This window comes from Peromyscus leucopus, chromosome 5, assembly GCF_004664715.2.
Source record: "Peromyscus leucopus breed LL Stock chromosome 5, UCI_PerLeu_2.1, whole genome shotgun sequence".
Lineage (NCBI taxonomy): Eukaryota > Metazoa > Chordata > Mammalia > Rodentia > Cricetidae > Peromyscus > Peromyscus leucopus.
In genome coordinates this window covers 84,179,964-84,318,033 of record NC_051067.1, presented here as the reverse complement: position 1 = coordinate 84,318,033, position 138,070 = coordinate 84,179,964, and the positions used below count along the sequence as shown (strand labels likewise).

The window sequence follows — 138,070 nt, the reverse complement described above, 5'->3', positions numbered from 1 at the left end:
CTGCTGTGCATAAAGCAAAGCAAGAGAATGTTTGGGAAAGAGCAGGGCTGCCATACATACTGTTCACAGTATCTTCTGTCCTGCTTAAGGGTTAGATTTTTGGACCTCGGAGTTTATTGAACCAACTTGTGCTTGTGTCTGAATCGACGCAGCTAGGAGAGCCATGGAGACAATCCCTGACATCCGGGAGTTCCCAGTCCAATGTGTAAAGAACTGCCATCAGGACAGGTTGTGATCCCTGGAGAAGAGGAACTTGATGAAGCCAGATCAGTAAAGGCAGCAGGCAGGAATGTCAGGATGACACTTACATAGCATGGGAAGACTTTAAATAAGCTTAGTCACACTGATCTCTCCACGCTTTCAACATTCCCAGCGCAAAGCTACCCCAGGGCCTTTCCATTTGCTCTTGTTTCCATCTGAGTTAGTCAGGTCTTAGTGTGGAGATTCCTTCTCAGACTCTTGCATCTAAAAATTTGCCCCCCTCACCCTGTTCTCCATCAGATCACTAACTGACTAATTAATTTCATCTCTCCTTGAATGGCAGTTGAGCTCCAGAAGAGCAAAAGCATTGTCTACCCCATCCACCTCTGTATCTCTGGCACCTGCAACTCACTAGATACATACTGATACACAAAATAAGTGAATGGGTAGGTAAAGGTATAGCTGATACATGGGGATTTTTAGAGAATTTTCACATACAGGACCAGCAACACAGGTATCCTGTGGGGAGGATGCAGAGAGGAGAGGAAGGGAACCCCAGAGGGTGCTAGCTTCACCTTGACCTCTTGGGGACTGATGACAGGAAACAGGAGATTAGGCAAAGGGTGGACCTGAGGTTTCAGGATGAGAACTGGAGACTACAGGTTCCCTGTCATCAAAGGTGTTCATCTCTGGTCCTCTGGGACAAGTCTGTGAGGAAGGAACACATGTAATCCAAGGTTCAAGAGACCTGTCTGAGGTCCCACATGTGGGAGGTATCAGAGTTGAAAGGGAAATCCAGATCTCCTGGTCCCCATTTTCTGGTCTCTCTACCTATGATGGATAAAGACACCTGAATCCCTCCAGCTGACCTGACATGCTCTCCTCTGCTCCATGTCTGTCTAGCTGATACTTTCATTTCTGAATGCCTATGAAGTCCTGCCAATCCTTCTATAGCCCCAGAGGATTCCCATTACCCCTTCCTGCTCACTTATTTCCTTGTTTTTCTAGCCATACAATCATACCCAGCTGCCAGAGAAATTCTTGAAACTCAAGTCCACTATCTCACCTGAAATCCCACTGAGACATACCAGTATGACCAAATGAACCATAGATTTAAAATAATCTCATTTTTTCTTTTCTGCCACTCGGTATCTATCCACCTACTTTTCTACAATGAGCATTTGATACTTGGGCAATCAGAAAAAGATAACTCACAATTTCAAAAGGTCCTCCTGTCTCTTAAAGGTGATGTACAAACAGCATCAGTGGCCCAAACAAAATTCTACTTGTCCATTTAACCATGCTTTTGGTCATTAATTCTCTCCTTACCTTCCCCAAGCCTTTTCTCAAAAGCCTCCCTCAAAAGATGCTTGCTAGACCTGGAGAGATTGCTCAGTGGTTATAAGTACTTGCTGCTCTTGAAGAGGACTTGGATTCGGTTCCCAGCACCCCACACAGCAGCTCACAACTATCTGCAACTGCCATTCCCTCTTCCAGCTTCCACAGGTACCAGATGTGTATATGATGCTTATATATACATGCAGGCAAACACTCATACACAAAAAAGTAAAAATTAATTTTCAAAATATATTTTCTTCTTTACCAACATAGGTGATACTAAAGAATTAATATTATGGTTTTACATGCTGCCCAATTTTTAATATGCTCTTTCCGTCTTTTTGTCTGTTTGGGGAATTCCTGTTCACCCTCCCATACCTCCAAAGCGACCTCCAATTCAAAACCTTCCCTGACAAGCAGTGCTCACAAGAGTCAGATCTCCTTTTCATATGGGCTTTGTGCATTTGTCTGGTGTAGTTACTTGTGTCACTTCCCTATCCAGGATAAAGATGGCATCTGACACAACCTGCTACTGCAGAAACTCACACCAGGCAGAAGCAGAAGAGAGCTTGTTCCTTGGTTGGGATTAGTTTATGATGGAGTCATCCAGAAGCAGAATTTGAAACAAAAGTCAGAGTATGTGTGAGAGGGAACTCCCGGGGACCCTTTAGAGAGTTGAGCAAGCCCTGTCAGGAAAGGATGTGAGACCAAGAGAAGGTGGCTTAAAGAGCAGCTCATGGCATGGCTACTGGTGTCGTCCTGCTGGGACCTCGGAGGCACAGTATACACTTTGGAGCTGCAAGCCCAAGGAGAAAGCTAGGAGGTTTACCCATGAAAACTGTTCCCAAGTACTGATTCCCCGTGCTTCCAGTCTGACCTAAGATTCACGTGTCTGCTGCCAGAGAAGGGTCTCAGCAGAGCCTCAGGTCCTGGCAACATGGAAGAGCATCAGGGCGGGGTCTGCACTGAGAACACAGTGAGTGGCAGGAGGATGGGCAGGACCCTGGAAGTGTCTGTTGCAGGGGTGGAGAGAAGCATTCCTCTAACTACATGGACATTACCAGAAGGCTTATTGGCAAGTCCTCCGAGTTCCCCCTGTGGCTTCCAAGACATCTGGGGGACACAGCTGGCCTGAAGGAGAAGGCGTCTCCTTCATGTCCGGCCCAGACTCCCTGCTCATAGTTCTAAGGCACTGGGGCCATGTGGCTTCTCTCGTGCTCTGCATCCTGCCCCACCGGGTAGCCTGAGGGCAAGCGGTGGGCAGGAGGCTGGAGTATTATCAGAGCTAACATGGTCTCTGGGGAGGCGTCACTTCCACTTACCATGGCACTTGGTGACACAGGCCATGGGATGCAGAGCGATAGCTGGTCCTGTGAGTCCATCTTTGGTCATCTCCCTGCAGACACCAGGCCTTGACAAACAGAGGTTGGGCTGGAGTGCATCTAGAATCCAAGAAGCTGAGTCCTGAGGGCTCTTTCAGTCTATACCTCCAAGGCATCTTAGGAGCAATTAAGGCAAAAGAGAAAGGGAAGTCTACCTGTACATTTTTCTCTCTCTCCCTCCCCCCTCCCTTCCTCCTTCTCTCCCCACTTCTTTCCCTGTCCCTCCTCCCCCATCTCTCCTCTCTTTCCTTTTCTCCTCTCTATTAGGATATTAAATCTCTTTCATTGAAGCTGGTCTGCCCAGGGTTATTGGTCATTGGTCTAAGTTGTGTTCTAAATACAAATAGCCTAACAAGTCTCCTCAAAACAAAACCCACATGAGTTGAAATTCATCTCCACCAGGGTACTTCCCACTAAAACTCCTTGAGGTTTCTGAAGTTTCTTATCTAGGAAGTTATGTCTCAGTTCTTGGTGTCTTCTCGAAGCCCAGCTGACCCTCTACAGTCACTGGCACTAGAGAGCAACTGCCCCTGGTTGACCCCCACATTTACGCCCTCTACCTGGACCTCTGCTCTGGTTGACCCCCACATTTACACCCTCTACCTAGACCTCTGCTCTGGTTGACCCCCACATTTACACCCCTATCTGGACCTCTGCTCTGGTTGACCCCCACATTTACACCCTCTACCTGGACCTCTGCTCTGGTTGACCCCCACATTTACGCCCTCTACCTGGACCTCTGCTCTGGTTGACCCCCACATTTACACCCTCTACCTGGACCTCTGCTCTGGTTGACCCCCACATTTACGCCCTCTACCTGGACCTCTGCTCTGGTTGACCCCCACATTTACACCCTCTACCTAGACCTCTGCTCTGGTTGACCCCCACATTTACACCCCTACCTGGACCTCTGCTCTGGTTGACCCCCACATTTACACCCTCTACCTGGACCTCTGCTCTGGTTGACCCCCACATTTACACCCTCTACCTGGACCTCTGCTCTGGTTGATCCCCACATTTACACCCTCTACCTGGACCTCTGCCCTGGCTCCAGCACTCTGGCTTCCACTACAGTCTAGGCAGCTCCACCTGAAAAACCAGAAGCATGGAACTGGCCATGAGCAAATCAGAGCCCCTGGTGCCCCGTCACTAACTTACACATAAGCTTCCCCTCCACAGCTGCCCTCAGCCTAGGTTACAATGTCTCCCTCTTTCTGGCTCCTCAAACCACTGAGCTTGGAGTCAGCCTAAACTTTTCTTGCTCTTGTCTCTAACCCTGCACAGCTCCTGTGGACTCTAAACCGTGTCCCACCTCTGCACATTGGAAGTGACTTCCCTATTCCAAGCCATATCATCTCCTGCCAGGCTGGCTGTGACAGTCTCCAGGTGCCCTCCCCTGCTTCTCTCCAGTTCTCTGTGACTTGAGTCCTCTAGAACTGCCAGGAAGATGTTTTGGCAATGTGTTCATGCCTCATTACCCTCACTCTTTTCCTCCAATGGCTCCTGTCTTATTTGGGACAAAATCTAAAATTCTTCCCTAACCAATGGAACTTGCTTATACTCCTCTGGGAAAGGCCTACAGCCCCTGCATCAATAAGGGACAGATGTTCCAGAGGTGAGGAGAGCAAGAATGGCAGGTGGTACAGCAGAAAGGTATCTGAGGCCTGATTGGGCGCTGCCATGGTGGCCAAGGCCATCAATGAGATGAGACAGACCATGAGAAGAAGAAAAACAACACATATAGCAAGAGAAGAGCCAGGAAAGAGAATGGAAAAGGTATATCCAGAACATGTGGTGAAATCTCCTGGAAGGAAGAGATTTCCTCTGTGCCTGCCCAGACACATGCTCAGATGGCTTTATCATGGTCATGAGGGTTAGAAGACAGAGGGCTCACACCTGGCTCCTGGCTCTCTCCAGGGCAGAGAGCTATGGTCAGCTTGGAACTGGAGATTTATCCATCTGGGAGTATCAAAGCAGATGGAAGCTCAGAAACCATCATGTAAGTTGTACAGACAGGTATTCCATAACTAACCATCTGCAGCATGGACTCGCTTCTCAGAAACAGCGTAAATGTCCCATTCTTGATTGAGTGTGAAATTCATTAAGCATAAAAATGTTGTGAGTAGTTCACAGTTTATAATATTTATTATATGAATATGCAAGAGTCCATTCAGTCCTCCCAGGTAAGTAGCACATCCCATGTCCCACAAGCACATCTCCTTCAGGCATGTGTTCCTGCACACATAGTAACCACTGTCCTGAACTTAAAAACCATTGTCCTTACCTTTTCTTTCATGGTATGACCAGCCCTAAATTTATTCCCAAATGATGCATTGTTTGGTTTTATCATAGTTCATAATAATACTTTCTTAGATTTATCTAGGATGATGGCATTTGTCATAGTTTTCTAATTTTCATTGCTGTATATATTTAGTCTGTTAAATAGATGGCCACAATTTATTTATTTATAATAAATAAAACATGGAGCTTAGAATTGTTTCCAGGGTTTATGTGTGTTCATGGGAGTGTTGGGAAGAGTGTGTGAATTTCAAACAACCCACATAAACGTGTTTACGTGTCTCTCATCCACATTTACAAGAATTTCTCCAGGGAGTGTTCTTAGAAGTGAATTGTTTTCTAGGTTATGCTCAGCTTCACGAAGTAATGATACACTGTTCTCTGAGTGATGGAGCCCCCTACAGCTCTCTCCAGCAGCCTCAGTTCTTCCCTTGCTGACATCTGGGCTGTTGACTCTTGGTGACCAGAGGGTGAGATGGTATGTTACTGTGGTTAGTTTGCACTTCTCTGATTGCTCATCATACTGGACTCCCATGCCTGTAGGTCCTTTGTGTGTCTTTTTCTTCTGGAGAATCATGGCACATATACCCAAGTGTCTATTGACTCTCTGTTCTTAATTCACAGGGGCTTGTGAAGTATGCTGGCTGCTCATCTTTCTGTGTTACGTGCAAGCATCTTTATTTGGTTGTGCTCTACTCATGACTTGATAGCAAGTATTGGTTTTACTATCATTAAATGTATCAGTCTTTTCTTACTGTTAATGTGTCTGTGTAATTTGAGAAGTTCTTCCCTTCTGACATTTTCCTTCATTATATTTCAAAATGTGACAGTTTGGGCTCTTCATAGTTATGTCTTTCATCTGCTCCATGGGAGTTCATTTGTAGAAGGTGTGGTAGGAATGTCACTTCATTATTTTTGGTAGAACTATCCAGTAGTTACTTCTCTGCTTTGATTAGCAAAGAATTCTCTGTCTTAAACAGTTTCCTTCTGTGGTTGGGCTTCTTCCGGGCTTTCTCTTCTGCTCTACTGATCTATCCATCTGTTTGTAGGCACCAAATACTGCCCTTGCTTAATAACCATTACTTTATATTTTTATCTAGAGAAAAACAATCCTCCAGTCCTTCTTCATTGGAAGTGCCTTGGATGGGTGGGGAGGGGGTCATTGCAGGTCAACAGTGATTGCATTGAATCTGAGGTCAGTTTGGAAAGAGTCAACCTCTCCAGAGTGTTTGATCATCTCATCTGAAAATAGAGGACATATCACCTATCTACATGTACAAAGCATTTTAAACACTGCATGGGGCTTTGTGGGAGATGCTGAATTGTGCAGGGGCTAAAGTGCATGCCTAGGAGCAATGTGGCCTGAGTTTTAATACTATCCCACTACTAAGTGCCTGCAGACTCTGGGCTGAGTTCCTTTGTTAGCCCATATCTCAGTTTCCTCATCCTAAAAGTGTGTATGATGATGATGCTACCGCTGCTGCTGCTGCTGCTGCTGACGGTGGTGGTGGAGATGGAGGTGGTGGTGGTAGTGATGGTGGTGTGTTGGTGTGGTGGTGTGGTGGTGGTGGTGGTGGTGGTGGTGGTGATGGTGGTGGTGGTGGTGGTGGTAGTGATGGTGGTGGTGGTGGTGGTCGGGTGGTGGTGTGGTGGTGGGGGGGGGGGGGGTGGTGGTGGGGGGTGGTGGTGGTGGTGGTAGTGAGGTGGTGGTGGTGGTGGTGGTGGTGGTCGGGTGGTGGTGGTGGTAGTGGAGATGGTGAGGAGGGGTGGAGGTGGTAGTGACTTACCTCATGGAACTGTTGAGAGGATTAATGAGTAAATAAACACAAAGCAGTTAAAATAACACACTCACACGTGCGTATATATATATATACATATATACATACACACACACACATATATATATATACACATATATATGTATAACAATACTTCCCCTATGGAGGCAAAGCTTTTTCCCGAGAATTTTAAGTTAGGCTTACCTAGCTTCAACCCTCATGACCAGAATGAGATAGAAACCATGGGCTGTTGTTATTGCCATGAGTGCAGCTTTTGGAGTTAGAACTAAAAGCTCACTTCAGAGCCTCATATCATTGTTTGTTGGGTGACCTTCAGATTCTGAATCTCGGTTTCCCCACCCATAAAAGGGGTATGATGATGGCACCTATCATGGAGTTTTAGGCTCTGTGACACCAGTAGGACTTATGGTTTCAAGGCTCACCATGGTTGCCTGTTTGCACTTCTCAAGATCTTACCATTCTAGTAGACTCCCGGGCTTTGTTCTAGACCACTGGGTTGAGTGAGCCTGCAGCTGAGGTCAGGAGTCCATACGTTTGTAAAAACCAGAAGCCCCGGCCTCCTGCCTTCCTTGACATAACAAGCCAGCATAGGAGCTCTCGACCTTCCTATTAGGAACATAGGATTAAACCTGGGCACCCACTTACCCTGGGGCTGCTGGGTAACTCGGTTTCTCACTTCTGAAACAAGATCATGATGGAATCTATCTCATTGAGTAGCCATGAGGCTTAAATGCTGAATGAACACTAAACACACAATGGATCCCAGTGAGCCGTGTGGTACTTCTTCATCCATTGGACAAAGTGACTCTAGGCATTGTGCTGAGTCTGCTTCACATGACATTCACTATTGGCATTAAATCCATTTCACAGATTAAATAGTGGGGCCACAAGTGCCTTGTCTTGGGTTGCGGGGCTGGAGTGGGACTGGGTGGGACTCGAGTCCAGGGCAGATGCTCTTCACCAGGGGCCCAGCAACTTGATGGCTCTTCCTGCCCAAGTTCTCGCTCATCCTTTTTGGCTAGTAACCTTGAGGGTGATGCATTTCTGAACACAAATAACATCTACCTGTCAGCTACTGCCTTCTCCATCTCTCTTCCTTTTCAAGGTTCACAAGATCTTCCCAGGCTCTTAGGCCCATCTCTTCCACTGTCCTTAGAACCTACCCCAAATGCTATCCTCTTTATCCCTTCTCTTCCTCCCTGGGCAGTACCCACTTGCCAAGACTTTGACATTTGAAGACATCCTCTCCTCTCCATTTCCCTTTGCTGCATCCTCCTCCTCCAAGGATTCTAAGAAAAAGACCCCCCCCACACACTTCACCCCACCCCAGGTTGTATATCCACTCTAGGTTGGCACAGGTTAGTCATGACTCTTAAGACTTCAGATTTTTGTCCCCTGACACTTCAAATGAGATCCTCACCCCACCTCACTCCACCCCTGTCCTCATGTGACACTCATCAGCCACTCATTACACCAGGTGGGCTGGCTGTAAAGGGTGGAGACTCAGAAGAAGAGTTTATAGGTCCAAGCAGAGTCTTGACAGCAGCAGGTGGAGGAGGGTCCAGATTAGGCTGATTTCTCAGTGATAACGGAATCATGGTGTCTCTTCATAGGCCATTGTGGCCTGTACTGAGAGGTCATCCAAAGTTCACACTTCCCTATAAGGAGCTCAGCAAGTCCCATTGCCTCAGTGGGGCGAGGTGGTTAGTTAATGTCAGTTCTAACACTCGGTCCCAGCATCGTACTAGGACACACATTTCTATGGGAAAAGTGGGGAGAAGGAGGAGGTGAAGGACCTGGCATCTTAGGAGATGACCTAAGGGCTGTCCTCAGGAGTGGATATGTAGCCTCCAAGGACAAAGTCACTGCAAGTAGATCCTCTGTGGCCTGATTCAGAGGCTACTACACATAAATGTTTGTGCAAATTTACCACATGTCAAATACATGTAACATATCTATATTTGTGCAACATATATCATACATGAATGTACATAATATACTTACCATGTATCATTACATATACATATGCATATATATTCCTAAAATATGTGAGTTGCCCTAAAGTTCTATATTATATAGATGTATCAGTGTATATGACTTTACACTCAAAGAAAACTGAACTACTTGTCAATTAACTTTTCAACTAGTAAATATACCCATTTAACTACTAAAAGGACACTAAAAAGAAATAAGCAATCTTACAAAAGTTACCCTGTCAACACTTCTAATGAGCATCCCCTCCCTTCTGCCCAAAGGTAACCTTTACCTTGACCTCTGATGGCATGAATCCCTTTTGCCTGTCTAAACAATAGAAAGTATCACTTCGAGTATGTTGGAAGTTTATGTAAACGCTATCATTCTGCATGAATCCTTCTGCAAATGTTCTTGAGATTTTGCCAAGTTGATATGTGAATTTCCTTTCTTTAAACAAATGGGTTTGATTAGGAAAAGCAAATTGATTGGGAAGAAAACACCAAGAGCACTCCAGGACAAGTGGAACACAGAGTACCAGAGTCTAGGTACCATGGCACCTGACCTCACCACTGTTTCCTTTTATGAGTTTGAAAACTGAGGCCAGGGAAAGCAAGTTGTGCCCTGGTCATCATGTGTGCTCCTGTCACGCCTGGAATGAAATTCCAGCCAATGTCTGTGGCCAAAGAACTTTCCTATTATGTTATGTTGACAAGAAATGTTGCCCTCTACTTCATCCCACCCATCATTGTAGACATCAACCCATTTCCGGGACAAAGTTACTTCTCAACCTTCAACTGCAGAAAGTAAACTGTTTTGTTGAATCAATTGCTTCAGCATTAAGCCTGAAGCAGGGGTGTGACTGCATTGAGGGGGGACCCAGTCCCGCTAAAGCCACTGTCCAGCCTTCAAAGTTATGACAAGTTTTCTATCAGCAGCCCACCTCAGTGACCTATATTTTAATGTGAGCTATTAGATTATTGCTAATGAGACATCTTAGGGATAAAAGAATTATGCTCGCTGCTCAGGCCATGGTAGAAGTACAATTGAATTAAAGGCTGAAATCGTTTAGGACTCTGCTAGACAAGCTGTCCCCCAGGCTGGGCCTAAATGCAGATATTAAGCTTTGGAAATTACACAGGAAAAATAAGTATAATTGATCCAAGGTAACTTCACTCGTCTAAATTAAATAATGTGATTGTTACAGGCAGAAAGGCTCGGGATGAGGAGCGAGGCGGAAAAGGCTCCCTATCTGCAAACAAAGTTATAAGTAAGAGCCCCAGGGAATTGACTTTTCCATGATGGGCTGAACCCCCTCCTGGAGGCTTCTGAGAGTCCACTTGGTAGCAACAGGAAGGGAACCTTGTCTGGGTGTCATTGAACCTGAGGCTGGCCAGGCACCTACACACACACACACACACACACACACACACACACACACACACACACACCCCTCACTCTCCTTCCCCAAACTTGCGTCTGTGGTAGGGTCTTCTCAGCCTCCCCCTGGTGGCTGACAGATTACATTTCTGTAACTTGTGTCTACCCATGGGGATGCTCTCAGAGATGCCAGAGGCCATTTGTTGTCATCTCACCTCCTCGGAGCAAGCTTCCCCCATTCCATGCCATCATTTGTCATGTGACAGATATGTAAAAGTGCCAACCCCTGACCAGCTCCTGCCAGTGAGTCAGAAGACCCAAGATGTCTTTGAGTTGTTCATTCCTCAGGCCCACATCTAGTACCCCTGCTCTGTCTCTAAATCTGTTACCTGAAGGAAACCCTCCTCCTGAAGCAGTTCAGACAATGGCCAGTGCTGGCATCAGACATCTCCCAGGTAGGAACAGTCCCACACATCTGTGAACTGAGAGTTCTCACCTGCTGGCCAGTCTCTCCTCTCTTGGCCTCTGCAGACCCTCCATGTAGGCAACACAGTGGACAGCCTATAATGTGGTGGTTCCCCAAGTATTTTGCTTGCTGCAAAATATTGCTGCTCTGGGGTCTTAAAGGCTTGTAAGTGTCACTCTCTTGTGGCCAAAACCATCTGGAATATCTGCAGATTCAAGAGATTTCCTCTCTCCTCTATCCCTCCTGCGATGGCTGTTCTCAGTTCCCAGCTTGACATGACTCAACATCAGTTAGGAGACATACCTCTGAGTGTGTGTGGGGGGCTGTTTATAGAGAGACTTAGCTTGAATCCTGGAAGCCTTAACAGAGTAAAAAGAGGAACAGGAGAAAGCCACATGAGTGCCCACAATTCCCGTGGTCTTTCTGACCTGCCTACATGTAAGCAAGCTCCTGCCGTCACAGCCAAAGGTCCTCCTGGTACCAAGCCTTCCCCTAGGGGACTGTGTCCTCAAGCCGTGTGCCAAAAGAAATTCTCCCTTGAGTGGCTCGTTGTCGCTATCTGGTCACAGCAATAAGAGGAGTCACTAATGTCCTTTCTCTTCCCTCCCTTCCTTCTGCCCTGCCTTCCTGCCACAAACATTCCCTGATCTCCAGTCCTGGACAAAAACAGTTCTAGGAGTCAAAACTAGAGTGGCAAATCAGACAGCTCAAGTCCTTCCTTATGCTCAAGAAGAAAGAAAAGTCTAGAAAGAAACAAGCAAAATAAATACAACATGATGATATACTGATAGGGGTTCTGAAGAAAATACTGAAGTACTGACAAGCCATAGAAAGCCCTAGAAAGGCCGTTGGCTGGTGCTCAGAGGCACCTTCTCCGAGGCCTCTGGAGCTGAGAGACAAAAGGATCAGGAGGCCTCAGTCCTGTGGAGAGCTGAGGAGGATTGACTGGGTCAGAGGGAGCAGCAGCGTCCACCAGTGTTGGTGGGCAGAGGCTGAACACGAAGAAGGCCAGTGCATGGGAGGTGTGAATAAAGAGAGCTGAGCAGAAAGGGGAGGTGGACGGCGGCCTGGTTTTCCAGTTCCTTCTGGCAGTTCTGAGGGGCGTGGCGTTCTCTCTCAACTTAGTAAGAAATCCGGAGAGTTTTGGAGCTGAGCAACCTGAATCTGTGTTTAAAGGGTCTGGCCAACTGCATGGTGCAGGGACAGGGACATAGAGAGATGGAGCAGGGAGTCTCATCAGCAGAGTTGTCCAGGAGGGACAAAGAGAGGAGGGAGAGAAGAGGAGACTGGAGGACAAAGGATGATTGTGATGATATTCTAAAGCCCACCACCCAAGGACAATCTGTGACGTTTTCAGACTTGAATATACATAAGGCAATGCAGACAGGCTGGGTGATAGCTGTTTCTTGACCTTCAGAGATACGATCCTACTGGCTTGGAAACCAGTGCTGCAGGGAAAACCTCTTTCCACCTTTCAAGCAAGGTCTATTCAAAGGCTGCCAGGCCCTGACCAGCCTGTGAGGATTGTACATCACAGATTCTGGCTCTTTCAAGTACATATATCCCAACCTTGATCCTGTCAGTAGAAAGCTGACTTTTAGTGTATGGAACAGAAGAAATGCCTTCGTTTGAGAGGGTTTCCACGTTAATTCCCACAGGCAATATCTTTAAGGCAGAAATTCAAGCTCTGCCTTTCCCAGCATCAACTTTTCCCCTTGTTAATTAAAAAGAAAAAAAAAAAACTAATGCAGGTCCCACATGTCTCAAATCTCCCACTGCATCTGCACAGAATCACTCTTCAGGCCTCAGCTTTTCCTGCTGTGTAATGGAGCTATGGCTTCCCAGCATTCACTTCTGCTCCTCCATCCCAAGTTCTTTCTGTAGAAAGTCACAAAGGATGGACATACAGCCTACAATGTGGGGTAGCAGAGACCATTTCCCCAAACGGTGTGTGCCTCCGGCCCCACTGCGTCCAGGAACACAGTAAGGAGGAGGAGAGCCAGGGGCAGGGAACCTGCCTGCCACAGAGGACTCACACATGTAATTACAAGTCTTCTGCTTCCCCTACTGTTTGGTCACTTGGGTCTTTGTGAATCCTTCATTACTTTCTAATTGCTTGATTTCCGTTTCCTTCTTATTTTTTCCCATGTTACCTTCAGAGTGAGTTTAGTTCAATGACTCATCCGTTTGACTTCCTTATTTTTTTTATTAATTTACTCTTGGATAATTTCATACACATATATAGTACACTGTGGTCATAGTTACCTCTCCCACCCTCTATTATTCCTCTCCTACTCCCATCAACTTCTTTATCCCCAAATGTCTCCCTCCCACTATGTTTCCTTTGTTTATCTTTGTTAATGAGCTCCTGGACTTAACCAGGACTACCTATGTGGTTGTGGGCGTGAAGCTGTCCCCAAACAGTGACTATTGAATGGGAGATTGGATGCCTATTGTGACAGATACACAATGCTTTGGAAGGCAGCCCATCCCACTTTTTGATATCATGATTGATAGGTCAGGATTGATTTTCCTATACCCCTGGCCTTAGCCCTCTTCTCCAGATTAAATGATAACAGACACCCAGATCAGTGGATTGGCATAGAGGCCCCGTTCTATAGACTGAAGGGCTGGTTACTCACAGCAGATGGGGAACGGTGACTTCTGCCCAGAGGATCCATAAAGGATCAGTGGATTGGCATAGAGGACCCAGAAGTACGTCCAAGCAACTACAACCAGCTGGTTTTTGACAAAAAAAAAAAAAAAAAAAAAAAAAAAAATTGCCAGACGTACACATTGGAAATCACACTGTGTCATCAACAGCTGGTGGTGGGGAAACTGGGTATCGACACGTAGAAGAACGGAATTAGATCCTTACTTCTCAGCCTGCACAAATCGATGTCCGGCAGATTAATGGCCTCAGTGTGTGAGGTTGGAGCATACTTCAACATATGAGCAGAGGCATGCTTTCTGAGTAGAACCCTGGTTGTGCAGGAAATAAAGCCAACAAATCAATAAACGAGATCTTAGGAAACTGAAAAACAAAAACAAAACAATCTGCACGTGGCCAGTGAGGTAGCTCAACTGGTAAAGATGCTTGCCATGGAGCCTGACAGCCTGAGTTCCATCATCAGGACCTATAAAGGGGAAAAGGGAGAACCTACTTTTACAAGTTGTCCTCTGACCTCGACACATATGCTGTGGCTAATGTATTCATACATGTGCATGGGCACATGCACACATTAATTAATTAATTAACTAATTAATTAATTAGTTTTTTCTTTTCTAAAACAGCTTCTGTACAGCAAGGAAATGGCCAAGGAAGTGAAAAGACACAGAACAGGAGAAAATCTGGGCCAGCAATATATCAGGTAGAGGATTTACTTCTAGGCTATACAAAGAAAAAGAGCCCCACTTGACATTCTATGAATTTTAGACTCCCATGTCCTAGCCATTTCCCTTCCTGGTTCATGGAAGCCTGCTTTATATTTAATTATTCTGAGGCGATCACAAATTACAACACTGTCAGTAATCTGCGTCTCCCTGACCCCATGCCTCTAGAGTACAATACTTCTTGGTCTGTTGCTGCGCTGAGTGTCCCATTTCCAGAGACAGAATTTAAAGAACTCATGGCTGAAAATTAAGTGAGTTGGAAATCCCAAGCTGTGACTGTTAAGACAAGTATGACAAGGCACAGTATTTCCAGGGCAGAGGGGACACCAGGGCCCATTCAAAGGAGCCCTGCCCTCCGCTTATCTCCCCAAACAGTGACTGTTTAACACACGCCTGGATTCCTATACACACAGAGTGGGATGGGAACTGAAATGCAGCCCATCCTCCCTTCAGACATCTGAGTTAGGTCGGGGTCTGTCCCCCGTGGTCCTTAGGGTCACACCAAAGAAGCTGATACCTGACCACCCTGCAGACATTTGAGGGTGGGAATGACACTTCTCCCTCTCCCCTCAACACACCGCCACCCACCCTGTTTTCTCTTCATCCGGCCTCTCTGTTTCTCTGCGTGTCTTAAGACTGGTTCTAGAACTGCCTTTGGAATCCGGCAGTGTCAGGATATCAAAGCTAACTACTGAAGAGGCCATGGAGACACATTTCATCCCTGCTTCGGCCATTGATTCTCTCAGGTCTTCTTCACCCAATGTGCTTTGATTGTGTCCCTGTGTCACATAAGCACATGCCCTTGCTCTACATCCTGAGAGATCTTCCCCCTGCTCTGTCACCAGGAACAGACCATAACCATTTGTGATCACTCAGAAAGATGCCCAAGAGTCACTAAGTGGCTGTGGCACTTCGCAGTTCAGGGTAGATCAAGGGAGGACTTTCACCTCTGTCACAGGAAAGCACCAGCAGGTACCAGCTTGTCTACCAGCTGGAGACCCAACCATGTTTTATTGTTTCACCCAGGGCTTTTCAAGTTGAGAGACTCTGTATAAAACATCTGAGTTTCTGGATTCAGATAAAGCTGTGGGGGCTCTGTTTGGCGACCCTGAATTTGAGGGAGGGCAAGAGTTCTCCAGGTGACCTCAGACTCCACATTTCCCACCTGCCTTGCTTCTGTGTTTCAGCTTTGAGAGGTTTGAAAGTTTGCAACCCCTTTTATTGACATATCTCCCTCTTCACACCAGCACTGTCCCAGGATGATGGCACTGTCTGAGTAAATGTTATCATTGCTTCTATGTGAGCTTTCAGGATTTTCCTATTTCCACCTACCTCCTGGCGGTGACTGGCCATCCCCCTGCGTTCCTACCTACCTGAGTGTTGGCAAGCTGTTGCAAACAGTCCAGTTGGCCCTTGTCTTTGCACATCCCGCCCCCTTAAGGTACCCCTCTCCACCATACACTCTTTCTTGTCTAAACATGAACCTTGCAGGATCAGCTTTCAAGTCCTTTTGTCCAGGTACTTGGTGCTGACCTCCCTCCTAATCCACGCAGTTTCTCTGGCACTACTATTGTTGTTACTGTTGCTACTTTTACATATTTCCTGCACATAGTAAGAAAAAAATCAGCCTTGATCCTTAGCAAAGCTCACACTATGCATAGTGACATCAGATCAACTCATGTGACACAGAAGAAAACAGACTAATCATTGTTAACATTCTTCTTAAAGGACTTAGAGCTGCAGTGCACGTCCAGGCCCAGGTGGTACTGCAAGACCATCCAGATGTAAAGATCAGAGGCAGGTGATGGAAAGTGAGAAGGGCTGAACAAATCAGAACCAGACTCCAAAGTGATGCCTTTGGGGAGACATGGCATGCCTGGAGCTGGGGCTGTGAGGCCAGACCCAAGCTGACCCAAAACAGCACCTTCTGAGTCACTTGCCAAGCACATGCATGGACTGGACAAGAACCTGGGACTGCTTTCACTGGGAACCAGAAGGGCTTAGGAAACAGTTCTCTTGAGATATCCGGAACAGACCTAGGAGTCCACAGGGACTGGAATTGTCTCCTCTTTTACAAATGAGACATGGGCCAAGGACTAAGGACAAATTCTCATCAGCCAACAGTTTCTTCATGCTGCCAGATGAGGAACCTGAAATCACGGCCTCTTCCATCTTAGGGAACAGTAGCTGTTCTGTGAGCCAGGGCTGGAGATGGCCTCCTCCCTGGGATGAGCATCGTGTTCATCCCTCTACATCTTACTAAGGTAAGACAAGTCCACACCCAGGGAGTTCTGGTGGACCAGCACGGAACTCAAGTGCAGACACAAGTGGGTGGATCTTGACAAGACCTTGCTCTACTGAACTGACTTCTCATCTTTTAAGTACAAAAGAGAAGTTGTCAACTATTGGTACAAGTCTTCCGGTTGGTTGGTTGGTTTAGGTGTGTGCTTTCCACAAACTTCAAGATCCAAAAGTTTTTCCTACCCTACAATATGGTGATATTTTATTTGTATTAAAATGTTATTTGTATGTTAATAAATAAAGTTGCCTGGGGTGTCAGAGCTATTAGCAAGCCATAGGAAAGCAGAGCAGTGGTGGTGTATGCTTGTAATCCCAGCACTTGGTAGGCAGAGCTAGGTAAGTCTCTGTGTGTTCAGGGATACAGCCAGTATTGGATACACATGCCTTTAATCTCAATACCAATCATAGAAAACCCGGAGGTCTATACAGACAGGCCGTGATGAGGCAGTCATGTGGTTGGGTTTACAACCAATGAGAAGGCAGAACAGAAACACTATAAAAAGACAGACACACAGGAAGTAGCTCTGGTTTGGAGTGGTAGGACCACCACAGGAGGAAGGGTAATGTTTTAGCTCTTAGCTCTGAATTCTTGACTTTCTTCTTTGCAATGGTTCTGTGCTTCTTATTTAATAAGATGGTTGGTTACATCTACAAATGGCACCCAACAAGTTGGCAAGAGTTTCCACCTAAAACCTGAGAAAAGATTCTGAAACAGAGCTAAAAACAGCTTCCTAATTGTCGCTCTCAAATGAGCAGCAGTTGCCGGTTTGAGCTACTCCTGCGTTCCTAGCGTGTGCGCTCAATCTGCCGTATGGCAGGAATGAGGCCTCTGCAAGTGGCACATTAAGCTGCATGGTGGACTTAGCCTTTGCTAGTACAAAACAAAAAAAGAGGTTTCTGGGCTACACGCTGCTTGGATAAAAGCATAGACCCATGATAGCTCCCAGAGCTGGCAGAAAAGGTACCACCGCCATGTTAGGAAGCTGAGGTGGGCAGAGCCAGCAGCCATAGCGCCCTTTCAGTCTTACAAATGCTGTAGTTTAAAGCAATAGATTCACAATAAGACAGATTCAGATGGAACAAGACTTTAAATGCTTTACAATGTGTGTAAAAATGTACGTAGGCTTGGAAGAGAGAAAAAAAGGAATATATATATATATATATATAAAACTATATAACTATATAACTATATAGTTATATAAAGAGTTTTAAAAAATAAAGTCTTTAAAGAGACAGTAAAATTAATATAAAAAATAAGCCACGTAAAGATGAATATTACACAGAGAATCTGGATTGTGTTGTCTTTGGGATTTTTAACTGCAGAAAAACATTTGAACGTAAAAGATGTTGAGTTAAACCAATATGTATATATTAAAGATACCTTGACTTCAAAATTTGGATATAAGGATGTGCTGCTTTGGAAAGGAGACTCTGCTTTTGTTCCCACAGAAAGCTAGAGGCTATGGACTTGTTCCAGATTAAGATACATCAGGTTTGACCAGCCAAGACCCCCTGAAAGGTCTCAGATGACACCATGGCCCAGATGATCCAATGTCCAGATTGGATTCAAGGCAACTGGCTCAGACAATACAGCCTCATGGACCATTCCATAATCCTAAAATTTTCTTTGTATCCCCATAAGATACAGCACCCCTCTCCAGCAGGAAGTAGTAAGAGAAGCTACACCCACATTCCCAAATTATATGTAATTTTACTTTGTTAAGGTCAGAACCTTTCTTTTTGAAAAAAAAAAAGGAGGGGGAGTGCTGTGGGATGTTCTGTATGTCCTGTGGGAGCCCGTTCTCGGGTCTCGTGGCTTTACCCAACAGGTCCACATGGAGGATGATTAGGACCACGGCCTGAGTGCAGGTGTCTGAGATGGTCTGCACTTGGCTGTACTGTGGGATGGTCTGTATGGCAAATGTGTTGCTCTGATTGGTTAGTAGATAAAACACTGATTGGCCCGTGGCTAGGCAGGAAGTATAGGCGGGACTAACAGAGAGGAGAAAAGAAAGAACAGGAAGGCAGAAGGAGTCACTGCCAGCCGCCACCCTGACAAGCAGCATGAAGAGATGCCGGTAAGCCACCAGCCATGTGGCAAGGTATAGATTTGTAGAAATGGGTTAACTTAAGCTATAAGAACAGTTAGCAAGAAGCCTGCCACGGCCATACAATTTGTAAGCAATAAAAGTCTCTGTGTTTACTTGGTTGGGTCTGAGCGGCTGTGGGACTGGTGGGTGACAAAGATTTGTCCTGACTGTGGGCAAGGCAGGAAAACTCTAGCTACACTACAACCCCTTCCCCAGTACATACTGTATTAGTCCATTTAGCCGCTACAGTAAAGCACAAGATGAGACTGATTGAGCTTGTCATTTTAGAAGCTGAATGTTCAAGGACAGGAGGCCCCAGTTGTTATGTCTCTTGTGAAGAGCTTGTGGTACACAGCAGGAAGATCAATCACAACTGTGAGATCAAGCAGCAAGAGAAGCCAGAGACTTGGGGCCCAGGCTTGTTCTTTGGGGAATAACTAACAAAGAGAACCATGTTAATCTTTTTTGAGGGTAGAGCCCCCAATGCTCCAACCCCTCCCTCCCACCTCTTGTAGGACTCATCACCTGTCAACATCACCCCACTGGGCCACCAGGCTTCTAACATGTGTACCTTTGAGACACATTCAAACCATACCTGAACTGTAGCACTCATGGGCAAGAACACGCCAGCCTTTCCTCTATCCTCTCCATCGCATGCTGAAGCAAAGGCTAGAAAAGGGAGCTGAACTCAGCTTGGCACTCTCCAGCCTTATCTAAACAGGAAGAAGCAAGTTTAGGGACATGGTGACTTGCAGTATTGTTCTGTCTACGCCATGAAGCCGGCCATGATTGGGCAGCGGTGACAGTGGGTACACCCCTAGAGGAGATGTGAATCCCTGTCGCTTACCCCATGGAAGAAATAGTTACTCCATCGAAATGACAGATACACGCTCGTTGTCTCATTCTTAACTCACCAGTGTCAGGGCCTGGGATCTAAAAAGCCAGGAGAATTGCAGAGACTCCCCTCTGAGGTAGAAGCCCTCCCAGATGTGGGGTGAAGGCTACAGCCATGCTGAGACAGACAGTCATAGGACAGAAGGCCTGAGGAACAGTGAGACCTAGGGACAGTTTTGAGAGTTCATTATCAGCCGTGTAAGTTTTCCAAGGCCAGCAAGGCTAGACACTTCATTTTGAAGTAAGCTAGGAAACAAAGAGAAAAGAGGCCCAGAGAGGACTGCAGCTCCTGGAAGGAAGAGCACAGGCTGTGGACCTAAGAGGAGTGACTGGGAGCACTTTTAATCTGGTAGTGTGAGGCATCAAGTCTTGGTAATCATGATAAAGGCTGACTCCAAACTTCGTAAGAGATGAGGGTTTCTCACAGCTCCCAAAGATCAGTCTTCAATTGGTATTGTTTTACTCTCCACAGCAGCAGTAAACATTTGAGCAACATCAGCTTTATGTGAGAGATGAGTCCAGGAAACATGAGTGAAGGAACAGGACAAGAGAGCCAGGGAATGAAGAAGGCCAAGTCAGGGGAGGTTATGGGTTGAGTTGGGACCAGACAGCGCTTGCTTCCACCACAGCCTGTGTGCTCAGAGTGCCTCCAGCCTTGTCCTGGACAGAATGCATCACCTTTGTTCTTTGGTTGGTGGCCACTGCTCACAGGGTCACACTGGGCTCTGGATGCTGGGGGCAGACAGTAGAAAGTCACACTGTGCTCCCTTGAGGTTTTGAGGTTCTGTGCTACATCCAAAGGTGAGTCTGAGCCACCACCAAGAATTGGTCATGGCAGCTAAGAGGAAAACCAGAGGTGGATAGAGTGGTATGAAGTGGGATACCAAAGGTTCTCTAGTGTTAGGTATGGCAAGGGGAGGGCAGAGTGCAAACCAGCAGAGCTTCCTGCCCCATCCCCTACTGGGTACAGCATGGAGGCTCTTCTCATTTCCCATCCTCAGGACTGGGCTGGGCAGCAGGGTAGACCTGGCACCAAAAGCAAGGTGACAAGCAGATGTCCTCCTGGAGTGGCTTAGACATGTTGGGGCATGTGATCATGGAGACCTTTTGCTGCCTGAAGGGTGTCAGCCTCCAGCAGCACAGGGCTCAAAGGGAGATCCATGGAGTTGGTGTACTATGGCTTATTTATCTGATGGGGTAAGCGAAAAGACACTCACACACGCTCTTGACGGTTTCCTTCTTTATTCTTCTGTATTATCTTCTTTATTATTATGTATTCTGTATTTTTTCCTCTATAGCTTATATACCCCAACAAAACCTTCCAGGCAAATTGATGTAATAATGTGGTTACATCTATTTTTCAAGTAAATAATTATAATGAATATAGGTAAAAAACATGTTTTTTTTTTTTTTATCTCCCTTACATGATTAAAACAAAGTTATCCCAAGAATCCACATACAGTTTTATCAGTCAGCTCTACTTTAAATCTTTAGGGTGCATACCCACTCATTAATAGTTTTTATATCAAGAGATTGAGGACAGAAATGGGTACAAGGAATTGGTTGTCTTCTTTGATCACAAACCAATCCTAGCAAGTAAAATACATCAGCTAGTAACAGTTGGGCTGCTTTGTGTTTTGAGCCTAATCTAATAAATCTATAACTCAGTGAAGTGTCCTTGTGAGCTTTAGATTGTTTTCTGGGGCTTTTCATCTCAGAGCTGTTATCAAAACATCTAATCTAACCTGAAGTTACTTTTTTTTTATCCCAACTCCCCGCACCCCCCCCCTTTTTTTACCTGAAGTTATTTTAAGGCTTTGTTTTAGCTATGATGCACAATGAAACCTGTGAATGCATTTTTCAGCATTAAGATTAAAAGCCTGGCTTCTAGGACTCAATTGTTTTCCTTAGTCACTACCCTGAACTGCAATCTACGCAGCTCCTTTGGGGGAAACTCATAGGCCCCAGCTGTGTGACACTTCCTTGTATTTATTTTTAATCATCAAAACTCTATTTAAAATAACATTATTATTATCAATTAGACAGTACAGCTTAAGAAGAAATCATCTTCATAATAATCCACAGGTAAAAATGCTCAGTAGAACAGGAAGTTTCCATGAGATAAACACACTACATTACAGGCAGTGGGGATGGGGATCTCCCCACAGCCATGCACACCATGCCAGATACCAGAGAAAGATGGCAGCAGCAAACACGTAAAGGCACAGCAGAAGCAAAAGGCATTCTGGAGTCTTTGGTCAGGGATTTCCCTCCTGGTGGGCTGACACCTAGAACTTCAACTGCCACCTGCTGCTCCACTGACATGGCAGAGACCTACTTTGGGAGTGTGGCTGGTGACACACTATGGGAGGTAGAACAAGAGTCAGGGGATAATCTATGAGCATTTTTTGTCTCTGACTAGAAGAGAGAGTATCCTGAATAACAAAATCTTAGTGGTCAGGAAAGGGTGGGGCACAAAAACCAAGCTTGTTCTTCCTAGTCAAAATGATGGCCAGAAGTCAAAGTCATGAGTAGAAGGTTCTTTTAAGAATCTGTATCCTTCATTGTTGAAGGCCTAAAATCATTCATTCAGCACCTACAATAAAATTTAGACTTTCTAACTGGTCTGCAAAGCTTCTTCAGGGGAGATTCCTTCCAGATGTTTCTCTTATTCCAGACACACTGGACTCCTAACCCCTCCACCATGCACAGGCTGGACCCCTTCCCAGCAAAGCTGTTATTCCTTCTCTTTTCTTAAAAAAAATTCCAGGTTTTCAGGTCTTAGTCCATAACCAAATGCAACAGGTTCTCATCCTGTTGAATACAATGACAATAGAGGTGGGCACATTTCTGAGCATGCCCAGTTAAGGAGTACATTTCTGAGAGTGTTCACTTTAAGAACACAAGAATACAAGAAGAGAAGGCAGACACACAGTGGGGCATGCTCAGTAGAAGGGCATTGAATGGATGCTGAAAGGTTAAAATGGTAGAGACTTAGGGGCATTCTGGCTTATGCCAAAGATGGAAGAAAGAATTAGGCCTGGTGGCCCAGGCCTCTATAATCCTAGCTACTAGAAAAGTTGAGACAGGAGGATCACAAGTTCAAGGCCTTCATGAGCTATAAAGTACATTCAAGGCCACCTGAGGTAATGCGGTCTTTAAAAAAAAATGTAAAAAGGGGTTGGTGATGTATCTTGGTGGTAAAGTACTTGCCTAGGGTGCAAAGTTCCAAACCAGCAGCAGGGAGGAGCAGTGCGGAGGAAACTACCTTGGAAGGTGTGTGTTAATACTGGAGGTTGCTGTGTTAATACTGGAGGTTGCTCCCTGAAGGTCCCAGCCCCATTGGAACTGGCTGAGTACAACAACATGCATTTAGGCCGGAAGTGACTGGGTGTCTGAAGCTCAGGCCCTTGTCGGCTACCAGGTTCTTTTGTTTCTTTAGCACTAGGTATTGAACCCAGGACCTCAGGCATGCTAGGCAAGAGTCCTATCACTGTACCATACATCCAGCTCTGCTCAAACTCCTTCTTCGGTCTATCTAGGTTGGCCTTGACTTTGTGATCTGTGGCCTTAGCTTCCCAAGTATAAAATAACAGGCCTGAACCACCAACCCTGGCTTTCTTTATTTTTTTTTTAAGGAAAGGAAGAAATGCTCTGAGTGTGAGTGGGAAGTTTTGCTGGCTACTCCTGACTAGAGTCAGTTGCAGGAAATCCACCTCTGAGCTCTGATTGTGTCCTCCCTGACATGGTCCCTCCTCAGGCCAAACCCATCTGGTTCATTCAGATAATGATGTTTAATTTTTTAAAATCATACTCTAGTTTTAGGGAGTTGGGAGGGGAAGGTCAGTTCCTGTTGGAAGTGATTTGTGAGTAGGTGCCAGAGATAGATTAAAAGGGTACAGTTTGGCTTTCTTTGGTGACTCCAGGAGACCAAAGGGACTGATTTGGTTCAAGGTTTCAAAAGCAGGCTCCATTATTTTTCCTGAGTTTGGAAATTATTTTACCTCACTAAAGGCTCCCACTGGGCAAGACTGAGGAGCATGCCTGTCCTAAGGAAGGTAACTCACTGTCCTCAGGAGCTGTCCATAGGATTCGAGCTCCCAGCACCCAGTAAGCACTCAGGGCACCGCCCCCACCTCCAATCTATTCCAATTCAAGAGCTCTCATTCAGGAAACCCCAGCGTAATGCAAGTTCATTTCCCATCTCTTTCCCCCGCCCCAAGTCCTTTGGAGGTGGTTGGGCCAATAAGCATCAATCTTTCTGACTTCCTGGGATACCTCTAGCCTCTCCACACATCTATAAATGAGTGTCTTAGGACATGGGAAGGACCGCCAGGCAGAGATTTGTGGGAGAAAAACATCAACTTATACCCCCAGATCCTTGCATTTTTAGAGGCTCACATGATCATGTTAGCTAAAAGAAATACTTAACAATGGCATACGGGATACATGTTGCAGGGTTTTCATCTCCCTTCACTCTCTCTGTCTCTCTGTCTCTGTCTCTGTCTCTGTCTCTCTCTCTCTCTCTCTCTCTCTCTCTCACACACACACACACACACACACACATACACACACACACACACACACACACACACAGTTAGTCAGATTTCAAAAGTAACACAGAATAAAAGAAAAATTACAGATGGGGAAACTGAGTCACAGAGAGGGCAAAAACCATAGCAACCCATGAGGAAACAAGGACACTAACACCACAGAATCCAGGCACTGTTCATTACAGCCACTGAGAGGAAGGTTCACCGTACCTGAAGGGATGGAGGGGTCCTCATGCTGAGCACCCATCCACACCCATATCACCTGGATTCTCTCCTAACCCCACTGGTCTGTGCTGCCTATTCTGGGCTCCCATCCCCAATGTGCACATGCATCCTGTCTCAAGCCTGCCTATCAGGCTCTCTGGGAACAAACAAGAATTTTCTTCCAACTCCAGGACACTCTTTCCTACCCTTAGTACTGGCTCCACCCTGGGAAGCCATGCGTCACCGGCTGGGGCCTGGTGACCTCTGCAGGAACTCCTCCATAAATGCGCAGACAATGGCACAGGAAGCACCAGCCTTTCATGTGCCTGCGGGGCTGCATTCATGCTCATACCTCTTCTGTCCCCATCCATAGCTTCAGAGCCCTCTCCTATATTATTATCTCATGGGGGTCGCACCAAGCAAGGTCCTGGGTGTGGACAGAGCCAACACCATCATTCCCTTTTTGGTATGTGGAGACAGAGATGAAAAGACTAAGTGGCTGAAGGCTGGTGTGTCCCTGAGGTGAGAATTAGGAGTCTTGGATTCCTGGACTCCCTCTGGCCTCAAGGTACGAAACTTCTGTCCCCAATGGTGGGAGCAAACAGTTGCTTTGCCTCACAGGAGCTCAGTTTCTTTGTTCGTAAAAGAGATCCATCAATTCTTTAGAGATGATTGCTGGTATGCAACAACAGCTAGATTCTATTGTTTGGCATTTTTAGAAGCATGTAAGCAAAGACAAACTTTTAGGTTCCGTTACTGCAATGACCTACTGAATCAGAAGAACGGAAGAACCCAGAGCTCAAGGAAATTGACAGCTAGTGAGTCTCCAGATAACACCCCAGGCCACCCCACCCCCACTCTAGAGGCCCAGAGAGCTGCAGAGCTTTCCACAGGGTGGTAGGAGTCACTCATGTGAGCCGTCCGCACACCACTCAACATCAGCTAAACTGATGAGCAGTGTCCCTAACTTACAAAGCAAAAGCTGCAAAGTCATGATGGGAGAGAGCAGCCACAGCAGTCTGAGGACTATCCACCCTCAAGCTGGGTTTCTGTCTCCCTGTCTAAAGAAAGAGCCAGAAAGAGCCAGACTGCCTCGGGGAAATGGTGGCGTTTCCCTATCAGTGTGTGTGTGTGTGTGTGTGTGTGTGTGTGTGTGTGTGTGTGTGTGTGTGTGTTTTATTCATTTGTTTTCAGGAAGCAGTTTTCAAGTCAGGAGTATGTGGTTATTGATTTGAGACACTGTAGCAAAGGGAGATGGGTAAGATGTGCCACACAAATGTGGGAGAGATTGAATGAAATGAACATCTCGCCTGTATAGGCAAAGCCAAGATCACACGGCAGGGCTGACGCCTTGAGAAGATGCTGCATTTACCAAACTGTGTTACAGCTTCCTATTGCTATGACAACATGCCTAAAATAGCCAAATTAAACTGAGGGAAGACTGATTTTGGCTTATGGTTTCAGAGGTTTGGTCTGTGGTCACTTCCGGCCTCTGGCAAGACAAAAATCTCATGATACATGGAGGTAGATGGCCTAGGAAACCTACCCACCTCACTGCAGTGGGGCGGGTGGGGGGAGTCCCGACATCCCCTTCAAAAGTGCTTCCCAAGGACTTAGCCTCCATCTACCAGGTTCCGCCACTTACCAAAGGTTCCATGGCCTGCCAATTAGCACCAGGTGTTTGAGGGAAACTTGAGGTCCAAAGGAGGGGGTACAGGCTGCATCTCCAAAGAAACTATCTATGCTGGGAAGTCATTTTAGCCTTCTATATTTTCTCCTGTCTGTTTCTTTGAAGATTTGGCAAATCAGTAGTTTTCTCCAGCCTGTGAACCTGAAAGGAATTAACTATAGTAAATGGTGGTCTGAGCCCTCCATACCCTGTTTACAAGGCTCGTGTTTACTACTTGAAAGAAATAAATGGCTTTTCCTTTATTTTTTAACAATTGCATCTAGGGGAAAGATTTTTGTTTCAGTAATTTCAGCTTAGTCATTTTTCCTGCTGAATTCTAGCTTGAAACACTAACAAAGCAGGTGATTTAGCCCATAAAGTCTAATAACCTTTGTGAGTATATATTTTGACTGTTCTTCCATCGAAGGAAAACAGAAATGGGGGGGCACTCCTCCATGGCTTCCTCTTCTGTTCCTGCCCCCAGGTTCCTGCCTTGAGTTTCTGCCTGACTTCCCTCAATGATGAATTTTAATATGGAACTATAATATGAAATAAACCCTTTCCTCCCCAAGTTGCCTTTGATCACGGTGTTTATCGCAGCAACAGGGATATAAACCAGGACTAACTCCATGAATAACACTTGTTTTTCCAGAACATTTTGTTTCACCAGAAGAAACACTCCCTCCTCCCCACGAGAGCCAACTTCTGTCCTTTCTTCCTGGCCCACTAAGCAGAGAAGGCTTCCTCATAGCATTAGATAGAGTTCACTTTGTTCCAAGATTAAGAGACTTTAAATAATTGGTCCTCAAACTTCGAGGGTCTTATATCAAATACCTTTCATATTAGATGTTTACATTAGGATTCATCACAGTACTGAAATTATAGTTATGAAGTAGCAACAAAATAATGTTATGGTTGGGGTCAGCACAACACGAGGATCTGTATTAACAGGCGGCAGCATTAGGAAGGTTGGGAACACTGCTTTAGCTGAAGGGAAGTAGGAAAAGGGAAGCAGACACCTGTCTTCTGGCTCACAGCTACTCCATCATGACCTCACCCTGGATCACAATTATACCTGTGTCGCTGTACAAAATCTCAAGTGTGATTTTGTTTTGTTTTGCTTTCTATACCTCATCACACATATCACTAAGGAAGGGTGGATATCCTTAATCTAAAATGCTTGAAGCCAAAAATGTTTCTAGATATTGGATTTTTTTCATATTACAGAATGTCTGCACATACGCATAAAGATGCCTTGGGAATGGACCTGTCAATGCAAAACCCGTTCTTACCTCACAGACGATGACAGATATATTTTATTCCGATATCAAATTTGAGTACCAATGGCCCAGGAACTTAGGTTTAAGTTACTTCAATATTCATGTTGAAATCTGGTAACATTTTCATGATGTTTTTATAGTAACATAACAAAGAAATTTCCAACTCAAGGCACTTTAAAAATTATGTTGGTGGGGCATTCAGGTAGGCTGTGCACAGCAAAGCAGAGAAATCTTGTACAGGTTTCAGCTATTACTTTTGAGTTGCTGGGAGCTAGATTTTACCCAATAGTCACAAAATCTGTAGGTCCAATACAGAACTCGACAAGGATTGCCTTTTAAGGGGCCCACGAATAGTCCAAGCTAATTTGGCTCCTGACATGCACATGCAGGGGTCCAGGTTTCCATGGCCATAGAAGTTCTACTCAATCACTCCAGCCTGGTAGAATCTTTATCACAGATGAGGCTCCCCCATCAGGACTTCAATTCACAGGATCAAGTTTAAACACCAAGTACATTTACATTTTACAACATTTTTTTATTTCATTTCTTTATTTTGTGGTGTGCTTATGGAGGTTAGAAGACAATTTAGAGAAATCATTTCTCTCCTTCCACCACATGGGCTCCAGAAATGGAACTCAGGACATCAGGCTGGGCCGGGGGTAGAACTCAGGTTATCAGGCTCAGCCACAAGCACGTTTGCCCATCTTGTTGACTCCCTGATGATAATTTTGTAACACATCTTCAGTGTCTCTGCATTTTCACCATGACCTTCTCCTAAGATCACGTGTGAACTTTTCTGCTTGGGAGATCATGGGCGTGCTCAAAAAGGTTTGGCATTTGGGGCATTTTAGATTTCAAACTTCCAGATTAGGGACGCTCCATGCGCATTCATTTTAAAATATCTGCCTTCTCCGCTGTCTGGCGAAGACAAAGACTGTTTGTCCTTTTCACTATTGTGTCCCTGGCATCTACCCTGGCAGTACACAATGTGCTTAGCAAATGTGTGTTAAAGGAGTTTAAATGAAGGAAGTAGGGTGAGTGAAGTAGAAGCCCGTCTTCCGGCTCACTGCTCCTCCGTCAATCTCTCTCTTGCATCCTTTCAACCTGGACCACTATGGCACCCACACCACTGCTCTAGGTGTCACATGTGATATGACAAGTCCCCGTATCAAACATGGCCTTTCTTGGGCCCTCCTTGCAGTTCGCAGCCCTCTGCCCTGAGTATAGCCACACACTTTACAGCTTCCTCATCTGTGTTTATCAGCTCTGCCCCTGTACACACAAGCCCTCGCCTACCTCAGAGGAGCTTCTCTGTGAGCACTTGGAATTTATGAGATATTGACGGAAACCTTCGTGGTTAGCCCATGAAGTCAGCCTATAAATTTAATTATGTCTTCCTATTTTTCCTTGTCTTTAGTGAATGAATTCCAATAATGTTTCCAGAATTTCTTCAACAAAGTTCTTGTGAATTTATTGTAGATGATCCTTACACGCCCTTCTTTAAAGCATTTCGTTTTACAGTGGTTGGATAGCAGTCTTGTTCTATTTCTGAGATGGTATCCTGCTCTTTCTAGCCCAGGCTGACCTTGAACTCACAAACTTGTGATGCTCCTCCTTCTCTAGCCTTCTGAGCGCCTGGATGAGCATGCCTAGCTCAGGGTCGTGCCCTTGTGAACTGTACTAATTAATCTGTAGATTGTTAAATTTTGTTTTATTTTCCTTTTCCTGTGCCTGGCTTTTCTTGTCTCTGTGTGTTGAATACAACTTCCACTACAGCAGTGGCTAGGTGACGAGGAATCACAGGAATCAGGACAGTAGATTCTTGTCTCCTTCCGGGTTTTAGAGGAATGCTCTCATAAGTGTGTATTTTCTTGAGGTTTCTGGTACATAATCAAGTGAAGGAAGTCTCTCTCTATACCGAGATGCTTATTACAAAGGGAGGAAGAATTCTGTGAATGTCTTGTTGATGTATTGTGATTGCCATGTATGGTGGTATTTTATTTGTACTGAAATGTGATTTTAATTGTATGTTAATAAATAAAGTTGCCCGGGGGTCAGAGCTATTAGAGCCATAGTAAGAGTGTGGCGGTGGTGGTGCACACCTTTAATCCCAGCACTTGGTAGACAGAGCTAGGTAGATCTCTGTGTGTTCAGGGATACAGCCAGCATTGGAGACATATGCCTTTAAGACCTGGAAGGCTGTACTTACAGGCAGTGACGAGGCAGTCATGTGTTTGGGTTTACAACCAATGAAAAGGCAGAACAGAAAGACTATCTAAAGACAAACACACAGGAAGTAGGTCTTTTTTTCGGAGAGGTAGGACCACCGCAGGAGGTAGGGTAAGGTTTTAGCTCTGAGCTCTGACCTCTTGGCTTTCTCTTTTACATTGGTTCTATGGTTCTTATTTAATAAGGCAGTTGGTTACATCTACAGCCATACTTCACATACATATTTTCCAAAGCCCATGTGTTAGATCTTTGTCCCTGGGCCATGGAGCTATTGGGAGGTAGCCCAAGTTTTGGTGGGTTAGGCCCAATGGAAAGACATTGGATCATGACAGGCATGCTCTGGAAAGAGGTGTTGGTACCCTATCCCATTCCTCCTCCTCACTTTCTGTTTGCCATGAAGTAGCTTGCTCCAACATGAAGCACTCCTCACCATGATCTTACTGCCTTGCCACAAGAAGTTGTCAAGCCACATTCTGGAATCTTCAAAACTGTGAACCAAATTCATCTTTCCTCTTTGAAAGTTGATTTTCATGGTATTTTGTTATAGTAATGGAAAACTGACTAATACAATTTTTATACTGTGATGTTTGGCAGACTATTAACCTCCTAAATACTCCTTTCCTATGTTTTTTTAACCCATGAATATGTTCCTTTGCTTTGCAAAAAAAAAATTTAAGATTGCAGATGTAATTAAAGTTACTAATCAATCAAACTATTCTGGAGTTCCTTGGTGGACCCTTGAAAGTAAAAATCCAGGCAAAGGGGTTAGAACAAAATGGAGTGAAAACAACTTTATTATCTTAGCAATCTTTGAAGACAGAGGAGAGAGCCATGAGCTGGGGAAAATGGCGGCCTATAGAAGGTGTAACAGGCAAAGACATTTCTTCTCCCTCAAGCCCCACGGAGGAATCAGTGCAGTCTATGGACACTTCTGTTTCAGCCCCTTGGACATGCGGTGATCACACAGTGAGATGAATCAATACTAGATGCTATAGAAAACTAATACAATGTGAATTCAATTACACAAACATTCTCTAATGCTAAAGCCTCCTTAGATTCTTGGAATGAGACCACAAATTCGTGTCCTTTATGCATTTCAATCAAATTGATAATTTACTCATAAATGAAGTACAATTGTTAGGATGCTTTTCCTTGTTGTATAGCTAGAGTTTTCCTGCCTTGCCCACAGTCAGGACAAATCTTTGTCACCCACCAGTCCCACAGCCGCTCAGACCCAACCAAGTAAACACGGAGACTTATATTGTTTACAAACTGTATGGCCCTGGCAGGCTTCTTGCTAACTGTTCTTACAGCTTAAATTAATCCATTTCTATAAATCTATACCTTGCCACGTGGCTCGTGGCTTACCGGTACTTTACATCTTCCTTGTCCTGGCGGCTGCTGCAGGCAGTGACTCCTTCTGCCTTCTGTTCTTTTATTTCTCCTCTCTGTTAGTCCCGCCTATACTTCCTGCCTAGCCACGGGCCAATCAAGTTTTATTCATTGACCAATCAGAGCAACTTGACATACAGACCATCCCCCAGCACAGCCAAGTGCAGACCATCTCAGACACCTGCACTCAGGCCCATGATCCTAATCATCCTCTATGCGGACCTGCTGGGTAAAGCCATGAGGAACCCAAGAACTGCTCCCACAGAACATACAGAACATCCCACGGCATTGTTGAGTTATCAAGGTGACTCTCCTACTCTGCTAGAGCATATACAACTGTGGAACAATCATTGCTTCAGTGTTTAAAGTTTTAACACCACATGCAGATATATTAGGGGGCTACTTAGGGATTACCTGTAGACCACTAATCAAATTTCCATGATTGTAGAAATACTCAGGATTTCTTTCTTTTATTTTAATTATTATTTTTTTGTTTATGTGTATAGATGTTTTCCTTGCATGTGGGTCTATGCACCACCTGCATGCAGTGCTTGTGGAGGGCAGATACAGACAGCTGTGAGGTGCCATGTGGGTGCTGGGAATGCAATCTGGGTCCTCTGGACGAGTAGCCAGTGCTCTTCATTGATGAGCTGTCTCTCCAGCCCCTTCTCTTAAAAAACAAACAAACAACAACAACAACAAAAAAAAAACTTTTATGCTGCTGCTGGTGGCCCACACCTTTAATCCCAACACTCAGGAAGCAGAGGCAGGTGGATCTCCGAGTTCCAGGCCAGCCTGGTCTACAGAGTAAATTCCAGGACTGCTGTTCCAGGGCTACACAGAGAAACCCTGTCTCAAAAACAAAAACAAAAAACAAACAAACAAAAAACATACACAAAACAACAAAACCCACTTTATTTTAAAGTGGTATATTATAATTGTACATATCTGTGTTTCACTATATGTATAGAATGTGTGTTTTTTCCTTAAATTAGATTTATTAGGTTTTCTTTCTTTCTTTCTTTCTTTCTTTCTTTCTTTCTTTCTTTCTTTCTTTCTTTCTTTTTTTTTTTTTTTTTTTTTTGAGCTGAGGTTTGAACCCAGGACCTTGTGCTTGCTAGGCAAGCGCTCTACCACTGAGCTAGATCCCCAACCGATTTATTAGATTTTCATTTAAAATATTTGAGGGGTTTTAGAGATGGCTCAGCAGTTAAGAGTGCTTACTACTCTCAAAGAGGACCCAAGTTGGGTTCCTAGTACCCATGTTGGGCATCTCACAACCGACTGTAACTCCAGCTCTGGGAGATTCAATGCACACTTCTGGACTCTGAGGGCACTCATGGGCACAACCCTACTCCATACACATAACAATAATCATTTGATATAAACTTCAAAAATGCTGACAGAATGTGTCTCATAGTGTTCCCTTATGATTTTAAAACATTCTCAAGATGTGTTTATGCTCACGTTACATTCCTAAGATGTAATCAATTTTTCCAAAGTTTTTTTTTTTTTTTTAACAGATTGTTTTTTGGGGGGAGGTAACTGTAAATTCACCAGCAACTGTAATGCGCAGATCCTGTGAACTCATTGCGTTGTGTCCTCTGGGGTACCACTTAGCAAAGCTGCCACGATCAGGATGATGGCGTTGACACAGGATACTTCCATTACACGGGTTCCTTACGTGGCTGTCTATAGCTACCCACATCCCACTCCTTCCAGCCTTCCTATCTGCTTGGCCTATGGTGAACACTAATCTTTTTCCATTTTCATAATTCTGTCATTTCAATAATGCTCTGTAAAAGGAATTGTCATTTGTATGCAGCCAGGAGAAATTAGCTCTTCTCTTGTGTCATACATTTTTGTGACATACAGATTCATCGAGATTGTTGATTTTATCAATGGTTTGTTCTTTTTTACTCCATAGTGTAAGAAATATTAAATATGAATCTTTTCTATCGAATTCTAGAACTTGTGTTTAGGACATGAAATTCAAGTCTTTTATCTTCCTCACCTTATAAGACTTTTACCTAAATGTCTTAAGGCCCTCCACCAACCTGGTAAAACGTTTATTTACATAAAAGCCCCTGCATTCCAGGACCCCTTTCCTCTTCCTCCCTCATTCCTTGGGAGTCAGTTCTTTAAGACTGGCCAATTGAATAAGACCGTGAGAGTCCCCAGCCAATGGGGAAAAGACAAAGTCACCACCCGAACTAGAAGAGCAAGTGCATTTCCTGGGTTTGATCTTCTGAGCATACCCCCTTGGTCAAGAGTGAAGTTTGCCTTGTCCAGACACTTCACTTGGAGGAGTGGTCTCTTTCTTTACAACCCCAAATTTATTTCTTACAATATTCCAGAAATATTACAGTTTATCCACTTGTTAATGTAGATTTAGTTTGGCAACACATTTTTGTAATTATGAATGAGGTCGATACAAATGTTTAAACTTGTGGGAACATAAACATTCACTTTTCTTATGCAAATGTTCAGAACAGTGCTTTGGTCACTGAGTCCTTTAATTTTTTTTTTTAAGAAGTTGCCAGGTACTTGTTCTCCACAGAGTCACACCAGGTTACACCCTTGACAGCATTACATGGGTGTTCTAGCTCCCCTCTTCCTTGTCAGCAGCTGAGACCGTCACAGTTTTTATTCTAGTCATTTTGATGGTATGTAGGTGGTTTCATTGGGATTTCTTTGCAACTCCTGATATAATAATGTTGAACATTCTTTCATGTGCTTATCAACCATCTGCTAGATCTCTGGGGTGAAGTGTCTGCTTGTATCTTTTAACCATTTTCTAATTGGATTGTCTTGTTTTTGCCAATGGGTTTGAGGAGTTCTTTATATATTTTAGGTACTACTTTTTGGGTATCTGATTTGTAAAAAATTACTCTAAATATGTAGTTCATCCTCTCATCTCAATAAGGTCTCATGGAACAAAAGATTTAAATTTTGATGATGCACTGTTTATCAATTTTTGTTTCATGTTAGTCTAAAACTCTTCATTTATTCTCAGAATTTGCTACATTTCAAATGTGCTTTGTCGCCTGGAGGTTTGTGTGTTGGGAGTTGGATCTCCTGTGGTGATGCTAAAAGGTGGTGTAGCCTTTAAGAGTGGGGGCTTCTGGGGTGAGGGGGTATTAAGTCACTGAGGTTGTGTTCTCAGATGAAGTAAAAATACTCCTACAGAATGATCACTCTTTAGCTTCTTGTCCCTCACACATGCGTCATCTGTGATTCTGTCTGTTTGAGGGGGTTACCACAGACAGAGGATACCAAGTGATACAGGAATATTGGGACACCTGTGAGAAAAATAGAATCTGTCTTGGAGAGCCTGGGTTCTAGAAAACATAATGATCACCAAAGTTGCCTGAGCCAGTGGCTTTCCAGATTTTCGGGTCTTGTCTTGTCTCAGGAATTCAAGGTTCTTGTCTCTTGTCCCTAGGATTTCAAAGAACGAAATTTGTGGACCACAAAGGATGAGTTTTAAAGAGAAATTTCTTACAGATACATAGGTGGGAGCCTAAGGGTGTGGGTTTGTGTAACAGTAGAGCTCGTTCAGTTGCAGCATCTAGTCAAATATAGCCTCCAGGAAGAGATGTTCATTTAGGAGATAACAAAGAGACAGGAACCAGAGCTCCCTTCTGGCATCCCTGGCCTCCAGCAAGGATGTTCTCGGAATCCTTGCTTTGGGGTCCCCACCCAACCTGACCAGATTATAGCTCCTGTTCTCATCATCACCACAGTCAACACCAGACTCTTCAGGCTTCTATCCTTGAAAAATGGGAGATTAAGTTGTAAGTGCCCAGCTGTGGATATTTTGTTATAGTAGCAGAATAATATAGACCCCAAATAGTTCCTATGTTTCACTTAGACAGTGTGGCAGGTTTGTATTTTATAGTAAAGCTTGTGGTCATTTTGAACTAATTTTTGTATAAGGTGTAGCTTTAGACCAAAGGTTATGCTATACTTAATTTCAACTAACCTGGACCATGTGATGCTCAAGAAGTTGTTTAAGCAATCTTTGTATGCATTTCTAGATGAGATTAATATTTGAGTCAGTAGACTTAAGTAAAGCAGATTGCCTCTTAAAGTAGGAGGTCCCCACACATTCTCCTGAAGGTCTGAGGAGAATAAGAAAGGCCTCCATGAGAAAAAGAAACCTCCTCCTCCTGCCTGGCTGCCTTGGACACGGACACTGATGTTCTCCTGCCTTTTGACCTGAACTGAAATAGTGCCTCTTCAAATATCAAGCCTGCCTTTGGTCTCTAGCAACTTGTCAGCTTCCATAATCACAAAAGCTAATTTCTTATTAGTTGTCTATCTGTTGACACAAAAACAACCATCACCTCAGAGAATAAAAGAGATACTTTATTCTGTAGGCAAATTTGAGTGACCATGACCTGGAAACACAGATTCAGGTTTCCCAGATTCTATGTTCCAATGTGGTAAGAGTTTCATGATACTTTATAGGGACAGAATAAAAAAAATACCATAAATCAAGGCACTTTTCAAATCCACACTGGAAACACATAAGGCAGGTTAAAACAAAGCAAGGAAAACTGCTAGGCCTCAGAAGCCACCTGACAACATCCGTAGCTCATTGGTTGGTTGGAAAGCGGGGTTCTGTTCTTACATTCAATGGATTCATCTAATGCTCTCAAGAATGTCAAGTCATATATGGAAGATGACAATACATGGATTAAGAAGGTAAAGATGCCCAGTATAATTTGGCTCTGGAGTTATCCACATCACTAAAGTTCTAATTAGTTAGTCTTGCAGAAGGTTCAGGGGAAGGTGCCATTCTTTTGAGAAACTTTCATTGTCATACCTGTCATGTACCACCTTCTTTCTGTCTTGGGGGAATTTTAGCCCTCATATTTTGGACATGGAAAGTCATCTTAAAGGAAAAGGATTTAAGGATGGGCTTTCTGGAATTAATTCTGGGCTTCTGGAATGGTTTCTCCAACGTGGTTATATGTAAGGACATTAATGACTCCATTTCTAGTAATGAAGAGCAGCCATGGCTTGATGTAGCCATGAAGGTAAGGAAGACATCACCACTGGATTGTCCAAGTCAACCGTTTATGGGAATCAAGCATTTGGCTGTCTATGTATTCTTCAGAGCATATTCCTCACACTGTGGAATGAGACCAGTACTTTACTTCTAATGTCAAGGGACAAAGTAAGGAAAGAAAATGATGAGCTCAAGGGTTTGAAATCTCAGCTCAAATACCATATAAATGACCTGAAAACTTTATGTGCCCTGAAGGAGGCTCATATCTCAGGACAGGGACTGCTAAAATTCAATTCAGACTCTCATCCTGTAGCTAGCTGAACAAAATACAAGTTGAGGTCTTCTCTTGTAGAGAATCTACTATTGAAGTAAAAGCACTGGTTAAGAAGGAATGAATCTTAAGAGATTTGGTAGGGGCGGTGAGGAGAAATGGTTCAGTGATTAAGAGGACTCGGTGCTCTTGTAGAAGACACACATTTGGTTCCCCGCACCCACTTGGTAACTTGTGATCACATTTAACTCTAGTTCCAGGAGACCACAATCCTCTTCTGACTTTCTGAGGACTCTTGCATGAATGTGGTACACATAAACTCATAAATACATACACATAAATAAATATGTAAATAAAAAAATCAAATAGGAATATGTGGGCAGAATCTGATGGGAAGGAGACATTTGACCTTTGAACTTTGACACATGTTATGTTTTAGAATAAAAAAAATTTCCCCAACCTTCCTCATCGGGAATGGTAAGGGGTTGTATTGTAGAAAAGGAAGTAGCAGGCCTTTTGAGAATTATTGGACATTGGCTCTGAACCAACACTAATTCTAGGAGACTCAGATCATCACTGTGGTCTACCAGTCAGGCTTATGGAGGTAAGGTGGTCAGTGCCATTTCAATTCAGTTCCATCTCAGTGGTCCAGTCATCATTTGAAGGGTCTTTACCCAGTTTTATTTATTTCATTAATTGCACACATGTGAGAGAGAGGGGTGGGGTGAAGGGAGAGGATACACAAGCAGGTGTACATGTAGAGGTGCCTTTCCTGGTGGAGTCATCCTGCTGCCTCTCATTTCCCCAATTTTTGAATAAATGAGAGGCTCATACTCAGCACTCAGTTAAGGAAAATCTGTCTTTAAACTGTATTTGAGTTTATGATGTAACCCCAAGCCTTCCTTGGGTCTCTAACCTACCACAGACTTGGAAGATTTTGATATGCCAGCCTCTATAGTTGTGGAAGAAGTCTTGAAATTCTTTCTCTTTCTCTATGAACACACATATGCACATATTGGTATACATATATACATATACACATGTACACAACATACACATACATCTTCTGGTCTCAGTCTGTTTCTTTGGCAAGCTCTAATATAATACCTAATATGGTTATGCTTGAACTGAGCTTCTTACAGACAGTATACTATTGTGTAGTTTTTAAAATTCAACAGACTAATCTCTGCCTTTTAAATGGTCTGTTTAGGTACTCACATTCCATTCAGTTATTAAGATGTTAAGGCTTTCATCTGTCTTTTTTTTTTTTTTTTTTGCTGCTTTTGATTTTTATCTCCCCTAACTTTCTGAACATTTTTCTAATTCCATCTATTTATTGTTAGTGTTTTTGAGCACCTCTTACAGGTTTTTAAGTGATTGCTCTGAGTAGGTACATTCCCTTGATATCTGGATAGGTCCACTCACTCACTTCATGTCTGGGTGTCATCTACCAGCTTAGGTACAGAGGTGCTACTTTGGTGTCCCTTTACCTTCACACATTTATAAAATGATCATCTTCAATATTGTTCCTAGATACACTTAGAGGTAACCATACAGGGTCCTTTCTGATTAGTTATCAAACATAATTTAGACAACTCAAGGGTCGACTGAAACCACTCTCTTTGTTTACTATATTCTTCCCTTTCCCACAATGTCTCAAGATTCCTTCTCTTATCAGTTACAATATTTTTGGAGAACTTCCCTCAGACATTTGTTTTATAAACTTGATGGAAATAGCAAGCTAAAATATTGGAAAAAGTCCAACAAAAGAAATACCAACACCAACATGACTGCTTAAACATGAGCCCCAAAAGGACAACAATAGACATGCTAACGTGGACAGGGAAAGTCCAGGAGGCCTCAGTCCTACACAAAGAACTACAGGCACCCAAGGAAGGCTGTGAGTGGGATAAGCAGTCTTCCTAGGGAGGAGCACACCACTCTACTATTCAACACCAAATGGTCAGCCCTAGAAACAAACCATGTGAAGACAAGTAACAGACATACTGAGCAGGCTGTATTTATATATTTAGGAACACACACACACACACACACACACACACACACACACACACACATGACAATCAATGAGAAAAGAATAAGGAAAACAAGAGTACAGATTTGAAAAAGAACAAGGAGAAATGCATGGGAGAGTTTGGAGGGAGGAAAGGGAAGGGGGAATTATATAATTATACTATAACCTCAAAAAAATAAAAAAAGCAATAAAACACACACACACACACACACACACACACACACACACACACACCAAAAGAAAAAAAAATCACATCTAGGTAAACCATAATAAAATTCCCTAAAACCAGAAATAAGAGAAAAATGTTACAAGTAGCCTGATGATAAGAATACATTACAGAGATGGCTCAGTGGTTAAGAGCATTGGTTGCATTTCCAGAGGACCCAGGTTTAATTCCCAGCACTCACAGGGCAACTCACAACCATATGTAACTCCAGTTCCAGGGGACCCATGCCCTCTTCTGTTATCCATGGGCACTGCACATACATGGCAAATAGACATGCATGCAGGTGAAACACTCATACACAAAAAAATAAGAATAAAGCGAAAACAAGAGAATTCATTACATAGGAGAAGATTATGAAGAAAATTGCTGTTAATTGTTCATCAGAAACAAGAGGAAGATGACGGTGGGATCTCTAAATTAATGTGTGTATGTGTGCGTAGGTGTGTGTGTGTGTGTGTGTGTGTGTGTGTGTGTGTGTGTGTGTATGTACACATGTGTGTGTGTGGAGGGTAACCTAGGATTATTTATCCAGAAAAAAATTCTTCAGAAATGAAAACAGAAACATATTCAAACCAAAGGAAGTTTTAAGAATTATTTTCATAAAGCATATGTTTAAGAATTGTTCAACAACATTCTGAAGTAATGAAAGGTGGAATTACAAAAAGAAACAGAGAGAGAGAGAGAGAGAGAGAGAGAGAGAGAGAGAGAGAGAGAGAGAGAGAGAGAAAGGAAGAAAAAGAAAGAGAAATATTTAAGAAATGAGATAAATGATAAATATAAAAGAGTTCTTCTCTCCCCTCTTGGATTCTTTCTCTTACATACAGTTTACTGATTAAAATAAAAATAGTAAAAGTGTTACTTGAGAGTTTTAAGATGTAAAGAGGATACTTGACATCAGTACCCATCATGGGGTGGAGTAAGTCAAAGTATATTGTTGTAAGCATCCCATGTTAAAGGCCTAGTACTGTTTGAAATCAAGCTGCATCAAGTCTACCATACATAAACACACACACACACACACACACACACACACACACACACACACACACCACCACCAGGGAGGGAGGAATTGTAAGAAAGGATAGACTATAAGATACCTATCTGAGATGTATATTATCTTCATAAATGCACACAGGACATTCACCTGGACATATATCAGACCAAGGAGTGTGTCCCCATACAGTTAAAAGAATTGAAAATGAAAATATCAGCTCTCTCCCTACATTCTGGTACCCAGGATGAGAAAAACTGTCCTCATTGTCTCTCAGTCAGAAGATGAATTTTTAATTCACTCTCACACTGAGAATCTAGCCAACATATTATTCTCCCCTGAGATGCCTGTTCCAAGCCCCGCCATCCTAGACAAAAGTCTTACCTTCTGCTCCTAGAGCCTCATCCTTAGTGAGGTTGGCCCACATCCACAGGACAGCCTCAGCCCTCATCCCTTCAGACAGCGCGGGTTGCGGCTCTTTGAGGTTTGGCATTGAGGACTGCCCTTCATACACTGCACACTCCTCTGTGTGTTTCCATTCATGCTTATGATGTTTAGCATTCTAGAGGTTTTGTGGTTTAAGCCTTCTCAGATTATCTAGTTTCCATGTTTCTGGAAGCTTCGGCCTGACATGTAACTCCTTGGTTATTTTATGGGTCCAGATTACATTAGCTTAATCAAAAGTCATCTCATTGACAGCCAGGCAGCCTTGGGTTTGAATTCCTACCCCAGTGTTCAGTTATGTAACTCTTGACAAGAAGTAAACCTTCTCTGGCCTTAACTTTTATGTGAGCTTTAGAGACAATAATCCCAGCTTTTCAAGTTTGTTGTAAAGATTTTTTTTTTCTTATACCATGTGAGGAACAATAAACAAAAGATAACATTACCATTATTTCTTCAGCAAAGATCAAGTGTCAGGGAAACCTAAGTACTAGAAATGGCAGACAACAAGGATGTGCATAAGTAACTCATTTCAGGTAAGTATAACAAGAATGGTGGTGGGATTGAGAGTGTCCATAACTCTGTTTGATTGATAACAGGCAATTCCCAAAGATGATAGGACATTTGATTTAAACTCTGAATGAAGATCATAGTGTGATAACATTAGGTTGTGGTGATGGCTATACAACCCTGTGAGTAAACAAAACCCAGTATTGTATGAAGTGTGAGCTGCATTGTGTGGAGCTGTTCTTAAAACCTGAAAAGCAGAAAGCCATGGGAAGATCAGGGGAACAGTCTATCCAAAAAAGCTGCGGAGCCACTCCGAGACTGGAACTGGCTTTAGCCAGCTTGCTGGAAAGTAAGACATTGGGTCCAGGGATTTGGTTTGTCACCAGAAACTGGTGAGACTGAGGGCAGCTGAGATGTAGCATGCAGGGAGGAGTCAGGCCATAGAGATTTTGTGTCCCGGGCCGAATGTTTTCATTTACCCACACTGTAACTGTGGCCTTTGCTAAGCTGTAACTGCAGAAGTGATGTCTTCTTTGAAAATGATTGCCATGCTTCCTGCAAGGCAAGAGAATTCTCAGGAGTGGGTGAGCGTGAGCAACACAAACAACATCCCCCAATAGCTGGAATGAAGGCCTTGACCCTCAGCTTCTCCTTGACCCTCAGCTCCTCCTTGACCCTCAGCTCCTCCTCCACGCTCTTCTGTGACTACAGGGGCACCTCAGCAGAGAGTGAGAAGTGGAGACCCAATGCTCCAGCACTACTCATGGGGAAATGCTTCTGTAGCATTCTGAAGCTCCCCTCACCTCTAATTTACAGAAACCTGGAGAATTCACACAGGAAGGTAGGACCATAATGAAGGACAGAGGTGTTACTCTCACTGGCTGGCAGTTCATCTACCTTACTCCATTTTGGTTACGGCTCATTGTTCAGACCATTCTTTTTTCTTTGTTTTAAATTTATTTTTCTTTTATGTATATGAGTGCTTGTCTGAATGTATGTTGCTGGTGCTCATAGAGGCCAGAAGAGGGCATCAGATCGCCTGAAACTGGGGTTCTAGCTAGTTAGTGCCTCCATGTAGTGCTGGGAGTCCAGAAAGTGTTCGGGCATCTCTCTGGGTCCCAGAACTATTCTAATGACATTTATCTGTTTTCAATTTAAGAACTAAGTCACAATATGATATCCAGAACCGACAAGTGGGAAAACACGTGGCAGATGCTAAATTTGTAAATTCTATAAAGCAGGCAGTGTGGTGCTTTACCTTGTGGTTAAAAGAATGGCTGTTGGAATCAGGCAAATTCTGACTTAATGTACACTTTACCACTTACTAAGTTCTAGTTTTTGTTCACTGGAACTAGTGACAGAATACCCATGCTCCACTGCGTGTTCAAACGAGCTACTTAGGACTAAGAAGCAGAGAGGACAAGAAGCTGGACCAGGCTTAAACCTCAAGGCCACTCCCCTGGAGCTCCACCCCCTCCATCGAGGCACCACCTCCTAAAATTTGCATCCCCTCTCAACACTGTACCACCAGCTGGTGACCAGATGTCCAAATACATAGCCTGTGGAAGGTATTTGATTCCTAAGACATAACAACAATTTAAACAAGAACAACAACAAAAAAAAACAGAGTTCATCCAAGTGTGTGTGTATGGGGGTGGGGTGGGACTAACACATCATAAATATGTTTGCTTTCCTAGAAAATGGCTTTCTACAAGTAGACTACCTTCTTCAATGATTGCTATATAAAGACCAAATATCCAAGGACTTTCACAGCAGACAGCTTGTCTATTCCATACAGTCCATGTCCTTCCATTTGAGAAAAACACATTGCCTTCAATTAATCATCCTGTGTTTAGAATGATATGATGGGGGTTCCTGGGCCTGGGAATAAACAGCTTTTCTGCTGTGCCTCATGCAAAGTGGAGAACACATACCTTCCAAAAGGGGGCCATTCTCCCTTAAACACCCACCAGAAGTGGGCTGGTGGGGTGGCTCACTGAAGAAAGCCACTTGCTGCCAAGTCTGATGACCTGGGTTCACTTCCCAGAACTCACATGGAGGAAATAGAGAACTGACTCCAATAAAATTGTCCTCTGACCTCCACACAGGATGGTCACAGCATGCCTATACCCCCACTCCCAAATAAATGAATGTGGGTTTGTTTTTTGTTTTTGTTTTTGTTTGTTTGAGACAAGGTTTCTCTGTGTAGCCCTGGCTGTCCTGGAACTTGCTTTGTAGACCAGACTGGCCTTGAACTCAGAGATCCACCTGCCTCTGCCTCCCGAGTGCTGGGATTAAAGGTGTGCATCACTGCACCCAGCTGCAAATGTAATTTAAATCTATATCCATCTATAGCTATCACCACTAATTTTCACACCTGGAAAAGGAAAGTTAACCACACATAATGCAAACACCTTGGTCTCTAAGCAACTTGGTACATCATAATCTCCCAAGAGAACTATTTTGATTGAAATGCGTTTGGTTTACAAAATGTTTTAAGAAATAATATTTCTCATTTTCCCTCTACAAATTAGTATATGTGACCATATATGTGGAACTTAATTTCTAACCTTCAATCTTAGGAGGAGGAAAGCTTCTCTAAAAGAAAATTTCAGGGCAGGAAGGTCCAGGGCTGCTCAATCAGCCGAGTATTCAGCCAAGTATTCATCTGGTCAAGTCAAGCCCCTTAAGAATAACAACATGGGGCTGCAGAGCTGGCTCAGTGGGTAAGAACACTGGCTGCTCTTCTAGAGGAGCCGGGTTTGGTTCCAGCACCCACACAGTGATTAACAACCATCCATAACTCCAGGTCCAGGGGCTCCTCCTTGGCCTCCATGGGCACTGCACACACATGATGACCAGACACACATGCAGGCAAAAACATGCACATAACATAAAAAAAAAAAATCTAAAAACCACCACTACTAAAGACTCTACTTTGGGTAGAGTCTAAGTTTTTTCTGTAGAGCACAATAAAATCAATGAAAAAAATGATGAACTACATCCATAATTATGTAAATTCAAACTGTATTTTTAGTAAAAAAGTTTATTTGAGGTAAACATCATAAAACCAGAACTTTGTCGTCATCAAGTTTTACATTGCAAATTTGTTTGTTCATTGATGAAATCATAAAATAGAAATGCCATACTGACAGAAGTGGAGGTCTACAAACCAGGAAATAGTGGAATCATTTTTGAGAGCACCATAGAAAGCCTCTAACTCCTAATCTTACTCTCCCATGATTAGTAGATGAACATGTGGGCTTTCTGCGCTCACCTGAGTACATACATTCACCACAGATGGCAGGTATCACTGTAAACATTACTTAGCGTAATTAATTAGTTAAGCAATTGCTTCCGCTCTTCTAATGCCTCTTAAAATGCTTTAAGACACATGAAAAGCAAATAATTAATACACTTAAGGATAAAACTTTGTTACTCAATTATTCAAATATGTCTTTAGCCATTAACTTAGAAGACACTTGCTTCATGTGTAAAAGTAGTTCAAAATCATGGTACTTGACTAAATACAGTCTCCAACACTTTCAGGAGACTTTGGGGCCTCAAAACTAACTTTAAAACTCTAACTTAAGGTGGACTGTCTGATAGATTCTGAAACCTAGCCAGAGCAAAGAATTTGGTTTCAGAGACTGAATGCAGAATATTAACCAATTATTTTTGTACATTCTTTCAATAAATTGCTTCTTTATTCAAAACCTGAAATATAAGTGATATTAAGAGCATGAAGACATGGGTCCCAATAAAAATGGCATTTGGAGAATTTTTCACCTAACCTAGAGGGGATATGTTGCTGCTGGATTTCTGCCTGGGCATAGACTGTGGCCATACAATGACAAACTTTTTGAATCCTTGGCTGTTGGTGACACATTGGAAGCCTCTGTTTTCCATGTGAATATTTCTGACACACTCTAAAGTTTGAGAGGAAAATTAAACACAATAAAACTCTCTCTTGGATTGGATGGTACGAAATACTAATTTGACCATTATATAAATAGAACAAATCTGATTTATTTATTGGGAAAGTGCTACCTTCAGAACCATCCAACTCAAATTAAATTCAACTCTGTAGCAAACAATTCATTTTCTCATTAGGCAATCACTGTTCCCTTCAATAAGGTAATTCCCACTCAGCTTGTGGCCACAGCAGTCATTTCAAAACATGGTCCCTTCTACACTATGGATAGCGTCAAAGGATCTGCTGACCTTAGCAGGCATTTTAAAGAACCTTGCAATAGAGATACACGTCAAGGGGATTGTGTGCCCTTAGAAAATGTCATCTAGCTAAGAGTGCACTCCCCTCTCCTAGCCAGTGACCGACCGAGGAAACTGAAATTTAAATGGGAAAATAAATCTGTAAAAATAGAGATAAAAATTCTGCTATGTTTTTCAGATTCCTTATCCTTATTTTCAGAAAGGAAAGTAAACAGAGAAAACATAGTATTATTATTATGTGAAAGGGCTGAAAACCATTTGTACTTGCTAAACTCATGGCATTGATTAATGCTGGCCCATACAGAGGAAGACTAATGAGTTTATTATGAAAATTGAGCTGAAAAATTCATAAAAATATACAGCACTTATCACCAGTTAAGGCAACTGGTAAAAGCACAATATAAGACAAAAGGAATTTACTTGATATATGCAGGTTAATAAAAGTATTTTAGGAAGAAAATATGTCATTTTAGTAAAAAAGCTTTCTGTTTTGAACATCATTACTTGGTAAGTACATTTACAATATTGTCAATCAACACCTTTCCATTGGCAGGCAGAAGCACAGCTTTCCTCCCCGGGAACACAGATTAATCAGCCTTTTTGTCTGAGGTGCCCTCCTCATGGTTCTCAGGACTGACTTTATTACTAGCCACAGACCGAGCTGTCTGGACTTCATCTGGCAATGAAAATACATGGCTTGTCTGGAGGTCTAAGTACGTTGTAAATATCTTGGCATATTCTGGATGCTTTAGGGCAAAACTTTTGAATTCCTCTAGAAGAAAGAAAAAAAAATCAGTTAGGGTGTTTTTTCTTTTGGCACGATGAAACTTAACAAAAAGATCTTAATCATGCAATTATTGCAGAATCCTGTTACTCAACTCAAAAAACTGCTGATGAGAATATGAATTGTACAACTGCTCTGTAGGAGTTTTTCCAATATTTAGTCAAGCTGAAGATACATATTTTAATGACTCACTAATTCTATTTCGAGGTACACAACCTATGGAAATAGTGAACTGCACCTGGGAGACATATATGAAAACATTCATAGCAACATCATTCATAACAGGGAAAAAGGAAAATGGCTCAGATGTCTATCAGCAGCAGCAATGAATAAAACTGTAGCATATTCATGGAGCATAATGACCGCAAGGAAAGCAGGTGAGCAATGATGATGAGTTTATGACTCTACACGCTAAGTGAAAAATGCCGCTACAAAAGAACACAGATTATAAGAGCTCGTTTATATAAAGTTCAAAACCATAGACAAAACTAAAACATATCAACACTTATTTTAAGAAATACTTAAATACCTCAATTTTTTTTAAAAAAAATTTGGACTTGTATAATATTAGGGGAAGGGAGAGATTCTATGTATTCTGAAAAGAAAAAGGCTGAACTGCAAAACAAAACTAAACACTGGCCACTGGTAGATTGCCAGATTGGCCATGTCCCAGTGGATGGTCCCATACCCATGTGCATATGTGCAGAGCTAATTGGACTCAGTGGGTTATTTGGAAAAAAAAAAAAAAAAAAAAAAAGGAAGTAATGTTGGAAGGGACATGTACCAAGAGGGCCTGAAGGAAGTTACAGAAAGAGAACAAGAGGGGTGAATATGATTAAAAAAAACCAAACCTCTCTATATACATGTATGAATTTTTTCAAATAAATATATTACTTTATATATTATGATCAGAATATATTATGATCAGAATAAATCATATGAAAAAAATGTAATTAAAGGAAAAAAATTCCCTGGGACTGGTGACATGTCTCAGCAGTCAAGAGCACTTGCCCTTGCAGAGGACCTGGATTTGATTCGCAGCATCCACATGGCAGCTCATAATTGTCCATTATTCTAGTTTCAGGAGATTCGTTGCCCTGTTCTGACTTCTGTGGGCACCAGATATGCATATGGTCCACAAACATCCATATAAGTAAAAAACTCCTACACATAAAATAAATAAATCTAAAAAAAAAAAAAAACCCAAAAATAATGTAGCATAATTCTCTAACAGATTATTTAAGCTGACAAAAGTATGGCTATCTACAAATAATTTTAATAGAATTAAAATTATTATCTCTTCCAATGAAATACTTTGTCAAAATTTGGTAATTCTGGGGCTGGAGAGATGGTTCAGTGGTTCATTCCCAGCACCCACATGTAGGCTCACAACCTTCTCTAACTGCAGTTCCAGGGGATCTGATGCCCTCTTCTGACCTCCTTGGGCTCCTGCATGTACATGGTGCACATGAACTCACAGAGGCATACAAATAAACACATAAATTTTAAAAAAAAGCTTTAAAAATAGATATTTATGAGTAATAGAGAGTGTTGTGGAAGCAAATAGCCAAAGAAAATTTAGTTAACATGAGTTTTTGAAGATTCTTTTTTTAATGAACTCAAAAGATTCATGGCCCTTTGCATATAATTATCTAAAAGAGAATATGGGGCAGACAAAATGCCGGTAACTAAACACAGAGTGTATGTGACCTAATTTCCCCATCCCATGAGCATTAATAAGCTGAACCTCTGTGAACACCTTCAGAGCAATGTAATTAGGTAGTTCGTGTCCCTCAAGCCAGAGGGGAAAGTTTGGGGAAGATAAGCCAGCCTGGCATCCAGGACCACATCAAAGCTAAGCAGGAAACAACACATAGACCTCGGCACAGAGGTATGTTTCTCAAAGACTACCCTGGGAAATATAGGGAACGTGATTCAGCACCATTGTTTTCATGTAGGGTCTCGAACCATCAGGAGGAAGGAGAAGCCAATGCATGGGTCTGTGTCTATACACAGTACCACAGGCCTTCTTCTGTCATGGTCACTCCCTCATGGGGGTTGCTCTAGGATGACAAAGACAAAGGCTGCCCATGTTTACATGAACTACTACATGGAATCTCAGTCAAGATTCTGCTATTGCTGCTGTCAGTGCCTTGCTCCACACTCCTCCGCTACAATTACAGCCTAGCTTGACTGGCTTACTCAGGGCAGCCTGGCCACACTCACAGCAGATATAAAAGGCACTGAGATGTAGTCAATGGTCCAGGCTCTACTGCCAGACTCTTTGAATCCTGGCTCTGACCATCTTCAGGTGGACAGTCTTCAGAAAGTTACTTTGTTCTTTGCCAAACACAGATATGAAAAAAGCAGGATACTGATTAAACAAGTTTATATACACAAAACATAAAAAAGTAACTGGTGTGTAAGTTTTCAATAGTTAGCTATTACTATCACCATCATAACAATATTACAGTCATCATCATTGCTATTACCAATGATTAGCCAAGGGAAACACACTCATCTGACTCTCAGTTAGTAGCTTGGATGCTCTTCTCATGAATGAATGGGGATTTGGGGATTGCTTACTCACCATAGGAAACAGAGTCCCCCTGGGCAATTTCCCTGAAGAGACCAGAAACTTCAAGGTCAGGCACTCCAAGAGAAGCCTGCAGAATGGTGCAGAATTCCTCTTCTGTTATGTAGCCATCCTCATCAACATCAAAGAGCTGCAAGGGAAACAGCACACAGAGGTAGGGCCCTGAAGCCTACTGTGTTGAACTGCATTGGAAAGTAACATCTTTAATGATGGAAATAGTTACATGTATAGTTACAGACACATACATAATGTATATGCATGTGAGGGGGGCAGGGAGAGAACAGTCTCTGCTACTCTTAGAAGACTTAAAAACCGACACTAGTTTGGTAATGGAAAGAGACAGAATTAGAATAGGGGCCGTGCCAATGGTGCATAGTAAAAGACATGGGAGCCCTGGAGGGACATGATGACTCTTACCCTGAGAGATCCACAAAGGCTGTTATTATAGTTGGCTCTCATGATGCAAAGAGATGTTCCCAGAAGATAAAAGGAATGGTAGGTGAGTCCCTGGGACTTAAGTCCAGAGACTGATGGAGAAGCCAGAACCAGATCACGGTGGATGCACATGGTCCCGCCTAATACTTGCAAGCGGAAGTGGTGTGATCACATGTATTCTGAAGGCTTGCAAGCGGAAGTGGTGTGATCACATGTATTCTGAAGGAGGCCTCTGAAGCAGAGTGTGCAGGACAGGATGGGGGCAAGAGTCTTTCTCAAGCAAGAAAACCAAGCGAGTCTAGGTGGACAAGCAGGACAGGAAGGGCAGGCTGTACAAGCGGCACAGATGGGGTGCTGAAAAGGTTTGTAGTGATGGGAAGGGAGCACACAACTGGAGTTTTCTAGCTGGGTGGCTGAGGAGAAACCATCATGAGAACTACTGCCAACTGAGGTTAGAGCTGGACCTAGAAAAGTTAAATTTGAGTTAGAGGTGCCAGGAGGAAGGGAGGGAGGAGAGAGGGAGGGAGGGAGGAGGGAGGGAGGGAGGGAGGGAGGGAGGAGGAAGGAAGGAAGGAAGGAAGGAAGGAAGGAAGGAAGGAAAAAAGAAAGAATCAGCTATGAGCTCAAGAGATTGAGGCTTCAGGTAGAAATGTGGGTAAGACCTGAAACCATGGGTGTTGCAGCTTGTCTGTAGAGAAGGTATGGAGTACAGAGTAAAGGCACAACCCTGGGACAGTCACCGTTGAGACATGTGGACAGAAGAGGAACTGAGACTTAGAAGCAGATGACTGTGTGTCTTCTGAAGCTAACAGGGTTTTAACAGAACGAGACTTGACAGTGGTAACAGGCACCGGACTACATGCAAAAGCAAGGAGAACTAAGTATTTGCTAGATTTGGTAATTAGGGGATGAGAAGCTTCCAGTTTCAGAGAACCAAAAGGGAGGTAGCAATGAGAATCAAGGAACAAACCAGTGATTCACGGTGACGACTGGCATGGGCATTTCTAAGAAGTTCCAGAAGAGAGGGCAGGAGACGGGCAGCTAACACCAGGCATTGTGATTGTACTTAGAGGTGGAAAGAAAAGCAGTGGCCTAGGGAGGTGAAAAGCCACACAGTGGAAAAGGAGCAAACGATGGATAACGAATAATGAAAATCCTATCCAGGTATTAAGAATTTTTCATTAGAACTTCTTCTTTACAGGCACTGATCAAAGGTGTCCAGTTCCCTTTACATGTACTAGTTCTTAATGTTCTCAATATACTTTGCTAACAGGTGCCACTGCCAGCCCCCTTAGAAACGCAGCAGCTGAGGCCCAATGAAGATAGGTGGTTCTGTCCCAGGGCATAAAACCTGTACACGCCAGAGCTAGCAAATGCTGGAGGTCAGGACTGAAAGGCCCCGGTACTTGAAATCTCTATTTCAGACCGAACATTGGATCAAAGACATGGAAAAATTGGCATTAGTATCTCTGATAATCATGGAAAGAAATGTAAGTGAATATTTAACACTGAATGAGAGAAAAAATACATAGCTCAAAGTTGGGGTTTGTTACCCCAGGAAGGGAAAACAGGCTTCTGGCCAATTCCCTGCTGTTGAGCTTTGAACTGGGGGTGGAGGTGACTGGAAAGAGAAGAACTGACAGGTTGTCATAAATTGTAGACTGCAGGTTCCTTACGTATCTTAGACTTCAAACAGTAACTGCCAGGGCTCAATGTAAAGAGGAAATAAAAGATAGGAAGTTAGCTATAATGTGCTTACCACAGAAAAGGATGGGACAGGATTCTGCATACTAGGAAAGCAAATAACTAACTGAAAACAAAAAACATGTAAAAATATTCTCAAAACGTAAAACATACTAAAAAGGCAGCTTTAGATAGCCAGTGTGAGCTAGGCATGGTGGCCTGTCATCCTAACACTCAAAGGGCTGAGACAGAAGTACTTAAAGTGTGAGCCAGCCTGGGCTATAGAGTGACATCTTGTCTCAGAAAAAAAAAAAGTTGATAAGTAAATACATAAAGAGATAGATAAATAAAAACCAATGTAAATCATGACCCTTGACATAGAGAAAAATGAGCTAATTATAGATGTAAGTCTTCCTTTCTTCCATCTTCAAATCAAGGTCTAGGCTGGTCAAGATTTTCATGGTTTCTTTAAAAACAGTAATTACTGTGATTGAGGGCTAACTTTGCTATTGGGTCTTTCATTGGCAAACCAAGAGTGACTATTTGCTCAGCTAAACGTGTAATTACACATACAACCCCAAAACAGAAACAGAGATGTCTGGATTGGGGTGAGTTAGCTCTCTGCGTCATTGTAGGGTTTTTGATGAGTAAAGTCTAAAAGCTGAAGGTTTGGAATTTTGGGCAAGAGTCTGGCCCCTGCATCATGCCCATCTGCTGCACATCCATCACCAGGTTTCTTTACATCCAGTTCACTCAGTTTAAAGCAATCTGCAGTAGAAGGTGCCCTGGGGTGCTTCCAACAATGATAGAACAACCCCCCGCCTTGTGGCCTCTAAAACACAAAAAAAGAATCTTGGCCAGAGAAGTTTTTAGATAATAGAGAAGGGGAAAGGCTGGTTGGAACCACAGTGGGATCTCTGTCTCAGAGAAACCCAGGGAGAGAGAAGAGGAGGAGATGGGAGAGAAGGTCACTGGCTTTCATGCTATACAGAAGCTGAGGCTGTTGCTGTACAAGTCAATGAACCCTGCTTGGCAAGGCCAGTTGGGGAGATGAGGGGCACTGCCTCAGTTGAGAGATGCCCCATGAACTCAGAACTCGGGACACACAGCGATGACACACTACAGACGAAGCATTTCCACTCTCAGGACATGTGCTTGAGTGTATAGCATGTGTGAGTGGCCAGTGCAGGCCGGATCTTCACAATACACAGTTTCCTCAAGCTTTGCTGGGGATAAGAAAGATTTTTTCTCCTAATTTAGATCCCTCCACTATGCTAAAAATATGTTGGATATTACAGTAAGATCAGCAGGGTAGAAACAGGGTATGTTGGCCTGACATCACCACACAAGATAAACTCCAGCACCAAAGTGCCACTTAAATGATCTAACAGATGCAAAAAGAAGGACAGATCAGAACTTTCTAGATGAATTAGGATGAGGGGCAAGGAGTGGTATTTATTTATAAATCTTACTTCAAGACTTCAAAAGAGAGCTGAAAAGAAATAACATTAATTTGCCAAATCACCTGCTCTTCAGCCTTGATGCTCACACCTAGACTGCATCCACTGTTGTTTAAATGGATGCCTGTGTTTTCTTTATTCTCAGTAGCAATCGACTTAATCACATTATCCTCCTGAACATGTCACAGCAGATCTATAAACTCAGGGAACAGATTCACCGACTTTTCAAATAATGGAGTTAGAGTCAACACATATTTACAAGGCCAACTGAGATGTGGTCAGTGGGGTTGGCAGTACCTTAAATGCCACCTGGATGATCTCCTCCGTGTTGGCAGGGTTGCACAAGACAGCCAGGCCGATCACATACTCTCGGAAGTCAATACTGCCATCATTATTCTGTGGAAAGACAGCCATCAATTAGGAAGGCAGTTATTGGGTTAGCGTTAGTCACACCAGGTGAAGTGCAAGCCTGCCACATAGCACTGCAGAATCACGCACTGGGACACTGTGGAGAGAAGCTTCCCGAGAACGACGGCAAGGGAAGGGCTACCCATTGCCAGTTCAGGAGGCAGAACATGCTATATCCAATAAAAACTATAAATGCTTACCCCTGAGGCCATGGAAAGCTACCCACCGACACTCACTGTGGTGCCTAAGTTTGGAATTGCTTTCTTTGATGAGGACCCTTCAGGGAGACAGGGACTAGGACTCTAATCCTTAGTGGAAATGAAGCTTTGGGTCCTGCCAAGATGGCCATCACCACTGAAGGAAAAAAGGGAAACTGAGGCATTAATCAAGCTGCATTCTTTAGTTTTTTGGCTTAATTTGGAGCTGATGTGGCAGACAACCCCTTGGGGAATCTGTGGTCCCAGAAGTGCCCGTACTTTGGCATCAGTGAAAACCAAACACAACGAGCATGATACAGTTCAGGAGGGGTGTCATGACAACAGAGAACAAAGGATGAGTGATCCCACCCAGGCTGGCACATAACTTAACTACCAAGAGAATGAGAGCTTACGATAAAGAGGAAAAAAAGAACGAGGCTTGGTGGTGCCCACATTTAATCCCAGCACTCAGGAGGCAGAGGCAGGTGGATCTCTGAGTTCGAGGCCAGCGTGTTGTACAGAGTGAGTTCTAGGACATCCAGGGCTACAAGATGAAACCCTGTCTCGAATAGAGAAGAAAAAGGAGGAGAGGAGGTAGGTCAGAACACAAGGGACAAGAAACAGAGAACAGACACAAGAGGAAACAGGGAAAATGAGATGGAGAGTGAAAGAGGAAGACGGAGGAGGGGGAGGTGAAGAGGACCATGAGAGAATCCCAGTTGTGAGAATCGTTTTGGCAGCACAACCCTCAAGTGAGGAAACTCCTGACAAACCGTGCACCAGGGACAAGACCGGGCAATACTTCATCCCACAGGTTCACAAAGGACACGTGGCATCATCATGCACAGATCGCCACCTTCACACAACCAGCAGGTGCACCTGAGAAAGGGGGTGTCCACAAAAGCCCCTGACCTGGAGGGTAGCACTCTGTAAGCACATTTTCTAGGGAGGATTTCACCAGCCTCTCAACAGCCAAACCTCAAAAAGTCAAATCACTTTCTTCATATTACTTTATCTTACTGCAGGGCGGAAACTAAAAGGAATAATTTAATTTCATGTTTCCACCAGAAAAGCAGAAACAGAGATTTTAAGATTTCCCCCAAGTATTAGGGTTTATTTCTAAGACAAAACCTAAAGTCATTGAACTTCTCTATTTGCCTAGAAACCACCTCAAGGATAACTATTTTTTAAAAATAACTTTACTGCTGTATAAGTTATATCCAGCTGGATGTATCTACTTGAAGTGTCTGACTGAAATCCCATACACCAGGTAGTCACTGCCACAGTGAACATCTGTATGTCACCACCATGGAAGCGTCAAAGAAGATAGCATTTGAAGGAGCACAATATGCTTCTTGTACCGTCACCATTTAATTCTTTACATACTGAACACAGTGGTTTTTCATGAGCCTTAGATACTGAGGAGCTTACTGAATTATAGCAAAATTGCTCTACATAGGTACACTTCCTATGCAGTTGACTTCCCCTGAACAATACAGGAGTTGTGAATGAGCAGTCCTCACTACACCATCAACCCTGTGTGGAACACAGGTCAAGTACCCCAACTCTTTTTGCAGAAATGAAAATGCAACAGACCCTTCCTATTACCACGAGAAACAAGGCAATGTGCTATGCCCAAATTTACATTAGTATATGATGGCTAAGCGTTCTTCAATAGACATGTTTTTTATTGATATGATTACATAATGGCAGACCCTTGACTCACATGTGAAAGACTATGTAATTTTTCTTTCTAGTAATGTAAAAGAGGAAAAATCAATATGGAAATTACTTGCAGAGATTACTTTATTGGATTAATAACATACTACTGAGGCTTCTAAATCAGTATAATAAAATTTAGGACTGGAAGAAACTGTAGAAACCACTAATGAAACCAAGACAGCATTTCATTTCAAGTTAATAAAACTCACCATTTCTATAACTGCAATTAAATTTAAGTAGTTTGACCATCAATTATTCACATCTAACAGTTTGATGAGGTATATTTTTAAATGTACAAAGAGTTATAAAACAACATACATTCTTTTTAATTTTCATATTTTTGAATCAGTTCTGTGATTTAAAATTTTTTTCCATAAATCTATGATAGTTTCCTTAAAACTTCCCTAGGAAGAATTATAAACTTAATAATAGCACCTGGTCTTAAATTTTTTTTTTCATGGCTGCATTTAAATAAAGAAATAAACCTTTCAGTGGAAGGTCCTAGTCATTTCTCCACATCCTTTGCCAAGGCAGAGCTGAGGAATAGTCCAGAGTTGGCACTGAGGAGTTACACCAAGTCACTGCAAAAAGAAGCATGGCCAAGCTTCAGTGAGCTCCAGCTGTGGACTTCATCCCTTTCCTGGAGGTCAGCAGGGTCAGAAAAAAGTGTGGAAGGAGTTATAGTGAGTCCTGTCACCCAGTACCTTTCACCTGCTGCCTTGGCTTCTAGGAGCCATGAAAAGCCCAGGTGACTTGTCCTTGTATTAGCTGTTTAAAATATCAGGAGTGGGCCTAGAGAGACCACTCTGTAGTTAAGAGCACTGGCTGCTCTTTCAGCGGACCCAGTTCCAATTTCCAGCACCCATGTGGCAGCTAACAACCATCCATAACTCCAGTCTAAGGGGATCTGATGCCCTCTTCTGGCCTCTGCAGGTACTGCACACACATGGTGCATAGCCATTCCCCACAGCAGAACATCCACACACATAAAAATAAATTTAAAAAAAATCTCAGGAAGAATTAATGGTCTGATTCTCAGGCATCAGTTCTTTGAGGCTGTTTCAGAACTTAATGTATTTTGCCATTTAGAATCAGATATTTTATAAGGTTTTGAGTCTTCTATAAGATTTTGTAACATTTAAGGATACGATTTTGAATACATTTTACAAGGGTTAGTTCCCAAGGATGATTTTTCTTTTTCTTTTTGTTGTATTATAATTGATATCATCTTTGGGAATGAGAGATAACCAATGTTCTCAGAGTAACATTCAAAACATTTTTTCCATATAGAAATGGATAATTTTTGCATGGGGGCTACAGAGATTGAGAGGGTCTTATGTAACCAAGGCTGGTCTCAAGCTCACTAACTACATAGTCACGGCTTGACTTGAACTCCTGACCCCAGGCCTTTGTCCCAAGTGTGATGATCATAAACACGTGACTCCATGCCCAGGGACACGGTACATTTTTTGAAGTTGCAAACTAATACGTTCTCTAATCTTGAAAATGAAGTTTTAAATAATAAACATTGAATGAAAACTTAGAAACTCAGTCCACTGTTTGAGCTGTTGGTCCTATACAATAGCCTAAGACTTTCCTACTTAAGACAATCTTGAGTTTGGACTAAATCTTCTAGTATCTACAATGGTGACTGGGGTAATTTAGATATATTTTATATGAATGTAGAAAACAACAGAAGAGAAACTTAGGTGGCTTCTAAATGTTTTTCATGCACACATTAGAGGAGAATCATGAAATAGGTATTCTCTTAGCTGGAGGAATGAGGGAAATACTTAATGCCACTTCTAGTAGTGATGACAGCCTTAACTTGCATAAAACATTTATGATGAAATTTGGAGGGAAAAATACAAGCTCTTCATTGTCCTTTCCACAACCACAACGTGGAAATCAAATTAGAAACACATTCTGAGAGTCCCGATAGACATCTTGGCAGTTTTCTCTCTTTCCTGGCTACTCCCCTGCTCCCGTGTCTGATGTATTCCTGGATTTATTCTACAATAGTGAGGCTGATATGAGTATGTGGTTGCTGGCAGCAGCCTCGTGCTTATATACCCATGGCTGGTCTAAGCAGACTATCAGACCAAGTTGAATTACAAGTTCCTTTAAGAAAGTAGATGTGATCTCTGTGCTCGGCTCAGAATCATGTGTGTGGTAGTCCATAAATACTACATGATGATGGTGATGGGGCACACAGAGGCTCAATGCCAACCTCTCCCAACATCACTGGGGCTTTCTGACATGAGCTCCAGACCTCCTAAGAGGCCAACTACACCATTTCCATAGTTACAACTTTATTCTAAATTAGTTTTGATCTTAGAAGGACTCTCCAAAGCGGCCCAGGATGGAAAAAATACACCAAACACAGCAGAGAGTAAAAAACACTGAAGACTGGGGCAAGGGTGAACAGAGACTCTCAACCAAGCCTCGAGTGGGTCCTGGGTTTTGCTGGCTTGGTCGTAACAAACAGCTCGTACCAAAACAATAAAGCCAGGCTAAGAGTTATAGACCAGAAAGGCTGGTTTACTAAGCGGTAGGGTGCCAGGTTCTCACTATTCCCATTTTCCCTTTCTTGAATGGAGGTGGCACTGACTCACCTGCTTGGCAGTTCTGGCTGAGACAGATTTGAAAAACATGGGGAGTCAGGCATGATCTAAAGCGTTTAGGACTGTCAGCTCGGCATTAGCATGATCTGAGGAGCTTAAAGAAGAGGGTTTAGAAGAGACTCACTTCATCTGGAGGAGGAGTCAGTCACTCTCGCTAAAGGGCTCCCCCTGCAAGGCTAAACTGTAGCCAGGCCCTCCAACCACCGCAATAAAAGTCGGCAACATTTGCTATCTACGCTGCTCCACATTCCACTTCACTGACTGCTAATTATGTGTTTTTTCTATTCTTTTTTTTTTTTTCTCCCTGCCTGTTGTTTCCAAAGATAAGCAAAAGAATTTTCCTTGCTCTAAGGTAGGGCAAGATGGGACAAGAGCTGGCTACCATCACCTGGGTGCGCCTGATTTTGTATGAAGTAAACATAAGGGTGATCATTTTGATTCATTAAGATGGCTAAAGATGTTTTGAACATCTGGAATACTTTTTATTCCTCAATGCCGTTGACTCTTTACAAACACTAACACAAAGCTGCTCTGTTTGTCTTACTAGAAAACAGCCAAAGGACTCTAGACTTTTAGGTAGGTGCTCGATGTCTTTTATAAAATGATACCCCTGAATAAAATAGCTTAATCTTACATTTTTGAACCTATCGCTATACAATAAAGTAAGTTCTCTGGAAAGTACACTTCTTCATAAAGACCAGATGTGAAATTATGAGTAGGACAGTCTTTGATCTTTCCTTCTCAGCCTTTCAAAGGGGGAAAAAAAATCCTACCTCCTGATGCTTTCTTTAGTCCAGGATCGTAAACAATGCTAATCCATTCACCAATAAGTAATAACCAATAAGTCAACAGTACCTCCTCATCACAGGTATATGTCTCTACATATCACCTCTCAAAAAAACCAATATACAAACCACTCAGAACACTTTTTGTCCAAAGTTAGTTTTAATTAAGCAGTATAGTGTAGACGATCAGGAATATGCAGCATTATAAAAGAGTGCTACCCCCGCCCCCTGGAAATGGTAGCTGTTGGGTGGAATATGAGCTATGGCTCACACAGCAAGGCGCTCTGCAGCCCTGTCCTGCATGGAGGGTCTCTGTCTCTCTCTCTCCACTTCAGGAATACATGGTCAGCTGCAGCCATTCTCGGATGGACACCTGAATCAGGCCGTCCGCATCACGATCCAGGGACTTGAAAGCCCGAAACATGGCATCCAGACGGACCAGGCAGGAGATGAAGTTGTTAAAATCCATACTGCCATCCTCATCGGCATACCGACGGACAACCATTAGGTAAAGCTGCTCATTTAGCTGGAAGCCTGCAGCCTGCACAGCACTGCGCAGCTGGGAGCTTCGGAGAGAGCCAGAATGGTCGCTGTCATACTGCTTAAAAACACACTGCCACTTCTTGATGTTGTTCCACAGGTACTTAAACTCCTCAAAGCCCAGTCTCCCTGTCGTGTCACTGTCCATGACCGACACAATGCTCCTGCAGGTGTCAAGGCTGAAGCCATCGGTCTTCAGATCCTTGTGCTTGGAAAGGACTTTGTTGAGAATATTCATCAGGTCCTTGGCACCCACCTCCATGTCGGGTCCAGCCAGTTGTGCAAACTGTTGCCGAAACCGCCTGACTTCCTCACTTTCCGAGGCCTCCACAGTGGTAAAATGCCGCTGCTGCGGGGGAGGCGGCTCGGGGGTGTACTGAGCAGCAGCCGCCTCGCTGATAAAATTGACAATTCCTCCAATGATCCCTCCGATGTTGCCTCCGCCTCCTCTTCCCTGAGCACCTCCTCCAAGAAGGCCTCCGAGAGCCCCCCCAAGACCCCGATCTGCTCCTTCCAGGATCGCCTTTGCCAGAAACATGCCTGCGGGTTAGCGAGCAGGTGTGATAGCGGCTAAAATCCTGGAGATGGTTTGGAGAGAACCGCAAAAGCCTCAGAGTAGCACGCATGTGGAAGAACTGGCTTTTCTGTACCTGCTTAAAACTGCACCACACCCATGAGGAGATGTTTCATCTCCAACCAAAGTTGCTGAGTTCCGCTGGGTCCTAGCACCAGCCATATTTTCATGGGCCTCAGTGGAGTTATTTTTTCATGTCTTTAGATAGTCCACATTAGAATAATATTTTAAATAGAAAATATAAAACTACAAATTTCTATGGCATTGTGTTCGTATTTTTATTAGCACCCAAAACAGGACATGAATTTTCCTCAAAGGGGAAGGTGAGTGACTCAAATCAACAACTTCTTAACCAAGGGATATTTACTTGGGGGTTGAATTGAAGAATTCTTGGGCATTTGATACAGATGTTCTCCTTCCTTTAAGGTTTCCAGAATCCAGTTCTTAAGAACAACTTGGTAGAGGCGTCTTCTTCAGCCAAGGTCTCCAGAAGTTTGGTCTGGAGGTTGGCTATGGGGTCCATAATTAATATTTTTGGAACCTTTTTGAGGCTAACACTTATGCAAACAATATACTACATATGTATATGTGTCTATGGATCCCTTGGTGCTAGAGTCACAGGCAGCTGTGCTGGGATATGGGTGTCAGGTGAATCCATTCTCCATTCTCCGCAAGAGCAGAGCAGAGCAGGGCAGAGCAGAGCACACTCCCCAGCCCACAATGTTAATTCTTATTTAAATGTTCGAAGGAATTCACCAGTGAAACCATATGGCTCTGGGCCTTTCTAAGTTACTGACTTAGGTCCAAATTTAACTTTGGGGCTAGAGGGATGGCTCAGCAGTTAAGAGCACATACCGCTCCTGCAGAGAACTAAGTTTGGTTCCCATCACCCATATCAGGCGACAGTCTCCTTTAACTCCAGCTTCTGGGGATCCGATACCCGTTTCTGGCCTCTGTGGGCACTGCAGGCTTATGCACATAAACACACATAAACACACACACACACACACACACACACACACAGAGTTACAAATCAAATAAATTCTTAGGAAAAAAAGGCTGGTTCATTGAGTAATTAAAAGACAAAGGCTGGGCGGTGGTGGCGCACGCCTTTAATCCCAGCACTCAGGAGGCAGAGCCAGGCGGATCTCTGTGAGTTCGAGGCCAGCCTGGGCTACCAAGTGAGTTCCAGGAAAGGCGCAAAGCTACACAGAGAAACCCTGTCTCAAAAAAAACCAAAAAAGAAAAGAAAAAAAAAAGACAAAGAACTTTCACAGATTTTTCTGAGTCTTCATGATTCAGTTATGGTAGGCTGAGTATGTATAAGAATTTCTCCATTTGTCCAAGTTATCCAGATGGGTGGTACGTAGTTGCTCACAGCACTAATTGTTATTTCTGTAAAATTAGCACTTATGATACTTCTACGATTTCCATTAATTCGTCTGGCTTCCTTGTCTGTTTTTTTTCTTCAATATTGCATTTGTGAGATTTGATTATATATTTCTAACAAGCATTTTCAGAAGTCAGCGTGTGATAGGTAGGTCTCAGACAATACTCCGATAAGGCCTACCTTTGATATGCTCCATCTGAATTCAAGTCCTCCATGGGTCTTTGAAAGTTCTAATGGTGAATTCAGAGGAAGAGGGCTAGGACTCAATGGTTAAATTATTATGTCTCTTAAGAACTAGGGAGACAGTTCAGTTAGCAAAGTCTTTGTGGACTGAACACAGGGACCATGTAAAAACCCAGGTGCCACAGCACACACCTGTAAGCCCTGGGCAGGTGGTAAAATAGGATCCGGGGCTTGCTGCAAACCAGTCTGGCAAATCAGTGAGTTTCCAGTTCAGTGAAAGACACTGCCTCAAAAAGGAAAGAGTAACTTAGGAAGACGTCGACATCGACCTCTGGCCTCTACCTGTACGCACACTCACACAGTCGTACAATCACAGTTACACAGTCTCTCTCTCTCTCTCTCTCTCTCTCTCTCTCTCTCTCTCTCTCTCACACACACACACACACACACACACACAACACACACACACACACATTATTTTATTTCTTAGTAATTATTTTATTACTTATTGCAAATCTGAAAGGTAATGATAAGAATATCTTTCCTGCTTGCTTTACAATGGTTCAACCTAATTTTGTATGTATTGAGCCATGGGCTAGGTGATTAGGATAAAAAAGTAAATAAAACAGGGTTGTTGTGCTCAAAGTCAAGTAGATCATAAGGACTGACAATACGTATACGCTTGTGTCCATTTGCATATATCTATCTGTAACACTAAACAATTAAGATTTCACAGATCATAATTTGGTGTTAAGATTTCATAAAATTCCTCTGGAAGACAAAAACACATTCCAGATAAAGAAAAACTCAGAAAAGTTAGCACCCATCGAAGATCATTCAGGTAACGTGCTTTATGTTGCATTACCAAGCATGCACAGTCACCAACAAGAACATAATGAACTCTGCCGAGACAAAGGAAAGGGGAGCATTTACTCCGGAAGAGGTGATGTGTACGTCTGCCTGCAGGTGCAATCATCCTCCAAATGTGCAATGATACAAAAGGACAGTGAGGAAGAAACAGAGGGAACCAAGGATGCTGGGTACTCAAGAGGCAGTAAATGGCACACTGTGATGAGGCTCTGTTTACAAGAGAAAATGATGAGCTAGCAACAAATCAGAACTGGATTGGAAAGGATTTGGGACCCCCATGTACTGGGGTCCACCTCACAGGTTGCTGCAGAACCACCCATAGCTCAAAGTGCGGTCAAAAGGAGAATAGATGTGAAATGACTACGAAACTGGACAAGTCTAGAACAATAAATGGGCTGGCTATAGAAGAGAATGGTAACAGAAAAATCTCAATCTCTCCTCCCTTCTGATATCTCTACACAGCCCAAGAAGACCTTGAAATTTCAATCCTCCTATTCCAGCTCTGGAATGCTTGGATTACAGGTATATGCCACTAAATCCAACTAACAGTATCATTTTTTTCCATTTTTTTAGGTCATGGGAACAATGTCTTCAATATCCTGTCTATTTCAGCCATACCTAATAACTGGCCTTATTTCTTAGGGGCACAATGAGATTACTTCTATGAACACCAAAGGACAAATGTCATCCTTCACTGTGTAGGGAAAAGTACCTAGACATTACTGCCTTCTTTCACTGTGTCTCACACAGACTTAAATCTGTTCACAAAGCTTCTTTAAGAGGAAAATGGGCTTTGTTTTTCATTTTTAATTTAATTTAATTTAATGTGTATGGGTGCTTTATTTATATGCATGTCTTTGTACACATACATGCATGCAGTGCCCCTGGAGGCCAGAAGAAGGTGTCAGATCTCCTAACTGGAATTACAATTGTGGGCCACCCTGTGGGTGCTGGAAATCAACCATGAGTCTTCCAGAAGAACAGCCAGTGCTCTTAACCACTGAGCCATCTCTCTAGATTTTTTTAATGTTGCAAATTAACTTGATAGCAGCTAGTATCATATACAATATACCTCATTTTACATGTTGTTTTGTTATTTTGTTATGTTTTAAATTCCAGTAATTTATTTTCTATAAAGAAGGAGGGTATTTGGCTAACAGTTTGTCATAGATCATCACAGGATAAAATGTTGTTATTAGATGAAGAAGTCTTTTCTTTAATGGCCCATTTAATCTTCTATGGTTATTTATTAGAACATCTATAACAACCTGAGTTGCTATCTGGGAGGAAAGACCACTGCTAAAATCTGGAGGAAAAAGGGTAGACCAGCCCAGACCTAATGGAAAAGTTAGCCCCAATTTGGGGGAAAGAGTTACTGAACTCAAGAGATAAATAATAATACACGAACACTATTAGAATATTATTTCTAATAGCCCGAAGTGAAAACAACCTGAATATCTACCAACTGGTAAATGAATATCTGATACAAAGAAATACAATCAAAACCAAGATGAAGTTAATCATTGATACACACTACATGGATGAATCTCAAAGCATGTTAACTATAGAAGTCAGACGCAGGTAACTAACTACATGTTGTGACATTCCAATTATTCAAAATGTCCAGAAAACCCAAATGTATAAAGATAGGAAGCAGATTAGTGGCAGCCACCTAGGTTCTAGCAAAGAAGCATGTGACATAAAAATTATACAGTCAGTGACACAGTCATCGTATGAAGTTGACAGATATGTGCCAATACTGATTGATGGTGACGGATGCATAGCTTGGTAAATAAACTGAGGGGAAAACTTGTATTCTTGAAATAAGTTAATAACATGATTTGTAAAAACACATCTTAAGAAAGCCATTGTTTTAAATCCACAGTAACAGTTTACAGCAAAAAGAACTTAAATTGTTTGGTTTCCATGGTGCAATTAGCTAGCTCTGTGGCCATGACGTGGAACTTCCTCTCTTGGCCTCACTGCTTACCACAAAATAAAGAGAATGGGCAATTAATTTGATGCCAAAGGCCTCGGGTTCTAGAGTTGTGTGTGTCTGGATTTTTTGTTTGTTATTGGGTGTTTTTTTGTTTGTTTGTTTGTTTGTTTGTTTGTCAAGACAGGGTTTCTCTGTGTAGCCCTTGCTGTCCTGGAACTTGCTCTGTAGACCAGGCTGGCCTTGAACTCACAGAGATCTGCCTGCCTCCTGAGTGCTGGGATTAAAGGCATGCACCACCACTGCCCAGCATGTGTCTGGATTTTCATGTGCCATGTAATAGTGACAGCAGCAGCATTCTTGAGTTCCGTTTCCTTCTGGTACCTGTACCTCTTTCTGATTTATATGTGTGTGTGTGTGTGTATGCATACATATATACAGATATATGTATGTATGTATAATTATCTGTATCTTGAACCTGGTTCTATTAATGTTTCTTACTCCTAATCCTATGTTTACATGCTGCTCGTTTTCAAAAGTATTCCCGACTACAACCTACTAAGCACATTACTCCTCTAAAGAGGACCTCAAGGTCACCGGAAGGGTTGAGTCCACACTAACTGAGGACTGCCAACTCCCATCTAGGGGAAGTCTTTCTGTCAGGTGAGGCTTTAGCTACTTCAACATGATGTAGAGTTGTCTGAACTTGGCAGTCATTTGTTGATCAAAATGTCAGGTTGGACTCAATCAAAAGCTTTCCTAGAGTCTATGTAGACAGTATCAATGTTTTCACTATGCTGGACTCTTGCTCTGCCCAGTGTCGGGGACGATATGGTTGAACACAGTCTTTTCTTTACAAAGCCTGCTCTTTACTTCCCTCTGCTCTCAGGGGAGGCCAGCAATTGCTCACTTGCTCCAGTGAAGAAGTTTGGATTGTTTTAGCCTCTCTTCTGTTTCCTCTACTAACCTCCCAGGTACCCAAGCATTAAGAAGGGAAAGGATATAATTCTTATGTCCAGATACATATTTATAATATAATAACACGCATAGAAAAATATTATGATGGATGAGATGAGAGAGCCAAGTCAACCTAGGAATTGGAAGGAAATGCTTAGACAGAGGGCTGCCAAATTTTCAAGACCATTGAGTAGAAAAGTTCACCTATCCCATCCAGAAGTAGTAGCCTTTCTCCTCAAATGATGTCACGTAAATTATGAAGTGCGTTTCATAGAGCAAGGACTGAATAACTGGACTTGAAATCAAAATGAGCTCTTCCTACAAGAACTATAAAACACTATATATATATTACTTAATCAAAACTGACATAGTAATTAAAAATATGGGAATTTTCTAGTCTCTCTACAAACATTGAAGGTACCTACCTGTGTCTTGACTTTCATCAGGAGCAAAATCCCTGTACTGTGCACAGCACCTTGCTTCTAAAAACAAGGGCAAGCCAGTATGTTTGTTATTATTGGCACTCAAGACTTATACTTGGACTCTCACCAGGAGCAGGGTAGATGGGAAGAACTTGGAATAAAGAAATACATTCATTCCACAGAATGAAACAGTAATACAAGATCTACAGAAGTTTACAACAGCCAGAAAGGCTGGTTTGCCAGAGTGCTAAAGTATACATAAACCCTTCCTGGATCGTACTTAAACAAAGGACATACTGCTGCCAGGAGAGCTCAGTGCTAAACAGCAGAGGTGGAAATATGACACTTTTCAATGTGTTTTAAAGAAGGGAAATAGTAACCATACAGTCTTACTAGTCGATGGTCTGTGTACAGAACAGTATTGGTTAGTAAGATGCGGAGCTCATGTCAGACTATACCAGAGGAAGGAGAAATCAAGTTCTTCGCTCTTTTCTTGTATCTGTGAAGACTGTTGATATACTACTACTTCAGACTAGGGGAGGAGGGCGGGAGAGATGGCTCAGAGTTTAGGAGTGCGGGCTGCTCTTCCAGAGGACCTCGTTTTAATTCTTAGCACCCACCTGGTGGCTCACAGCCATCTGTAACTCTAGCTCCAGAGGATCTGATGCCCTCTTCTGGCCTCTGTGTGCACCAGGCATACAAGTGGTACAAGGACATACATGCAAGAAAAACACCCTTACACATTTATTTTTTTTTTTAAGTGTAGGAGGAGATTTACAAGAGGTGTTTGCAGAGGATGAACACTGTTGTTATGGTACTGGTAAGACACGGCTGTATCTATAGAAATGACTGCCCCATAATTGTTCCTGATTTAGCTAGTATTATTTCTAGATCTCTTCAAATGCTCTTAAGTTCCCTCAAATGTGCTAGCAAATAAGTTAGTACTTAATTTGAATTATTAGCATAAAATATTTAGATGCCAATGTTCTAAACTACTTTCCCAGACTTATCTGGACATTTCACTACTTTTCCAATTAACCCTTGAATAGAAGAATTCAGTAAATACTCGTGAGTATAAACGGAACCTTGCCAAAGGAAACTATTCCAAACTAGTAAACAATGACGTGCCACCTTTGGAACCTTTAAAGTTGTCTACAATCAAATATCCGGGAAGCTAAAGAACATACTACTAATAGCATTTTTAGGACAAATTAATAAAAATAATTATGCAGCTTTTGTAGATTAGCCAAGAATGCAGCTGGGAAGAAAGAGTCTTAGGGAATCTGAGAAGGGAAAAGAGGGCAGAGAGACATGTAAAGGGGCTGGGGGGTCCCACTCAAGAATGTACAGCTGCTAAGAGGTCCCCAGCAACACCCAGCCCTCATTAAACTTTGAATTTCCTACATAGCTACTGAGAGGAACACACTTGGAGCTGCTGGACCTCCTTGCTCTCCCATCAAATATCCTAAGCTCAATCACTTCACTAGACTGAGGAAACAGGCCTGGCATGTGTGAGTGTGTGCACAAGGTGTGGTAACAATTACACAACGCAGCTTTTCAAAACAAAGAAAATCTTCACAGGCACAGACATGCAACTGTATTAAACAGAGCGAGAAGAGAGAGAGAGACAGAGAGACAGAGACAGAGACGGACAGAGACAGAGAGGGATGGGGTGGACAGACAGACAGATAGACAGAGACTATGTAATACATTAGTCATTAATTCTCCACACTATTTTCTCTTTCAATATGTGGCAGGCAGAAGAGCAGCTTATGGTCTACATGGAAAGCTAAGTACAGAGAAAACCATTTATAGCTGCAAGGGCGAGTGAAATCTGTCTGTATTCTATGAATTCCTTCCTCAGCTTTGGTGTCTCTGCAGCTGTATCTGCTTCTAGTTCTGATTTGGTCTTTCGCTCCCTGAATACACCACAACACCCCAGATGAGTCCTGGGCCAGCGTCCATTTCCTTCTCTCTTCTTTCAAGACATCTGTGCAGGAAAACTTCACCTGTCTCATATCATCACTTTGCATAAGCCTGAAGCTATCTATGTAGCCCCATCGCTACCTGGAGTTCCTCGAGTTCATTTTAATTGTGTATATGGCTCAAATTATGGGGCCTGCCCTATTTTCTTTTATTTCTAGTATAAAATTGAGGTCGTGCTGTATAAACTGACATTTTGAATTCATTTTACTAATGTGTCATAAATATTTTACTGTATTATAAAAAGATTTTCAAAAGCACTAATATTCTAATGACTTACTCTGTATTATTAACTTTATTGTCCAAGAGTAAGGCCTCAGGTAAATCAGTAAGAGGAGATCAGAAGCCAGTGCCCATAGCACTAAGGAAGATCGCAAGACAGGGTGGAAACGTCCTACCACGCAGAGGCAGGACAGCTAACCGGAGACTGTCGTGTTACATTGTTTAGCGAGGGCAAACAAAATGCAAGCATATATGAAGAACCCAGGAATCGGTAGAGTCAAATCAAACACACACTGCTTAAGGAGCCTAGGAGGATTTCATGTTTGCATTAGCAACACAGTGTGTTCCACACCACAATAGGAAATGAATGCCAGTTCTCATCAGAAAGAAAAATAAATAAATAAATGAGTAGAAACCACAAAACCTACTAAAATGGTCCATGGAGAAATGTGACTGGCAAAAACAGGCTACAGTTCTGACCAGTATCCTTATGCCTGGGACCAATTGTCTTCTCTCAGTCAGAGTGACTCAATCTGTCTGACTGGCAGTTATTTTAATCCCTGCTTTTAGCTCCCTTTCTGGCTCCCAAATCCTCCCATATTTAAACGTGATGTAGAAATAGCACAGGTGTTAGCAGGTGTCTCCAATCAAAAGCCAGTACAATCCTGGAAATGCCAGCTTTGGTAGCTTGACACCTGAAGTACAGGACAACTTTTACAACTACTACTTTAATGTTGATGGAAAGTTCCAGATGATGTCTAAAGAGGTGCTGCTGTAACTGCCCCCTTTGTCCCTGTTTCACGTCCTTTCCCATTTCCTCATCTCCTTCCCTTATTCGCATGTCACTGTCACATCCCGTCTGTGCGCACAGAGACTGCAGAGAAACTTCCCTGGAAACAGCCTGCATGGATTTGAGCCTCAGTAAAAGCTGCTATGGAAACGTCACAGAAACAGTGGTAATAAAGAGAAAAGCACCTCCAGTCTACCAACTTGCATAGCTAATGTTCAATCATTTTTCTTCCTCACCATGAATCTTCATTACACTTTAAGCACACTGTGACACTAATTCACTGTTTCATGTAGGAGAGCATGCTATTTGAATATTGTAGCAAGCACAGCAGAGATACGGAGAGACTACATACAGAGAAAGGTTGGTGACTCATATCCTATTAAAGACTAGCTGATTCTACAAGATCACAAAGCACTTCACTAGGAAGATGACCACCCTGAGGGAGTGAGAGGAGAGACAGCTGGGGACGGGAAAGCTTACTGTCTGTCGTCAAGCATAATTCCTTTGAAAAACATCTTTTCTTGGTGGTGGTAGATAACTGAGAATTCTAGGAGTAGAGGGAGTAAGTCCCCTTTGAGCTCTCTCCCAACTAAACTACAAACCCTGGGTAAAATAGAAAAGAAAAAAAAAAAAAACCCAAACTACACCTGAAAAAAGAAAAATGCTAAAGAAGGATTGGTGAGGAAAGTCACAGCCCAGAGAACAATCAGGAAGCCTGGGAACGATGGAAGCTGAAGGTAGGAAGACATGTTTAAATTACCCCAACTGGACACGAAGCAAATTCTCCTCAGTAGAGAAATAGATAAAGGGAACAAATTATTGCTACATTTAACCCAGTGGCTGAATAGTAAATACATTATACTATGTGAAAGGAACCATAATCAGGACTTTAGTACTGTATGGTCCCAATTATATGGAGTCTTGAAAATGTATAATGACCAGGATGGACAGCAGATTAATGATAAAAGGAATTAAAGGTAGGGGAGGCCTTAACTACAAATAGATATCTACAAAGAAATTATTATTTTGGTCTGTGTTTACACTATAAATGTGAAGACTGTAACAGGCTTCTATGCATGTGCTAACTTGGAACTATAACTATAACCAAAAGAGTTCATTTTAACACTTCATATACTAAAATGACTCTTTAAAGAAAATCTGAAATCTTGATAGATTTTCCCTAAAGAAACTTTACTGATGGGTCAGTTAACTTGTTGCATGAACTTACATATTTATAAACAGTGAAGGGTTTCGTTGAGTTCTGTCAGGCAATTTCATTGAAACAAAGCCCATTTGGTCTTCATACATTTGGAGGCAGTCCAGAAATATTCAGAATATCACTACCACCCATGCCATCAAAGTACAAATTCTACATACATTTAAAAATTCTTCCCAATTACATAAACATTTCCAATTCCACATTGCAGATGTGACTATATAGTCCATTTTCACTTCTGAACCGATGTTTAAATTAATACACACTACTTATAGTTACACTACATATATTCACAGCTATGTTTAGTATTTACACTAAGGGGAAAATCACTTCATGACATTAAACTACATTGGTTCTTCTCACGCTGGCCTGAGAAGTTTGTCAACGTCTGCCTTGAGGTCTGCAGGAACTGGCTGAGTAAAATGTTAAAGATAAATTTTAACATACCCTGTCAAAGAGTGCAAAAAGTTGTCTCAAGACATCTGAAACAGGTAACTTTAAGTATTCTGCGAACTCTTCAATTCCAATTCTGCCTCCTTTGGAGGAACTTGCAATAGATGCATATTCATCCAAGTGCTTACGAATGCCATCCCAGTCTAATCTAAATAAAGAAGTGTAAGTACATTATCAGTTTTTTTCTAAGTAACATGTACATTTTATGACTGTTATTTTATTGATTTGTCTAAGGGAAAATACTTTATGTTAAATTTAAAAAGGAAGTGAAAATAAGTATTTGAGAGAACATATCAAACATGTATAGGACCATTTAATTTGTAAAAGTATATCAACAAATGACAAAGAAAACCTCCAAATATTGGAAGGAAAGAAAAGTAAATACAAGCAGTGAAGTGGAACAGCAAGTGACCCAAGAATTTTAACCTAACAATATCTGGAAAGTCAACTGCTGCTTAGTGAGTGTTACAAAAGAAATCATAGATACTTCTTTCAACAAGTTTTCAAGACTGTAATTCACAGTTCACAAAATGTTATAATCAGGTGATTCACTAAACTATACACATTTCCTCTGATACTATCTATTAAAAGCCAGAATGAGGGCTGGAGAGTTGGCTTAGAAGTTAAGAGCACTGGCTGTTCTTCCAGGGGTCTTGAGTTCAATTCCCAGCAACCACATGGTGGCTCACAACTATCTACAATAAGATCTGGTGCCCTCTTCTGGCGTGCAGACATACATGCAAGGCAGAACACTGTATATATAATAAATAAAAGTTTTTTTTTTAAAAGAATGATAAAATATTGGAAAGTACACTATGCTTTTATCACCTCTTTGCTGTAAAGAATTAAATGTGTGATGTAATAGACACTTCTACAAGCAATTTCAATGACTATTATCACTTTTCAAATCTATGGAATATTGTGAACATAGTACTAATACAAAAGCAAAATTTTATTGTCATCTAGAAGACAAAAATAATATTTTCTATATAATTTATTAAAATACATTTCCATATCAAACTTTGAAAAGTAACTAGTTTTACAGCAAATGCCTAGAGAGGATGCCAACATCTATCAAGTCATAAACTCTGCAAATTCCTAGTACGGTTAGGAATAGAATTAACTAAAATTAAAGAAGGATGTGAGGGTCACACTTTTACCCCAAACAGCCAAATTAGTAAGACCAAATGGTTCAAATTACATCATAAATGCTGAAGGTTTTTTGTTTGTTTGTTTGTTTGTTTGGGAAGTTTGCTGCCAAGATGACTCTTCAGGTAGAGGTGCTTGCCATCAAGCCTGATGACCTGAGTTCAATCTCTGGTGGGTGGAGATCATGTTGGGCAGCAAATTAATTGACTCCTGAAAGTTGTCTTCTAACCTCCACACATGCGTTCTGGCATAAATGTGTCTGTGTGCACATATATTTTGAAATATACTTACTTCAATTTCCGGCTAATCTTAGTAAATTCTACCAACCCAGCTTCCATGGGCAATGTCAGCTGTCCTGCTGAGATCATCAGCCGGCAGTCTTCATAGGTGTGATCCGTTACTGGTATTGCCAAAGCTCTAAAAGCAATGAGGAGAGGGCATTCAATGAAGCACTCGTGATTTTCCACTCGTCCTGAGCAGGCAGTAGTGACCGGAAAGGAATTCCTGACTCCTCGGACGATTCTCTTGCTTCGCTCTACTTCCTACTCCTCCTGCCTTTAGGCCTCTGTGCAGCTGAAAATTCATGTTCTGTGTTCTAACTGGAAAAATCAATACTTTATTAGCAGTAGCATTATCAATCATGCAACATAATAGTTAGTGCTGTGGGGTTTGGTAATGGGAAATGTAGATTTGCGTCCCACCTGTCACCTCCTCATAGGATTTTGGGGAAACTGCTTAGTAAAACTAACTATTGTGTTAGCACTATGTCCACAATAGTCTGTAGATCTGAAAAGTGATAATAGTCACTGGAATTACTTGTAGTAGTGTCTATGAGATCACATACTGCTCTCCTGACCACAGGGTTGAGATGAGCGCGATGCTAGACAATATGAATAAAGGACATCCACTGCACTCCACATCGATTTTTGCCTTGTATATTTTAACACAGGGTCTCAGTGTGCACTCCAGGCTGGCCTTGACATCACCACCCCCAGCCTCTGAGAGCTGAGATGAGCAGGCACACTTCCAAATGGTTTTTATCATTTATTTTCCTAATTAGGTATCAGTATAATAAAAACCACATGAAAGACAAAGCAATAATTTTAATTTCTACTTCATATATGAGAAAAAGGAGCCCAGAGGTGGGGGTGACTTGATCTCTTGTTCTTTATGTAAGGCCTCTACTCACACCACTGATACTGCAGGAAAAAAGCTGATTGAACAAATCCCTTCTTTGTTTTTAGATATACTGTGGGAAGTCAAGATATCTGATACGAATGCCCTCCTAACTTTCAGACATAAACTGGCATACAGTTATAAAATTTGCTTTTACATTGTGAAAAAAATATAAAAATATTTTTCCAGCTGGTTTAGAAACTAGATAGAATAAGCATACCCAAATATATTCAATAGCAAAAATGTTTCAATAAACATTTATCCATTTTGAAAATAATTTTATTCTGTCATGAAGTAAGACACACACACACACACACACACACACACACACACACACACACACACATATATATATATATATGGAAGCAGCAGATACAATATGTGGTCTTAGTTAAGGTTTCTATTATTGTGATAAAAAATCATGGCCAAACAGCAAGTTGGGGAGGAAAGGATTTATTTTGCTTATACTTCCAGGTAACAGTTTATCACTGAGGTAAGTCAGGTCAGGAACTCAAGCAAGACAGGAACCTGGAGGCAGGAGCTGATACAGAGGCCGTGGAGGGGTGCTGCTTACTGGCTTGCTCCTCATGGCTTGCTCAGTCTGCCTTCTTATGGAACCTAGAACCTCAAGCCCTGGGGTAGCATAGCCCACAGTGAGCTGGGCCCTCCCATATGAATCAATAATTAAGAAAATTCACTACACCGCCATGCAGTGGTGGCGCACACCTTTAATCCCAGCATCGGGGGTGGGGAGGGTGGGAAGGGGGCAGAGGCAAGATGATCTATGTGAGTTCGAGGCCAGCCTGGTCTACAGAGTGAGTTCCAGGAAAGGCACCAAAGCTACACAGAGAAACCCTGTCTTGGAAAAAAAAAAAAGAAAGAAAGAAAGAAAAAGAAAGAAGAAAGAAAGAGAGAAAGAAAGAAAGAAAGAAAGAAAGGAAGGAAGGAAGGAAGGAAGGAAGGAAGGAAGGAAGAAAGAAAGAAAGAAAGAAAGAAAGAAAGAAAGAAAGAAAGAAAGAAAGAAAGAAAGAAAGAAAATTCACTACAAACTAAGAAATGCTGAGAATGGGAGACAGTCTTCCCCAGGGATTAGCACACCAAAGCACACCAATTCCTCATCCAATACCAAATGGTCAGCACTGAAAACATGCATATAAGTAACATTATTCAGACTGGGAGTTTGTGTGTATGCATTTAAGAAAACACACACACACACACACACACACACACACACACACACGTAACAATAATTATTGAAAAAGGAGAAAAGGAGTACATGGATTTGAAAGAAAGAAGGTATGGGAAGGCTTGGAGGGAGGAAAAGGAAGGGGAAATTATGTAATTATATTAATCTAAAAAAATAAAAGAAATAATTAAAAATCCTTCCACCAAAGAGAAAAGATAGAAAATGTACCACGGAATTGCCTACAGGCAAATCTCACGGAGGCATTGTCTCAACCGAAAATCCCTTTTCCCAAATGATTCCAGCTTATGTCACGTTGACTTAAAACTAGCCAGGACAAAGTCAAATGCAAAGTTCCTGTTGAATTCTTACTGAAAGGGCGGGGAAAGAAATCTATGTGTCTATTAACCCCAAACCTCCTACTGGGGCTCACAGAGGGAAGCAGTACCTGGATGAGGATGTACACCCAGGGCCCTGAGGCAGCCGGGTGGTGGTGTACAATAACACATTCCTTCCTCACAAGTCGGGGTGATTTACCTAATTAAAATACTCACCAGTTAAAACTCCCTTAAGTGTAAGAGATATTTACCTTACGTCGTCCAGTTTCTAAATGCTATTTATTACAGGCATCCTTTCCTGTGGATAGCTAGTTTCCTTTTCCAGGCATCTTTTCACAAGCAAGTCTTTTACTTTTGGATGGTATAATCATTAATGCCTTTGAAACAGACAGCCTTGGGGCAGCGCAGGGGATGGATAACTGGCCTCAGAGAGAGTACCTGAAACCACTCCAAGGTTCAGTAGTGACAGGCTAGCACTTGTGGAAGTCACTAGCTGATCTTTTCAGCTGAGACATATTACTATTAGTTATTTCACTGACCATGTCCCTTAGCACACCATCGTACTTACCGAATGGGTTCACAAATAAGAACTGGGAATGGGGTGGAGGAGGGTGGGCTTTAAGCTATAGTAAGTAACATTTACCGATAATTTTCAAATTATTTATTGGTTAGAATCTCCAAGACATACTTACTCTGCCATTAAATTCCGGACTCTACTGGCAAAGAGAACGGGATCATTTTTTTCTTCATCACTTGGTACTTGAACAGGCATAAACTGAAAGACAGACACACCTTTCCACAGCAATTCTTAGGCCCAAGACATTAAACATTAAATAAATTAACTGGCTAATCAACACATCTCAATCTTGGCCTTCCTAGAGCATGGATCACATGCCATGGAAGGGGCCCTGGGCTTCTTAGACTTGGGACATGGGAGCCTGGCTGTGTTAACTTGGCTAAACTGCCTCCCCAGTTCTGGAAAGACAGCCATGGTCACCTACCAGCCTTACCATGATACTGAAGAAGGCTGATGCCTAGAATTCTGGGATTGGTAACATAGCAGTACCTAACATCTCATCTGCAGAGCTGGATTTTCTTCATTCCTATTTTATGTAAAATTGCCCTAAAAAAAAATCTCCTATAGTATTATCTATTTTGTCCTTTCCAATGTTAACAATACTTCAGTTATTTGATTGAAAACCATACTTCATTATTTTTCCTACTTAAAAAAAAAAAAAATTAAAGTTCAGAACTGGCTTTCTAGTCTTTTGCCTGTCACGTTTTTTTCATTTGTTTGTTCATATTTTTGCTTTATCATTTTTAACTTTACTCTCCACCTAATGCTGACACCTGACTTGCACTGTCCTTGCTGTTTTTAAAAAATTCACCCATGTGTATGTGTGTGTAGTGTGTGTGTGTGTGTGTGTGTGTGTGTGTGTGTGTGTACAAGTCATGTGGGTGTATGTGCTCATATATGCACATATATGTGGAAGCCAGTGGCCAACCTCGGGGCGTTTCCTCTATTGCTTTCTACTTTTTGTTTTTGGAACAGTCTCTCACTGAACCCCGAGCTCACTGGCTGGGTAGATGGCTGGCCAAAGAGCTCCCCAGTGTTCCCCCACCCTGACTCTGTTCCCTCTCCCAACACTAGGGTTAAGAGGTGCCCATGCCATGCAGCAGTCACTTTGCCCACTCTCCAGCCGCGATCCTTTATATTTATGGTTTCCAAACATAAAAAACGGTCTTAATTCCATATTCAAATGATATAACTTTTCAGATCTTAAAATATTCCAGATGAGATTATTAGGACTTTTTTCTCTAAAGAAGACCTACATCTATCGATTAACACATCATTGCCCCTCTACATGCTAAGTCCAATTACAGGCAGGGTTTAAAATTTTAGCTCACTGACCCAATATTATAGAATTTACATGCCCCAGGTTCAGTTCAAGGCTTGCCAGACTTTATTTTCTCCTACTAGACCTTTTTTTTCCCCTGGAGTACGACAGTAAGAAGCAGGAAATTATTAATTCTGAGTGGGGGTGGGGGGTAAAGAGATGAGTCAATGCAGCAGTTGGTGGCTAGGGAGAAGGTCTACCTGAAAGAGCTAATTCTGTGGAGAATATTCTACAGAAAATCCAAACCTTGATCGTGGCTTGATACCTACCATTTTGCCAGTTGGCTTGCTTATTGAAATACATCTATAAACCTGGGACTGTGCAATGTGTTTCATGGGCATCATTTCATTAATTCTCTCATTTATATTATAAAGAATTATAATTTATAAAGATTAAATGACTCAAGGTCTCATGACTTGCATTCATTCAACAAATACTGTTTGAATATAGACCTCTCATGTGCCAGTCAGTATACCACATCCTGGAGATTTGGCACTGAAGCCCCTCCCCCTCAGGAAGCTCTCCATGAAGTGTGGCAGATATTTATCATGCAATGAGCTATATCAGTCAACAGGAGCCACGACTCTGTACAACTAGCTCTCTCAGCTCTGAGGCAAGCCCTACCATTGAAGATGAAATGTGAGCTTTTTAACTTATGATGAAAATGTGTCTTAAAAGACTAAATAACATAGCCAAGTCCACACATAAATGGCCAGGCTAGAACTTAAAAGAAAAAAATAAAAAGATTTGTACAAAAAAATACCACTTTTTTCAGACAAACCTATATTCAAATTTTGTTAAGCACACTATGAATCTTGGTACACTGGTGATTCAGATGAAGTTTTGGCAAAGCAGTGTGATAAGACAAGGCCTAAGGTTCTTTTGTTTGTTTTATTTTGTGGATTGGTGTTTTGCCTACATACATGTCAGTGCACCACACTGAGGCCAGAAGAGGGCATCAAATTCTCCCAAACTAGAGTTTCAGGAGAATGTGAGCCACCATAGGGGTGGTAGGAATTGAACCTAGGTCCTCTGGAAAAGCAACCAGTGCCTTTAACTGCTGAGCCATCTCTCCAGCCCCAAGGTCTAGTTTTTGAGCAACACCTTGGGTGTTTGGGTACCAGAGAGAAAAAAGTTGGGAGCAGAGAAAGAAGAGCCTGGAAGATCATGCAATGGTCCCAGGAGAGACTTGGGATGTGGCAGAGGAGGAGCAAGAACGCAGAGCTGAGCAGCGATGCCAGAGGCGTTCTTGAGATAAATGTAAAGGGCTTGCAGAATAAAGTGCCATGTGTCATTTTGCTCTTCGTGTTTATTTTATTAACTTTACAAGGAAGCAACAGCACTTTGGAGAACGGGCCTCTGTGTGATCCAGGGAAAGGCATTTAGTCCTTCTGTTAAATGAACAACTTTGACTCCATAATCTCTAAAGTCCTTTCTAATCAGAAGGCTCTGCTTAGCACCCAATTCTTCAAGGTGGAAAAACCAACCAAGCCACCAGAGGTCTCCACATCACTTAATATATCCAGAACAACAAACTGTAAATCAGAGTTCACTAAACAGTCCCTCGGTCCTAACCTCGTAAGATTTACTATACTCGCATAGCACAAAACTCAAAGAAGAAAAGAGGATGTTAAAAATGTTCATTAAATCTCTAACAAAACAACATAAGGAAACGAAGTTTTAAATTGCCAAACAATTCTTCAGTTTTCAAAAAAGCTAGTGACAGCTGAGTTTGAACTGCAGAGAAAGGCAGCCCATGGGGACTCTGTCGCTGTCCTGCTGCACCTGCCTCCAGCCCTAGAGCGCCACGCCCCTCCCTGCTTACACAGTCTCCAGTTTCACACCATGCTTGACTGTGTCTCACAGCCTGTCCCTGTTAAAAACGTTGGCTGACCCATTTCCCAGCTTTGGGCTTTGTTTTTTATGGTGTCCAACTCTTCTCAAGCTTTATACCGTACAGAAGATTCAGAGCTAACTAACTCCCTGGTACATCAGCCACGTTTATCCAGTAACAAGGACCGGGCCTCCCATCAACACTGAACACCAGTAAAACTAGTTTGCTCATTGTTTTGTAACCACATCAGGCACATGGCCTTCCCATGAACTAGTGAGTAAGAAGAAGGACACTGCTAAACGATGACACTATGATCGTCTTTCTTTGCTTTTTATCGTAGACAACAAAAGCATCGTTGAATCAACCCTAACAATGTGAGATTGTAGTTCTTAGAATTCCTTTTCTAAATCTTCAGAGAGGAAATGTAAAATGAAGGGAAGACTTTTATCACCACCATTTGGTGCTGCTTCTTCTCCAGTGAAGAAAACTGCCAGGTGAGGTGGGAAGTAAAAGTTAATGCTTAATGAACGCTTACCACATAAGTAGACTTATTAAATTTCACAACCCCATAAAAAGGCATTATTGTCCTCATTCGCCAGTGAGAACACAGATTTAGAAAAGTTGAAGTGGTTTTCACACATATAGGCAGGTAGTAAAAAACTGGAACAATCTGATGCTTTTCGTAACACTCATGTTTACTAATACTTGCAAATCACAGAATTTTGTCAAGTTCTAGAACAAAGTTTCTTTGTCATAACAAGTATACATGTGGCTGGTGTGTACTGATGGGAAGCTGTAAAATCTGGATTTTCTAAAAGGCCTGTTTGAGATTCAAAATTGCTAATAATTTAAGGTATTTAGATATTTAAGTAAATTATACAGACATAGAGGCACATGCAGCATAACACTGCGTTCAGCAATAGACCATGTATATAATGATGATCCTGTAAGGTTACAATGGAGCTGTTTATACATGTTTTCAGATGTCTAAGTATTTATCATTGTGTCATAACTGCCTACGGCATTTAACATAGCAAGATGCTGAACAGGTTTGCAGCAGAGAAGCAACAGGCTCTACCACACAGCCTAGAGAGCCTGTGTGTGTGTGAGCCTCTTCTGTCTACATTTGTACAAGTGCCGTCTATAATGTTTACATAAAATGCATTTCTGTGAACATACGCGGCTGTTATATAATGCATGGCTGCATTCAAGCATCCCTTCAGTAACTGGCTTTTTGAAGACTTTCTTTTTTTAAAAAAAAAATTATATAATATACAATAATCATCATCATAATCCACCCAAAGTTCACTTTTAAAAGTATAAAATGAATACCATATTCTTAGACAGCAAGTCTTAGACTCGGTTTAGGAACTTTTTACAAAAATAACAAAAATTTCCATTAAGTGAAAAAAAAAAAAAAAAAGTTGCTTCTGAACTGCCCAGATACCTGCAATTCCAGGGACAAAATGATCTGAGACCATAAACAGAGCTCCATGTGGGGCAGCTTAGCTCTGCCATAGAAGTTACAGTGGAAAAGTCTGAGCCTCATAGGTGAGGCCTGGATTATTAGAGTCTGTGCCAAAGTGTGGCCATACTTCGTGCCCAAAAGGCTGCTGGGATGCATTTCTGAGTTATATTCAAACAGTGGAGAACTAAAATATTCAAATGTCACTAAGCTATTAGGCCCAGGCATGGTGGTATACATCTTTAATCTTAGCTATTCAGACACTGAGGCAGAAGAACTGCAAGTTTGAGGCCAATCTGGGCAGCTTAGCAAGACTGTTTCTTAAAAAAGAATGAAAAATGCTGGGGGATATATGTAAATTCCCTGGTAGAACCCTTGCCTAGCACGTGTGAAACCCTGGGTGAAATTCCCAGTACCATAAAATAAAACAAAATAAATAAAGCAGTCAGGAGCTCCATGTGTGAAAGAACTATAAATCCAAAACAAATATAATAAAAACAAGAATACTAAACTTAAAAGTCCATAAATTCCAGTTCGGCACCACAGTCCAAATATTCAATTCAATTCCCTACTGATCCAACTGTTTTCAAAAGTCACTTCATTTGTGAAGTTACAGAACAAAGAATACATTCTTTCCTTTGCCAGATGGAGAATGCAATTAAAAAAAAAAAATGAAGTCATGACACAGAAAGGAAATGTGGTAATAGCAGTCAGAGGACAAGATGAGGAACTTAGGCACCCCGCTGTAAAGCAGCTTCACCACTGACATGTATGCTAGACAGGGAAGTACAGCTCTGTGTGCACTTCCACAAATGAGGCTGGATTTTATTTTGGCTAGAGAAGGGTCGATTTAGAGGAAAGGATATTAATGGCATGTGTGGTGTGGTGTGTGTGTGTGTGCATGTGCGTGCGTGCGTGCGTGCGTGCGTGCGTGCGTGCGTGCACGTGTGTGTGTGTGTGTGTGTGTGTGTGTGTGTGTGTGTGTGTGATAGCTTCCGAGTCTGCAGAGGTGATACCAAGGCTGTTTTAAGTACACGTTTGTAGGTCTTTTGTAGAAAAAGAAAACAGAGCTAAACCACACAGGCAGTTACTAAAGAAGGAAGAGTCGTGCTCAGGGCACTTAGGGACAACAGTGGGAACGTTCCCATTCTCGGTGGAAGAGTTCCGTCAGCTAACAACTCAAAGGCTCTGAGAAAGACTCTAGGTCATGGTATTTGCCTTAGTGCTTCCTGACTCTATGGGACACAGGTTAGACCCCGCCCCCTGCCCAAACAGCTAGAATTAGCCCATGAGTAAGTGTTCTGCTACATTTTATGACCATGCCAATAGACGCTAAGCTGATTTTAATAGTGGGTAGGTGTATATAAAGACTAATAAAACGATATCTTTCAAGGGGACAGCATGCGAATCTCCAAAGAATTCATGAAAATTTAAACTCATTTGGAAGTCTGATTTATTCCTGTGTATCACTTGATATTGCTAGTTGCCAACATATGGTTAAACAATTAAGTTATCCAGCAAGTCAAAATAGTATTTTAAATGCTATAGTCCTGCCACTTAGAGCACAAGCCTCCACTCAGAATTCTGCAGTACACAAAGAAATTGAAGATGTTCACTGCCTAATCCACAGACGCAACTGGGGCATCCAGGCTAGATAGAGTCTTAGTTCCCAATACGTTAACCATCACACTTCAGTCATGACTTGAGGGTTTCACTTGTTATCTGGAACCAATTTTTAGGGTCTTAGAATTTAGGTCCAAAATTTGAAAATGTTCTAATTATTTACTCCATTCCCATCTTACCCTGCAACTCCAAGATTGTCCAGTGGACGATGATAGGAGCCACACAAAACTTTCTCAGCATTCCCAGGTGCAAGAGCACACTGCAAATGAGCGCATCTAAATCTGGTGTCTCTTGTCACGTCTCAAGTATTACTTCTCAGTTTTCATACAACTACTCCTCAAGGAAGCTGGCTCCACCAGCTACCACTACTCCTTTTGCCCAGTGTGGGACATTTAACTAGGCATGAGTTGGCATTAAAATGTAGAGGGGTAGGAATGAGGGGCAAATTTTACCTGCCAGGGTGATTAGCAAGTTGGAGGTTCTCAAAAGTTACATGCATTTGCTGACTTGATTCCAAGAACTAAATCCGGCAGTAGGGACTCAGAAACACAATCTATAAGACCGGGAGTAATTTTAAAGGTGTTGGACTGGCACTTGTAAGCTAGGATTCAGTCAGAGGGGCTGCATCTTATGATCCAAGGCTGCATTTGAATGACTTACCTCAACTTCCACCCTTGTGAAGAGCTGACAGAAAGTGAGCACACACAGCTGGAGGCTGAAAATAAAAAGAGAGAAGGCTATTCTCATACAGCAAGGCAAGCAGTACCAGTTATTTACACACAGGCACCCCCCCCACACACACACACACACATCACACTGCATGTATATTTTGCATTTAAATATGCTACACTCAAGCCATGACACCTCTTTGGGTTAGACAACTATTCTTGTCATTGAAAAACTAAATCACCAAATGCAATCACTGTGCTGCCTTAACGAATGTAAGCTACAGCTCAAACAGACCAAACTTCAAATTTACAGTTTCCCTGATAGGACACATTCATAGGCCTAAGTCTCTAGAGAAACTACTCCAAGTCTACTTTAAGATATGCAGATGTGGATGGGAGACAGTGGTTAAGAGCACTGGCTGCTCTTCCAGAGAACCCAGGTTCAGTTCCCAGCACCCACATGGCAGCTCACGCCTGTCTGTAAGTCCAGTTCCAGGGGACCCAATGCCCTCTTCTGGCCTCCCTGGGCAATAAGCATGCATGTGGCATACCTACATGTGGGTAAAACATCCATACACATAAAATAAAAACAAATAAGTCTAAAATAAAAATTAAAGGTACATAAATGTGTTTACAGGAAAATGCCTTAGTACACTGTATTTCTAAATTTTTGAGTAACAACTTTTAAAAAGTCAGTGGGATTTTCCTTAAAATTACAAATTTTATCAAAGTTGTCTCAGTAATAAGGTTTGAGCTACAGGGAAATGTCCTGAAATCTTGCAAATTTCACTGTAAATCTAGACAAAGGGCTTCTCTAAGTGGTTGACAGTTTTTGAGACAAATGTCCTTCCTTACGGCTTTCTGGGATGTATTTAGACTCTGAGCCAGATTTCTGTAGGGTTTTCAGTTTAGCCTCTTTAGAAAGTTGACCCAGAAATCAGGCAGAGTGGATTAGACCATATGTTTAAGAAAACAACCAGTCTTTTTTTTTTTTTTTGCCACAAAGAAATTAAAGAGCCGGGCAGTGGTGGCACATGCCTTTAATCCCAGCACTCGAGGCAGAGCTAGGTGGATCTCTGTGAATTCAAGGCCAGCCTGGTCTACAGAGCGAGATCCAGGACAGGCACCAAAGCTACACAGAGAAGACTTGTCTCGAAAAACCAAAAACAAACAAACAAACAAAAAAGGATGATTTTTCTCTAAAATTATCTGAAAGGACTTAAGTAAGTTGGAATTTCACCATGGAACATTGGCTACAGATGGATGCGGGGTACTCAGCTTGTACTCACTGGCAAGTCCACCAGGCTCCTTATAAACCTGAGTTCCTCCGGACAGCTCTGGTTAAACTCAGTGAGTCACAAACAAACAAGATGACACAACTGTGGGAAAGGGGCTTGCAGGGAGGAGGACAGGTGGGTGGGGAGGGAGGGAGGGAAGAGGCGTGAGGAGCGACACACTCAGGATGCATCGTGTGTGAAACGGCCAAGGAACAAATTTAATGAACTTCACATAAAAATGAAGGAACTGGGGAGTTCAATTTAGGATTTGTAGAGTTAATTACGATACGGAAATGTGATTGTTGCCAAGCCCACCATCTGAAAGGAGAAAAGAAGACTTTGTACTACATACAAGCTCCAAACCACACCATCCTACCTTAACCACGGTCAAGTGAACGATCAAGTGAATGATCGTCTCTCAAATGTTTTCTTTTTCTTTCTTTTTTTTTTTTTTTTTTTTTGCTTTTTGAGACAGGGTTTCTCAGTATAGTTTTGGTACCTGTCCTGGATCTCACTCTGTAGACCAGGCTGGCCTCAAATTCACAGAGATCTGCCTGTATCTACCTCCCGAGTGTTGGGATTAAAGGCATGAGACACCGTCGCCCAGCCATATTTTCTATTATTATATTGTGTCTGAGTACTTTGACTGCACGTGTGTCTGTGTACCATGTGTGTGTAGTACCCTCTGACACCAGAGAGGTCATCGAATGCCCTGGAATTGGAGTTGCAGACGATGATTGGGAGGGGCCATGTGGGTGCTAGGAATTATAGTTGGATTCTCTGCAAGAACAGCCAGGGCTCTTAACCACTAAGCCATCTCTCCAGCCCAAGAGAACAATTTTCAATCATTTACACAGGGCCTTGGAGTTAGTATTTGGATGGACACAAATTTTGTTCTTAAAAGTATGAAAGTTGACCATAATAGATCAGTAAGTTTGCCTTGTTTACACTACAGTAAGACCAAATTCTTCTTGGGAAACAGCCTTCCATAACTCTGTCCTTTCTCTAAGCTTATTTCCCATGTCCCTTCTCCCTGGGGGTATCTGCTTTGGTGAAATAGCAACTGAGAACATAGATTTGAAAGTAGTAGATACAGTGCTACCAGCAGCATTCAATACCTGAGAAGACAGGCAGAAACAGGACTTGCCCTAGGCAAGGGCCATGTGCATTTGCACATAACAAATTTGAGCTTTTTAAAGATCTTGGGTCTGTTTCTAAGTCACCAAGTAAACTGATCCCTTGAGAAGTTGAAGATAACACATTGCCTACATCCCCTTCATCATGTGTTGTTTCTAATGCTGTCTGCCTCACTTCGCCTACCAAGGACTGAAGCCCAAAAGGAACACGTGTGTGCTATATGTATTAATGCTTATTCAACTGACCTATAAGTCACCTTTCCTGATGCAAACTTATGATCTCAGAGAAATTTCTGCACACACCCAAAAGGAGAAGTAAGTACACACAATCTTTTCTCCCCCTTTCCAAAGTTCAAGAGAGTGTACAATGATGTGTAAAGAAGCCAGAATGTGCTAGAAAGCAATGATGATTTCCTCCAAAATACTTCCATTGGTGACGTTAGTTGAGCTCTGTTGCTATCATTGTCAAAACTGGATAAGGCCCCTGGGGAAAGTTTTCAAACCCAGGTTCGCATATGGTTCTCATTGAAATTTAAGTAGGCCCAAACTTCTCTAGTGGGAGCTAAACAAAAGGTCTTTGAAGAAAGCTGGATTCTACATGTGTCGTTCAGTGTGAAAGAAAGAAAAACAACAACAAAAAGGCCTGTCTCATTCACCTCACCTCTGTGCAAGCTCCAGAAGCTGCTGATCCCAGTGCTTTCCGGATCTGGGAAGGGAACACAAGTCCTGGGTGGCTGTTTCCCCGGCACTGACAGACATGCCACAACAGTTCCAGGTCCCGAAACTGATGTAATCTAAACTGCTAAACCAGCCTCATAAAATCTGAACACAGATACTACAGGATGCTAACGCTACAGTGGGAAGGAGAGTGAAAGAGTCAGGCTAAGCATGATGCAAACCAGGCCCTGGAATGTTCCTTACAAACTGGTCGGCAAGATCGTGATGCTGACAGATGACTAGTACTCCTCAAATGGTATTAATGGACATCAATCTCACCGGGCATTTAGTGGGCAAGAAAGTGATTCTGTTCCTAGAGATATGGTTAAAAGATTTAAGACTGATTAGAAATGTTTATTTTTACAAAAATAAGATTTTTTTTTTAAAAAAGAAGGAATAAATTATATTTCTTTTCTTCATTAAGATAGTTTGCATAAACTATTAAATGATACAAGTGACTTACAATGTATATCCTTGCCATGTCCAGGTCACAGTATCCTAAAAGAACAGAAATAGTCAAATTGTTAGTCTAGACTGGCGTGGACACCTGTAATCTCAGCAGATGAGAGATGTAGGCAAGAGATCAGGAATTCACCGTGAGTTCAAGGCCAACAGGGGCTACATGAGACCTTGTCTCAAAAAATAAATGAAACAAAACAAAAAATTAAACAACAAAATAAAGTAAGGCTTTGTTTACTATTAGGATTCATGTATACTTTTTCTGGAATAAAAAAGCAACATATTAAAAACTAAAACAAGCTCATAATTATTAAAGGACGTAAACTAATGCACAAATTCCTGAACACAGGTTATATAGCTACACAGAGATCATCTCCCACCTCTATATGGTTTCATGGAATAACTTTTTCTGAATTAAAAATAATTATAGTATACGTTCATTTTTCTTCTCAAACGAGCATATCTGGAAAACTAATTTATGTCCGTGTGTGTAATATATATATATAATTTATCAATTATCATTTAATACATGAAAACTCAAATATATAGGCAGGGGCCAGAGTAGATGTTTAACAGATTTTAATTCCTTTTTGTACTGGAGATTTCAAGTTGAGAAGCCAGCCATTGACTACAAAACTGAACTGGCCAAGAACTTGTAAATTTAAATAGTATGATTAGTAGTTATTTCTGCTTTTTTATAACCTTTGGTAAGGTCCTTTCAGGATGAACCCCAGTGTCTAGGGAAGGGCAGTGCAGCTGATGTCCAGAGGATGACAGTGTGACCCCAGTGTCCAGAGAAGGGCAGTGCAACTGATGTCCAGAGGATGACAGTGTGACCCCAGTGTCTGGGGAAGGGCAGTGCAGCTGATGTCCAGAGGACGACAGTGTGACCAATGGATGCAGAAGACACTGTTTCCTGGAGCAGCTTTGGACTTTCGAGGTGAAGTTCTCTATGATGGTTTCTTAATTAATTACGCTACTTCCTCAGGCTCACACAGCCAGGAGGTACTGAGCCCGTACTTTACTCTGTCCTCCAGATGGATCCTCTACCTCCAGCCTTCCTCCCACTAGTCATCTCTGTATCTGGAAGAGGTTCCTTGTCAGCTCCATGAAAATCCTTTCTGCTGCCGAGTATAATCAGAGCCTAAGTCTGAGACTTAACCTGTCCATCAGAGAGATGGCAGAGACCAAGCAATGCCCTCCTGGAGCTGAGTTATACAGAATGACATTGAGTATTGCTGTCACAGATAGCTGTTGATCTTGCAAAATTTAAAAACTCCGGAGGCAGGTGGCATCCATCTGCCCAATCACTTCTTCCCTTTAACCATTCATTAATCAGATATTTAAAAAGGTCCTGGAGAATAAGCTATTAGGAGTGCAGAGTTCCTTCCCTTACCAGCTTGTTTGGGTATCTGAGGAGGATGGGCTGCACTGGAACTCCTGGGATGAAGGCCCCTAGAACCACATCAAAATTGTATAACATGGTCTGTATATGAACAAGAGGTATATAGTAGTCAACACAGTATAAACACACTGATGACTTACGAGTAAACAGAGCATGAGCCATGCTGAAATATTTACCAAAATGAGTTATTATAAGTAAGCAAAACATTAAATGCTGTGCCCAAGCCACTGAAGCATACATTTATTTACTGTTTTCTTTGGTAAAGAAAATTAAAGACATTTGTTTCAAAACATTTCTTTAGTATACATATAGTTTTACCATTTACTTTTATTTGGGGAGTTGGTTTCATTTCCTAAGTACATACTATCCAACAACATAGAAGAGCAATGACAAATTCGAGGCAAAGAGAAAATAAAAGAGCTAAAATGCTGGAAGCAAAGCTATTGGGCTGGCTTGACGTGAGTCACACCATGGCGCAAAACAGCCAACATGCACAGTACAGTATATTGTAAAGTGTTGCCAACATACACAGCCTAAAGTGTTACCCAACATACACAGCCTAAAGTGTTACCAACATACACAGTACAGTATGTTGTAAAGTGTTACCAACATACACAGCCTAAAGTGTTGCAAATGAAAATAAAGGCCATTCAGGGCTGCCTTCTTAAGATGAAAAAAAATAGATCGAACTTTGGAAGGCATGTAAAAACATGAATGATATTAACGTAGGCTGCCCACTTCATGACAAAAGACCCCAGATAACTATTAGGTTCCTTGGAGGAAAAAGAAAAATGTCAGTGACTTCTGAGCAGGCGCACACATAGATCCACATAGACCCAGACAGACACACATACAGACACATACACAGAAAGACATACATAGACAAACTAACACACACAGACAGACAGACAGACAGACAGACACACACACACACACACACACACACACACACCACTGAAGGAAAAGGCTACGTCAAAAAAGAGAGCAAAATAGTACACAGGAATAAGTTCTGTGGAATCACAGCATCAGAAAGGTTTCATCAGAAAAGAAATGCCAGGAGCAAATGAGTTCTATTGTGCATCATCCTCGAATCATTTGAGAAATCTCCATTACTATATTGTTACAATACATAATTTAATTTATCTCACCTGGTTTAAAAGTAATCAAACAGGAGCGATTAGTACAAGTACCTTCTGGGAAAACTAGTATCTTGGGAGAAAAGGAATAAATTTAATATTTCAGTCTAATTGATAGATTACCTCTTTATTCTCCTATGACTTCATCAACACTGCTAATACTTCAAAAATTAAAATTAAATAAAAGGCTAACTGTTGATCTAATAAAAACTGGAATCAGATGGTTCCATATTCCTCTAAAAGAAGTATAGTTTTAAAAAAAAGTGCAGTTTGACCAGTATAATAATTAGAAAGGGTTAAAGCTTTCAATAAATAGTATTCTTAATTTACAGCATATGTTGCTTACTTCTGGTTTTTACAACTGTTTCTCGATGCTTTTATTAATGATCTGAAGAAACTTAAAAGAAGACATAAGGCGAGGTTACATCCTTAACTAAAAGAAGTCTTTCTGATACAGTGTTCGCACTATCTGATATTTACTCCCAGTACATATTTCAGGGATGCCTTGAGAACGCACAATGGAGGAAATGCTGTGACAGCCTCCTGCTCAGTTATCATGTGGGCTGGACTTCACAGTTGGCTTTGTTTTTCCTGAGGAAGTAGTTTAGCTGTTAATGTGCTACTTGATGTTTTTCTCTGTGAAAGACATACAAGCATCTCGAGCTTCTCCACTAATTAAGACACAAGATTGATTTTCTGAAGCTTTTCAAATTTAGTCGTGAGTTAACTGCTAAGTATATAAAACCAAATCAAATCCCTGTACTAGAACTACATGATCTATAGTAATTAGAGAGGGAAAACACTGGCTCAAACTCAACCCAAAAATTAATGAGTGGGCATAATTCCATGCCCTGATTTATAAAATGGGTTTCCTGTGACAAGCAGACACAATGGCCAACAGTTTTACTTGGCATAAATCCACAACCAGCTTACTAACAAGGAATGCTAACAAAGTGAGTCACAAATCTCAGGGAGGAAGGAGCATTCAAAACAGCCTAACAGCTCCAATGTTTAAATTAATTCTACAGTCTCCTCCCCTCACCCAGTGGCTGAGAGTCAGGGCCTGAGAAGTTTTCCAAATCAGGCCATTTTACCCCTGGACAGAAAAAAAGTTCTGCAAAATGAAAAAAAAAAAAAAAAAAAAAAAAGTGCTGAAATCTATTTGTTATCTCTTGCCTGTGAATCCTAGACATTTTCCTTGGATCCAAAGAGAAAGTCTGACTTTTTCCAAATGCCACTTCGATCATTTTTATGGCACTCTTCATTTGCCTTGGTTTCTAAAGCCTCCAGGGTGGGGGAATCGAACGCCTGTGTGTTACTATAGGCAGGCCGACCACTGTAGCATTGGCCGCTAGAGATCACGTGCTCTCACCTGGGCGAAGACACCGGCGTGTTTGTTGGAATCATCCCTGCTTTATGTAGTAAGTACTAACCTACAAGAACATCCCAGGGAACGGGCTGGGCGTTGGTGAGGTCTGACAGATTAATAGGCTATTTTGATATGCCCCTTGAACGGAAAGCTCTTTTTAAATATAACTCAGAAAAGATTTGATATACTTACAATATTTTTAGTCAAGTGAGTTAAATCATATAAAATATTCATTTTATGTAATAGAAAGTAAAGTCAGAGAATCATTTGTTATACCATAAAGAAAATATCTGACAACTGAAAGGGAATGGTATGTGCTGGGGGCAGGGTCTTCTTCACACTGACTGGCTTATTTATTCTGCATCTATTATGGTGTGAACACATGGCATGATTTCTCACTCTCTGTGGACCCAAATGAGTAAGTCTACAGATATACAAAAGCTCTCAATGTATATAAATGACAAGCTGTGGCATCTTACCTGGGGCCACTCCCCTCCTGATGTCGCTCGCCTTCTTATTTCATTTATTGTGTTTTTTCGGGAATCTGGGTCAACACGGGACACCAAAACTGGCTGCAAAGCCCGTAACAGTCCTTGAAAACAAAGGGTCATAACCTAGTCTTTTTTTTTAGCCACCATGGCATTATCATTGGATAAACTGAAACAGTGTTTACAGAAAATGAAAATGTTAGCAAGTCTAAAAGAACTCAAATTCAAGTTGACTAGTTAAGAGTCTAATTTCAAATGCAGAGACAGATATTATGTCATTGGTTTTTGTTTGTTTGTTTGTTTGTTTGTTTGTTTTTCGAGACAGGGTTTCTCTGTGTAGCTTTGCGCCCTTCCTGGAACTTACTTGGTAGCCCAGACTGGCCTCGAACTCACAGAGATCCGCCTGGCTCTGCCTCCCAAGTGCTGGGATTAAAGGCGTGCGCCACTACCGCCCGGCCCGTCATTGGTTTTATAGACGTTAGTGAAAAGAATCGGGGGCGGATAGAAGGAGGAGGAAAAGCAGTTGTTTTCCTAAGTCTTTTTTCTTAATGGATGTTAAAATGTGGGACTACGCTTCAAAACTATCACGTTTGATTTTAGGAAGACCTTAAACACTCAGAGAATGAATTGATAGTGTCCATGAGTAGAGGGCGATTATGACTTATTTTACTAAAATCCTTCTGAAGAGAGCGCTTGCTATCACATGCAAAATAAACTTCAAGTGCTCTGCAACAGAAATGTTACGGAAAAAGCCACGTGGCACAAAGCACGGTAGCTGCACGTTGAAGAAAACAAAGTGTCCTCACTCCATGACAAAGCCACAAGGACGGCTATTCCTCCTCACGCAACTTTCACACCCACTCTCATCACGTGGTGTTTGCGGTAACCTTGGGACAAGCAGGAGCAGTTACTTGGAGACTGACTCCTCGGGGAGAGATGGTAGCATCTGGCAGGAAAAACATTTCACTCGCTTCATTATTTTTTATGGCAGGAAGCACTTATTGTTCCACATCATAATTTTCAAAGAGTTACACAAATGTCCCTCAGGGAACCATAGGGGCACAATAATTTAGAAAACAGAGCCGAGAGAAAAGACTTAGCACATTTATCAGCCTAATATCATAAAGAGAAGTTCGAGAAACAGCATGTGACCTGTGTTTTTCAGATTCTTTTAAAAAATAAGCATATTTAGTGTCTGAAATCTGATTTTCCTATGACACACAGGAACACAAAGATATGATGGCTAGAGATAAGAGCAAGTTTCCTGAAAGTCTAAAAAGCTAAAGATAAGGGGACATGTCTAATTTTTTCTTACAAACTCACCCTTTACATAGAGTAGCTCATTTAAATAAAAAGAAATGCATTTAAAATATTTTTAAGTTTTATTTTTAACTGACTGGAGATTGTGCTCAGTGTTAGACCATTTGCCTTGCATGCGCAAGACCATGGGGTTTAATACCCAGGAAAGAAAGTAAATAAGTGTACAGAAAATGACTACGATTCTTCCAACTTGAAGTATGTACACGCTACTGTTTCAGCCGTTAGCCAATAGGTACTTACTGCCAACCAGCAGGGTCTGCGCATTCTCATTCCGTGACACCAGAGAGGGCAACCCAGCCACCACACAGGCAATGCCATCGAAGAAGGTTGAGTGAGGGGCAACAACAAAGATGGGCGCCTCCACAGGGCTGGCCATCTTCCCTTTCACGGTAACCATAAAGCCCATGGAGAAGAACATGGCACGGCCCAGGAACTTCAAAGCTGGGTGAGTAATCTTCCTTCGAAAACAAGGATAGAAACGACATATTTGGCTTTGCTTTACTCCAAAGCACAGTAGGAAAAGCAAAACAAATCGGAGAACTCCATCTTCAGACATAAGCTATGGGGAGTACCAGCTATCAGAACCATCTTCAGCTGTCAACTTGACACACCTGGGAAGGGGCAATCTCGGCTGAGGAATGGCCTCTGTCAGATGGCCCGTCACTAGTTGGTTGATACTTGAGGGCCCAGCCCATTGTGGCAGGTGGGCCTGCACGGTCTAAGACAGTAACTGGACATGAGCCTAGGGAGCAAGCCAGTCAGCAGGGTTCCTCCATGGTCTCTGCCTCAGTTCCTGGCTCCACGGTCCTGTCTTGAGCTCCCCTGCCTGACCTCCATCAGCGACAGACTGTGACTTGAAAATTGCAAGATGAAATAAAACCCTTCTGTTGGTGTTGGTCAATGTCTTAACAGAGCAAAAGACAGCAAACTTGAAAAGGAGCTGAACAGGAGCTCTTCTGTGAAGCTGCAGACTCTGTTCCTAATGTTTTACATATATGTTAATATTTTTCATCCTCAGCCTATCCTCATGAAATGGGTATTATTATCATCCCTGTTTTTAAAACGTATTCTTTGTGTTTATCTATATATGTCTGTAAGAATGTGTATGCTACACTGTGCATTTGGTGGTCAAGGGAAAACTTGTAGGAGTCAATTCTTGGCTTCTACCAAGTGGATCCAGGGAATTGAACTCAGGTTGTTAGGCTTGGCAGCAAGCATCTGTAATTTCTGAGCCATCTTGCCAGCCCTATTAACCTCATTATTTAAATTTAAATTTAATTTGAGTTATATGTATCTTTATCTGTGCATGTCACAGGTATATGGATGCCTAAGGAACCCAGAGGAGGGTATCAGATTCCCTGGAGCTGGAGTTACAAGTGGTGGTGAGCTACCCGATGTTGGCACTGGGAACTGAACTCTGGTCCTCTGGAAGAACAGCCAGCACTCTTAACCCCCTAGCCATCATCTCCTTATCCTCATTTTGAAGATAAGAGAAATGAGGCACAGAGAAGCAATTTATCCAAAGATACATGGATAATAAACGACTCCAATTATTCTGTAAGCTTGAAATGATCAAAGTGAATCTTCAAACCACATCCCACACTGAGATCACCAACATCAGCAGTGCTGGCCTTAGAAAGCAGTCATCTTAGAAATGAATTCCTCTTACATAATGAATATGCTACTGTCTACCCAAATAAGAAGTCTCATGCTGAATTAATTTAGGGATAATTCTTAGAGATGAATCTCATCATAGTGCGATAGCCTTTAGGCATCACCAAGAATCTCCGAAATAAATATCATTGCACTTCCATCAGACGTAGATCCACAAGAAAGTCCAGAAGCCTCCTTATTTACTTTTAAAAAAGGTTTTAAGATAGTCTACCATTAAAGATTAATTATCTGAGCTGGCAAGATGCTTCACCAGGTAAATGCATTTACCACCAAGTATGAAGACCTGAGTTTGGTATATAGAATCCACAAAGCAAAGAGAACCAACTATGTGTGCAGAGGCATATGTGCACATGCATACACACATATACACACAAAACAATGTTTAAAAAAAGATTATTATCACACTGTGCAAAAAACTGTGCTGGACATGTAAGACAAGTAAGGTCCAGTCTCTTAACTAATAAGCTTAAATAACTAGGGAAGCCGAGTTCCAGGACAGACTCCAAAGCTACACAGAGAAACCCTGTCTCAAAAAACAAAAAATAAACAAACAAATAAACAAAAAAAAACAATAAATAAATAAATAAATAAGGAATCAAAACTATTCTCATAGATATTTAGATTCCTAAGCAGCAGAATGGACACCTCAGATATGAGCAAACATATGTTATGGAGCACCCAGACATGGCATGGCTCTTACTGTTTTGAAATCAGAACAGTTGTAATTATCCCAACAAGACCCTCACAAGATTCGGCCCACTATCCTTCCTTGTGGAGAGTTGAGATTGCTCACAAGATACCAGAGGAAAAGTGCATGAAAGCTTCAGGCTCACTCATGGCTCACATACGTACGTACGTATGTACGTACGTACGTACCCTTCCCTTCAGCAAGAGAAGCAAGAAGCATGAAGCACCTGCTGGGGTAGAAGTGGGGGTTACATCTTTTCTTCGGCACCCCAGCCTCCCCTAAGCTGCCCCTGCTTCTGTAGGTAACCTCCCATCCATCCTCCTGTAAGCAGCCCCAGTTAGCCTCACTGGTTCACTAAGCTAGACTTGGGTGGAACCATTTCTTTGGTTTGTCTTCAGTGTCCTATCTGAATGAATAGACATTTGTTCACATCTCTACTTAACAAGACAATACAGCTTTTCATGACATGGAAAATAAAATATACACAGTCATCCCTCAGTAATTGTGGGGAACAGGCTCCAGAGGCTGGCAAATAGCAACATCCTGAAATGCTCAAGTCTTTCATATAATGCCATGTGACCACTGCTCATAAGCTATACATACTGTCCTGAAGACTTTCAAACATTTCCAGAGTGTTATAATACCTAATATAAAGTGAATGCTATATTATGTGAATCCTATTTAAGTCTGATAGTATACTGTTTAGGGACTATTAATAAGCAACCAGTATATACATGTGCAGATGCAGTTTTTTTTTGTTTTTTTCTGAGCATTTTTGATCCAGTTGGGGTGAACTGCAGATACAGAACACACTGCTGACCATATAGCACCTAGTAGGTATCAGAAAGAACTTTTAAAAACTGAGCTTCTGATTTTCTTAGCCAGTGAGAGGCTGCTAGTAACTAGCCCGTGAGGAAGCTTCTGCGATGCTGACCTCACAAGAAGTGAGACCCAGTAAACCAGAGTGCTTTCTGGAGGGCACAGGTAAGTGACGATCTCCACCTTTAGTCTAGAGTCAGGAGCAGAAAGCACACTTCTCTGTTGCCATACTTTATTCAGCTATAGCTGTATAGCTCCTTATAAACGTATTTCAAGAAGTCAGAACCCTTAATGACTTCTACTTAGATGTGTTTTAAAATGCCCCGGGGAAAAACCGTGCAAACCCAATGACCTGAGTCTGAGCTCCAGAACCCACTTAAACAGCGAATGCAGCGGGATGCCTCAGTAAACTCAGCAGGCTATGGAGGAGTGGGAGGCGGAGACAGGGAGCCAGATAGCATGGACTATGCTGGCTTGTAGCATAAACATGACACACTGTGCCTGTGCCTCAAAACAAAGGGAAAGATGAGAATCAACTCCCAAATGTCCTCTGGTCCCCACACACCCCCCCCACACACACACACACACAAGTTTTTAAAAAATTTTTAATAGCTAAAAGTCTTGTGCCACATAATAACTTCCAATTTATTTGTATGAGAGGAAACAGAGATACTGATTTAACTGAAAAAAAGTAAAAGATTTTCAAAGCAAAAACAATAAAATATTAAAAAGAACACTTTTCTAATTTTTTTTCGAGATTCTTAAACTACTCCTTCCCTCATCCTAGATTTTTGTAAGCCAGTAACTATAAAACCAAAGAAAGAATCTGAAAGAAGTGTGAATCATGAAAAGCAGCCCATGAAGTGTTATTTTATACTGTGCATCCTTGAGTTATAAAACAAAGAAGTATGATTTGCAAGGCCTGAGCTTTCTCTGGGGCATTGCCAACACTAGATTTATTTCCACTTCAAACCAGCCTTGGTTTTGATATTCACATTTGTTCACTGGGACAAGAACTGAATAGCAAACTGCATACTTCTATTAAAAGTTGTACAGCAGTAGTTCTCAATAATTTTTGGAGGACATAACCACATTTGAGATTTGCATAAAAAGAACACATCCTTGCATACAGAAAAAGCAAACAAGCAAAAAGACAAAACAAAACAAAACAAAAAAAAAACCACCATACATAATTTCAGGGAGTTCATAAGTATCCTAAAATGAATATATGGATCTGCAGTCTACTGAAATCCGTGGAGTGCTCCTTAAGAAGGTCCATGTGCAATCTGTACAGATGGTGATAATTTGACCCTGCCAAACAGTAATGACTTTCACCAGCATATTTTACTTATTTTGCCCAGTTTGTCCTCTAGAACCATCCTAATTAGATAATTCTAGAAATTCTAGAAAAGCAGTTCCATTCGCCTGCATACTAACATTTGAAAATGCTATGCTGAGTGACAATTAAAGTTAATAATTAGCCACTAAACATAATTAGTAAAAAAAGAATATAATGGATCCACTTCATTGTGTTGCTGCAGAAACCATATTGTTACCTCGAAGGGACAAAAGCACACGTGAAAATGTAGAAGGACAAAAGCAAGTCAAGTACTTTATAGCTGTAATGTCCCAGGAATAATAGCAGAATGTGCTGTCAGACTGCAGCAGTGTGTCATAAGCCCTGACAGGAGCACCGTGGAAAGAAAGATTTGTTTTAGCTCATGGCTTTAGAGGTTTTGGTTCATAGTGATCAGTTCTGTTCTGGGGACCATGGAGAGGTGGAGCTTCACAGCCAGAGAACATGGCAGACGCTACTCACCTCACAGTGGACAGGAAACACAGAAAGGGAACATGGAAAGGGGCTAGCCCCCCTCCTTCCCCAGGACTCACTCCTAGTGACCTAATTACTCCAACTAGGCTAGGCCCTTCCAGATTTTCACCGCCTCCTAATCATGCCCTCATATTATGAATCCATCAAGAGACTAATCCTTTGATCAGGGCACAGCTCTCGGGATACAGTCACTTCCTAAAAGCCCACTGGCTGCTGACAGAGCGCTTAACACATGAGACAACTGGAGACATTTCATGTAAAAACACAACCCAGGAACTCTTTCAGAACCATAGATGAATATCCTTCACAATAACTCAGAAAACAAAATGTTTTCACATTAAGAAATTATACCTAGAACTGAATATTATCAAAATGTGCCTGTGTGATAGTTTCTGCAAAAATCAAGTCCATTCCCATGCAAGAAACAAATATAAACTAGTAAAACTGAGTAACAGTAAGCTAAAACTACTGGTCACTGAAGAAACTAGAATCAAACCTTTTAAATTTCTGACTTGTATAATATTTGGATATAATTATCTCTTACCTCCTCCAACCACTTATGGGATGGGTCAACTTTTCAGGGCAGCATGCTGTTGTAATTGCAGCAAATGGCCATGCCAGCAACAAAATTAATGCAACCAATACAGCACGGACTGGAAGCAGAATAATTCCAAGGAGAATGATCTGCAAGTCAAAGTTGACAAAAAACAAAAAAAGATAAATGGATGTTATTTAAATATATGACTACCAAACACAAAAGCATAATAGAAAAGTTTTGGTTTCATGCATGTGCTCAGGGATGAATTAAATGCTGTCTTGTATCAGACCAAGATACATAAACACACACACACACACCCCACATGACTTTTTTTCTCAGTGGGCTACTACTTACTACTTGCTGGGCATTGTAGTATTCTAATCCCAGCATTTTCCTCCAGGCAGAGGCAGGCAGATTTCTATGGGATCTAGAAGGCCAGCCTGGTCTACATAGTCAGTTCTAGGTCAGCCAGGGCTACATTATGAGACCCTGTCTCAAAAAAACAAAACAACAACAATACAAAAGGCCAAAGAAGCAGTGAGTAGAACCATGGGATAACCTGATCTGCACATCCATGAGAGGGAATAGAGGATGCTGGTAGAGCGAAGAAAAGGTGGGCCTGACTTAGTACCCAGAACAAGCTTCCCGTGGGAGTGGTAGCCTGAATAGTCCTGCAGAGAAGATGGTGCTGCCAGGATACTGGCCCTAGCTACTTGAGAGGCTGAGGCAGGAGGAGGAAGTGCCAGGCTGCCTAAGCTAGGAAGTGAAGGGAGCTGGAGCTTGATACCTCGCTGAGAAAGTGCTTGCCTAGCATGCATACATTCCCTCAGTGTGGTCCCAGCACAGCTAATCACAAAGCAAGCAAATGCTAGCAAAGCAAGACAGTTACTGTTTCCCAAAAGCTACACAGTAAGAAGTGTGGGAATAAAAGCATTAGTGAATGATGGATTGCACTGATTCCCATGCCTGCCAGTTCTGTGTAACTAAGCAATAAGGAACTGGAGGAGAGAATAAAAATACAAAATAAATAAGAATGAAGAGTATGATTAAGAACAGCAAATCATGCATAAATGCTTGCTGTGTGTCAGGCATATGGCACACAGTAATTCATTTAGTTCTTAAGATCTTAAGTTGCTTTACATGAAAAGAAAGCCATGGATAAATTAAATCACAATAAATTAATATTAATATCAACAGAAGTGGAAACAAATTTATTTATAAAGCCTTTGTTCCTAATCCTTATACTACCCTGCCTTTTAAGTGAAGTCATTATATATACCACCTTTTTTTCTATAAATTCATTACATGATCCAAACAGCGCTGTCTGTCTCTGTCCGTATTGTCCTTTATGAGAACCTAAACATCACCAAATAACTTACAAAAACGTCCACACTATTCTAACTATCTATATGTCTTAACTGCTGTAGTTTTCAAGTAGGCCTTCAAGTGGTGGTATGTAACCTCTATTTCTTTTCTTCTTCAACTGTTTTTGAAGATATGTCTAGATCCTCGAATTTCCATAGAAGTTCAGAAGTAATTAATTCCTCAGTCTGCACACACACACACACACACACACACACACACACACACACACACACACATTTTTTTGAGATTGCAATGAATCTAGAGATGATCTGGAAGGACTTGTCATACAAATAATACTGGGCTTTCCGATTAACAGATATGCTACATCCACTCACATGTTTCAATTTCTCAAATCACTGTTTTGTTGTTTCCAGTATAGTGACCAGACACGGTTTTAGTTAGAGATACTTCTAAGTATTCAACATCTTCTTATTGTTACTACATATAAGATTATCTCATTTTTTTGTAAATGTAAATACAAAATTGATTTACTTTTTAAATGTGTGGGGATTTTTTTCATATATATGGGTCATTCATCCATTCATTCATTGAGACAGGATCTCAATATGTAGCCTGGCTGCCTTTGAACTTGCTATATAGACCAGCTAGCCTTGAGCTCACAGAGTTCTGTCTGCCTCTGCCTCCTGAAGGTTGGAATTAAATGTGTGCACTACCATGCCCAGCCAGTTTTTGATTTCTAACATAATTTGTTACAGTCAGCGAACATATTTTGTAATATGTCAATCCTTTGATATTTTCAAGACTTCTTTTCTGCCAATGATTGGTCTGTTTTAGGAAGTCTGGGTGTTCTGCAGTTGCAGGAGACAGTTTTCTACAAATGTCGGTTTAGTAATGGTGTTCACCACTGTTCTTCAACTCTTAGACTTTAATAATGATATCCAGTCTGGTTTTTTCTATCAGTTACTAAGAAATGAGTGTTAGCATTCTCAAAGCAGGTTTTTTTGCTTGCTTGCTTGTTTGTTTGTTTATGAGCCAGGTCAGTGTTCCACCTAAATTGCTGGCATGACTCCTTAGCTATACTGTCTTATAATTCTGCCAGCAGTTACTCTGAGGACTATAGCAACAACTCAGAATTAAAGCTGTATCATTTCAAACACAGTGCAAGAAAAATAAGTGCAATTCCATCCATTCAGAACTGTTCATGACGCTTTACATCTACATATATAAACTTGAGAAAATACTGTCAGATGTTTGCATTCAATAGTCACATTTTATAGTTCCTTGATTAAATTAAGATGGAGAAAAATGAGTTTGATTTACTAATTTTGAAGTATTGTTTCCAGTATTATTCATTCTTTTCTGTGTACTTTTGCTTTGAACTGATAACATGATTTAGCATGTTCCTACAACTGGAAAAACATCCTTTACCTCTTTCTTTTATAAAAATTAGACCTACTTATTTGTGTGTGTGTGGGACCCACATGTGCGTTGTGTGTGATGCGTACGCACGAGTGCGTGCATGCATGCCACTACACGTGTGGAATTCAGAGTCAGTTCTCTTTCCACCACACAGGTCCTGGGAAACCTTACATTGTCAGACTGAGCAGCACGAGCCTTTTTTGCTGAGCCATCTCCACAGCTCTTTTTTTTTTTCTGTAATGAGGATTAAATCCAGGGCCTCAAGCAGCCTGCCACTGCCGCACCAGTGAGCTATACATCTCCAATCCCCAACCAGCAGTAGTTGGTTGTTTTTATCTCATTATTTATTTATTCATATTTTTGCTTGTTTTGTTTTTTGAGACAGGGTCTCTCTACATAGCCCTGGCTGTTCTGTAACTCATCATGTAGACCAGGTTGGCCTTAAACTCGCAGAGATCTGCCTGCCTCTGCCTCCAAAGTAGTAGGATTTTAAAGGTGTTCACCACCACTCATGGTGGCTCCATTTACCATTTCTTTTTTTTTTTTTTTTTTTTTTTTTGGTTTTTTCGAGACAGGGTTTCTCTGTGTAGCTTTGCGCCTTTCCTGGAACTCCCTTGGTAGCCCAGGCTGGCCTCGAACTCACAGAGATCCGCCTGGCTCTGCCTCCCGAGTGCTGGGATTAAAGGCGTGCGCCGCCGCCGCCGCCGCCGCCGCCGCCGCCGCCGCCGCGCCACCACCACCACCACCACCACCGCCCGGCCCTTATATGCAGTTCTGATAGTAAACTCTTACCATTTTTCCTTCTAAAACTATTTTCATTTTCTTTTAACTTCCAAGTAATATTTTCTTTGTATATTGCATTCATACACTTGTTTGTCTATTTTGTGTGTAGGTATATATGTGTATATGTATGGGAGCTTGTGTGATGGACACGTGCCGAGGACAGAGGACATCTTGTGGGAGATGGTCCTCTGTTTCCACCATATGGGTCATGGGATTGAACTGTGGTTATCAGGTGTGATGGCAAGCACCTACACATCATTTAAATAAAGATGGCTTTACACACAGCCCTCTCTCCAGCCTCCTCATTGACTAGTGGTTTCTAGATGGACTTGCCTTTTACTAAAGTCCCAGGAGCTATTTACATACTTTGGATACTATATATACCTTTACCAGATGTATTATGTAAAAATATTTCCTCAATTTTTTTAGGTGGTCACTGTAATTTCTTTCATTCATTTTACATGTATACATGGTGTTCCTGCTTGCTTCCATGTTTGCTGTGGGCACATGTAGGGTGGAGGTAGGGTGCACAGGGAAGTCTAAAGTTAATGCTAGATGTGTTCCTCTATCACTTTTCACTTTATTTACTGGGGTAGGGTCCCTTATTGAACCCATAGCTCACCAATTTAGACTTATCTAACTGGCCAGCTGGCCCCAGGGACCCTGTCTCTGCCTTAATAATGCTGGGATTACAGGCAGCCACTACCCCTGCCCAGATCTGTGTAGGGTTCCAGAGACCTGAACTCAGGTTCTCATGCTTGTGTGACAAGGGCTTTAGCCACTGAGGCCTCTCCTTGGGTCCCTCTTTAATTTCCTGGTAGTGAGTCTATTTTGAAACAAACAGCATTTAATTTGACAATACTACTTATCTATTTCTCCTGTCCACCCCTCACCGTGTGTGTGTGTGTGTGTGTGTGTGTGTGTGTGTGTGTGTGTGTGTGTGTGTGTGTGTTTGTATTGTCTATCTTGGAAACAAACGACTAATCCAAGGTCATTAAGGTTTATACCTATGTTCTCTCTTAAGACTTTCATTATTTTAACACTCATATTTTCTCATATTTAGTTCTTTTTATCAGCTTAGGCTGTTTTATATGATAATAGGTGAACTTGTGCATGTTAATCTTGTACATGTTAATCCATTTATCCCAGACCATTTATTGAAGAGACAAGTCTTTCTCCATTGAATTACTCTAGCATTCTTGTAGAAAAAAAAAATCAATGGCCATAGACATATGTTTATTTTTGAACCCAGTTTTCTCCCATTGATCCATTTATCTAGGGACTTTTATGATTTAATTCTATATTTATATTCTTTGTCATGTGTGGCTACTGAAGCCTCTGACCAATTTGATAAATAGTTAATGAGTACAGGAATTTCCTTTAGTGTAGGAACTAATAAATTTCCCAGTACTTGAAAGTTTTCTGTTGTACATACTGAGATATATGTCAATGCAAGTGGCAGTTCAAAATTTAGCCTCAGATTCCTGCTTATAGAAATCCTCAAGGCCAATCCGAGATGAGATCTTGGAACATCTTGGATCTTTCCAGAGCATTGCATAGGATCTTTTTTGTTCACCTCCACATGTCCAGAGGCCTGAACTTACTATAGTATAGGCAGCAAACAAGTATTTTTGATATGAACAAATAACCCCATAATTACAACTAATTTTAATTCTAAATTCTGTTACAGCAATAACAATTAGGCTACTTTTCTCCATGCCACAAAGTAGCAGAAGACCTTTAAGTAGTTTAAAATATATAAATAGAGGCTAGAGAGATGGTTCAGCAGTTAAGAACATTTGACTGCTTTTGCAGAGGACCAGGGTTCAATTCCCAGCACCCACACGGCAACTCATAATTGCCTGTAACTCCAGATCTAGGAGATCCAATACCTTCATACAGACATATATTCAGGCAAAATACCAATGCACATAAAATTTGAAAAGAAATAATTTTTTAAAAATACATAAAAAGGGGAAAGGACAAACTTAAACTATAAGCCCTATAATGAAATGCCCAAGTGACAACAATCTTTAAGAAGTCACCAGTCATTACTCAATATTAAATTTAGTCTGAACCAAGCATATTGTTTCTTTTTAATTAAGAAATTTTTTATTCATTTTACATACCAACCACAGTTCCCCCTCTCTTCCCTCCTCCTGGCCCCCAGCCTTCTCCTCTCAACCCACCCCCCATTCCCTCCTCAGACAAGGTAAGGCCTCCCATGAGGAGTCAGCAGAGCCTGGTACATTCAGTTGAGGAAGGTCCAAGACCCTCCCCCTGCATCAAGGCTGTACAAGGTGTCTCCCCAGAGGTAATGGGCTCCTGTTGTAGTTTTTGGGGTTTTTTTTTTTTTGGCTCTTTTGAGAGGACCCTGTACCCAGCTCCCAAATAAATCACACAAGAGGCTTATTCTTACTTATGAATGTGCAGTCTTAGCTTGGCTTAGTTTCTAGCCATCTTTCCTTAACTTATCCCATCTACCTTTTGCCTCTGGGCTTTTCCCATTCTCTTACTTCTGTGTCTTACCCTACTCAGTGGCTTGCTGTGTATGTAGTTAGGTGGCTGGCTCCTAGAGTTCTCCTCCTTCTCTGGCTGCTAGATCTTTGATCTCCAATCCCTCTCTTCCCAGAGTTCTTCTATTTATTCCCTCTGCCTGCCAGCTCCGCCTATCCTTTCTCCTGCCTTGCTATTGGCCAGTTCTTTATTAGACCATCAGGTGTTTTACACAGGCACAGTAAGACAGTTTCATGGGGTTAAACCAATGCAGCATAAACAAAAGTTTCACACCTTAAAATATTCTACTACAGGCTCCCAAGAATGTTGTTTTACCTAAGTAAGAGTATATCTATATTTTAAATTAGATAGTATAAACATCATATTTTATCCATGCCTATCAGATTTTTTTTTCTTTTATCCTTGCTATTCAAGCCACTGAAGCATCTATGGTAGGTAACACTGGTATTACGGAGAAAGAATGAAAGAAGGAAGGAAAGAAGGAAGAAAGGAAAAAGGAAGGAAGGAAGGAAGGAAGGAAGGAAGGAAGGAAAGAAGGAAGGAAAGAGAGAGCACCCAGACCATACCCCAACAGTTTAATCTAAGCAGCACATTTTGAGTATAGGACACAATTATAGACACACACAGCAGAACTACCAACATTGAGATCAGCAAACCAGACTACATTGTGCCACATATTATCTCATTTAACTTTCCTTTGAAGGATTATTTCAATTTAATAGACGAGAAAATGTAACAGACAGGGGAGGTTAAGTGACGAGGCCAAATTTACAGAACTAATAAGTGACCGGGGCTCTTTGCATTATATGGGGTTCTCATGGAGTTCTTAGAAAGACCTCTTTTAGGTGATTTTTAAAAACTAATAATCTACTCGAGGTGCAATACAAAATTTAAATATGCCACTTTGAGCCTCCCTCCAATCTCTGAACCCAAACAGGTACATTTTCACTTAAATATAACGTATTTGTCTGAAGTTAATCCTGAAGCATGGCCACTGTGCTTATAAGTGTTGCAGATGATTCAAGGCATAAAGTGGAACTCTGCAAACTTTCTCTGCATCCTTATCTTTCTCTTCCTCTCCCTTACCTATGTTCAACCAGATGCCTATCATTGCTCTAACCACCACCACTCCCCCCTCCCCCAACCTCGCCCTCAGCTCAGTGCCAAAAAATGTTCCCTCTAGAGAGGTCACTAGTCATAGAACTGTCTACAAAAACACTGCAAAGATAACCACCCCTTTAATCCAAATTAACAAAAATGATGAAGATGGACAGGGAAACGTCAACTTTTGTTTCCCCCCAGCAGAACAAGACAAATGGAGTTTTCCTCATCTATCTTGTTCTCCAATCACTAACCGCACCACAGAGGAAGTCAACAAGTGAACTAATGGTAAAAGCTGCCCTTTGCGAGATAAAGACAACTTCCTTTGTGGCCATTTCTAACAGTGGCTACCTCTCGTGTCATCTTTGAATCTAGAAAAGGTACTGTGTGAAGGCTGATTCAAAGAAAAGGCTCCCGACTACCTTCATGGGTCTCCCAGTTCTCTTTTCTTTGCTTTCGAGTACAGCCTGGTTGTTCCTGTTCAGTTAAACCACTAGAGCCTTACCTTTGGTTCCAAGGCTAGACCAGGGCTCTCAGCCTCCTCTCTTGCTCTACCCAGCCCAGACGGACTCGCCCTTTTACAAAGGGCATAAAAAAAGGAAAGAACGCCGAAACCCGCTCTTGTGTGGAAATTCTCAATCCTCTGTGCTTTCACAAGCTCGAGACAAAGTTCCTGCCCCATCCATCCCTTCTCAAGCAAAGAAGATCCCTATATGGGATATTCCCTGCTGACATTCTGTCTCTGCATCTTCCCGCTTTCATGTCCCTAGGGTCATCCCATCCCCCATTGTCCTCAGTTCTCACATCCTCTGTCTGCCCCTCAAGACCCTTTCCTGTCATATCCACAGCTCTTCCTTCCTCAGATGCTTTCTCTTACCAGACTCCACACCTCACTCAGCCTCCCCCTTCAGACTCACTATCTCCTCAGATGCCTCCCCGGTCAGATTTCCAATTCCTCGAACAAATCCTGAGTCAGACCCACTATCCCCTCCGAGTGGCAGACCTGTGATCTCGGACGCCTCGAGGTTCAGATGTGGGTAATCCTCTCACGCGGCTCCTCCGTCAGACCCACGATCCCCTCCCTCATAGTCCCTCAGACCTGAGATCCTCTTAGATACCTTCCCTCTCAGACCCGGATCCCCTCAAGCCGGATCCTCTCTCCCACCAGATGCCCTCAGGTGCCTCCTCTTGGATGCGCGATTCCTCCCGAGCCTCCTCTGTCCGACCACATCCCCGCAGCCTCCGCGCGCGCACCGCGCCTCTACCTGCAGCCGTCGGGCCGCACTGATCCGCGTCTGCTGAACGAAGGGGTTGGGCACTGGCGGCGGGAAGAAGGACGCTTGGCGGGGCACCATGGGTGGCCGCAGCCCCCCATCCCCGACGCCGGCGCCCGGCACTGTGGCCGCCACCGCGGCTGCCTCAGCGCACCGGTTCATGGTGGATCCTGGCGCCCGACCCGAGCAAAGCTGGGGACCCCGAGCGCGGGGAAGAACACTGCTGCCCGGCCCCTGCCAGAGACCCACGAGAGTCCCTGCCCCAGGCGCCGCTCCCGGCTTCTGCGCAGGCGCCAGAGTCACCTAGCCACTGTCGGCCCCGCCCCCCGGCCCCGGACACGCCCCCGGCTCTGGCCCCGCCCTCCTAGATACCTGCTTTCCTGCAAAGCAAGGACCTGAATGGTCTGAACAGAGCTACAACCAGAGACTCCTTGGTCTCTGCTGTGGGGTCAGGATTTTCTGTTTAACTAGTCCTGTGCCTAAACCAAAACACTCATCACTGTGACCCTCACTTACCTGCTCTGAACTGAGGTGACACATAAAGACCTGTGGGCCAATCTAGTAAGTAAACTAATAAATCCAGGGTGGGCTTTGCTCATCTCTGTTCGATTTCCAGTGTGTGTTTCGTTTTTTGTGTGAACCTGTTTGATGTGGGGGTATTTGTACATTAAGATGAGAGACAGCTAAGACAGGAATTGGCAGGAGGGGTAGACTGTGTTACACTCAAAACTTGGATTAGCAGTGTGGGGAGGGCTGTCTTTCACGGAAATTGAACTATTATTTAGAAAAGGCAAAAACCATCAGTTCCCACTGGGGATGAGGAACCTGACCCAGAGACAGGAAATGATCGACATCGTGGCTACATTTCACACTGAGGAAATATGAGGCCTGTCTGAAACTGTGTAGGAGGGGGAAGGGAAAGACCAGGGTTACCAAGGACCTTAGGCCAATTGCGAGTGGGTAGAACCCTGACTGGCCACAGCTGAAAAAGAATGGAGATACTGAACCATTCACCCCTACAGTAGGTGTGGGGTGTGTGAGTGTGAGTGTGTGTGTGTGTGTGTGTGTGTGTGTGTGTGTGTGTGTCTGAATTCTCTCTGAATATGTGACAGAGAATCTTAATAACAATGTGCTTCTACTATTCTGTAAGCTTCTCAGCCTAGAGACTCTTCAAATAGGGCTGTAAATCCTTAGCCAGACACTTGCAAGAAGGACCTTCAAGAATCAGAACTCGTGGGCTGGCCACAGAAGAAAAGATGATTTCAGGCCCATTGAGATCTCCAGTCCACTCCTCACTCCATTCCCTAGTCCTACCAGGAAAAGTCCAAAGCAACAGACAACAGCTGTTTCTAACAGCTGTCTGACCCCAGACAAAGCACCTTCCACTGTATCCAGCTACCTCTTCTCAGGGGTCTGTAAAGGTGATCATAAGGGCTCTTAGAAGAGAAGGTTGTGGGCTAAAGAGATGGCTAAGAGGTTAAGAACACTGGCTGCTCTTCCAGAGGTCCCAAGTTCAATTCCCAGCAGCCACATGGTGGCTCACAACCATCTGTAATGAGATCTGGTGCCCTCTTCTGGCCTGCAGGCAGAACACCATACACATAATGAATTTTAAAAAAATAAATAAATAAAAGGGTTGTGTGGTTGGTTGCGGTTCCTTGCTATCAGCACTATCATTAGGATGGCTATGAGAGAGAGGGAGGGAGAGAGAGAACCTCCCACAGACCCCATAACTACAGCAAGCAACAGAACTGCTGCTGTGCTGTGTCCCCACCCTTCCTCATGAAGATCAAAACCACTACTGTGTCCAGGCTCTGCATGTGGATCAGGCATGCAAACCTATTCACTCCAGGGCTTGGCAGCTCTCACCTTTCCAGCACACATCATCTGTGCTTTGCATTGAGCAGAGATTTGCTTTTAAGTTCCTCCTCCTGGCTGTGAGCCGCTAAAACAGAGACAAACACTGCCATTCAATTCTGCCACTCAATTGGTGTCTTTATTTATAATTGCTTGCCATTTCCCATGGGGAACTGTTAAAGGAAGAAGCGAGAAGGCTGTGCAGGAAGCCACTGGCTTGGCTCTCCTCCATCCAGTGGAGGAAGTGACTGAGGATGTTCTAGACCACACAAGGAAGCCGTTGCTATGTGGGCCAAGATGCACCATGCAGTGATGTCAGACAACCTGAGTCCTTCTGTCAGGAAATACGGCATAGTGAAAAACTGGAAAGGTTGAAAGAAATGAATGAAGTACGTACAAACTGAACTGCTAATGTAGTGCAGGCACAGGATGGCTGCAAGTGAGAAAGCAGGTGTCTCCAGCTTCCGCCTGGACACACCTGTATCCCACCGCCCTGTGCCAGGCTGTTGGGCCACCAGTGCCCTCCTAAGATAGTTTCTGTTGACACTGAAGGTGCTGTGAGCCACAGCAGATCATAGATGAGGAGAACCTCAAGTGTGGAGCACCAGGGCAGCCCAAAGGAAGACTGCATTGAGAATATCCAAGTGTCCCCTAGGGCGGGAGGAGCGGGGAGGAGCACCTGGGAGGGGTACAATCAGCACCGTTCTTTGGGCACAGAAAGAGGCCGCTTTCATTGATCTTCAATCACCAGGTGAGGGAGAAGGCTGCGTAACGACAGAGCTGAAGGCAGGGCAGCCAGACCCCTCCACATCCTTCCCCAGTATTCTGAGCCTGTGTGCACTGATGACCGCAGGGCCTGTGGGAACAGGGCCCGCTCAGCAGCCCAGCCAGTCCGATTTGATGCTTCCGAATTTCACACTCTTCAGACTTTGGTTCTCCAGCTTCAGGTAATATGCACCTTTGAAGAAGTAGCTGTGACCTGAGAGAAACAAGGCAGAGAGATTGGACCTACCCTGACCGGCCATGGCACATGGAAGGTCCCTGGGAATCGTCACATCTGCCTGGCACAGGAAGGAGCTTTTCAGCCAGGGAAGACCCTGGGCTGGAAGAATGGGAATGGCTAGGAAATTAGGTCTCATAGTTGTTGACTGCTCCTCGGAGCCAGGGATCAGGACACCAACATCTCAGAGCAGTGGTTCTCAACCTGTGGGTCACGACCCCTGTGGGGTCACACATCAGATATCCTGCATATCAGATATTTACATTACGATTCATAACAGTAGCAAAATTATAGTTACAAAGTAGCAACAAAAGTAATTTTATGGTCGGGGGTCAGCACAACACAAGGAACTGTATTAAAGGGTCACAGCACTAGGAAGGTTGGAACCACTGTCTTTGAGCTTGTTATGAGACCGTTAGGTAATACTTGGCTGTTGGTGATAACAGTACCTTTCAAGCACAAGTACCAAGCCACGCACTTTCATGCATCAGGGAATGGGAAGCAAGAGGCCCCCAGGCCTCTATCGGTTTAGTAGGTTCATGCAAATATTTGCTTCATTTTGTCTTTAACTCTTGAATGAGTTGCCAAGATGTAAACACATTTGGCAATGTCATATGAACATGCAGATGTCTGGCCTCTCTTTAAACCTCTACACTGTCTAAAACCGTAAGACCTTACTCTTGCAGGTCAGCAATCATCAGAGGCTGAGAAGCAACCCTTCCCTGCCAATGAATCACTTGCCTCTCATTCCTTACAATACACACACACACAAACACACACTCACTCACACTCAGGCCCCTCACACTCAGATACACTTAGCCCCCCCACACACACACACACAAACTCTCTCTCACACATATACTTAGCTCCCCATACATACAAACACACTCACTCAGGCCGAAACACATGCACACATACACTCAGAACCACACATACATATACTTACATACACACACACACACACACACACACACACACACACACACACACACACGAGGCATTCAGACACTCCAGCACTCCCCACACTCATGCACATACACACTCGCCCACATAAACACTTACACACATGTGCATACTCACACATACACTGATGCACACATACATTCTCACTCACACATACATGCATGCACTCACATAAGCATAACTTATTTTCTACTGTTTCCCCTCCTGGCCTCTAGAGGCTTTGGAATCTGTGAATTCCTTCCAACACACATGATCCTGTTTACTCCATTAAAAACTCTAGCTCAGGAGTATGGACTTGATAGCTGTTTGGCTGAAGGTAACTCTTAATGGAGCACCTGTTTATACACTGCTTTCCTTCTGTGCCTGTGAAACTTTCAGCCATGGAAACTCAGGCCTATGAGCTTTGCAGATGGTAAGAGTGTGTGCACACAGACACAGACACACACACACACACACACACACACACACACACACACCACGTTAAAAAAAATTTTTTTTGTGGAACTGAATTAAAACCTCCTCTCAAAAGCCGAACTGACTTCATTTCCAGGACCCCAGAAGATCACAGAAACCTCCCTGGGAATATGGTTTTCAAATTCCAAATGCTGACACTGCAAAGCAGCAGCCGAGTGGGAGATCACTGCCACGGGAGTGACAGAGCATGACAAAGTTTGCCTTGTCTCAAGTAAAGCCATGCTTCAGACGGGAGGTGGTCACAAGGCCTCCTGAGAAACCCAATACAGCCTGGCTCAACCCCCAGAATGAATCCAGGGCACCAGGCCATGTTCCTGGTCCCTGGAGGCCTCCCAGCCCTCCTCTGCTGTGGCTCCAGGCCCTGCAGCTGTGAGGGGCCTTTCTAGGTCTTCCAGCCTGGAGCAGCAAGGGTCAGGAACTGGCTTCCTTCCCAGCACTGAGCTAAAGGGACTGGTTTGTTTTCCAGGACTGCATGGCTGCCCTGCAGGACTGTGTGCAAGGGAGAAGCTGCTTCCTGGCTGGGGGCAGGCAATCCTAGAATGCCAACAGAGGCCTGGGTAGCTCACCACCGCCCTGCAGGTCCACAACCGCATCCAGGTTATCAGGGATGGCATTCCAGGAATCTGCGATGAGCTTAGGGAAGCCAGGATCCATTTTCTTCTTCACCTCATTGTATCTAGAGAAAGAGACGGGGAGAAGAAGCAAACAGCCTCACTGAAGGCCAATCCCCATGGCCCACTCTCACGTCCCCCCACCCCCAATCCTGGAGAGTGGGTCTGGGAAAAAGACTTTGACGGTCCAAAGGGAAGCAGGTGGCTGTGCAAGGGCCCAGAGAAGACCTGGCCTGAACTGCCCACTACTTACTCCTTCCTGATTGTATGGCTTGAGACGATTCCTAACAGCAACAGTGACATTGCCACCAAGAGCCCATGTTTGCGTCTCTCCCATGTCTGGTATTCAGCAAGGGTTGGGAACTGATAGTTCCCCTTGCCAAGTTTTTTAAAAAAATTCTTTTGAGACTTATTTATTTTTATTTTTTATGTGTTTAGGTGTTTTGCCTGCATATATGTCTGTGTACCATGTGAGGGGGTACCCTCAGAAGCCAGAAGAGGGAGTGAGATCCCCTAAAACTAGAGTTATATAGGAATGGTTATGAGCCATATGGGTACTGGGAATTGAACCCAGGAATTCTGGAAGAGCACACAGTGCTGTTGACTGCTGAGCCATCTCTCCAGTACCCCCCCCCCCCACACACACACAACCTTTGATTCCCTGCTGCAGTCCGAGGACCAATGGACCAGACCCATAATTCTTTCACTGTGTGGTTTGAACAAATTGCTGCTTCTTCATCTGTCAAGCAGAGATGACAAGCCATGTCTGGGAGTTAACCGAAGCTCAGAGAGGGAGGTCACAATGCAATGCGGTGGGTGTGAGCTCAAGGCCATGAGTCACTGGGCAGACGGCATGCCACACCAGTCCCAGCTGCAGCTGGTATGGTACATGTTCTTCTGGGCCCTGCCTTTAACCCAGGTAAATGCCTGGAGCATTACGAAGCCTTTCTCCCTGGCCATTGTTTTAAGTCTCCTGGAGAACTTTTTGATTGCTGTCCTTTTACTCCTTAACTTTCCCTCCCTCTGTCCCTCCACCTACTAGTTTTCTTACACAGATTCAACACTGCAAAAGCTAACGTGCTCCACAGCGTGCCCGTGGATATCTCAGCAAACAAGATCAAACCTCACCTCCATGGAGAAAATGTCTAAGCAGATCATTTTGGATCTCATCCCAGTGATGGGCAAGCTTTCTCTCCTCAGCACAGTGTCCTGGCTGGCTCTCCTTTGCCCCTGGTGGCATCCCTACCACCTTCACCAGGGGTTCCAACCAGAGATTGCCCTAAGGCTGTCTTTTGTAGGGGCTTCCCTTTCAGCTCATCACCCCAAGAACTGCCAGGAACGCCTTCCTAACCACAGCTTCATCTGAAGATAATGTCAGGCTATTTCTTCATGGCCCAAGTTACCAAAAACAAGTTCCCTAGCTCAAAATGCCTATGCCCCATCTGACCACCCCGGAGGCCACTGTAAATCCCTGGAATTACAATGGTACAGAGATATGTGCCCCAAGCTCCAAGGACTTCCCCTAGCACAAGCAGAAGGCAGGAATCAACCTCACTGGATGAGGGAGGCTCAGAGAAATGAAACAACTTGCTTCCTGAGAGCTCTTTTCACACAGGAAGACTACGGTGCTATGTCAAGAGAGATGTCACCTCCTCCCTCTAGCCCCATTATTTTGACAGCTTATCTACAGATGTGGAAGGTGCAATATACAGAGTGCCAGAAGAGACATTTGAGTCCCGGGTTCTCAATGCGTCCTTGACCCACTTCGGCCTTAGTATCCTTGGTCCAGAAAATGGAGCTGATAACAATATCCAAATCAAATGAAAAATCCAGATATGCATAGCATCCACCTAGAGCAAGGCACAGGTCTGGAAGGAGTCACCAACACTAAATGCAGAAGTATTTAAGTTCTGTGCACAGCACATAAAGGACACTGAATATGTAATCGTGGTCTCGGTGGCAGCTGAGTACTTCCTGGCATATTGGGGACAGCTGCTTTCCCTGGTCACTCCAAACACTCTCTTTTCCCTGCAGCCATAGCCCAAGAAGGTGTCTCAAGCTCTTGTGCCACCTTTCCTTCAAGGGAACCTGTCTCCTTTGTATGCCCAGTCCAGAACCTAGGGTCAGCACATGCCATTCCAGCCCCTTTACTAAAGGTTCATGGAGCTTCCTCAGCAGAGGATGGTATCTGTTCTGACATCTAGAGTTGGAGGAAGGCCTTGTCAAGGAAAAGGATTAGAAGAAATCAGTAAGGCGTTTCAGGGCCTGTGAGTCTGTGCATGCATGCACACGCCTGCTCACACAGGACTTGCCTGTTCTTGCATGTGTACACACATAGGCTGTGCAGTAGGAGGACTGTGAGAGTACAGGGAATCACTTAGGTTTTAGAATTCTGAGATTCCTGAATCACGCGTCTGTGACGCTCCACTTCTCTGGCCCACCACACTCAGACTGAAAGATTTAGAGTGTCAGTGAATTCAAAAGCCTGAGATGCCATTGGAAGGATGTGGGTGTGCTGGGAGGGAGTGTTCAGGAGCCCATGGGCGAAAGGTCCACTCGGCCGTCTCCTGACAGACTGTTTTTCCTCTTGAGGCTTGAGATACCAATCAGCTTAGGTTGCTAAGAGTCTCAGCAGTGCCTCCGGAATGCCACCCTGCCAGAGGTAGCCGAGAGACATAAGCAGCTTCTCAATCAGGGCAGTTTCGGGTGGGGCGAGAAGAGAAGGAGGAGGAGGCTGAGGCCTCAAAGGAAGCAGGAATGTTTGTTCAAGCTCAGCAAAGTCTGGGAGTTCTATCAGTGGTTCCTGGGTATGGCCTGGCTGCCCTGACAGCCACAGAAGCAGGAAGGGAAAGGAGACACCTGCAAAGCTTTTGTCCACCCACCCTTTTCCTCACTGATCAAATGACCCAGAGGACACAGTGAAGGGGGCACTGGGGAGAAAGGAGAAGCAGCTTTAAGCACAGCTCTGGGCCAGCACACTTACTTAGAAGTGGGTTGGCCAAGTCCTTTAGGTTCTTTGGGCCTAAGTTTCCTGATGGGTAGGTTTCTGAAGGACTATAAGCATACTCCTGAGTTTGGGCTATGTCCAAACACTGCTTTCTCTGACCCTTCATCCAGACCTTTGCCTCTCAGAGCTAGAACCTCTCTCTAGAGAACTTGGAGCAGAACCACCTGCTTCTAAACTGCTCCGCTGCCAGTCTTCACCACTGGCCAGGCCTGCAGACTGGGGGGAGGGTGCCCGCTGCAGACATGGGGAGGGTGCCTGCAGACTGGGGGAGGGTGCCCGCTGCAGACATGGGGAGGGTGCCCGCTGCAGACATGGGGAGGGTGCCCGCTGCAGACAGGGGAGGGTCCCCGCTGCAGACATGGGGAGGGTGCCCGCTGCTGACATGGGGGAGGGTGTCCGCTGCAGACGAGGGGGGGTGCCGCTGCAGACATGGGGGGGGGCGAGGGGGGGGGTGCCGTCTGCAGGGGGGTGCCTGCTGCTGACAGGGGGAGGGTGCCCGCTGCAGACAGGGGAGAGGGTGCCTGTTGCTGACAGGTGGAGGGTGCCCGCTGCAGACGCGGGGGGGGGGGTGCCTGCTGCTGACATGGGGAACGGTGCCCGCTGCTGACATGGGGAGGGTGCCCGCTGCTGACAGGGGGGAGGATGTCTGTGGCTCCCCAAGGCCTGGTATGGATTCTGTCTTTTTCATTTCTGTCTGCTGCCTTGCCTATACCTTCCCTCCCTGGGAAGTCTTCACTGCATCAGGAAGAGTAGGACATCCTCCAGGGTCAGGATGCCAGCTCAAAGTCCAGCTGTCACTCCACGGGCACGGGACCTGAAGCTAGTCATTTAACCTTTTGAAACCCTGTTTTCTGCATGTGAAAGTGGGAAGAATAGTGATTCATACGCCCTGGGCCTCACAAAAGCCCCTGGCATACAGCAACAGTAGCAGATAATCAGCTATGATCGGTATGTGTATCATCAACTCTGCTGTGAGTTGCCATAACATGAGCGTCTAGACTAGATATCTGCAGGCCCAATCAGAGGCAGCAGAAAAAGGAAAGGGGATTCTGGCCAGAATAGCCCTAACAGTGTCAGAAGAAGGGTGTATTCTGTGGTGTCTTCTCTTGGAGGGCCTGCTGCCTGGCAGGCTAAGGACCAGGGACAGGGTGTCTACCCACACTGTGTATGTATATCAAGCCAGAGTGCCCTGCCCCATGAAACCAGCCATGCTGCCATTCTACCCGGAGCCCCCTTACCTCCAGAACTTGTCTCCAGCGAAGATATACGTCTTCTTGTTCTTACTCCAGTTAAAGGCAGCATCTACTCGCTGGACATCAGGGGGCAACCCCAGGCTGGTGAGTGGCTTGGGGTACCCTCGCTCCAGGGTGCTGGCAGAATAGACCCAGTACTCATTCCCTGAAGGAAGGGGCAGAAAGCGGGTTAGTGGCTGTGGTGAAATGCCTCAAGCCAATCCTGTCCTTTCCATCGTCTTTCTGGTAGAAGAGCCTACTGAGTCTTTCTCAACAGGGAATGGCCTTCTGCTCATTTCCTAGCTCTATACCTAGAAGCAGATCTCACCACAGAATTATGTTTTGTTTTACTTTGTTTTTGAGACAAGAGCTCATATAACCCAGGCTGGACTTGAACTCATCTATCTCCTCAGTACTGGGATTACAAGGAGGCAGGCTACTGCACATCTGATTTATACAGTGCTGAGAACTGAACCCAGGGTTATTGCTTGCTAGACAAGCACTCTATCAATTGAACTACATGCCCTGCTCCTACACACAGTTTTTTTTAAAAAATAATTTATTTAATTTTATTTTATGTGCATTGGTGTGAGGGTTTCAGATCCCCCTAGAACTCGAGTTACAGATAGTTGTGAGCTGCCATGTGGGTACTGGGAATTGAACCTGGGTCCTCTGGAAGGGCAGCCAGTGCTCTTAACCGCTAAGCCATCTCTCCAGCCCTCATACACACAGTTTTTTAAGTTGGTTATGAAAGGAGGCAATCAAAGAGGAAAAACAGTCCATGAAAGTGTCATGTCTGCCATAAGAAGACCCTCTTTCTATCATGTATAAAGTGCCCTGGGAGCCAAACCCAGCCTTCTCAGGACCCATCGTCACCAAAGACAGAGATGGCAGCTGGCTATATATAGGACAGTAAGTGCTCAAACCTTAACTGAGCCATCAAGGTCGGCCTGAGCTGCATAGCAAATGCAAAGGCCAGCCTGAGTTCTGTCATAAAACCCTGTCTCAAAACAAAGGTAAAAGTAACAAGCCTAGTTAAAACAAACAAACAACAACAAAAACGGTGCTTGTTTGGAGTCTAAATATCATGTATAGAAAGAACAGTTTGCTTCTATCCTGTTTTCAGATGCCACCCTACTGTAACTAACTACCTCTGTGCAAATAGATGTGTGCTAAAAGCATTTTATGTTAAAAATGAGGGGCTGGGGGCTGCCGAGATGGTTTGGTGGTTAAGAGTGCCTTCTGCTCTTCCTGAAGACTAGAGTTAGATTCCCAGTATCCAGGTTGGGCAGCCTGCCACCCCTGCTTCAAGGTTCCTGCCTCTAGTTCCTGCCCTGACTTCCCTGGATGATGAGAGGTAAGATGAAGTATGCCCTTCCTTTCCCAAGTTGCTTCTGGTCATGATGTTTTATCATAGCTATAGTAACCCTAAGACACACCTGTACCTCCAACTCAGGGGGACAAATGCCTCTGGCCTCTGTGAGCACCTTCATTCATGTACACACACACACACACACACACACACACACACACACACACACCACCCCACACCACCCCCCACACACTAAAGGTCTAACTAAAGCAGCTACTGGCCAAGGATCTAGCACTGGAAAGATGTTAGGGAAACAGCCCCGAAAGGAGATCCTGTTTTCTTTTAGAAAAGGGACCAGAAGATCGACAGAGAACCCAGAGGAAAGGAAATGTCCTCCTGTGGGTGGGGCTAATTGATGCTGGATGTCTAGACCATCCTCCCAGGTAAATCCCATGTGTGTTGGCCAGTTTTTTTCTTTTTGTCAACTTGATACAAACTAGAGTTACATGAGAAGAGGGGCTCTCACTTGAGAAAAATGCCTCCATAAAACTGGCCTGTTGGCAAGCCCTTGGAACATTTTTTTGAATTAGTAATTGATGTATAAGGTCCTAGCCACTGTGGGTGGTGCCACTTCTGAGCAGGTGGTCCTCAAGTGTGTAAGAAAGCAGGCTGAGCAAGCACAATGGGAAGCAAGCCAGTGTTCGTCCATGGTTTCTGGCTCAGTTCCTGCCTTGAGTTCCTGCCCTGACTTGCCTTCATGCTACACTACAACTGTAAGCTGAAATAAACCCTTTCCTACTCAAGTTACTTTTGAACATGGTGTTTTATCACAGCCATAGAAACCCGACGAGGACATTGTGCTTTGGGAAATGATGTGAGAGGGATTCTTAAAGAAGATGGGCACCTGTAGGTGCCTGGGAACTGTGGTTAGATGGAGGAGAGGATCCAGTTAAACAGGAACTGAGGGCCAGAAAGCCCCTCCCACATACCTGCGAAGAACACAGCTTTCTCTTCCTGCGGGGCCTCATATACAGCATCGATCTTCTCTGGGAGCTCAGGCCAGAATGTGGCCACCAGCAAGGGTCCTGTGGGCTTGTCACGTGGTGTCACTGTCCGCCAAATAAACCTGGGGACAGGAATGGGACACAAGAAGTCACACTTTCTTCCATCACTCTGAAGCTCTAACCACCAAGCCCACTCAGAAACATGGAGAGAGGAAGGTGGGCAAGATCCAAAGAAGGCTGGAGAGGGACACTGGGGAATAGGGAGATACTTCTCTCCCAGATGCCACCCTTCATTCTTGCCCCCACCTCTTCCAGGAAGCTTCCCCAGACTGTCTCTGTTTACTGTGTTTCCTTACTCAGTGCCTCTCCAAAACACCAGCCCTGAGTGCCTGGAGCAGCTGTTATCTATCTGTCCTATTTGACTTGAAGCCAGCTGAGGCCAGGCCTGACGGCACTTCAAAGTGTTTTCTGAATTTAAATGGAATGAATCTGTCTGCCTTAGCAGAATAAGAGCTACATTTACTGAGGACATACTGAGTGCCAAGCACTTTTATGAACGAGCTTTGTAAAATGTAATCCTCATAACCTCCTAACATGTGTGCTTGGTGACCTGCCCAGCAACCGGCATCTCTTTCTCTACCGTCCTTCCTTTCAGCTCTACACTTAGAACCATCCTTCAATACCAGGAGCCCCTGCTGCTCATGACCTCACCCTCATCTTAGGAATTAGTCCCGGGTGTCTTCAACCCTTTGACATTGTAACATGACTTGTCATCTCGTTATCAGAACAAAAGCTATCCTCAGCGGCATGTGGGCTCAGTGGCTGGTTGGTCATGGGTAAACCACTGGCTCTCAGATTGTGATCCTCAGACCAGTGGGCCGAGCAGCACCTGGGCATGTGTTAGAAATGCGAATTTCTGGACCTGACCTGAGATCTGTAGGGCAGACTTCCCTGGCTTGTGATTGAGACTCTGTTTGAACAAGCCTTCCAGATGATTCTGTTTGCCAGAGTTTGTTAGCTTCCCATTCCTTGCCATGTGTCTTACATCAGCATGACAAGATTGAGCAGACAGACCAGTATCTCACCCCTAGACATCTCTCTTCTCCCACCTCACCCCACACTTGGGCTGGATGTGGGAAACCTGTGGTCCTAACTGCCACTGGCAGTCATCCTGGGACGCCATCTTGGCACACAGGCCATGCAAAGGTGTCAGTGGACAAGGACAAGTCGCCGACCCTCCCCTGCCCTTTAAAGCAGCCTTGCCCCTGGACACTATATCATGAAAGACCAATTTTTCTTCCACTTTTTAATTTGGGGCAGGAGAGGGTGGTATCTCTGTTATTTGAAGCAGCACGTACAAGGCAGAGTTATGATCCTAATTTGCCAAACAACACTCAGATTAATGATGGTATTACCTGGGTTTAAGTCCACATCCAACTCCAAAATCGATGCAAGGATCCCGCAGTACTGCCTGCCCTCCCAAAGCCTGGCACCAATATTTGTGTAGGTTTACTGTTTAATTATTTACAGTGAGTCAATTCAGTGAACCCAGTGAATACACATTTAGGTCCTTTTGACAGAAAGTGTGATGCAGAGTCAGAACTAGCCCTGGCCTGGGCATGGGCTCAGAGCCATTTCTGAGATTCCTACTTCTGACAGCTCTACACATGGCCACAGTTTCCACAGTGGCAAGTGTTCCAAGCCGGGGACCTTGCTGGAGTCCACTTCCCTTTTCTCCCTCCCTAGAAGGTACAGCAGGACATCAGTGGTATCTACAATCGCTAATAGTGGTTTGGGCACCAAGACCCGACTAGACTGCATTTTGAGTCTCACTTTTCTCTCTCTCTTTCTGTTATCACCTACTGGCCAGTGGTAGACTCTGTGAAGGGCAGAGCACGTGTATCCCACACCTGCCCCCATGTCTGAAGAGAAGCCCTTCATGGGACAGAAGACACTCCTGGAATATCTTTTAGCCTCCCCAGGCTCTCTGTCCCACACTGTTTAAGTCAGGAACTGCTATCTGTCTCTGCTACATGATTCCTAACCGCCACTGCTGTCATCATCCACCATCCAAGAGCCTCGGAATCACTGGGGAAATCTGGTAAAATGCAGATATGTACGCCCTGCCCCCAGAGAGTACAGTCAAAGGACTCAGGAGAGAAGACGGAACCCATTTTTTTAGTAGGCCCATTCTAGGTGGTTCTAGTGTAGGAGGCCTGTGCACTTCTCTTGAGAACAGTGACGTGACATTAAACAGACCCCTAGCCCCAGCACACTGTCTTCCTTTCCTTAGCTATCCTCACGGCAACTGGCACAACAGCTGCTGAATTACCATTGGTGGAGATGACAGCTAATGGGACTAAACAAACACACTCTGTGCTGGGATTATTCTGAGCACTAAACTTCATCTGATCCTTAGTTCTGCTCTGTTTGATAGGGTAAAATATTAGCCCCATCTTAGAGATGGGCAAACAGAGGTACAATGAAAATGATTAACCTATTAGTAACCATACAACTTGTACCTAGCTAGAGTAGTATTCTACATCCACCGTTCATTTTCCTAACTATTATACTCTATGAATGGATGAGTGCATAATTGGATAATGTATGGAAGGATAATGGAGACTAGATGGACAGAAGAAGATGCTTGGCAGATAGATAGATAGATAGATAGATAGATAGATAGACAGGTGATAGATGTATAGATGAAGGTAGAAATGAACAGATGGATAGATGACAGATAGATGGATGGATGAATGGATGGATGGACTCTTTAATGATGTCCTAGACAGGGATCTAGGGCATTAGGGTGACTCTCAGCCATTTGTCATGACTATAGCCTTGAAGAATGAAGGAAATAATCTCTCTCCACCTATGGTCACTTGCTATCTATATAGACAGCAATTTGGCTACTTGAGATCAATAGCATTCAAGGAGAAGGCCAATGGAAGACTGGCTAATTCCCCTACATTCTTCTTTCCATCTTACTTTAGAATCATGTCTGGATGTGTCTTACTATATGACAACTCACTCCATCTTTTATGGCTGGGTTGGGGTGAAGTGGGATGCCTAGCTTAGCCCTGTTCTTTGATTTCATCGGTAGAAGATTCTCAGATGTGACATGCACCAATCATTCAGTGTGCGTGTATGGTTTGATTTGGCAGCCTACACCCTGTCATCTGCCACAAGCATCTGCTAACTACAGGAGAATGAGTGACATGTAAAATGTACCTGACACCCTACTGCTGCAAAAGCCTGGACAACTGATAGACCACCAAGATTTGGAGGTTGTTAGACACACAGCAAAACCTGCTTACTACAGGTCATTCTGTGAGGCCCTAGGGTTCCTCAACAAACGGTAGGAACACAAGAACCACAGGAAGGGGCAGAGAGCCAGAAAGACAAAAGCAGCCTCACTCACCGGTCCTTGAAGAAGAAGATCTCACCACGAATCTGGGCAATGCCATCAAAAATGATGTCCTGTTTGCAGATCTCGGGAGTGACAGGTCCCAGGGTAGGAGTGGGGCCAGTACCAGTGTCAGTATCAGCATCAGGGGAGGGCCCTGGGGAATGAATGGGGAGACCCCTGAACTTAGACCCTCCCTAGCAACAAGACTTCTAATCACTAGGCTGAGCCCCAATACTGCTCACTTAACCTGTAAAGGCTAGAAGGAAGAGACATCTACCTCAGGGTCACCTGTACTTACGGAGGGAACTAAGAGAAGCTTGAATCTTGTGTGGTCTCTTACTTTAAGAACAGGGAAGTCTGGGGCCTCTTCACTTTTTTCTTCCTCATGATAAGCAGCCACATTTGAGAAACTGAGTCCAGAGAGGTGAACTGCTCCATCTTTTTCAACTGGCCTGTGGCAGGGCATGTCTGCAATGCCACACCTCACTGTCTGGATGTCCAATTCTTTCCCAAGTTCCATGTCCCTAGGCTTCCCCATCCAGGTTCTACTTTCACTATTTTGCCTGGTCCAGGAACCACTAGGACTATTACATAGTTGATTTCTTCTTTAGGCAATGGACTGGCTTTTTAACCTCTAGCCTTGTTGAAAGCACAACAATAGACAACCCTTGGTTGCAGGAACCAAGAGTTATACTTCTATCACAAATTAAAACAACATCTTATGAAAACTGGCAATGTTCATTCCCATGTCATCATTCCCATTCTGTGCCAGAGAAAATCCTGCCCTGCAGTCAGCTCACTCTTCAGGATCCTGAACCCTACCTAGTCACTGAAACCTAGTCCAGCCTCAGTTTACACACTAACAAATAGAGGGCCCTAGAAATGGGGAGCCAAGAGGGGCATGAATGATGAGTCTAGAAAGGACAGGGCTGTTTGAGCAGTGCTGTGAAGCATTACTCCAAAGCCCGAGGACCAGGCACCATTCATGTCTCTTGCCCATATCCCTGGCCATTTTGGCTAGATGAGATCTGGCATTTTCCACTTCTGTGGCCTCCCACCCAGGCTGTGGGATGGCTGTAGACCCCTCTGCTCCCAGAGGCATCAAGCTGAGGCTTACCGTAGAGCTCCTGGATCCCCTTGATGTCATCATGGGATAAGCGGAAGTTCTTGGTGTAGGTGTAGATAGGAGCCATCAGAGCACCAGGGTCCTGTGAATGCTCAGCCCCATCGCATGGCCAAACTCATGGGCTGCCACAAGGAATAGGCTATATCCTGAGTGCCAAAGCAGGGGTAGAATTTGAAAGAGAAATACGACAGGCATCTAGACTTGCCTCATATGAAGGAAACTTTGGGGGGAAATCTCCAGGGTGGGTCTAAAAGTTCTGCAAGTGGCATGCATTGGTTTTTTTCCTTATCCTGAGAATTCTGTTGATTTTGAGGTCAGCCAACATCCGACTGCCTTTTCCCAATGATGACTGTGTGTGGGATGAGGGAGAGAGACAAGAGCATCTGCTTCACATTTCATCTGTTAAAAATCATGCTTCCTGGCTCTCTGTGAGAGTTGAGGTAAAGCCTGCTGCTCAGGATCTCAGAGATAATCAGGGATAGTCAGACCTGAGGGCTTCACCATTTCTGCCCTGGGGAAGGGAGTAAAAGCCACTCCCCTGGGAATTCGACTTGATGTTATAGCATTTGCCTAATGTATGACAGCATCTCCAGTCCCATAGGAAAGCTGAAACAAAACATATCCATGCCTGTATGTATTGCTCAGGCTTGGCAATGGAGAGTAGGCAAATCATGTACCACACCCTGTTGGGACTGAATTATCCCACGGGCCCCACTACCACAAAAAATACACCCAAATCCTGTTCCCAGTTATCTAGGACATGTGATCTAATTTGCAGATGTCATTATAATGGAAGGCAAAGCCAAGAGTGGTGTTATATGTCATAATCCCAATACTTGATAAGCTGAAGTAGGAGGACTGCGAGCTTGAGATTAAGGTGGGCCACACAGTGAAACCCTGCCTCAAATAAATGAATAAGTAAAAAGGCTACCACATTGCAGTGGACAGAGCTCTTAACTCAGTGTGGATCATGACCTCCTAAGAAGAGAGACAAAGAGACAGGTGTGTATGTGGAACAGCGACGGGCATGTAATGACAGAAGCAGACAATAAAATGATACAGGCTCAGAGGGAACACTTGGGTTTTAAACTTCCGGCTTCCAGAACCAAGAAAGAATCAGTGTATGTTATTTAAGCCACCGGTATGTTATGCTCTGCACATGGCAGCATGAGGGGACACAAACTCTTCACGCGGGTCTCCATTTCACCTCTAGCAGAAGTTGCACAGTGCGGGGATGTCAGCATATCTCCTAGCATAGCATTTGGGAGCCAAGAAACTCTCCTAAGAAAAACCCGTTTGGCCAGCTGAGGCATTCACCAAGGACCGTCTCATTATGGGAAAAAAGAACAATAGTAACGGAAGGAAAGGGTGGCCCAGGTAGCATTAACTGCCCATGTGACACAGCCTAGAAGCATAGTTAAAAACTCTCAATTGAGTAGCTGCCTTCATCGTGTTGGTCTCCGGGCATGTCTGTGAGGAACCGTCTTATTATTAATTGATACAAGAGACCATAGCCTACTATGGGCAGCTCCATTCCCTGGGCAGGTATCCTGGGCTTAATAAGAAAACTAAGTAAGCATGAGCCTGTGTGCCAGACAGTGAGGCTGGCAAAGGGTGTTCCTCCATGGTTCCTGCCTGCAGGTTCCTACGCTATGTTCCTGTCCTGACTTCCCTGGATAGATTGTAACCTGAGAGTGTAAGCCCGTTTGTTGGCATTTCCTCCCTAAATGTTTATTCACAATAACAAAAATCAAACTAGGACAGAGGCTCACCTAATTCTGGCAGGTCCTGGACCCATCTCCTTTCCTAAAGGTTTTGGGCTACCTGAAAACTGAAGCCCTAGGCCTCTAGGCCCTGAAAGCTAGGCCCAAAGCACCCTGCTCATAGTCCTGACAACAGTAAGGTCATTGGCTGTCTCTTGCTAGTGACAGTCCCGCCCGGAAAGGTGGCTGAAGTGGAAAGCAAGAACGGAAATAGCAGGGCTGAGACCCACCCAGGATCAGTGCCTAGTAATAGGGTCTCATTTTGGAAGCTGTGTTGAGTGTCCACTTGAACTGGCTGGACCTAAGCAGGGACCTTGTCTTTACTGGGGCTGAGCAGAGTCTCTGCTCAGATGGGTAGGTCTGAAACCACAGTGGGGTATCTTGTTGTAGTGGTTTGAAAAAATGTCCCCCCAAAGAAAATGGCACTATTAGTAGGTGTGGTCTTGTTGGAGGAAGTGTGTCACTGTGGGGGCGGGCTTTGAGGTCTCTTTTGCTCAAGCATCCCTTAGTGTGACTGTTAGTCAGCTTCCTGTTGCCTGCAAGATGTAGCACTCTCAGCTCCAGCACCTGTATGTTGCTGTGCTCCCCTTCATGATCCTAATGGACTGAACCTCTGAAACTGTAATCGAGCCACCCCAATTAAATGTTTTCTTTATAAGAATTGCCATGGGCATGGTGTTTCTTCACAGCAATAAAAATCCTAAGATACTTGTCTAGGGACAACGTCTGTGCTGAAAGTAGTCTGAGCCTCAGAATATTCCAGCTCAGGTGTGGAGGTGTGTCCAGCATCTCTACCAAAGGCCAGGGCCTCATACCTTGGTCAGGACAGAAGCCCCACTTCCGGTCATCATCATAGTTAGCGGTGGTCGCACACCATATCTTCCCGTCACTGCGACCGGCGCTGGTGCAGCTCTCATATTTGTTGCCCAGGAAGGTGAAGGGGAAGACACACGGGGCACCTTCTGAATTTCCACCCACAGTGGACATAGCTGTGGGGTAAGGGACACAGGTCAAGGGGCAGCAGAGGATCTGAGGCCACTACCAGTAAACAATGACAAGATGCTGACATTAACACAGACTCACTGGAAGGGTGACTGGAGTGGAAGGCAAGGACATTGTTGGGCTGATATCCACCCCGATCTCATTTTGGAAGCTGGATGAGTGTCCACCCTATTCACCCTGGCACCAATAACCAATAACACTGGCACATTAGAGACCCTGTAGTAACATCTCTACATCATATATGGGAAAAACCCAGATATGAAAAGCTTAGGAAACTTGCTGAGCAGATAATGCTAGAAATTAAGTATCAGAGCCAAGGTTTAAAGCCAGGTAGCCATGGTTCAGAGTCCAGAACTGGACCCCTGCAGATAGGAGCAGAGAGGCCAGACACACAGAGAACTGAGCAAGCTGATGGTCTCAACACACTCTAGAAGGTCTCAACTGCCTTAGAAGATGAGCCTTTAGGCCCAGTCTCTAGAGACCAATCCCCGAGTTAGCTTCAAGAAGCAGGCTCAGTAAACATAGGTTGGAGAAAAAGAGAATTGAGAAAGGATGAATAACAGACTTAGAGGAGACACGGCCAAGAGGTGGCGAGAGGTTCAAGGCCAGAGGGAGGGACAGGCACACAGTGTCAGAGCTGAAAAACAGGCGCAGGCCAGCTAGCCAGAAGTCAGAGCACAACGACCAGCTGACTTCTGTGCCCACGTGGTACCGGCAGCTCGTCTGAGGAAAGGATGCTGTGGGTGGACAAGTGGGTATTAAATAGCCAAATGCTTCACTCTGAGTGGCAGAGAGGGGCAGTGGTACCCACCGGTCTCTGGGCAGAATCCATACTTCTTATCTCGGTCATAGTCCTCAGTGGTACCACACCAGCGGTAGCCGTCTGTGCGGCCCTCGGTGGTACAGCTGTTGTAGGAAGTGCCTTGGAAGCGGAATGGGAACTTGCAGGGCTGTCCATCTGCATTGCCACCCATGGTGAACAAGGCTGGGGAAGAGAAGAGATGGAAAAGAGGCCGTTGAGAGAGATCCGCCTGGGCAGAGCTGGCTAGTTGACGTGTATGAACCACTTGCTGGTTCTGTGTCAAAATATTAACGGCAAACAACCTCTAGGGGCTGGAGAGACGGCTCTGCAGTTCAGAGCAATAGCTGCTCTTCCAGAGGACCCAAGTTTGGTCCTAGCACCATGTCAGGCAGGTCACAACCATCTGTAACTCTGGCTCCGGAGAATTTGCTGCTTCTAACCTCAGAGGGTACTTTCGCTCATGTGTGCATACTCACATAAAGAAAACACACATCCACACCTAATTTAAAATGATAAAAATAAATCTAAAAAGCCAGCTTCCACTCGTTAGTGGAGATCTGCTTCTCTGAGAAAGCTTCAGTCCTTTCTGGACATTTCTACTGCTGCTGTGGCCCCTGCAGAAGGGAGAGGAGGAGGAAGCAGGGGCAGCTGGTATCTAAGCCTCCCACTCTGACGACCCCAGGATAGGGCCATGACTGGAGAACAGGGAGGGATAGGATCAAGGTCAGCCTGTCTGTCCTGGGCTCTCCCAAGACTCCCATCCCTCCATCTACTCTAGAGTTACAAAATGGTGTGTCTCTAGAATTGCCAACTAGCAAAACCACAAGTGCGTAACAAGGACCATCTGTGCACAGCAGTGCCAGAGGTGACCTCACTAGGCCCTGTTAACTATCACGAGCTGAGCGGAGCCCAACCCCTGGCCTCCCAGCGCAGGACTGGGGGTGGGTCTCTGTCTTCATTGCTCTGCTCATCCCCAAACAAGAAACCTTTTCCTGATGAAGCAGGAAGAGTGGAACCTAGGGAAGAGGCCAAACTGAATCCAGAGACCCTGCTGATTCAGAGTGGGGAAGGGCTAAGTGATAACTCTGATCCCACCAGCTGGGTTTCTGCCACCCAGAAGCCCATCTCCTCTGGGATCCACCCTCCTCCCAAAGAGAAGGTCAGGGAGCAGACACTGAGTCAGCCATCAGGAGGGGCTGAGTAACCAGAATTGCAGCCCCAGACCCAAACACGCGTGCATTGTGAGGACTTGCACCTGGCTAAGGACCAAAGAAATGGCCAGCGTCCAACACAAAGGGAACCCTTCCAAGCTCGTGAAGTTGGAGACTGTTTCCATTTCTATCCATTAAGCCTGTTCTAACAGAAGGGCTGACTCAGGACTTTCTGTCTTTCCTGGTGTCCTACTGGGAAACGCAAGACACAGACCTTTATTTTAAAATCTCTGATTTACTAATAGCGAATAGCTTGGGTCTTAGCACAAAGCTCAGCTTCAGTGATAAAAGTATCAACAGGCTGGGGGTAGAGCTCAGGGGTGGAGGAGAGCATGACTAGCATGTATGAGGCCATGGGTTGGATCTCCCAGACAAAGAAAGAAGGAAAGGAAGAAATGTAAACAGGAAGACAACTAGAAAGTTTGTTTCTTCCCTTCTGTCTAGATGACTGGGGCTAGTGTGTTGCAATAGGGACAGGGAGAGTCACAAACATATACAATTATATACTATTAGAGTCCCTCCTCGCCCCCAACGGACTGTCATTAGTCTATGACCCCAAAAGTGTTTATGGGCTGGGGAATAAGCTAATATTTAGCAGTATGTCCGTATTTTCTCCCATTTCTCCACCATTTTCTGGGCTTCTGATCTCTGCAACCACCAACCGAGATGGCCTAGCCAAGTATGAAGTCATGCATAATTTTAAAAAGATTTATGATTAAAAAGCATATCCAGGATGCTTTCAAAGTCTATTGAGTGTGTATATCAATACCGTTCCCCTTTCCACACTTTTACCGCCTGTGATGGCAGATGGGGAAAACGATGTTTTGAGCTTGAATGAGCACTCGAGCACGCGCGCACACACACACACGCGCACACACACACACACACAGAGTGAAGCCAGATGCCTCCGTCATGACACAGGGACAGAAGGCAGAATCAGACGTCATAGCTGTGAGTCCTTACACTGACTTTCGCTGGTACAGTGGAACCAGCGTGGGAGGGCTGGCTAATATCCTCAGCCTGGAGCCCCACTTCAATCAAGCACCAGCTTGGACTGAGCCCTGTTCCCCTCCCACTGCTAAGTTTTCGACCCATCTCTGTGCCTCAACTCTCTTCTCCTGTCCTCCTGTCCTTGAGCCCTGGGTCTTGTTTGGAGTGTAAAGTGGCCCCCAGAAACAATCTAAGGTCATTCTCGTGTATGTTAGAAAAAACTAATATCCTACATCCATGATTTCACAAAGAATACTGCAAATGGTGAGACCTGTAAAACCTGAAGTGACTTAAATAAATATGAAGTACATATGGCCACATGCCCCAAAAATAGCATGTAAGTCACAACAGACCATACATATGGCGGTGGTTCCATGTGACAGTGGTCCCATACGGTAACTCTGTACCCTTCTCAGCTTATGTAAGGATACTGTGCTCACACAGTGATGATGAATTCGCACAACTATACATTTCTTAGAATGTGTGTCCGTCCTTATGCAACACATGGCTGTAACGGTAGAGGAAGAGACAATGATAGCTGAACTCAGGATAATGGACACTTGGGTGAGGGGATGAAGGCTGACTTCTCTGTGGAATGTGGAGGGGGACGGTATAGCAGGAACCCATGGAGGCTGGGGGCCTGGGTAGGATGAGGGTTGGGGCCAAGGTAGATGCTCACCTTCATGGGGACAGAAGCCGTACTTGCCATCCTTCTCGAAGTCGTAGGTGGTGGAGCACCAGAGGAAGCCATCGGTGCGGCCAGTGTCTGTGCAGCTGTTGTATTCCCGGCCATTAAACAGGAAGGGGAACTTGCAGTACTCGCCGTCAGCATTCCCATACTTTACCCGGACCACTGCGGGGCACACAGAGCATGGAACCCACCTCTCCAGGGCCTCCATTCGACACTAGGCTATGGGCTCACCCTGGAAGCTGATTTCCTTTCCCCTCTCATCACCCTGATCCCATCAGAGCAGATGGAGGGCTTAAACTTGGCTTTGGTTGCTAGGAGATGTGGTTTATATATTGTGCACCCCAATAAACTTATCTGGGGGTCAGAGACAGAACAGCCACTATATTAAAGGCAATGGTAGCACACACCTTTAATCCTAGCATTCCGGAGGCAGAGCTCCGTCTGGATCTCTTTGAGTTAGTTCAAAGCCACACTGGAAACAGCCAGGCATGGTGACACATGCCTTTAATCCCAGGAAGCAGAAAGGTATATAAGGCATGAGGACCAGGAACTAGAGCCTTTTTAAGCTTTTAGCTTTTAGCAGCAGCTCAGCTGAGACCCATTAGGATGAGGACTCAGAGGCTTCCAGTTTGAGGAAACAGGATCAGCTGAAAATTGGCGAGGTGAGTTAGCTGTGGCTTGTTCTGCTTCTCTGATCTTTCAGTGTTCACCCCAATACCTGGCTCCGGGTTTGTTTTTATTAATAAGACCATTTAAGATTTGTGCTACAAGGAGACAGGGAAGCATGCCAGAGGAGGATGTCTTACCTTGCCCTTCCCCCAGGGTCCACAGCTCATCATCATCAAAGTGGGAGTCTCCCCCAACACCAGTGCCCGGGGCGAAGGCATGTGCCAGGAGTCCATCCTTGCCATCAAATGGGTATCCATCTCCGTGCTCTGAAACCCACATGGGTTCTTAGCTGTTAGTGTCCCCCATTCCCACAACTTGGTCCTTAAGTCCGGCCACACCCTAATCTGTGTTTGGAACTCCTCAGTCCTCCAAGCCCCTGTCCTCTTCCCTTTTTCCATTGGGGTTATCTAGGGCAGGTACTGCAGGGAGGTAATGGAAAGCTCTGGCTTGGCTGCTTCCATCCGGTATCCCATACTACCCTCAAGTCCACATGGCCCTCTCACCAGCATCACTGACCTTCGCTATCTTCATCAATACCAACAGCACTGCACCCACCCACATACCCACAGTGTCAATACAGCGTGCTAACCCCATACCCTCCTGACCCCCACACCCTCCCATCAACACTGCCCTCCTCACCATGCTCTACGCTTATGGCATAGCCACAGAGCTAGCCCTCAGACCCCCTGTGTCAGCATGCTCGCCTTACTTACTCCCATGTCTACACTGTTCTTCCCCTGCCCTCTGCCTTCCTTCCCTGCGGTACCACCCACTATCTACACAACCAGCCTTCACATTATGCTGCAGCCAGTTCATACCAACAGCTATATGGTGCTGTGACCCCAGATTCCATTCCACTTCCTCCCATGTTGCTATTGTGACAACTGAATTTTAATTAAAAAAAGGTGTTTCACATTGCTCTGAATCCAGGTAGCCCTTTAGGGGCTGTCTAAATGATTTAGAGGGTACCCACACTGCATGAAGGGTACACTGCAGTGCATCCTCTGCTCTTACAGCCATGGCTCTCCAGTGTCTGGACCATATTCTGCTACGTCCATCTAATCCACATCCAGTGTCTACACCTCCTTGGTAAGCTGCCCTCACGATCCCCACACATCTCAAATGTCTACATGGCCCTGCTGTCTCTCTGTTGTCCCACTCTCCAGCCCCCTTCTGCCTACCCCAGCACACATCTCAAACGTCTACACGGTCTTGCTGTCTTTATGTTGCCCCACTCTCCGGGCCCCTTCTGCCTACCCCAGCGGCCAAAGTTGATCATGATGTCAGCTTCCCCATCATGGATTCGAGAAAAGCGTAGTGGAGTCACATCACTCCATACTTGTAAGGCCCGAGCAAAGGCATCATCCACTGTCTCAGGGTCCAGGTCAGGTGTGTAACCAAGGATCCTAGAGAGGGTAGAAATGCATATGAATGTGCATATATGCAATTGTGCAGGTGTCTATGTGCACAGTGTGTGTGTGTGAGTGTGAGTGTGTGTGTAAATGCTCTTGTGCAGATGGGTTGAGCAAAGCTCACTGAGAACACCCTCCTGTAGTGCCCTGATGTTTCCAGAATCCCAGACCTTCTCATCTCTCAATTCTGTCTGGGACAAGGGCACCAGGGACATAAACAGTACAATATCAGAAAAAGGGTAGAGATCTCACCCTTGATAAACACAGGCACACAGAGTAGAGCTTTTACAGCCCAATTAGCAACGAATCATAACAACACTATAAGATTAAAAACACAATTATCAGCATCCCCCACCTATTCCAATGAACCAAATGATAATAACAACCACAAACACTTATTAGACTCTTGCTCTGTAACAAACATTGAGGAAGCCCTTGATTTACATGTAATCTAATTTAGTTCCCCAATCATACCTATGGGAAGTAGACTTCTTAGCCTTGTTTCATAAGCAAGAATACCAACTCAGAGTGCAGGAGAATAAGACCAGTGTCCCATGGTTAGTGAGTATGAGACTCAAATCTAGGTCTGCTGGTACCACTCACCAAGAACTCTGTTTGTCCCTGAATGCTCAGCTTTCAGTAATGACACTTCATGGGCCCCCTGAATTGGAAAGGCAAGTCCAAAGGAGACTCACATCCCTCAGGCTGCTGGCCCTGCATCCCCAGCCCCTCCTTAGCACCTGTATGTGATCTGGTTCTTGTCCCACTTGGGCTTTCTGGGAAAGAAGTTGTAGTTGGCCACATCCGGGTTGCCACAGCGTGGCTTCCGCATGGTCTCGATGGTGTTCTGGTCAAGGTCACCTGTCTGGGGCAGCCCAAAGAACTTCTGCATCTTCTTGAGGGTGTCCTTCAGCACAAAGAGGTTGCAACTGTCCTTGGGGCAGCCATAGAAAGTATTCAGGTATTGCTGAAAGAGACAGGTAGTCTCAAAGTCAGGAACCACATTGGGATGACAAAACACACAGCCCCAACTAGTCCCTAAGTATCCCCTACTTGGGACAGGTTGGAATCAAGAACACTGAGTAGAGTCTTAGGCTCCCAAATGACTTCTGTCACCCACCAACTGAGTGGTGCATCTGTAAAGGGCATAGCTACCTTCTTTTATTTCCCTCAATTTAGTAGATGTTAACTTATGTACCACTCATTTTATATATAAGACAGCTTAAGAGATTTGCTTAAGATGAAACCACTCGCCGGGCGGTGGTGGCGCACACCTTTAATCCCAGCACTCAGGAGACAGAGCTAGGCAGATCTCTGTGAGTTGGAGGCCAGCCTGGTCTACAGCATGAGTTCCAGGAAAGGTGCAAAGCTACACAGAGAAACCCTATCTCGAAAAACCAAAAAGATGAAACCACTCACAGATGGCAGATGTAGATTTGACACCAAACAGTCATGCTCCAAAGCCCACGCTTGAATCCTGATACTCCAGCATCTATCTGATTGAACCTCCCAACATTGTCTTCCTCCTTTTTTACTTTTTCTTTCTTTTTTTTTTTCTTATAAAGAAATTCAGGAATTGTGTGCAATGGGTGTGGTAGCAGACCTGCGTTCAAATCTTACATCTGTGATTTCTAGAAAGAGAACGGTCTTATTCTTCAGAGGGTCTGCCCCAAACTACCAGCCAGCTGCCCATCAAATGCCTACCACGTGTCAATCCTTGTGCTACTGCTGGGGTAAACTGATGACCAAGACAGACACTTCTAGTCTGTAAGATTCAAAACCCAGTACAAGAATGTGGGTGGATCACAAAGAAATGCGAAATTAAATACAAAGCTGGCTGGAATGGAGAAAGAAGCCAGAAGTGATCCTGACTGGTTCTCACCTCCTTGAAGACAGTACGTCCCAGGGTAAAAAGAGGGCATGATAGTAGCGATGATAATGGTAATAGAACAGTAATAATGCCTGATGTTCATTGAGTGCTTCCCAGGTGCCAAACACTCTTCTCGGCGTCTAAGAGCACCTGCCCATTTATCACAAAGATAGGTGCCATTCTGACCCTCTGACTTCAAAGATATGGCCACCCCAGAAGTTCCATCAATCATCAGAGATCACCAGACCAGTAGGTTAATACACTCCTTGAGAGGATTTGCAGGGGGTAGTATAAGTTCAAAGTCCTCTCTTCTTTTTTCTTCCTTCGTTCCTCCTTCCTTTCTTGTTTGTTTATTTTAGGACCTTTTTATTTTAAAGCCCAAGCTAAAGTTGAACCTAGGACCCTCCTGTCCCAGTCTCCCCAGAACTGGCTTCACAGGTGTGCACTACCATGCTTGACCAGAGGCCCACCCCCCTTTTCCCAGAAGGCATGGAGGAGACCTTGGTAACTGCTACCACTCTTAGTATCAGCCAACAGACACATCACTGATGTTTTAGACCTTTGAAGAAAGTAGTCCTCTAAAGATTTTAAGATCTCCCAACCCATCTACCCAGAGAGGATGGAGGCTGTAAAGGGAGGGATGTGGAAAGAGAGTAGGTGTCTCATTCAGCAGGGACACCCAAACTTACCCAAGGGCATGTGATTCCTAGTTCTGGGAAGACTGAGGAAGAGGCTGGCTAGAGGATTTCTATAACGGTTAAATTAAGGCAATAAAGGTGCAGATAGATGTTCTGAGACCTGCCAATCCATGCCCCATGGATGGCTAGAAATGCCTAGTCCTTGCTGTGGGTATTGCCTCGCCTCCCTGTTGTCTCCCAGTCTGGCTTATGCAATGGTGCTGCCAGGGAGCTCTAGAGCCAGGCGCAGGCAGGCTCACTTGCTCACACAACAACATCTGAGCCGCAGCTCTGGAGACTGGCCAAGAAGGAGGTCGTGCTGGCCGCTGGCCGACCCCAGCCCGGCTCAGTCCGCCCCCGCCCCACGCGCCTGGCCCTCTGCGCCTGCTCCTCATGCCTGCTCGCCAGCCTGGAAGGTTTGTTTCCTTGTATCTTCTGACCCCAGGGAAAAGTTCAAAGAAACTCAGCTTGGACCCTCCTGGACAACTTCTTCTGCCTTAAACCAAGGCATCGAAATGCACTTTTCTGCTTCCCTCCAGTCTCTACTACTTGCCAAATGGCCCCTTCCAGTCTCACCAAAGGCCTGTCTCCAGATATGTGCCAAAGTTTCCCAGAAATTAGCCAAGCCTTGCTTTGGCTTATCCTTCTATGCGCAAAGGCTTATACAAATTATATGCCAAAGTACACTCCCCATTTTCAAGAGATTCCCCCTTAAAATGATTGTCCAAAAGGCCTGCCAAGGTACTTGCCAGGGGCTCTGTTGCCAGCTCTCCTGACGCATCCAAAAGACGTTTATAAAGCCCACCTCGAACCAAACCCTCTAGGTACGCAGACAAAGTCTCTGTTATTCAGAAAAACAACCCTTTCCAGATGTTTCCCAAGGCAATCGTCTCCCTCCTTTGCTCCGTCCTGGTCCCTGGGATGTATGTACCTTGAACTTCCTCAAGTTACTTATCAACAGCCTTCTCTTACCCAAGCCCCCTCCGCATCGTCTACAAAAGCTAGCTAAGGAGACCCTCAAAGATGTTTACCAAAGCCCCTCCTGACTCTGTGTGCCAGTAGGGAGTCAGAGGGTGGGTGGCCTAAGTCCTCCGCTTCCAAAGTTTGTCTAAACTTGGCTGGATGAGGCCAGCGTAGCAACTTACCACTGCCAACTCTTTGTCTGTTTTGGGGGCCACATCGCCGGGGAACTTGATGATGGGCGATGGCGCGGCGGTGGCGCGGCTCAGCAGGCAGCCCAGGACGCAGAGAACCCGCAGAGGGCCGGCAAGCGCTCCCCAGGCCACTTGTGCCTCCATCGTTGCGCTCCCGGGCTCTGCGTGTCACCCTGAAGTCGCTGGCTGTGTGCTGGGGTCCGCCCGACTGGCGCCTGCTCCGCACGGCGTTCTGAGATCCCCTTGCTCAATTGCCTCGGCTTCGCAGGGCGCAGGGGCTCATAACGGGGTTCCGCGTCCCAACCCGTCCCGCCCCGCCCCGCTACTGAGGGTGCTTGCTGGTCCTGGCAATCCCTTTGTATATTTAAAGCCTTGGATGCACACACAGCCTCTAGCCACGCCGGGGGAAGTCTGGATGCAGCGGAAACAAGGGCGGGCAGACGCCAGATGTGGCCGGCTGGGCTGGAAGTGTGCTGGCAGCCCCCGGCCAAGTGGGGAGGGGAGGGGAGTGAGGCCGGCGAGAGGGGTGGCTCAGTCTGACCCGCCCCTCTCTTCCCCACCCCCATTCCCCGTTCCCAGCTTCTTGCCACTTCTTTTTACATTCCCATCCCCCTTCTGCCTCCAGCTACCTCTGGCCTCCTTGCTCCCTAGCCGAGCTCCTCCTCCACTCCACCTCTACACCTACAGGCTCCCATCCTGGAGCACTGCTAAAGATCCTTGCGCTAAACACCTGGTGCTACAGAGGCTCTTGATATTTAGATATCAGATGGTGGCCTTGTCTTTGGAGGGATGCCAGGACAGGGGTCAGAAAAATGAAGGTTAGAATCAAGAGGACTCTGACCTTTACTGATGGTGCGAAGCAAAAATTTTGAATAACCAGCCATGGAAACACAAGAGAGGAAATTGAGATGAGGCAGAAAGAGTCAGATAGAAGCTAGTAGAATCTAGCCTGCCTGCCCTCCCTCCCTCCCTTATTCTCTCCCTCTCTCCCTCCCTCTTTCCCTCCCTTCTTCCCAAAATAAGTAAGTATTTGCTTGGTCTCACTGGTAGTCCTCAGTGGAACACATACAGCACTTCACCCTGAGAAATGTCCTCTCTTAGGAAAGACAATTGGGTCTGACCTTACCCTCTGCCCCACACCCAACTAATATGGACATTCCAGGAAAGCTTCTTGGAAGAAGAGCTATCTGAGCTGTTCCTGGAAGAGCTAAACCTGGGGGCGCACGGTGGGAGCAGGATAAACATTTCCAGCAAGCTGTATCAGAGAAGGAAGTACCCTCTCTCTTAAAGGTGGAGGCTATCCCACCCAAGGGGCCGGCAAGGACAAGGCTCGGAAGAAGAAGGTGGGATTAGGGTGAGCTGGGACTGATTAAAGAAGCAAGGTCATGGGCTGAGATCACCCTGCCTAAGGTAAGGGGCTTGGAGGTCATGGTAAAGAGTGTGCCCCCTATCCCAGGGCCTGGGAAAGCTCTCTGACTTGTGTCTGGGTGGGCTTCTGACAAGTTCAGGCTTGCCCGGGCAGGCCTTGGAGTTGGTTTGCCCGGGTCAGCTGCAAGGAGTCCCTTGGGACCAGGATCTGTAAGAGGGAGCTGGGCCATCTGAGAGGTGAGCCCAGGCTTTGGGAAGGGGCGGCCTCTGGGGAGGGGGGTTGCCTGCCGGCCCAGCCCCATTTGGCTCCTCATCACCAAGTCCTGTGGATAGCCAGAGAGCCAAGTTAGAGATCAGGTTGTGAAAGTGGAAAAAGTTGTCTCACTAAAGCAGGGGTTGCAGACTCGTGGCTTGTGGGCTGAATAGCATTTTGAAATTTGGGAAGCCTTATGTATAAATCAGACTTTCTGGTTTCGTTTAAAAAAAATGTCCTAGACCTGGCAACTGCTGTGAGCCACCGAAATATGAAGTAGGAATTCAGCTGACTAAGGCAAAAGAGTTAAGAACTCTTCCAGAGGATAAAACCAAGTCTTAAGGAGTCTTGGTGATACTGAATTTGAATATTCGCCATTTCCTGAAATGCATTTCTCGTGTGCTATTGTAGCTTTTCCATTCTCAGGACAGTGTGTTTTATCATTCATTAGGCACAATTTCCTCTATGCAACTAAAGTATTTGGATAACATCTCCCAACTGTGCTAACAGCAGTCACACAGCCAAACCCCTAACTTCAGGCCTTTTTGTAATGGTCATCATTAGCAACATCCGTCCAAGACCATCTCCGGACCAAAGTATCTTATCTGTGATACTTCCCAGACTTGCTAAGAACAGATCACAGATAGATAGCATTCCAGACTTCCTTTTAGTTCCTGAGAGAGGGTGAAAATGTACACTGACAACCAGCCAGGCCAGGCAGAAGTGCTATTAGCTTAACCTTCCTCTCTCCAAGTCTTATCTCTAGCGCTAGTTGTCCCTTTGACAATCAACCCAGAACTAAAGCGCTTTTACTTACCAGGCACATCAAGCTGTGACGCAAGTTGCACAGCTACTGAGCACACTTCACCCGCCCCACCAGAAAATGGCACAGCCCAGATAAAACCGGACAGATCAGGGGCCAAAGGAAAAAAGGGCAGTTTTCTCCTAACACTTTACCTAACCACTTCTAAGAATACAGTTTGGGCACATAAACCTCTTTTCCTAGACATACTAACCGAATTTAGCCCTCAGTTGATTCTATTCCCCACTCGTCACTTCTCTTTGGAGTTGTAAATGAGAGCTGACAATCCTTGCTTTGTGTGGACCTTATCCCCCTCTCTCTGCTTGACCCTGAAAGAATTCAAGCCTGTGTGACCTTGCCTTGGCCAGAGAATTGCTGCTTTGTGTGGGTATATAACCGGAAAACCTCAGAAACTGGGAAGGACTAGAAGAACGAGGTAGAAGATGAAGAAGAGCTAGATGGGGAAGAACTAGATGTGAGAACTAAGATAGAACTTAGAACAGTAGAAAAGTGTAGAGAGAAATCAGGCAAGAAAGGAGAGCAGAAAAGAGGCTGTGTAGAGAGAGAACTGACTCAGAAGAATAAAGTGAATGTACTAAAGAGTTTCGTGTAAGTAGATTCATTTGATATCATTAAGATTAGATTCCTCAGCTGGTTGTTAGATTCTTCCACAGACCCTGGGAAAAGGCTATTAAGGGGCTGGACCCCAATTGTCTTTAGTAGGCAACCCTGGGTGCCAGTTTCCATGTGACAGCTGCTAGCTGAGGCTAGGTTATCCCCTTCAGACAAGATTTCGCTACTCTCTACCACCTGGCCGGAGATTTATGGTGACCACTTTTGGCCACATCTCACTACTATGTCAGGTAGTTAGCTGGATATTAGCCACCTGGAAGGACATTAGGGCTGTACCCCTCCCTCCTAGGCCACAGCTGTAGAGACAAGGACTGGAACTGGGGGATGCTACTGGTCAGGAAAATGGGATCTGAATCATATCCTAGCAGGGGACATTAAGTTCTGAGACATCCAGAACTGTCTGGTAGTCATTAATTGAAAACTAGCTAAACCTCCTTCCAGGAGTCCCAAGCCTTGCACAGTTCCTATCCAGCAGAACACTCCATGTACCATTGCCTTCTCCAGAAAGTCAGTCCAAATGGGGGCCTGTCAATCACCTGGGAAAAGCTATCTATTCTAGAGCCTTTAGAAACAGTATAAAGCCTACCCACAATGCATCAGCACAGTGGTGGCTATGGTCATTATCATCTGTCACCCTGGTAAGCATGCTTTCCTTTGCTTTGTGATAAACGATGTCTTCTTCACCACACTCTGTGTTTCTCATCTGAATTCTTCCTACAGAGATAAGGACCCGAGGGGAGGCCAGAATAATATTCTAGTAACACCTGGTTTCCATTTCAATCTTTCCCCGAAAGTCTTAGGAAGACGTGGAGCCCAAACAGCAGAGATTTGTGGCTCCTCTGAGGAAGGGAAGGAGATTTTCTTTTTAAGTCCCTAGGTGGAACTTGGGAGAATTTGTTTTCTACTGCTATGTGGGTTCTAGGGATCAAGCTCAGGTCATCAGGCTTGGTAGCCAAGTGCCCTTACCCATGGACCCATCAACCTGGCATTAATTGGAGCTCTTTATAGAGGCATGAGGGGGTACATATGAGATTATGAGTAAATGAGGAGCTTCATAGTCAAACTTCATAGTCATATTATCTGTTTATATAATCCTTAGGGAAGGGCAAAGCCTCCTCCTATGTGGTGGTATTGTGTTCCCCAAAATATTGTGCACCCTAATAAACTTATCTGGGGTCAGAGAACAGAAAAGCCACTAGATACTTAGGATGGGCAGTGGTAGCTCATGCCTTTAATCCTAGCATTCCAGAGGCAGAAATCCATCTGTTCAAGAATACAGCCAAGCATGGTGACACATGCCTTTAATCCCAAGGAGTGATAGTAGAAAGCAGAAAGGTATATAAGATGTGAGAACCAGAAACTAGAAGCATTTGGCTGGTTAAGCTTTTAGGTTTTGAGCAGCACAGTTCAGCTGAGAGCCATTCAGATAGGAGGACACAGAGGCTTCCGGTCTGAGGAAACAAGATCAGCTGAGAAGTTGGCCAGGTGAGGTTAACTGTGGCTTGTTCTGGTTCTCTGATCTTCCAGTTCACCCCAATACCTGGCTCACGTTTGATTTTATTAATAAGACTCTTTAAGATTCCTGCTACATCCTACCTCTTACATGTCATCTCAGGAGTCACTCCTGAATCCTCATACACTGGCGTGTGTGGGCCCATGAGCCTTCTCTTCCTCCATCTTGTGAGGGCCTCATGTGGGTAGTCACAACTGTTCTGATTCCCAAACAGCTGCCATGCTGTGCCTAAAGGATAGCATTCCACAAGACTTTGTTGGCCACCAGCCGCTGGAAGAGGTTAGAAAGGATTCTCCTCTGGGGCCTTCCTGGGGAGCGTGTGGCCCTGTGGGTGCCTGAGTGGGCTTGAGCATCCAGAACTGGGAGAAGATGAATTTCAGATGTTCAGAGACACCTTAGTTATGGAGGTTTGTTTCATAGATGGTGGTTGAAATGAGAATGCCCCCCAGGGGGGGGGGGCGTGTTATATATTTGAATGCTTGCTCCCTAGTTGGTGGAACTTTTTTGGGAAGGATTACATGTGGCCTTTTTTGGAGGAGGGGTGTCGTTGTTGTGGGAGAGGGGGGGATATTTCAAAATCCCATGCTAGCCCCAGTTGTTCTTTCTGCCTCCAACTTGTGGATAAGATGTAGCTCTCAGCTACCGCTCCGGCACCATGCCTGTTGCCGGCTGCCATACTCCCCGCCATGATGGTCATGGACTCACTCTTTGAGATTGCAAGCAAGCCCCCAATGAAATGCTTCTTTTTCTTGTAAGTGGCCTTAGACATGGTGTCTCTTCACAGCAATAGAGATGTAACTAGGACACCATAGACCTAGAAAACTACCCAGGCTGCAATTGGCAGTGCCAGGCTATGGCAAACATTTTTTTCATTCACTCACTCATTCAAGAATTCTCTTATGAACTCCATTCTAGGTGCTGAACTCCAGTGGCATTAGGACAGAGTCTGGGTCATTGCAGAGACAGGGACTGCTTTCCAACAGTCCTTGGTGTTAGAAGCCCCTGACCAGACCAGCCAAGAGTCCAGTCAGGTGGAGATGAGTGGTGGAGAAGCAAAGGCATGACATGATTGGCTATCCAATGTGGTCACTTGAGAAGAAATAGGAAGCATCACTCTGGTCCCTGGCTTCCGAGTGTTAGCAGAGCCTCAAGGTATATGGAGACAGAGCAGAAAAAGAGTGCATAGCCAAGCATTTGGCTTGGTCCGGTAATGGTCTGGTTGATAACTATCTCAGGTCTGGTTTTGGGTCCTGTTGGCTCCAGGGCACCATTATTAGGGGCAATTTGTTTCTTGTTAGGAGATGATTGTTCTTGTTGAGAGGGTCAGGCCACTTCCAGTCAGAGGGTGGAAGCTTGGGGCGCTCCTTGTTCCTGGAATTTGAGATACATTTGGTAGGAATCAGAGAACAAAGAGCCAGAAATACAGTTAGTCCGGACAATTGGTCCTTCTTCACAGTGACAATGCAATTGCCTAAAGCTTTGGAGGGATGGGCTTCTGCCATCTGTGCCTTCCCAGGACCAGGTCCTTAGTTCAGGCTGATGGGGTTCAGTAGATGTGACCCACCTACCAGCTCCAAGGTGGCTGCCTGGCATAGACCTGGATGGGAAGTGGGTTCATTCCCCTCGGCAAGGCAGAACTCAGCTGGGCTTTAAGAATCCACTGAGAGCCTGGGTGGTGGTGGTGGTGGTGCACACCTTTAATCCCAGCCCTAGGGAGGCAGAACCAGGCAGATCTCTGTGAGTTTGAGGTCAGCCTGGTCTACAGAGTGAGTTCCAGGACAGGCACCAAAACTACACAGAGAAACCCTGTCTCAAAACAAAACAAGCAAACAAAAACAAACAAAGAATCCACTGAAACCA

At 43.9% G+C, this 138,070-nt stretch overlaps 3 protein-coding genes across 5 annotated transcripts; all 3 read right to left on the bottom strand.

Moving 5' to 3' along the window:
- Positions 1 to 43,341: 43,341 nt before the first annotated feature.
- Lpcat2 (lysophosphatidylcholine acyltransferase 2) lies at positions 43,342 to 103,700 on the bottom strand. Of its 3 annotated transcripts, XM_037206084.1 has the most exons (15): positions 103,397 to 103,700; positions 94,992 to 95,131; positions 89,676 to 89,893; positions 88,107 to 88,219; positions 86,271 to 86,331; positions 85,114 to 85,172; positions 83,722 to 83,756; positions 83,203 to 83,247; positions 80,121 to 80,175; positions 73,333 to 73,415; positions 70,235 to 70,360; positions 68,789 to 68,942; positions 51,820 to 51,918; positions 47,939 to 48,074; positions 43,342 to 45,336 (listed from the first exon to the last, which is right to left on the bottom strand). In XM_037206084.1, exons 1-15 carry the CDS (start codon positions 103,565 to 103,567, stop codon positions 45,152 to 45,154), a joined length of 1,680 nt encoding a protein of 559 aa, XP_037061979.1. In that variant the 5' UTR covers positions 103,568 to 103,700; the 3' UTR covers positions 43,342 to 45,151. The 3 variants fall into 3 exon arrangements, with proteins under 3 accessions (XP_037061979.1, XP_028727333.1, XP_037061980.1); XM_028871500.2 differs by lacking the exon at positions 83,203 to 83,247; XM_037206085.1 differs by lacking the exon at positions 103,397 to 103,700 and having other exon boundaries at positions 89,676 to 89,889; positions 94,992 to 95,080.
- Positions 57,400 to 58,482, bottom strand: Capns2 (calpain small subunit 2). Its single transcript, XM_037206086.1, has one exon. It carries the CDS (start codon positions 58,334 to 58,336, stop codon positions 57,590 to 57,592), a length of 747 nt encoding a protein of 248 aa, XP_037061981.1. The 5' UTR covers positions 58,337 to 58,482; the 3' UTR covers positions 57,400 to 57,589.
- Positions 103,701 to 105,374: 1,674 nt separating the features above from the next.
- Mmp2 (matrix metallopeptidase 2) lies at positions 105,375 to 132,123 on the bottom strand. Its single transcript, XM_028871503.2, is given in 14 exon segments — positions 105,375 to 106,241; positions 108,266 to 108,375; positions 112,556 to 112,715; positions 114,851 to 114,987; positions 118,287 to 118,428; positions 119,392 to 119,496; positions 119,499 to 119,546; positions 121,979 to 122,152; positions 122,977 to 123,150; positions 125,848 to 126,021; positions 126,666 to 126,794; positions 127,786 to 127,934; positions 128,681 to 128,907; positions 131,633 to 132,123. Coding segments are annotated over 14 exon segments (1,986 nt in total). The 5' UTR covers positions 131,786 to 132,123; the 3' UTR covers positions 105,375 to 106,137.
- Between the last annotated feature and the right edge of the window lie 5,947 nt (positions 132,124 to 138,070).

Bases quoted from the DNA above. Each gene is read 5' to 3' on its own strand.
- Capns2 (XM_037206086.1), bottom strand. From the start codon at position 58,336: ATGTTTCTGGCAAAGGCGATCCTGGAAGGAGCAGATCGGGGTCTTGGG.
- Lpcat2 (XM_037206084.1), bottom strand. From the start codon at position 103,567: ATGAACCGGTGCGCTGAGGCAGCCGCGGTGGCGGCCACAGTGCCGGGC. The intron at 85,173-86,270 runs GTGAGATAAATT...ATGTGGTTCTAG, and splicing joins TTTGATTACTTTTAAACCAG to GGGCCTTCATCCCAGGAGTT. The intron at 45,337-47,938 runs GTGAGTAAGCAA...TCTTTCTTCTAG, and splicing joins GGGGGACTCTGTTTCCTATG to AGGAATTCAAAAGTTTTGCC.